We start from the raw sequence: 144,179 nt of genomic DNA, 5'->3' as shown, positions 1-144,179 counted from the left end.
ATGGGAGAAGCAGGAAACGCAGCAGTAACTCTAAGCACAGAGTCAGACTGAGCGAGACGCTGGGATCGACGTCTCCGCTGAGCAAGCTCCACTGCGGCAGGAGAAGAATGGGAGACCGCAGCGGAGATGGCCCAAGATTCCCCCTGTGCAGAGGCAGGAACTCGACCCCTAACATTACCCCCCCTCCTTGGGCCTCGCTACGTTCGAAGGCAGCAATGAGCTGCGGAGCCCGAATGTGCTCAGCAGGCTCCCAGGACCTGTCCTCAGGGCCATAACCCTTCCAATCCACCAAATAGAATTTTTTACCACGTACCACCTTGTACCCCAAAATAGCGTTCACCTCGTAATCATCCGTAGACGAACCCGATGTCCCAGCAGATGACTCAGAAAACCGGGACATGTATACGGGCTTAAGGAGGGACACATGAAAGGTGTCGGTGATACCAAGGCGTGGAGGAAGGGCCAGACGGTAGACCACAGGATTAACCTGTTCGAGGACCTTGAAGGGACCCAAGTAGCGAGGTGCAAACTTAGTGGACTCTACACGCAGCCTGATGTTACGGGCGGAGAGCCACACTAAATCGCCAGGAGCAAAGGTCGGGGCAGGGCGCCGATGTGCATCGGTGGAGGACCTCATTCTCTCCTTTGAGGCCCGAATGGCATCATGAGTGTGGCCCCAAATGTCCCGTGCCTCCACTGCCCAGTCTGCCACCCTGGAGTCAGCAGAGGACACGGGCATAGGCACAGGAACCCGCGGATGCTGGACATAATTAAGGAGGAAAGGAGTCTGACCAGTGGAGTCGGCTACAGCGTTATTAAGGGCGAACTCTGCCCATGGCAATAAAGATGCCCAGTCATCCTGCCTGGCAGAAACAAAATGTCGTAGATATGTGACCAGAGTCTGATTGGCCCTCTCTACCAACCCATTCGTCTCGGGATGATATGCGGAAGAGAGATTTAACTCAATGCTGAGAAGACGACAAAGCTCTCTCCAGAACCGAGACGCAAACTGGGGACCCCGGTCACTGACAATTTTGTCTGGCATGCCGTGTAGGCGGAAGATGTGTCTTATGAACAACGCTGCCAAGGCCCGTGCAGAAGGTAATCGTGGGAGCGGCACCAAATGCACCATTTTCAAGAAATGATCGGTAATAACCCAAATAACGGTACAGCCGCGAGACTTGGGCAAACCCACTACAAAGTCCATCCCGACCATCTCCCAGGGCCTGTCTGCCACCGGCAAGGGATAGAGTAACCCAGACGGCCGTTGTCGAGGAGACTTATTTTTGGCGCATGAGACACACGCCAGAACGTAATCTCTGACATCTCGGAGCATATGCGGCCACCAGTACGTCCTCGCCAGCAGCTCAGATGTCCTTTTTGTCCCAAAGTGTCCACCCCCCCTGGAGGAATGAGCCCAAGAGAGAACCTCCGGTCGCAAATTTATGGGCACAAAAGTCTTGCCCGGAGGCACAGACTCAAGCGACACCGGAGCCACGGTTCTCAAGCTCTCAGAAGGAACAATAAGCCGAGGCTCTCCTTCCTCCTCCTCAGATGACACAACAGAGCGAGAAAGGGCATCAGCTCGAATGTTCTTCTCCCCAGCGAGATAATGGAGGGTGAAGTGGAATCGGGAGAAGAATAAGGACCATCTGGCCTGGCGAGAATTTAGCCGCTGGGCTGTTTGCAAATATAGCAAATTTTTGTGGTCTGTGAAAACTTGAAAGGGAAAACGAGCCCCCTCCAAGAGATGTCTCCACTCTGAGAAAGCCAATTTCATCGCTAGCAACTCCCTGTCCCCGATGGAATAATTCCTCTCCGCTGGTGTGAAGGTCTTGGAGAAGAAGAAGCACGGATGCTTCCGACCTTGAGCATCCTTTTGGAAGAGGACTGCTCCAGCACCAACGGAAGAGGCATCCACCTCCATTATAAACGGCTTATCGACATCAGGACGATGTAGGATGGGAGCGCTAGCAAAATGAGACTTAGTAGAAGAAAAGGCCCTGGAGACCTCTTCAGACCACACTTTGGGATTTGCTCCCTTCTTGGTGAGGGCTACCAAGGGAGCTACCAGAGTTGAGAAGTGGGGAATGAACTGGCGGTAATAATTAATGAACTCCATAAAGCGCTGCACCGCCTTAAGAGAATGGGGCTCTTGCCAGTCCATCACAGCCTGTAGTTTGGCAGGATCCATAGCCAATCCCTGGGCGGAGATGATATAGCCCAGGAACGGTAAAGACTCCTGCTCAAACATACACTTCTCCAACTTAGCATAAAGAGAGTTTGCCCGTAGGAGGTCGAAGACTCTGCCAACATCTCTCCGGTGGCAGTCAATATCTGGAGAAAAGATGAGAATATCATCCAGATAGACTACAACCGAGGTGGAAAGCATATCCCGGAAGATGTCGTTGACAAAGTCTTGGAAAACGGCTGGGGCATTACAGAGCCCGAAGGGCATCACCAAATACTCATAGTGCCCATCTCTGGTGTTAAACGCCGTTTTCCATTCGTCCCCCTCACGGATGCGAATCAGGTTGTAAGCACCCCGCAGATCTAGTTTGGTAAACACCCTTGCTCTCCGAAGCCTATCGAAAAGCTCAGATATCAAGGGCAAAGGATACTAGTTCTTAACGGTGATAGCGTTAAGACCCCTGTAGTCTATGCATGGACGTAGTTCCCCATTCTTCTTCTGCACGAAAAAGAACCCTGCCCCAGCAGGTGACACTGACTTCCTGATGAACCCTCTTGCCAGATTCTCTTGAATGTACTGAGACATTGCCTCCATCTCCGGGAGAGATAATGGATAGACTCGACCCCGGGGAGGCTCAGCACCAGGCAAGAGATCAATCGGACAGTCATAGGGGCGATGGGGCGGAAGGGTCTCCGCCGCCTTTTTGGAGAACACGTCTGCATACGACCAATATTGCTTGGGGAGAGAGGATAGATCTGCGGATACCTCTGTAGTAGCAACCTGAACGCACTCTCGGTGACACCTACCCCCACATGATTCACCCCATCCCAGAATTCTGCCTGAGGACCACTCGATGTGAGGAGAGTGGTACCGTAACCAAGGTATCCCCAACAGGACCTCATCAATCCCCTCAGGAATGATGAGCAGAGATATAATCTCCTGATGGGATGGTGACATGGACAGAGTAAAAGGGATGGTCTGATGTGTTATCTGTGCGGGCAGTGTCGACCCATTCACCACTCGTACCGTTACTGGTTAAGGTAGCATAACCAGGGGTATTGCGTGACGTTGGGCGAAGGCAGAAGACATAAAATTGCCCTCCGCCCCAGAATCCACGCAGAGCTCTACCGAGTGGGAGGAAGAGCCTAATGTTATTGTCCCCTTAAAGGACAATTTGGAGGCAAACGTCGCCGTGTCTAGTGCACCTCCACCTACTACCACTAGACGCTGACGTTTCCTCGACCGCTGGAGACATCTGGTGGCAAGATGTCCTGACTGTTGGCAAACATGACAAACCTGGAGTGCACGAGCGGTCCGGGACTTAGATCCCGCTCGTGACACTACCATAGGCTCATGGGACTCAGGAGCCTGGACTGGAGACTCTAAAGGTTTGGCGAAGGTGGGAGCCAGACGAAACCTCTGCCTACACTGGGCTCGCTCTAACCTCCGCTCGTGAAAACGGAGGTCAATACGAGTAGACACTGTTATTAACTCTTCCAGTGTGGCAGGAATCTCCCTAGTGGCCAGGGCGTCCTTAACATGGTCAGCCAGCCCCCTCCAAAATATAGGAATAAGGGCCTTATCCGACCACTCCAGTTCAGATGCTAGGGTGCGGAAGTGGACGGCAAAATGGCTGACCAAGGACGAGCCCTGAGTCAATGCCAACAGTTGGAGCGCCGTATCATGGGTGACACGAGGTCCTAAAAAGACCTGTTTCAGAGTGCTCAGGAATAACGGAGCACTCTGCACCACATGATCGCCACGCTCCCACAGCGGCGTAACCCACTGCAACGCCCTGTCCGACAATAAAGATACGATAAAGCCCACCTTAGCCCGCTCTGTAGGGAAACGAGAGGCCAGAAGCTCGAGATGTATTGAGCACTGACTCATGAAACCCCTACAGGACTTACTGTCACCAGAAAATTTCTCTGGTAGCGGGAGGCGAGATAGCGTCGGTACAGAGGTGGCAGTGGACAAGGTAGCTGCAGCCACACTTGCAGCCTGAACAGCGACAGCAGTAACATCCACAGCTGAGGTTGAACGCTCAAGAGCCGCCAACCTTCCCTCCAGCTGCTGGATGTACCGCTGTGAACGCTGATCGTCCGTCATTACTAGCCAGACCTTGGCGCTAGTATTATGTTAGGACTGGCGGAACGCACCAAGTATAAGGTGTAATGGTATTAGGTGCGTTCGCCGTCCGAGGTCCACCTTGCAGGTGAAAACCCTGCTGCTAGTAGAGACGGACGAGATGGCGGTACAATATGAATACACACTTGGGTTAACTTCACCCAGTGTGAAGGAAGCGAACCCTGTTGAGTCACAGGGCCGCGGTACCGCACCAAGAGAATATATTTTAGAGGCACGAGAGTGCGTGCGGTGCCGCACTGGCGGACGCCACTATCCACCCAGGCTTGGGTTAGGAAAGCGCAGAGAAAGCGCATGGCGCCGCACTGGCGGTCACAGCAATAAGACGCTGTAATGTGTGTACCGTGCTGATGGCTAAGTCGGGCGCTAGGTAGCAATCACCCACCTTCCGCGAGCAGTCATACAATAGGGAGGGGATTTTAAAGAACGACTTTCACTCACAACACACACACATTTACAAAAGACAATACTAGCGCATGGCCGTGCGGCCATGCGAGGCTTAAATAGCTGCAGCATGTTTAGGACCTTCAAAAGAAGGACCAATGGAGTGCTGCAGCACCTGAGCATGTGACCCTGGGTCTCCACTGAGAGATCTCGCCCTGGGCATGCTCAGAGTGCAAAGCAGGATTTAGTCCTAGCAGCTACAAGGACCTTAGCTGTAGTATCTGATCATGTGACCCTCGATCTCCACTGAGAGATCTTACTCTGGGCATGCTCAGAATGTGAAAAGCAGGACTTAGCCCCAGAAGCGTCCGCTCGCCGCTGCCCAGCACTGACTTCAATGGGAGAAGCAGGAAACGCAGCAGTAACTCTAAGCACAGAGTCAGACTGAGCGAGACGCTGGGATCGACGTCTCCGCTGAGCAAGCTCCACTGCGGCAGGAGAAGAATGGGAGACCGCAGCGGAGATGGCCCGAGATTCCCCCTGCAGAGGCAGGAACTCGACCCCTATCAATTGGTTAGGTGAAAAATTCATCCTATTACATCAGTTATTTATCTGTGTCAGGTGAATTCTAAAGGGTCATAATAATACTAAGGATTGTTTTCTAAAATTCCACCCATAAAACGACCATCTATTGGGCAAGTTCATCTAAAAGCTAAGAAAGCAAAATTGTGTTAAAGAGCTGAGACAAGTGAACAACGTGACTCATGGCTTGAAAAGAAATGGATGAGACAGGCTAAATGTATGGCAGCTGAGACATCAGAGCAACAGGAATGTCGTCTTCACAAGAATCCAATAAGGCAGGCTGAAGCAAGGAATATGGAAACATCCGAACAAAAGGATGAATGCTGTGAAAATGACCGCATACAATATATGCAACATGTGCAAAGATGTAGGCAGGCTGATTTGAGTTTGGAAGCATTTCACTACAACCCAATTCAAGACTATAGGTCACATCAGAAAGTCATAATTGTCAAAATGGACGTAATATGCAAACATTGTCAAGCAAAGAAGTTTAACTTGGAATCACCTTGTATGTGCTGCTCAAATGGCAAAGTCAGTTTGCCACCGTTAGATCTACCTCCTGAACCACTTCTTTAATACAAGTCAGGAACAACTGCCGAGTCCAAGCATTTTCTGCAAAATATTAGGAGATTCAATTCATCTTTCCAGATGGCATTCTTTGATACGACAGCTGTACTCCAGGAAGCAGGATTTATGCCAACTTTTAACGTCCAGGGCCAAATATATTACAAACTTGGTTCAATGCTTCTTGTAGCAAATGAAGATCCAAAGTTTTTACACACTTAATTTTTGGGAGACGAACAAATGCAAGCTGATAGACTTTGTGAAGCTATACTTGAGACAAAAAAAAGAGATTGTATTGAATTTGCAAAGATTTTTACGTCAGCACAATCAGCTAGTAAACCTTTTCAAAATAGCCTTAGAAAGAATGCCAATTGATGAATATCAAGTTGTAATAAGTTAACGAAGTAGCTATTGTAATGGTTGGACAGGACTTTCAAAGCCGAGATAGAATTATTCAGCGACAATCTTCAACGCATTGCAGAAACACATAGATCATATGATGCTCTGCAATATCCGATAATATTGTGGAATGGTCAAGATGGCTATCACTTTACAGACTGATCCCAAGACTGCTAGGCCAACCAATAAAAAAATATCAGCTATGGACTTTTATGCCTACCAAATAATGATCAGACATGGGTCTTCAAACCACATTTTTCAATGTAGGCAACTTTTTCATCAATTTATAGTTGATATGTATGCCAAGGTGGAAAGTGAGCATCTTTTGTACATAGGATTGAACCAACAAAAACTTAGAGTGGATGAATACATTCATTTAAAAGATGCTGTTGCTAATGATGGAAACGTGGCTAACGTTAGGTGTATGTTTACTTTACTGACTACTAGTGTTGAGCATTCCGATACCGCAAGTATCGAGTATCGGCCGATATTTGCGGTATCGGAATTCCGATACCGAGTTCCGATATTTTTGTGATATCGGGAATCGGTATCGGGATTAAGATTAATGTGTAAAATAAAGAATAAAAATAAAAAATATTGATATACTTACCCTCTGACGCGCCCTGGTCATCACCGCTGCAACCGCCTTGCTTTCGTTCCGAAGAATGAGCGCGTAAAGGGCCTTCGATGACGTCGCGGCTTGTGATTGGTCGCTGAGCAGTCATGTGACCGTGGCGGTCACATGGGCGGCACGCGACCAATCAGAAGCCGCGACGTCATTCCGCAGGTCCTAAAGGCGCTCATTTTGAACAAAGAAGCCTGCCGGACGCCGGTTCCTCGCGGTGATGTTCCAGGGGCCGCCGGAGAGGTGAATATAACAATATTTTTTATTTTAATTCTTTATTTTACACCTCACTATGGATCCCAGGGCCTGAAGGAGAGTTTCCTCTCCTTCAGACGCTGGGATCCATCAGGATACCTTCCGATACTTGGTGTCCCATTGACTTGTATTGGTATCGGATATCGGTATCGGCGATATCCGATATTTTTCGGGTATCGGCCGATACTATCCGATACCGATACTTTCAAGTATCGGACGGTATCGCTCAACACTACTTTTAACCCCTTCAAGTCGCGGCCCTTTTTCGTTTCTGCTTTTTCATTTTTCACTTCCCTCCTTCCCAGAGACATAACTTTTTTATTTTTCCGTCAATATGGTCATGTGAGGGCTTATTTTTTGCAGGACGAGTTGTAGTGTTGAACGCCACCATTGGTTTTACCATGTCTTTTAATAGAAAACGGGAAAAAAATTCCAAGTGCGGTGAAATTGCAAAAAAAGTGCAATCCCACACTTGTTTTTTGCTTGGATTTTTTGCTAGGCTCATTAAATGCTAAAACTAACCTGCCATTGTGATTCTCTAGATCATTCCGAGTTCATAGACCTCTAACATGTCTAAGTTATTTTTTATCCAAGTGGTGAAAAAAAATTCCAAACTTTGCTTAAAAAAAAAAAAAAAAAAAGTGCCATTTTCCGATACCCGAAATGTCTCCATTTTTCATGGTCTGGGGTCAGGTGAGGGCTATTTTTTGCGTGCTGAGATGATGTTTTTAATGATACCATTTCGGTGCAGATACATTTTTTTGATCGCCCGTTATTGCATTTTAATGCAATGTCACGGCGACCAAAAAAACGTAATTCTGGCGTTTCGGATTTTTTTCTCACTACGCTGTTTAGCGATCAGGTTAATGCTTTTTTTTTATTGATAGATCGGGCGATTCTGAACGCGGTGATACCAAATACGTGTAGGTTTTTTTTTTTTAATTGTTTTATTTAGGATGGGGCGAAAGGGTGGTGATTTAAACTTTTATATTTTTTATATTTTTTTTCATATTTTTAAAAACATTTTTTTTTACTTGTGCCATGCTTCAATAGCCTCCATGGAAGGCTAGAAGCTGGCATAGCCTGATCGGCTCTGCTACATAGCAGCGATCGTCAGATCGCTGCTATGTAGCAGAAATGCAGGTGTGCTGTGAGCGCCGACCACAGGGAGGCGCTCACAGCAGGCCTGTATCAGTAACCATAGAGGTCTCAAGGACCTCTATGGTTACCTTCCTGATGCATCCCCGACCCCCGATCATGTGACGGGGGTCGGCGATGACATCATTTCCGGCTGCCCGGCCGGAAGCGCCGGTTAAATGCAGCTGTCTGCGTTTGACAGCGGCATTTAACAGGTTAATAGCGGCGGGTGAATAGCGATTTCACCCGCCGCTATTGCGCGCACATGTCAGCTGTACAAAACAGCTGACATGTCGCGACTTTGATGTGGGCTCACCGCCGGAGCCTGCGCATGTCGTGAAAGGGTTAAGGGCGCAACACCAGCGGATGAGCTGAATGCCTGTCTAAAATCTTCTCTGTGGATACATGTTCAAAAGCAAACTCTTACTACTGATATGCGGGTTCATTTGATGGGAAATACAACTGCGGACAAATTTACACACCAGCTACTATGCCTTGGAAATGATGGGTTTCCTATTGATTCCACTACTGGTCTCATTTCCTTTCCGGAAGATTTTTGTAAAATTACATCTTTGGTAATGGATCTTATTGACTAAGTTTTCCCTGATATTTGTTTTTTTTAAATCAGATACATTTTTATTAACAAAATTCAGAGTAACAGACAAGTGCAATTTTGTCAAAAAAGACATGTTACATATTTTAAATTTCTTCCTTTCTCCACCCTCCCTCCCCTCTCATTATATATACGAACAGCATCAGGACAGTAATAAACATTAAAACAGCATACTATTGGGATCAGCCCTTCTCCATCCATGGTTTCCACAAAGTTTCAAAGGTTTCAAAGGTTTTCCCCCCTTTCCTTTTTTCATAAATACTTTTTTCCATATTAACAGTAATATCAGGTTGTCTATAAAATTCTTGCAGCGTCGGTGGTTCTTCATTTATCCTGTCTCTTGCGATTAATTTTCGCGCAACATACAACAATCTGGCTATTGCCCGTTTATGGCAGTGACGCACCCGTATCTCCTCCACATAGCCTAAAATGCATATCACAGGATCCCTTTCAATTTTACAACCATACGTTTTCTCAACTGCTTCCCCCACATCTAACCAATATGAGTTCAGCCTTGGGCATAGCCATAACGTGTGCAAAATTCCTCAGACTGACACCTAGGGCATTTTTCCTGATATTTGTAACATTTTTTTTTAAAAACTATCAGTGGTTTTGAGAACATGCAATCCTAGCGCCTAAAAATGATAGTGTCAGCTCCATAAATCTACTAATTCAGGGAAGGCTGCCTGGTCTAGCGACCACATACATGTCCATTGATACAGTCATGGAGAGTGAACAAGCCATAATGTATCTATTGGAGTTCCTGAATTCTTTGGAGCCTCCTGGAATGCCACCGCATAAGCTCAATTTAAAAATAGGAGCCACAATAATTTTGCTTCGGAACCTTGATCCACCAAAGATGTGTAACGGCACAAGATTGTGCATTAAGAGTCTCATGCCCAATGTTATTGAAGCCACTATTCTTATGGGAAACTCTAAGGGAGCAAATATTTAATTCCGCGTATTTTTTTGCTACCAAGCGACATGCCCTTCAATTTTAAGCATTTGCAGTTCCCAATCTGACTTGCATTTGCTATAAACAAAGCACAAGGTCAATCACTTAAAGTAGCCGGCATTAATTTGGAGAGCCCGTGTTTTTCACATGGACAGTTGTACATTGCTTACTCTGGAGTGGCTAACCCCAAAAATCTTTTCATATATGCACCTGAAGGTAAAACCAGAAACATTGTTTACCAAAAAGCACTATAATACAAAGTTGTTTAACCATAAACCAATTTTACTCTTTTGTCCGTGAACTACTTATAGATTACACTGGAGGGAGGGGGGGAGTTTTGCACTATGTTGTTAATTGGGCGTAAATGTTTTATATGTTTGTGTAAGTTTTATAAATTTTCATTTTTGATTAAAAAAAAATAGTTAAAAAAATTGTTGTAATAGTTTACACTACATAATCTGTATTGAATATGTAAAATCAATAAAAATGTTGAAATAAAAAAAAAGTTGTTGTTCACATCAATGTTACGACAAATAAAAAAAATGCTAAAATAATTGAAAGTGGAAATTATTTTTTACTGTAGCACTCTGAAAATGTCAATTTCAGGGTGACACTGAAAATTTTACTTTAGCTACCATAACCAATAATTTAACATATTTTCCGTGAGCTAAGCGGCGCGTATTCTACTAGTAAGTGTTAAAAGTTAAACAGCGATTTCTCAGTTTTACAACATCATTTTTTTTAGGGTCCACATTTGAAGTCTCTTTGAGGGGTCAATATGATAGAAAATACTCAAAAGTGACACCATTCTAAAAACTGCACCCCTCAGTGTTCTCAAAACCACATTCAAGAAGTTTATAAACCCTTCTGGTGCTTCACACGAATTTTTTAAATGTTTTTAAAAAAAAATGAACATTTAACTTTTTTCACAAAAAAATTTCTTCAGATCCAATTTGTTTTACTTTCCCAATGGTAACAGAAGAAATTGGACCCCAAAAGTTATTGTGCAATTTGTCCTGAGTATACTGATACCCCATATGTGGTGGTAAACCACTGTTTGGGCACATTTCAGACACCCCCCAAGGAACTTATCTAGATGTGTGGCGAGCACTTTGAACCTCCAAGTGCTTCACAGAAGTTTATAACGTAGAGCCGTGAAAATAAAAAATCATATTTTTTCCACAAAAATGACTTTTTTGCCCCCAATGTTTTACTTTCTCAAGGGTAATAGAAGAAATTGGACCCGAACAGTTATTGTGCCCCATATGTGGGGGGTAAAACACTGTTTGGGCACATTTCAAAGCTCAGAAGGGAAGGAGCGCCAAATTTTACTGTTATGGTTTGCAGATGCCATGACCCACTGGGAGAGCCCATGAGGTGCCAAAACAGCAGAACCCCCCATAAGTGACCCCATTTTATGAATTACACCTCTCAATGAATTCATATAGGGGTTCAGTGATCATATTGACAGCATGGGTGTGTCCCAGAATTTTATACCATTGGGCAGCCATGCTGAGAGACCCAGGAGGAACGGAACGCTATTTGCCTTTTCAAGTGAATGGGTCTGTGCACATGTCAGTGTGTTTCCATGGACCGTGTGTCCATGGGCAAAACACGCTGACATGTCCGTTTTTTAACCCCTTCATGACCCAGCCTATTTTGACCTTAAAGACCTTGCCGTTTTTTGCAATTCTGACCAGTGTCCCTTTATGAGGTAATAACTCAGGAACGCTTCAACGGATCCTAGCGGTTCTGAGATTGTTTTTTCGTGACATATTGGGCTTCATGTTAGTGGTAAATTTAGGTCAATAAATTCTGCGTTTATTTGTGATAAAAACGGAAATTTGGTGAAAATTTTGAAAATTTCGCAATTTTCACATTTTGAATTTTTATTCTGTTAAACCAGAGAGATATGTGACACAAAATAGTTAATAAATAACATTTCCCACATGTTTACTTTACATCAGCACAATTTTGGAAACAAAATTTTTTTTTGTTAGGAAGTTATAAGGGTTAAAATTTGACCAGCGATTTGTCATTTTTACAACGAAATTTACAAAACCATTTTTTTTAGGGACCACCTCACATTTGAAGTCAGTTTGAGGGGTCTATATGGCTGAAAATACCCAAAAGTGACACCATTCTAAAAACTGCACCCCTCAAGGTACTCAAAACCACATTCAAGAAGTTTATTAACCCTTCAGGTGCTTCACAGCAGCAGAAGCAACATGGAAGGAAAAAATGAACATTTAACTTTTTAGTCACAAAAATTATCTTTTAGCAACAATTTTTTTATTTTCCCAATGGTAAAAGGAGAAACTGAACCACGAAAGTTGTTGTCCAATTTGTCCTGAGTACGCTGATACCTCATATGTGGGGGTAAACCACTGTTTGGGCGCACGGCAGGGCTTGGAAGGGAAGGAGCGCCATTTGACTTTTTGAATCAAAAATTGGCTCCACTCTTTAGCGGACACCATGTCACGTTTGGAGAGCCCCCGTGTGCCTAAAAATTGGAGCTCCCCCACAAGTGACCCCATTTTGGAAACTAGATGCCCCAAGGAACTTATCTAGATGCATAGTGAGCATTTTGAACCCCCAGGTGCTTCACAAATTGATCCGTAAAAATGAAAAAGTACTTTTTTTTCACAAAAAAATTCTTTTAGCCTCAATTTTTTCATTTTCACATGGGCAACAGGATAAAATGGATCCTAAAATGTGTTGGGCAATTTCTCCTGAGTACACCAATACCTCACATGTGGGGGTAAACCACTGTTTGGGCACATGGTAAGGCTCGGAAGGGAAGGAGCGCCATTTGACTTTTTGAATGAAAAATTATTTCCATCGTTAGCGGACACCATGTCGCGTTTGGATAGCTCCTGTGTGCCTAAACATTGGCGCTCCCCCACAAGTGACCCCATTTTGGAAACTAGACCCCCCAAGGAACTTATTTAGATGCCTAGTGAGCACTTTAAACCCTCAGGTGCTTCACAAATTGATCTGTAAAAATGAAAAAGTACTTTTTTTTCACAAAAAAATTCTTTTCGCCTCAATTTTTTCATTTTCACATGGGCAGTAGGATAAAATGGATCATAAAATTTGTTGGGCAATTTCTCCCGAGTACGCCGATACCTCATATGTGGGGGTAAACCACTGTTTGGGCACACGGCAGGGCTCGGAAGGGAAGGCGCGCCATTTGACTTTTTGAATGGAAAATTAGCTCCAATTGTTAGCGGACACCATGTCGCATTTGGAGAGCCCCTGTGTGCCTAAACATTGGAGCTCCCCCACAAGTGACCCCATTTTGGAAACTAGACCCCCCAAGGAACTTATCTAGATGCATATTGAGCACTTTAAACCCCCAGGTGCTTCACAGAAGTTTATAACGCAGAGCCATGAAAATAAAAAATAATTTTTCTTTCCTCAAAAATGATTTTTTAGCCTGGAATTTCCTATTTTGCCAAGGATAATGGGAGAAATTGGACCCCAAATATTGTTGTCCAGTTTGTCCTGAGTACGCTGATACCCCATATGTGGGGGTAAACCACTGTTTGGGCACATGCCGGGGCTCGGAAGTGAAGTAGTGACGTTTTGAAATGCAGACTTTGATGGAATGCTCTGTGGGCGTCACGTTGCGTTTGCAGAGCCCCTGATGTGGCTTAACAGTAGAAACCCCCCACAAGTGACCCCATTTTGGAAACTAGACCCCGAAAGGAACTTATCTAGATGTGTGGTGAGCACTTTGAACCCCCAAGCGCTTCATAGAAGTTTATAATGCAGAGCCGTGAAAATAATAAATACGTTTTCTTTCCTCAAAAATAATTATTTAGCCCAGAATTTTTTATTTTCCCAAGGGTAACAGGAGAAATTTGACCCCAATATTTGTTGTCCAGTTTCTCCTGAGTACGGTGATACCCCATATGTGGGGGTAAACTACTGTTTGGGCACATGCCGGGGCTTGGAATTGAAGTAGTGACGTTTTGAAATGCAGACTTTGATGGAATGCTCTGCGGGCGTCACGTTGCGTTTGCAGAGCCCCTGATGTGCCTAAACAGTAGAAACCCCCCACAAGTGACCCCATTTTGGAAACTAGACCCCGAAAGGAACTTATCTAGATGTGTGGTGAGCACTTTGAACCCCCAAGTGCTTCATAGAAGTTTATAATGCAGAGCCGTGAAAATAATAAATACGTTTTCTTTCCTCAAAAATAATTATTTAGCCCAGAATTCTTTATTTTCCTAAGGGTTACAGGAGAAATTAGACCCCAAAAGTTGTTGTCCAGTTTCTCCTGAGTACGCTGATACCCCATGAGTGGGGGTAAACCACTGTTTGGGCACACGTCGGGGCTCAGAAGGGAAGTAGTGACTTTTGAAATGCAGACTTTGATGGAATGGTCTGCGGGTATCACGTTGCGTTTGCAGAGCCCCTGGTGTGCCTGAACAGTAGAAACCCCCACAAGTGACCCCATTTTAGAAACTAGACCCCCCAAGGAACTTATCTAGATATGTGGTGAGCACTTTGAACCCCCAAGTACTTCACAGACGTTTACAACGCAGAGCCGTGAAAATAAAAAATCATTTTTCTTTCCTCAAAAATTATGTTTTAGCAAGCATTTTTTTAGATTCACAAGGGTAACAGGAGAAATTGGACCCCAGTAATTGTTGCGCAGTTTGTCCTGAGTATGCTGGTACCCCATATGTGGGGGTAAACCACTGTTTGGGCACACGTCAGGGCTCGGAAGTGAGGGAGCACCATTTGACTTTTTGAATACGAGATTGGCTGGAATCAATGGTGGCGCCATGTTGCGTTTGGAGACCCCTGATGTGCCTAAACAGTGGTAACCCCTCAATTCTACCTCCAACACTAACCCCAACACACCCCTAACTCTAATCCCAACTGTAGCCATAACCCTAATCACAACCCTAACCGCAACACACCCCTAACCACAACCCTAACCACAACACACCCCTAACCACAACCCTAATTCCAACCCTAACCCTAAGGCTATGTGCCCACGTTGCGGATTCGTGTGAGATATTTCCGCACCATTTTTGAAAAATCCACGGGTAAAAGGCACTGCGTTTTACCTGCGGATTTTCCGCGGATTTCCAGTGTTTTTTGTGCGGATTTCACCTGCGGATTCCTATTGAGGAACAGGTGTAAAACGCTGCGGAATCCGCACAAAGAATTGACATGCTGCGGAAAATACAACGCAGCGTTTCCACGCGGTATTTTCCGCACCATGGGCACAGCGGATTTGGTTTTTCATATGTTTACATGGTACTGTAAACCTGATGGAACACTGCTGCGAATCCGCAGCGGCCAATCCGCAGCCAAATCCGCACAGTGTGCACATAGCCTAATTCTAAAGGTATGTGCACACGCTGCGGAAAACGCTGCGGATCCGCAGCAGTTTCCCATGAGTTTACAGTTCAATGTAAACCTACGGGAAACAAAAATCGCTGTACACATGCTGCGGAAAAACTGCACGGAAACGCAGCGGTTTACATTCCGCAGCATGTCACTTCTTTGTGCGGATTCCGCAGCGGTTTTACAACTGCTCCAATAGAAAATCGCAGTTGTAAAACCGCAGTGAAATGCGCAGAAAAAAACGCGGTAAATCCGCCATAAATCCGCAGCGGTTTAGCACTGCGGATTTATCAAATCCGCAGCGGAAAAATCCGCAGAGGAACAGAATACGTGTGCACATACTGAAACCCTAACCCTAACCCTAGCCCTAACCCTACCCCTACCCCTAGCCCTACCGCTAGCCCTAACCCTAACCCTAGCCCTATTCTAACATTAGTGGAAAAAAAAATGTTCTTTATTTTTTTATTGTCCCTACCTATGGGGGTGACAAAGGGGGGGGGGTCATTTATTATTTTTTTTATTATCAATCTCAGTTTATTATTATATAATCTATCTCAGTGATCAAAATGCACTTTGGAACGAATCTGCCGGCCGGCAGATTCGGCGGGCGCACTGCGCATGCGCCCGCCATTTTGGAAGATGGCGGCGCCCAGGGAGAAGACGGACGGGACCCCGGCTGGATCGGTAAGTATGATGGGGTGGGGGGGACCACGGGGGGGGGGGGGGATCGGAGCACGGGGGGGGAATCGGAGCGCGGGAGGGGTGGAACGGAGAACGGGGGGCGTGGAATGGAGCACGGGGGGGCTGGAACGGAGCACGGGGGGGTGGAACGGAGCACCGGGGGGGGGGTGGATCAGAGTGCAGGGGGGGTGATCGGAGCACGGGGGGGTGATTGGAGCACGGGGGGAGCGGACAAGAGCACGGGGGGGAGCGGAGCACTGGACGGAGGGGAGCCGGAGCAGTGTACCGGCCAGATCGGGGGGCTGGGGGGGCGATCGGTGGGGTGGGGGCACATTAGTATTTCCAGCCATGGCCGATGATATTTCAGCATCGGCCATGGCTGGATTGTAATATTTCACCCGTTATAATAGGTGAAATATTACAAATCGCTCTGATTGGCAGTTTCACTTTCAACAGCCAATCAGAGCGATTGTAGCCACGAGGGGGTGAAGCCACCCCCCCTGGGCTAAACTACCACTCCCCCTGTCCCTGCAGATCGGGTGAAATGGGAGTTAACCCTTTCACCCGATCTGCAGGGACGCGATCTTTCCATGACGCCACATAGGCGTCATGGGTCGGAATGGCACCGACTTTCATGACGCCTACGTGGCGTCATGGGTCGGGAAGGGGTTAATGTCAGCACGGGCTACAAAACATCCAGCACACGTGCATACGCATAACACACGTGGATGTCATCCATATGACACGCATCGGCGCCGGAGAAGAAGCCTTACTGTAAGCACTGTTCCCCGTCACTGGGTTCTGAACACGGCTTCATCATTCTCCCCTGCTCTGCCAGCGATCAGCAAAAGCAGGGAAGAATGATGAGAGCCGTGTTCAGCACCCGGCAGCGGGGAATAGTACTTACTGTAACGCTTCTTCCCTGGCGCCCTTGTGGTACTGATGCGAAACATGCATGCCACACGTGTGCCACAAGTATTACACACGGACATTGACATCTCCGATAGTGGAAATATCAGGACGTGTGAAAGAGGCGTTATAGCGGGTTTTTATGATTGGCAGCCGTCACACACTAAAAGACGCTTTTTACTGCAAAAAATAGTTTTTGAATCACCACATTTTGAGAGCTATAATTTTTCAATATTTTGACCCACAGAGTCATGTGAGGTCTTGTTTTTTTGCAGGATGAGTTCACGTTATTATTGGTACCATTTTGGGCACATAACATATTTTGATCGCTTTCAATTCCGATTTTTAGGAGCCAGAATGAACAAAAATCAGCAAATCATGATTTTCTTTTGGGTTGGGGGGAGTTTATACCGTTCCGCGTGTGGTAAAATTGATATTGTTATTCTTTGGGTCAGTACGATTACAGCGATACCTCATTTATATCTTTTTTTATGTTTTGGCGCCTTTATACGATAAAAACTATTTTGTATAAAAAATAATTATTTTGCATCGCCTTATTCTGAGAGCTATATCTTTTTTATTTTTCCGCTGATGGATCTGTCTGGGGGCTTGTTTTTTGCAGGACAAGATGGAGTTTTCAGCAGTACCATGTTTATTTACATCCTTCTTTTTGATCGCGGTATGATGATAACGCATTGTTTTTTGACTAGTTTTTTTTTCTTTTTTATGGTGTTCACTAAAGGGGTTAACTAGTGAGACAGTTTTATAGTTCGGGTCATTATGGATGCGGGGATACCAAATATGTGTACTTTTATTGTTTAGATTTTTTTCATTCAAATATTTATTTATTGATAGAATAAATATTGATTTTTTTTATTATTATTTGTTAAAATATTTTTACAATTATTTAAAAAAAAATGTTTTTACTTCATTCTTACTTTTGCACTTTGTCCCACTATGGGACAATCATTCTGTGCAGGCTGATTGCTTCTATAACACGCAGATGAAGTAGCATCTGCATGCTATAGAAACTGTCAGCGCTGCAGATACTGCACACTGACCTGAGAGACTTCCTGATCATCACTGCGCATGACAGGAAGTCTCTCAGCTCTGGAGACCCGGATGTCGCGTGCCACAGGGTCTCCGATCCAAAGGCAGAGGGGCAGTGAGCCCCTCTGCCGACTCTGGAATGCTGCGATCATGTTTGATCGCAGTGTTCCGGGGGTGAAAGTGCAGGGAGCGGTCTGTGACCGCTGCTGGCACTTAGTGCCGGGTGTCAGCTGTGAGAATCAGCTGACACCCGGCCGTGCACCACCCGTGTGCGCGGCTGATCGGCGATAACATACTATCCTATCCATGGTCAGACGGGCTCAGGGCACATGGATGGGATTGTACATCTAATGTCAGATAGGGGTTAATATGGAAAAAATTAACTTTTTTAAATTTACCAAACGGCTGCCACGAAACAGAGTGAAAAATTTAAAGGGGTTTGAATACTTTCCGTACCCACTGTATATTTCTGTGTATGAGGGCGTGTCTATTTTTCTGTGTGTATTTTCCTATGTATGAGCGAGTGTATGTATTTTTCTGTGTGCATCTGTATATTTCCCTATGTGTTTGTGTGTAGTTTCAAGCGTGTTTATTTTTCTGTGTGTATGAATTCTCATGGTTGTGTGTGTACGAGAGTGTGTGTATTTTTCTGTGTGTGTACTTTTCTGAGCTTATTTGTAATGGGAGAAAGTGTGGTTTTGTTCTGCACTGAAAGTCCGAACGTATTATTAAATGTGGTTTTTACTCAACATGTTTCAGAGTTTTAAGACTCCATCAGGAAGCACAACAAATTGTGTCAATATAAACTTCTCAGATCTTTAAATAGACAGTTCAAATTTCGGCGCCAATGCGGTCACCTGATAGACAACGTCAGAGTTCAAAAATAAGACACATGATATGCTTCCAAATCAAGTGGTAGAATATACCGAAAAAAGTCTAAAAAAATTATTATTGTTATCAATATAATTATTGTATTTTCTTTCATTTATAGTGCCAAGAAAAGTATGAACCAAAAATACAAAGAAGAAAGAGAAAGGAAAGAATTGAGATGGGAATCCATGACCTAAAAACAAATAAAATACATGAGTATAAATAAGATGTACTTATAAAAATCTTTTTTGGGGTTCCTGTCCTGATACTTTCCTTTCTCTTTCTTCTTTGCATTTTTGGTCCATACTTTTCTTGGCACTATAAATGAAAGAAAATACAATAATTATATAGATGATAATAATAATTTTATCACTTTGTATATTCTACCACTTGATTTGGAAGCATATCATGTGTTTTATTTTTGAACTCTGACGTTGTCTATCAGGTGACCGAATTGGCGCCGAAATTTGAACTGTTTGTCTATTTAAAGATCTGAAAAGTTTGTATTGACACAATTTGTGGTGTTTCCTGATGAAGGAGTCTTAGAACTATGAGGCTATGTGCACACGTTCAGGATTTCTCGCAGGAAATTCCTAAGAAAAACCAGAAATTTTCTGCAAGAAATCTGCATGCGTTTTTGCCGTGTTTTTTTCCAGACATTTCCCAATGCATTTATAGTGGGAAATCCGCAAAAAAAACGCAAAATTAATGAACATGCTGCGTTTTTTACCGCTATGCATTTTTTTGGCGGAAAAAAAACGCATCATGTGCACAAAACATGCGGAATTCATTCTAAATTATGGGATGCTTATTGTATGCGGTTTTTTTGCGGACAAAGGGGAGGAGGAGGAGGATGATGGGGATGAATATTTATGGGAGGAGGATGCTTCTCAGGGGGCAATAGAAACTGGTGGCGTTGAAAGGTCTGGTACAGGGTTTTTGCAGGCCACAAGTGATGTTGATTTGCAAGAAAGTGCTCCTCAACCCAGCACAAGCAGTGAAATGACACCTGGAACATTGGCCCACATGGCAGAGTATGCCTTGCGTATCCTAAAAAGGGACCCCCGCATTATCAAAATGATGACCGATGACGATTACTGGTTGGCCTGCCTCCTGGATCCACGATACAAAGGAAAATTACAAAATATCATGCCACATGAGAACCTTGATCAAATATTGGCTACCAAACAAGCAACTCTTGTAGACCGTTTGGTTCAGGCATTCCCAGCACACAGCGGCGGTGATGGTTCTCACATGAGCTGTAGGGGGCAACATGGCAGAGGTATTAGAGGTGCACAAATCCGAAGTGGCATTGGACAGAGGGGGTATGACCAGGCTGTGGAGTGATTTCGCAATGACCGCAGACATGACAGGTACTGCTGCATCAATTCAAAGTGACAGGAGACAGCATTTGTCCAGTATGGTTACCAACTATTTTTCCTCCCTTATCAATGTTCTCCCTCACAGGTCATTCCCCTTTGATTACTGGGCATCTAAAATAGACACCTGGCCTGAATTGGCAGAATATGCATTACAGGAGCTCGCTTGCCCAGCTGCTAGTGTGATATCAGAAAGAGTCTTCAGTGCTGCTGGTTCAATACTGACCGAAAAAAGGACACGTCTGGCTACCCAAAATGTTGATGATCTAACATTCATTAAAATGAACCAATCATGGATTTCAAATTATTTTGCCCCAACTTCCCCTGCTGACACGTAGCTTGCCTTAAAAATGTCTTGCTTTTGGCCTCCTCTTACTGACTTCTCCAATTCCTTAATTTGCAGCTGCTGAATGTCCACCATAGGCCATTTTTATACCTCCCTAAATGGGCTGACTCCACCCACAGGGTCGTGGTCACCACTTGGCGCAAGCACCTGTGCGAGTGCCGTTTGCCTGGACAGGTGGGTGTGCCCATTCTTGGTCGACGACACTGGCATAGGGTCCCTCATAGTACAATGAAGTGTCTCTGATAGTGGTGGTGCACAACCAACGTCAGACACACTGTCGTAATATGAGGGGCCCTGTGCCAGTACTGCCGCCCACGAGAGAGGGTTCCCCCCAGCTCGAACAGTGCTCTACCACTTGCAAAACTTACCTCTCCCTGCTCCACCACTATGTAGTCTGTGCTGTTAAATCCTTCAATGGCACTGCCAATAAAAATTTGTTGAAATGATAGATGATAGTAAAAATATACAGGGGCCCTGGCCTCCATTTAGACCAGTTAATACTTTGCGCCAACTACCACTGTCTGCTACTCAGCAGAGGAGCCCACCCCTGTACCTAGCTATGCCACCAGTTCATTTATGAACAATTTTTTGGCAGACATTTAGCCCACTTTATTATTTTGGCCTACTAATTGTGTCAGCCACTTATTACAGTTGTCCTCCACTGAACAAAGCTATGCCGCCTGTGTACTCCTCTTACCAATTTTGAACTGCATTTAGCCTACTTACTTATTTGGGCCTAGTAACTGTGTCAGCCTCTCATTACAGTTGTCCTCCTCCACTGAAGAAAGCTATGCCGCCTGTGTACTCCTCTTACCAATTTTGAACTGCATTTAGCCTACTTTTTTATTTTAGGCCTACTAAGTCTGTGTGAGCCACTTATTACAGTTGTCCTCCACTGAACAAAGCTATGCCGCCTGTGTACTCCTCTTACCAATTTTGAACTGCATTTAGCCTACTTACTTACTGGGGCCTAGTAACTGTGTGAGCCTCTCATTACAGTTGTCCTCCGCCGCTGAACAAAGCTATGCCGCCTGTGTACTCCTCTTACCAATTTTTAACTGCATTTAGCCTACTTTTTTATTTTAGGCCTATTAAGTCTGTGTGAGCCTCTCATAGCAGTTGTCCTCCTCCGCTGAACAAAGCTATTCTGCCTGTGTACTCCTCTCACCAATTTTGAACTGCATTTAGCCTACTTACTTACTTGGGCCTAGTAACTGTGTCAGCCTCTCATTACAGTTGTCCTCCTCCACTGAACAAAGCTATGCCGCCTGTGTACTCCTCTTACCAATTTTGAACTGCATTTACCCTACTTTTTTATTTTAGGTTTACTAAGTCTGTGTGAGCCTCTAATAACAGTTGTCCTCCTCCGCTGAACAAAGCTATGCCACCTGTGTACTCCTCTTACCAATTTTGAACTGCATTTAGCCAACTTTTTTATTTTAGGCCTACTAAGTCTGTGTGAGCCTCTCATAACAGTTGTCCTCCTCCGCTGAACAAAGCTATGCCGCCTGTGTACTCTTCTCACCAATTTTGAACTGCATTTAGCCTACTTACTTACTTAGGCCTAGTAACTGTTTGAGCCTCTCATAACAGTTGTCTTCCTCCGCTGAACAAAGCTATGCCGCCTGTGCACTCCTCTTACCAATTTTGAACTGCATTTAGCCTACTAACTTACTTGGGCCAAGTAACTGTGTCAGCCTCTCATTACAGTTGTTCTCCACTGAACAAAGCAATGCCACCGGTGTGCTCCTGTTACCAATTTTTAACTGCATTTAGCCTACTTACTTACTTGGGCCTAGTAACTGTGCGAGCCTCTCATTACAGTTGTGTTATGAACAGGTAATTCAGAACCACAATGGACCTTGAAGTTCAGAGCACACAAAGTGACCTGACATATACCAAAAACATATGACGAGCTCTGAGACGTGGAAACTCTGCTGACCGCAATCCCTAATCCTATCACACCACACTAGAGGTAGCCGTGGATTGCGCCTAACGCTTCCTATGCAACTCGGCACAGCCTGAGAAACTAACTAGCCCTGAAGATAGAAAAATAAGCCTACCTTGCCTCAGAGAAATTCCCCAAAGGAAAAGGCAGCCCCCCACATATAATGACTGTGAGTAAAGATGAAATACAAACACAGAGATGAAATAGATTTAGCAAAGTGAGGCCCGACTTACTGAATAGACTGAGGATAGGAAAGATAGCTTTGCGGTCAACACAAAAACCTACAAACAACCACGCAGAGGGGCAAAAAGACCCTCCGCACCGACTAACGGTACGGAGGTGCTCCCTCTGCGTCTCAGAGCTTCCAGCAAGCAAGAAAAACCAATATAGCAAGCTGGACAGAAAATATAGCAAACAAAAATAACATAAGCAGAACTTAGCTTATGCAGGATAGACAGGCCACAGGAACGATCCAGGAGGAAGCAAGACCAATACTAGAACATTGACTGGAGGCCAGGATCAAAGCACCAGGTGGAGTTAAATAGAGCAGCACCTAATGACTTAACCTCATCACCTGAGGAAGGAAACTCAGAAGCCGCAGTACCACTCTCATCCACCAAAGGAAGCTTATAGACAGAACCAGCCACAGTACCACTCACGACCACAGGAGGGAGCTTGGCCACAGAATTCACAACAGTACCCCCCCCTTGAGGAGGGGTCACCGAACCCTCACCAGAGCCCCCAGGCCGACCAGGATGAGCCACATGTAAGGCACGAACCAGATCGGCAGCATGGACATCAGAGGCAAAGACCCAGGAATTATCTTCCCGACCATAACCCTTCCACTTAACCAAATACTGGAGTTTCCGTCTCGAAACACGAGAATCCAAAATCTTCTCCACAATATACTCCAATTCCCCTTCAACCAAAACCGGAGCAGGAGGATCAATAGATGGAACCACATGTGCCACGTATCTCCGCAACAATGACCTATGGAACACGTTATGGATGGAAAAAGAAGCTGGAAGAGTCAAACGAAAAGACACAGGATTAAGAACCTCAGAAATCCTATATGGACCAATGAAACGAGGCTTAAATTTAGGAGAGGAAACCTTCATAGGAATATAACGAGATGACAACCAAACCAAATCCCCAACACGAAGTCTGGGACCCACACAGCGCCTGCGGTTAGCGAAACGTTGAGCCTTCTCCTGGGACAAAGTCAGATTGTCCACTACATGAGTCCAAATCTGCTGCAACCTATCCACCACAGTATCCACACCAGGACAGTCCGAAGACTCAACCTGCCCTGAAGAGAAACGAGGGTGGAACCCAGAATTGCAGAAAAACGGCGAAACCAAAGTAGCCGAGCTGGCCCGATTATTAAGGGCGAACTCAGCCAAAGGCAAAAAGGACACCCAATCATCCTGATCAGCAGAAACAAAACATCTCAGATATGTTTCCAAGGTCTGATTGGTTCGTTCAGTCTGGCCATTTGTCTGAGGATGGAAAGCCGAGGAAAAAGACAAATCAATGCCCATCCTAGCACAAAAGGCTCGCCAAAACCTCGAAACAAACTGGGAACCTCTGTCAGAAACGATGTTCTCTGGAATGCCATGTAAACGAACCACATGCTGGAAGAACAATGGCACCAAATCAGAGGAGGAAGGCAATTTAGACAAGGGCACCAAATGGACCATCTTAGAGAAGCGATCACAAACTACCCAAATGACCGACATTCTTTGAGAGACGGGGAGATTCGAAATAAAATCCATAGAGATATGTGTCCAAGGCCTCTTCGGGACCGGCAAGGGCAAAAGCAACCCACTGGCATGAGAACAGCAGGGCTTAGCCCGAGCACAAATCCCACAGGACTGCACAAAAGAACGCACATCCCGCGACAGAGACGGCCACCAAAAGGATATAGCCACCAAATCTCTGGTACCAAAGATTCCAGGATGACCAGCCAACACCGAACAATGAACCACAGAGATAACTTTATTCGTCCACCTATCAGGGACAAACAGTTTCTCCGCTGGGCAACGGTCAGGTCATTTAGCCTGAAATTTTTGCAGCACCCGCCGCAAATCAGGGGAGATGGCAGACAAAATTACCCCCTCTTTGAGAATACCCGCCGGCTCAGACAAACCCGGAGAATCGGGCACAAAACTCCTAGACAGGGCATCCGCCTTCACATTTTTAGAGCCCGGAAGGTACGAAACCACAAAGTCAAAACGGGAGAAAAACAGCGACCAACGAGCCTGTCTAGGATTCAACCGTTTGGCAGACTCGAGATAAGTCAAGTTTTTGTGATCAGTCAAGACCACCACGCGATGCTTAGCTCCTTCAAGCCAATGACGCCACTCCTTGAATGCCCACTTCATGGCTAGCAACTCTCGATTGCCAACATCATAATTTCGCTCAGCAGGCGAAAATTTCCTGGAAAAGAAGGCGCATGGTTTCATCACCGAGCAATCAGAACTTCTCTGCGACAAAACAGCCCCTGCTCCAATTTCGGAAGCATCAACCTCGACCTGGAACGGAAGCGAAACATCTGGTTGGCACAACACAGGGGCAGAAGAAAAACGACGCTTCAACTCCTGAAAAGCTTCCACAGCAGCAGAAGACCAATTGACCACATCAGCACCCTTCTTGGTTAAATCAGTCAACGGTTTAGCAATGCTAGAAAAATTAGCGATGAAGCGACGATAAAAATTAGCAAAGCCCAGGAACTTCTGCAGACTCTTCAGAGATGTTGGCTGAGTCCAATCATAAATGGCCTGAACTTTAACAGGGTCCATCTCGATAGTAGAAGGAGAAAAAATGAACCCCAAAAATGAAACCTTCTGAACACCAAAGAGACACTTTGACCCCTTCACAAACAAAGAATTAGCACGCAGGACCTGGAACACCATTCTGACCTGCTTCACATGAGACTCCCAATCATCCGAGAAGACCAAAATATCATCCAAGTATACAATCAGGAATTTATCCAGGTACTCTCGGAAGATGTCATGCATAAAGGACTGAAACACTGATGGAGCATTAGAAAGTCCGAATGGCATAACCAGGTACTCAAAATTGCCTTCGGGCGTATTAAATGCTGTTTTCCATTCATCGCCCCGTTTAATACGCACAAGATTATACGCACCACGAAGATCTATCTTGGTGAACCAACTAGCCCCCTTAATCCGAGCAAACAAATCAGACAGCAGCGGCAAGGGGTACTGAAATTTGACCGTAATTTTATTTAGAAGGCGGTAATCAATACAAGGTCTCAGCGAACCATCCTTCTTGGCCACAAAAAAGAACCCCGCTCCCAATGGCGACGATGACGGGCGAATATGACCCTTCTCCAAAGACTCCTTCACGTAACTCCGCATAGCGGCGTGCTCAGGTACAGATAAATTAAACAGTCGACCCTTAGGAAACTTACTACCAGGAATCAAATCGATAGCACAATCACAATCCCTATGCGGAGGTAGGGCATTGGACTTGGGCTCATCGAATACATCCCGGTAATCAGACAAGAACTCTGGGACCTCAGAAGGGGTGGATGATGAGATAGACAGAAATGGAACATCACCATGTACCCCCTGACAACCCCAGCTGGACACAGACATTGATTTCCAATCTAATACTGGGTTATGGACTTGTAGCCATGGCAACCCCAACACGACCACATCATGCAGATTATGCAACACCAGAAAGCGAATATCCTCCTGGTGCGCAGGAGCCATGCACATGGTCAGCTGGGTCAAATACTGAGGCTTATTCTTGGCCAAAGGCGTAGCATCAATTCCTCTCAATGGAATAGGACACTGCAAGGGCTCCAAGACAAACCCACAGCGCCTAGCAAACTCCAAGTCTATCAAATTCAGGGCAGCGCCTGAATCCACAAATGCCATGACAGAATAGGAAGACAAAGAGCAGATCAAAGTAACGGACAAAAGAAATTTCGACTGTACCGTACCAATGGTGGCAGACCTAGCGAACCGCTTAGTGCGCTTAGGACAATCGGAGATAGCATGAGTGGAATCACCACAGTAGAAACACAGCCCATTCTGACGTCTGTGTTCTTGCCTTTCAGCTCTGGTTAAAGTCCTATCGCACTGCATAGGCTCAGGTTTATGCTCAGATAATACCGCCAAATGGTGCACAGATTTACGCTCGCGCAAGCGTCGACCGATCTGAATGGCCAAAGACATAGACTCATTCAGACCAGCAGGCATAGGAAATCCCACCATGACATCCTTAAGGGCTTCAGAGAGACCCTTTCTGAAAATAGCTGCCAGCGCACATTCATTCCATTGAGTGAGCACGGACCACTTTCTAAACTTCTGACAATAAATCTCTATCTCATCCTGACCCTGACACAGAGCCAGCAAATTTTTCTCTGCCTGATCCACTGAATTAGGTTCGTCGTACAGCAATCCGAGCGCCAGAAAAAACGCATCAATATTACATAATGCAGGATCTCCTGGCGCAAGGGAAAATGCCCAGTCTTGAGGGTCGCCACGTAATAAAGAAATAATGATTTTAACTTGTTGAACTGGGTCACCAGAGGAGCGGGGTTTCAAAGCCAGAAACAGTTTACAATTATTTTCAAAATTCAAAAACTTAGCTCTATCTCCAGAAAATAACTCAGGAATAGGAATTTTAGGTTCTAACATAGGATTCTGAACCACTAAATCTTGAATGTTCTGTACTCTTATAGTGAGATTATCCATCAAAGAGGACAGACCCTGAATGTCCATGTCCACACCTGTGTTCTGAACCACCCTGATGTAAAGGGGAAAAGAAAGACAGAACACAGTGCAAAGAAAAAAAAATGGTCTCAGAACTTCTCTTTTCCCTCTATTGAGAAGCATTAGTACTTTGGGCCTCCAGTACTGTTATGAACAGGTAATTCAGAACCACAATGGACCTTGAAGTTCAGAGCACACAAAGTGACCTGACATATACCAAAAACATATGACGAGCTCTGAGACGTGGAAGCTCTGCTGACCGCAATCCCTAATCCTATCACACCACACTAGAGGTAGCCGTGGATTGCGCCTAACGCTCCCTATGCAACTCGGCACAGCCTGAGAAACTAACTAGCCCTGAAGATAGAAAAATAAGCCTACCTTGCCTCAGAGAAATTCCCCAAAGGAAAAGGCAGCCCCCCACATATAATGACTGTGAGTAAAGATGAAATACAAACACAGAGATGAAATAGATTTAGCAAAGTGAGGCCCGACTTACTGAATAGACCGAGGATAGGAAAGATAGCTTTGCGGTCAACACAAAAACCTACAAACAACCACGCAGAGGGGCAAAAAGACCCTCCGCACCGACTAACGGTACGGAGGTGCTCCCTCTGCGTCTCAGAGCTTCCAGCAAGCAAGAAAAACCAGTATAGCAAGCTGGACAGAAAATATAGCAAACAAAAATAACATAAGCAGAACTTAGCTTATGCAGGATAGACAGGCCACAGGAACGATCCAGGAGGAAGCAAGACCAATACTAGAACATTGACTGGAGGCCAGGATCAAAGCACCAGGTGGAGTTAAATAGAGCAGCACCTAACGACTTAACCTCATCACCTGAGGAAGGAAACTCAGAAGCCGCAGTACCACTCTCATCCACCAAAGGAAGCTTATAGACAGAACCAGCCGCAGTACCACTCACGACCACAGGAGGGAGCTTGGCCACAGAATTCACAACAAGTTGTCCTCTGTTATGTTTGCTAATGACAGGTGTTATGAAGGCAATCCAGAAACACAGTGTGCTTAGCGATCAGAGCGCACACAGTGATCTGACAAATACCCAAAAATACAAGAACGAGCTCTGAGACGTGGAAACTCTGTAGACTGCACACCTGATCCTATCCTAAACACAACTAAAAGCGGCTGTGGATTGCGCCTAACAACTACCTAGGCAACTCGGCACAGCCTAAGAAACTATCTAGCCTGAAGATAGAAAAGTGAGTGAATTCAGCCACAGAATTCACAACAGTACCCCCCCTTGAGGAGGGGTCACCGAACCCTCACCAGAGCCCCCAGGCCGACCAGGATGAGCCGCATGAAAGGCACGAACAAGATCGGAAGCATGAACATCAGAGGCAAAAACCCAGGAATTATCTTCCTGAGCATAACCCTTCCATTTAACCAGATACTGGAGTTTCCGTCTAGAAACACGAGAATCCAAAATCTTCTCCACAATATACTCCAATTCCCCCTCCACCAAAACCGGGGCAGGAGGCTCAACAGATGGAACCATAGGTGCCACGTATCTTCGCAACAACGACCTATGGAATACATTATGTATGGAAAAGGAGTCTGGGAGGGTCAAACGAAAAGACACAGGATTGAGAACCTCAGGAATCCTATACGGACCAATAAAACGAGGTTTAAATTTAGGAGAGGAAACCTTCATAGGAATATGACGAGAAGATAACCAAACCAGATCCCCAACACAAAGTCGGGGACCCACACGGCGTCTGCGATTAGCGAAAAGTTGAGCTTTCTCCTGGGACAAGATCAAATTGTCCACTACCTGAGTCCAGATCTGCTGCAACCTATCCACCACAGAATCCACACCAGGACAGTCCGAAGACTCAACCTGTCCTGAAGAGAAACGAGGATGGAACCCAGAATTGCAAAAAAATGGAGAAACCAAGGTAGCCGAGCTGGCCCGATTATTAAGGGCGAACTCAGCCAACGGCAAAAAGGACACCCAATCATCCTGGTCTGCAGAAACAAAACATCTCAGATATATTTCCAAGGTCTGATTGGTTCGTTCGGTCTGGCCATTAGTCTGAGGATGAAAAGCCGAGGAAAAGGATAGGTCAATGCCCATCCTACCACAAAAGGCTCGCCAAAACCTTGAAACAAACTGGGAACCTCTGTCAGAAACAATATTCTCAGGAATGCCATGCAACCGAACCACATGCTGAAAGAACAAAGGTACCAAATCAGAGGAGGAAGGCAATTTAGCCAAGGGCACCAGATGGACCATTTTAGAAAAGCGATCACAGACCACCCAAATGACTGACATCTTTTGAGAAACGGGAAGGTCAGAAATGAAATCCATCGAAATATGTGTCCAAGGCCTCTTTGGGATTGGCAAGGGCAAAAGCAACCCACTGGCACGAGAACAGCAGGGCTTAGCCCTAGCACAAATCCCACAGGACTGCACAAAAGTACGTACATCCCGTGACAGAGATGGCCACCAGAAGGATCTCGCCACTAACTCTCTGGTACCAAAGATTCCAGGATGACCAGCCAACACCGAACAATGAAGTTCAGAGATAAGTTTATTAGTCCACCTATCAGGGACGAACAGTTTCTCTGCTGGACAACGATCAGGTTTATTCGCCTGAAATTTTTGCAGCACCCGCCGCAAATCAGGGGAGATGGCAGACACAATGACTCCTTCCTTGAGGATACCCGCTGGCTCAGATAAACCCGGAGAGTCGGGCACAAAACTCCTAGACAGAGCATCCGCCTTCACATTTTTAGAGCCCGGAAGGTACGAAATCACAAAGTCGAAGCGGGCAAAAAATAACGACCAACGGGCCTGTCTAGGATTCAAGCGCTTGGCAGACTCGAGATAAGTCAAGTTCTTATGATCAGTCAATACCACCACGCGATGCTTAGCTCCTTCAAGCCAATGACGCCACTCCTCGAATGCCCACTTCATGGCCAGCAACTCTCGATTGCCCACATCATAATTACGCTCAGCGGGCGAAAACTTCCTGGAAAAGAAAGCACATGGTTTCATCACTGAGCAATCAGAACCTCTCTGTGACAAAACCGCCCCTGCTCCAATCTCAGAAGCATCAACCTCGACCTGGAACGGAAGAGAAACATCTGGCTGACACAACACAGGGGCAGAACAAAAACGACGCTTCAACTTCTGAAAAGCTTCCACAGCAGCAGAAGACCAATTAACCAAATCAGCACCCTTCTTGGTCAAATCGGTCAATGGTTTGGCAATGCTAGAAAAATTACAGATGAAGCGACGATAAAAATTAGCAAAGCCCAGGAACTTTTGCAGACTTTTCAGAGATGTCGGCTGAATCCAATCCTGGATGGCTTGGACCTTAACTGGATCCATCTCGATAGTAGAAGGGGTAAAGATGAACCCCAAAAATGAAACTTTCTGCACACCGAAGAGACACTTTGATCCCTTCACAAACAAAGAGTTAGCACGCAGGACCTGAAAAACCATTCTGACCTGCTTCACATGAGACTCCCAATCATCTGAGAAGATCAAAATGTCATCCAAGTAAACAATCAGGAATTTATCCAGATACTCACGGAAGATGTCATGCATAAAAGACTGAAACACAGATGGAGCATTGGCAAGTCCGAACGGCATCACTAGATACTCAAAATGACCCTCGGGCGTATTGAATGCAGTTTTCCATTCATCTCCTTGCCTGATTCTCACCAGATTATACGCACCACGAAGATCTATCTTAGTGAACCAACTAGCCCCCTTAATCCGAGCAAACAAGTCAGATAACAATGGCAAGGGATACTGAAATTTAACAGTGATCTTATTAAGAAGGCGGTAATCAATACACGGTCTCAGCGAACCATCCTTCTTGGCTACAAAGAAGAACCCTGCTCCCAGTGGTGATGACGATGGGCGAATATGTCCCTTCTCCAGGGATTCCTTCACATAACTGCGCATAGCGGCGTGTTCGGGCACGGATAAATTAAATAATCGACCTTTAGGGAATTTACTACCAGGAATCAAATTGATAGCACAATCACAATCCCTATGCGGAGGTAGAGCATCGGACTTGGGCTCTTCAAATACATCCTGATAATCAGACAAGAACTCTGGGACCTCAGAAGGGGTGGATGACGAAATCGACAAAAATGGAACATCACCATGTACCCCCTGACAACCCCAGCTGGATACCGACATGGAATTCCAATCCAATACTGGATTATGGGTTTGTAGCCATAGCAACCCCAACACGACCACATCATGCAGATTATGCAACACCAGAAAGCGAATAACTTCCTGATGTGCAGGAGCCATGCACATGGTCAGCTGGGCCCAGTATTGAGGTTTATTCTTGGCCAAAGGTGTAGCATCAATTCCTCTCAATGGAATAGGACACCGCAAAGGCTCCAAGAAAAACCCACAACGTTTAGCATAATCCAAATCCATCAGATTCAGGGCAGCGCCCGAATCCACAAACGCCATGACAGAAAACGACGACAAAGAGCATATCAAGGTAATGGACAGAAGGAATTTGGACTGTACAGTACCAATGACGGCAGACCTAGCGGACCGCTTAGTGCGCTTAGGACAATCAGTAATAGCATGAGTGGAATCACCACAGTAGAAACACAGACCATTCAGACGTCTGTATTCCTGCCGTGCAACTCTAGTCATAGTCCTATCGCACTGCATAGGCTCAGGTTTAACCTCAGGCAGTACCGCCAAATGGTGCACAGATTTACGCTCGCGCAAGCATCGACCGATCTGAATGGCCAAAGACAAAGACTCATTCAAACCAGCAGGCATAGGAAATCCCACCATGACATCCTTAAGAGCCTCAGAGAGACCCTTTCTGAACAAAGCTGCCAGCGCAGATTCATTCCACTGAGTGAGTACTGACCATTTCCTAAATTTCTGACAATATACTTCTATATCATCCTGACCCTGGCACAAAGCCAGCAAATTTTTCTCAGCCTGATCCACTGAATTAGGCTCATCGTACAGCAATCCGAGCGCCAGGAAAAACGCATCGACACTACTCAATGCAGGGTCTCCTGGCGCAAGAGAAAATGCCCAGTCTTGAGGGTCGCCGCGCAAAAAAGAAATAATAATCAAAACCTGTTGAATAGGATTACCAGAAGAATGAGGTTTCAAGGCCAGAAATAGCTTACAATTATTTTTGAAACTTAGAAACTTAGTTCTATCTCCAAAAAACAAATCAGGAATAGGAATTCTTGGTTCTAACATAGATTTCTGATCAATAGTATCTTGAATTTTTTGTACATTTATAACGAGATTATCCATTGAAGAGCACAGACCCTGAATATCCATGTCCACACCTGTGTCCAGAATCACCCAAATGTCTAGGGGAAAAAAAAAAAGTGAACACAGAGCAGAAAAAAAAAAAAAAATGATGTCAGAACTTTTTCTTTCCCTCTATTGAGAATCATTAGTTGGCTCCTTGTACTGTTATGTTTGCTAATGACAGGTGTTATGAAGGCAATCCAGAAACACAGTGTGCTTAGCGATCAGAGCGCACACAGTGATCTGACAAATACCCAAAAATACAAGAACGAGCTCTGAGACGTGGAAACTCTGTAGACTGCACACCTGATCCTATCCTAAACACAACTAAAAGCGGCTGTGGATTGCGCCTAACAACTACCTAGGCAACTCGGCACAGCCTAAGAAACTAGCTAGCCTGAAGATAGAAAAATAGGCCTGACTTGCCCCAGAGAATTTCCCCAAAGGAAAAGGCAGCCCCCCACATATAATGACTGTGAGTAAGATGAAAAGACAAAACGTAGGGATGAAATAGATTCAGCAATGTGGGGCCCGATATTCTAGGACAGAGCGAGGACAGTAAAGCGAACTTTGCAGTCTACAAAAAACCCTAAAGCAAAACCACGCAAAGGGGGCAAAAAAAAAAAGCAACAAAAAAGCAAAAAGCACTTAGCTATACAGAGTAGCAGGTCACAGGAACAATCAGGAGAAGCTCAGATCCAACACTGAAACATTGACAAGGAGCAAGGATAGCAGCATCAGGTGGAGTTAAGTAATGAAGCAGTTAACGAGCTCACCAGAACACCTGAGGGAGGAAGCTCAGAAGCTGCAGTACCACTTGTGACCACAGGAGTGAATTCAGCCACAGAATTCACAACAGTCCTCCTCCACTAAACAAAGCTATGCTGCCTGTGTGCTCCTCTTACCAATTTTGAACTGCATTTAGCCTACTTTTTTATTTTGGGCCTACTAACTGTGTCTGCGCCACTCATTACAGTTGTCCTCCACTGAACAAAGCTATGCTGACTGTTTAGTCCTGTTACCAATTTTGAACTGCATTTAGCCTGCTTTATTATTTGGGCCTATGCAACGCCCCAGAGACCTGGTCGTTGCAGTAACGTCGCTCTGCCACTAAGGGGAGTGATGGTACGTCTGATGGCACTAAAGGAGTTCTTCTGACCAGGTATCACCAGCACACATTACACTTCACACTCTGGCCACTAGGGGGGGCAAAAGGTTTTATTAGGCCCCTCCTCACACTGGTAAAACTAGGGGTTGAATAGGAAGTTAGTGAGAAGCTGACTGGGTTTTGTTCAGGCAACATCCCGGGACAGGGGGTGTTGCAGGGGGAAGATTCAGGGGGGTCCCTGTCAGGCGTGGGAACCTGGCAGGTACCTAGCGACAAGAACAGAACGGAAGGAACCGCGCCTGCACTATCTGCGGCGGTATCCTTAGAAAGGACACGAAGCGAAGGATATTGTGAACAGTGAGAAACGAGATCAAGCACAAAGGAGAGACAGTAGGAGTCGTGCCCGAAGAACGGCAACAGCCTACTGAGGCGCGTAGCCGGTGCCCGGAACACCGAGGAAGTAACTGACTTTATGCCTTACTTCAAATACCGCAGGAAAGTTAATTATAGGTTGGCTGTCTACCTTACATCACCTACGCAGACATAGGGGGCAACGCGTGGAGAGGGGCATCTCTAGGGTCCCGGAAGAGCTCCGAGCCTACCCGTCATAAGGGTGCATCCTAGCCATAACAAACCTGGGGGACGGAGAATAGAAAGAACTAGAAAGAATTGGAACGAACGAGAATAGAAGTTGTGAGGACTATCCCGAATGCTCAGCAGGGAAGCACTACAACACACAGGCGCTAGTGGTAGGCAACGATTTCCACCTGCAAAGGGAACTCTGGATGTGCCTTCGGACCGGCCAGTCTCAGACAGCCCTGTTAACTGTGCTCTGGATTGAGGATCCTGAAGTCACCAGTAAAGAGGTAAAAGAGACTGAAACCCTGTGTCCTCGTTATTGTCTGCACCTCACATCATCACCATCCACCTTACTGGAAAGCCCTAGGGACATACTTCACCTGTGGGAAGGTAAACCATCTAGCTGCCATCACATCACCCCAGTGGTCCCCAAGCAGCATCGGTCACCCTGACCGAATACCACAGGTGGTGTCACAAAACCTTGTCAGACTCGTATCATCTTTCCTTGGACGCCCCTTAGCAGGGTCACGGACCGGGTCCAGCCACCGTGACATCCCCAGAACTGAGCCAGCAGAGGACCGGTACCGAGTAACCCGCGGCCCTGCGTCCGGGGGTGCTCCACCTATATCTGTGTTTCCTCCTCATCCTGCCCATTGCCCAGCCATTGCTAGATGAGTCTGCTGGTACATTGACCCAGACCACTACATTCCCCTTGCACTCTACACAGCCAGAATCTGACCCTGCTGAAAGTCAGGTTCCCCTTCCTGCATACTATACCACATTACACGGGGACAAAGAGGAAGGTGCAGATGAAAGTGCAGGTTCCTTCATCAGGTGGGGGGGCATACTCGTGGGCACTGGCACAGGGCCCCTCATAGTACGCAAAAGTGTCTCTGGCAGTGGGAAGCGCCGCCCACCATCAAATACACAGCCATACTATGAGGGGCCCTGTGCCAGTGCCAACTAGTGTGCCCCCGCTGCTTGCTCAGGATCACAGCACTTGCAAAGTTGAAATACTTACCTCTCCCTGCTCCACCGCTGTGATGTATTTCGCGTTTCCTGGGCCCACGAAAATCTTGAGCCAGCCCTACCCCCCACAACTTTAGCCAAATTAAGATTGACACGCTTAAGAAATAAGAATTGATGTTTTGGCATTAAAATGGCCACTGTAGGTGTTTTCCTGTCCTCCACTCACTGCCGACTTTGATTCCCCATTGACTTGCATTGGGTTTCGTGTTTCGGTCAGCCCCCGACTTTTCGCAATAATCGGCCGATTTCACCCGACCCGACTTTTGAGAAAGTCAGGTTTCGCGAAACCCGACTCGATCCTAAAAAAGTGAAAGTCGCTCAACTCTACTCCTGAGTAGGGGTGATGCGCGAGAGAAATCTTGTATGCGATTGTGGGAAGAGGAGATAAGAGGGGAGTAGAGAAGGAGATCTTGTGAGGATCGGAGGTTGCATGGAGGAAAGTACCGGGAGACGAGGTCACAGATCACCCTGACTGAGCCCCTCTCCTCCTATACTATCCCTGACTGACTGTGTCTCCTCACCCTGTATCACCCTGTCTGAGCCTCTTTACCCCTGTATTACCCCTGACTGCAGCACCTCCCCCTGTATCACCCCTAGAGAAACTGCAGGAGAGATAAGCGCAAAATAGGGTCTTATCCGATATGATTGAGTATGAGTCCTAACACAGCTACAATTGGGATTATATGACGCCTCCTCATTTTCCCCTTAAATTTTGGGGAAAAAAGTGTGTCTTATAATCTGAAAAAATATGGTTTATACTTATATTTTTTTATATAATAAAAAAAATAATTGAAAACTGCACACACATATGAATAAAAGCAATAAACAGAACTTATCCAAAAGGTATAAACTTCATATGATAAATATGCTGTTGATAAAAACATGTCTTTCCTTTCTTGTATTTATGAAAAGAAAAATATAAAAATATATTTTAATTTCCCAGTTTCTCTGAACTCGAACACTGATGTGTGTGTGAAGAAACACAGTGATGAAGGTCATTAATTCATGAGGCTGCTAGTAGTGTTGAAAGAAAGGTGTAGACTTGAAAGAGAGGAGGAAAAAAAAGAAAAAAAATTAAATGTAGAAGAATTTTTTTTTTTGCATAATTGTCCTAATGATTGGAGGCAGCGGAGTGTTGTTCCATGGCAAATTGGTGGCAGATGTAGGATCTGACTGATTTCTTGGTTGTTCTCTTTGACACAATCTATTTACCTATTACCTGAAATCTCTACTAGTTTAAGGCATTTGTGAGTACCAGGCCTATGGCCAAAACCTGAGTGGACTGCACTGCACTTACAGCACATGGGAACTGGGACACCAATTATTTGTGGGGTGCTAAGGTGTGGGAGAACAACAGCCCCCCACCCATGACTAGCGTACTGTGCACTTTACACATTAAACTCAATGGGCGGTAAACAGAACCATATGGAACCTGATTGTAACAAATCTGTTGCAATAATTACATAACAAACATATTTGGTCTTGAATTAATTGCTGTTGTATAAGCATGTAAAAAACAGACATGGATGAAATTTTTTTTTTGTTTGGATGGAAAAAGTTAGTTTTCCATATGACTATGTGAATCTGGCCGAAAGAAATACAAGGAAAGCTCAGTTTTGCTACTTGCCAGAAGTACAACTCTGTTTTGTGACAAACACAGCACTGCTATATTAGACAAGCTGCACCTGTTCAATCAGGCAACTCAGCTCTGCTACATCTTACAAGCTCTCTTGACTTCGTCTGATAAGGTAAAACTTATGGTGCTCAGAAATGCTGACGCTGTAACCTCCAGTATACAGGATAACTATCAACCTCATCAATGATATATACCGTAGGTGTTACATATAAATACACACACGTCATTCATATGTACATTGCTAACCTATAGAGATTGGACAAATTATATAGTCGCTGAGTTGGTGAATTGATTTGCACGTCCCAATCCATTGTCTGGACAGGAGTAGGAGAATGGCTTTTACCAGACAGCATCGGTGGACTTTATTTTGATTACCGTAGATGTTTTGGCACAATATCATCGCTGCAGTATGGCGCATATGTGACATTGCTCCAGGGTGGAGTGTCAGGCTATGTGCACACGTTGCAGATTTTGCAGCGGAATGGCAGCAGTTTTCCATGAGTTTACCGTACCACGTAAACCTATGGAACACCAAATCCGCAGTGCACATGCTGCAGAAAAAAACACGCTATAACACTGCGTTGTTTATTTTGCAGCATGTCAATTCTTTGTGCGGATTCCGCGGCGGTTTACACCTACTCCATAATAGGAATCTGTAGGTGTAAAACCGCAGGTGAAATCCGTGGAAAGGCTATGTGCACACGTTGCGGATTGGGGTGCAGAACTTTCTGCACAAAATCTGCATCTCCCGGCAGAAAACGCAGGTGCAGATTTTGTGCATTTTTTTTTTTTTTTTTTTGTGTGGATTTGCTGCGGAAGTTGTGCGGATTTCATGTGTTTTTAACCCCTGCAGATTTCTATAATGGAAGGGTGCAGAAACACTGCAGATCAGCACAAATGAAGTGACCTGCTCCTTCTTTTGATCCGCAGCATTTTCCATGTGGAATTTTCCGTACCATTAGCACAGCATTTTTTTTCCTATTGATTTACATTGTACTGTAAATCACTTTGCGGATCTGTAGCATTTCTGCGCGGAAAAAAAATGCTGCGGATCCGCAGTAAATCCGCATCGTGTGCACATAGCCAAAAACCGCGGTAATTCCACAGTAAATCCGCAGTGCAAATTTACCAAAATCAGTGTGGAAAAATCTGCACACCTTTCCGCAACGTGTGCACATACACTTAGATGGACTGGGATGTGCAAATCTATTCATGCCAGCTCTACTGATTGATTTTTGATTAGGATGCATTCGCACACAGTGGTCATGGTGCAGCTTTGCAGCCACCCTGTACCTATGCTCACTTTCCACTGTTTACCTGCATGGTCACTTTACCTTTTTTTTCACCTGCGATACCATGTGGCCGATCTTTATGGCCATGCAGCTTCACAGACGAAACAGCGGTTTCCCTGTAAGATTAAGGCTGCAATCACATCGTCGTTTTGGAGAAAAAACGCATCCTGCTAAGTTGTCTGCAGGATGCGTTTTTTCCCCATATACTAACATTAGCGATGCATTGCCACACGTCGCAACCGTCGTGTTGTGGCAGACCGTCGGAACAAAAAAACGTTGCTTGCAACTTTTTTTGTGCGTCGTGTCCGCCATTTCTGACCGCACATGCGCGGCCGGAACTCCGCTCCCCGCAACTCACAATGGGGCAGTGGATGCGTTGTAATAATGCATCCGCTGCCCCCATTGTGCTGCGTTGTCACAGGATGCGTCGGTACGTCAGGCCGACGCACCTGCGACGGGCCGACGCCAGTGTGAAAGTAGCCTAATTCATTAACCCTTTAACGACTAGAGGTATTTTTGGTTTTGCATTTTAATTTTTTTGCTCCCCTTCTTCCTAAAGCTATAACTTTTTTTTAAATTTTTTTCATTAAAATGGCCGTGTGAGGGGTTGTTTTTTTGTGGGATGAGTTGTACTTTTGAACGACACCATTGTTTTTAACATATCATGTACTGGAAAATGGGAAAAAAAATTTCCAAGTGCGGTAAAATTGCAAAAAAAAGGACAATCCCACAGTTGTTTTTTTACCACGTTCATTAAATGCTAAAACTGACCTGCTCCTATGATTCTCCAGGTCGTTACGAGTTCATGGACACCAAACATTTCTAGCTTTTTTTTTTTTTTTTATTCAAGTGGTGAAAAAAAATCCAAAGTTTGTTAAAGAAAAATAATTGTGCCATTTTCTGATACCCGTAGCATCTAATTTTTCATAATCTCGGGTTGGATGAGAGCTAATTTTTTGCTTGCCGAGCTGACGTTTTTAATTTATAACATTTTGGTGCAGATATGATCATTTGATCGCCCATTATTGCATTTTAATGCAATGTTGCGGTGACCGAAAAACGTAATTCTGGCGTTTTTGCTTTTTTCTTGCCGTTGAGTAATCAGATTAACCAGGCTTAATGTCACCTTACAAAAGCCATGTGACATTGAGGCCGGCGTCACACACAGCGTAAAACAATACGGTCCGTATATTACGGCCGTAATACGCTGAAAAGTCCCGAAAATAGTGGTCCGTAGCTCCTCCGTAGGCAGGGTGTGTCAGCGTTTTTTGCGCATGGCATCCTCCGTATGTAATCCGTATGGCATCCGTACTGCTTGGTTTTCTCGCAGGCTTGCAAAACCAACATACCAACATACAGATATGATCATTTGATCGCCCATTATTGCATTTTAATGCAATGTTGCGGTGACCGAAAAACGTAATTCTGGCGTTTTTGCTTTTTTCTTGCCGTTGAGTAATCAGATTAACCAGGCTTAATGTCACCTTACAAAAGCCATGTGACATTGAGGCCGGCGTCACACACAGCGTAAAACAATACGGTCCGTATATTACGGCCGTAATACGCTGAAAAGTCCCGAAAATAGTGGTCCGTAGCTCCTCCGTAGGCAGGGTGTGTCAGCGTTTTTTGCGCATGGCATCCTCCGTATGTAATCCGTATGGCATCTGTACTGCTTGGTTTTCTCGCAGGCTTGCAAAACCAACATACCGCTATAGAAGTGATCCATGTGTCTCAAAAAGAAAAAAAAAAAAAAAATATATATATATATATATATATATATATATATATATATATATATATATATATATATATATATATATATATATATATATATAGTGCTGGAAAAAATATTAATATATACATATATGTGTCTACTGACATTATATATATATATATATATATATATATATATATATATATATATATATATATATATATATATATATATATATAGTCAGTAGACACATATATGTATATATTAATATTTTTTCCAGCACTATACAGCTTGAAAGCCGGTAATTCAATTACCGGCTTTTTCTTTCTCCTTCCTAAAACCCGACATGATTTGAGACATGGTTTACATACAGTAAACCATGTCTTCTCTCCTTTTTTTTTTTGCAGATTCCACACTACTAATGTCAGTAGTGTGTATCTGCAAAATTTGGCCGTTCTAGCTAGTAAATTAAAGGGTTAAATGGCGGAAAAAATTGGCGTGGGCTGCCACACAATTTTCTCCGCCAGAGTAGTAAAGCCAGTGACTGAGGGCAGATATTAATAGCCTGGAGAGGGTCCACGGTTATTGGCCCCCCCCCTGGCTAAAAACATCTGCCCCCAGCCACCCCAGAAAAGGCACATCTGGAAGATGCGCCTATTCTGGCACTTGGCCACTCTCTTCCCATTCCCGTGTAGCGGTGGGATATGGGGTAATGAAGGTTAATGCCACCTTGCTATTGTAAGGTGACATTAAGCCTAATTAATAATGGAGAGGCGTCAATTATGACACCTATCCATTATTAATCCAATTGTAGTAAAGGGTTAAATAAAACACAAACACATTATTTAAAATTATTTTAATGAAATAAAAACAATGGTTGTTGGAGTATTCTACGCCCAATCCAGTCACTGAAGACCCTCGTTCTGTAAGTAAAAAAACATAATAAACCAACAATATACTTACCCTCCGCAGATCTGTAACGTCCAACGATGTAAATCGTTCTGAAGGGGTTAAAACATTTTGCAGCAAGGAGTTCCGCTAATGCAGGCTGCTCCTTGCTGCAAAACCCCGGGGAATGAGGCTAAAAATAGATCAATGATCTATTTTTAGCTTCATTTGCGGTGAGGCGCCCTCTGCTGGCTGTTCATAGATCGTGGGAACTTTCCTAGAAAGCCTGGGAGCTTTCTAGGTAAGTTCCCACGATCTATGAACAGCCAGCAGAGGGCGCCTCACCGCAAATGAAGCTAAATATAAATATGCGGCAGACTGTGCCCGTCACTGATTGGTCGAGGCAACCTTTATGACATCATCGCCATGGCAACCATTATGACATCTACGTCGATACTGTGCCCGTCGCTGAATCAGAGACGCGGGATGTCTACGTCCTTTATGACATCATCGTCGCTGTGCCCGTCGCTGATTGGTCGAGGCCTGGCGGCCTCGACCAGTCAGAGACGCAGGATTTCTACGTCGATACTGTGCCCGTCGGTGATTGGTCGAGGCCTGGTGGCCTCGACCAATCAGAGATGCGGGATTTCCAGGACAGACAGACAGACAGACGGAAAAGCCCTTAGACAATTATATGTATAGATATATATACCTATGCTATGTGTAGACATTAATTTTAGCTGTTCTATTCTAACTTAACTTAAAGCCGCAGAGCTCAGTGATTGGCTGTCGACGTCACGTCAGCACTGCAGCCAATATCAGATACTGGGGACAGTGGCAGACTAATTACTGGACCTGGGGATGGTGTTAATTTTCCCTTTCTAGTAAACGAGACACCTACTCTGCTGATATTAACCAGACGTGACTTTCTATCAAGGGAGTTTCCACTGAGTCAGTTTCCCATTCACAGTGTGAATGTGTGGGTGGGAGGCAGAACAGACTGTAAATGTGAGCCCCCAGCTTACTAGCATAGGGAAACCCCAGAAAATGTCTTCCCCTCTGAGTGGTGATGAGCGTGTCCTAATCGAGTATTTTCAGCGTGCTCGAATAAACATGTTCATGTCGCCAAGGCTGTATGTGTTGCGGCTGTCGAGTAGCTACGAGACATGCAGCTGTGGCAACTTTTTTGTTCGTGCACGCCAAAAATATTTGATTAGGATAGAAGCGTGCTCAGATAACACCTTATCCGGGCACGCTCGCTCATCACTACCTGAGGTAACTTCCTTGCCGATAAAGTAATGGCTGTGCTGTGCCAGTATTCACCCCAGCCCCTGTACTCTAGTACAGTCAGACCTTTCGTCACCCACCGTACGGCTCTGGCAGTGGCGTAGCGATAGTGGGTGCAGGGATCGCAGTCACGCCCGGGTCCTGGGGGCCCAAAGGTGCTCATAAGAGAAGACCAATACTATTAAAGACCTGTGATAGTTGGGGGCCCTGCTGGAGTTTATACATGGAGGCTCACAAGCTTCACGTTACGCCACTGGGCACGAGCGTCCGAGACAGGCCGTACCTCAGGACACGCACAGGCAGCCACGCTCTGTCACATACAGTCCACATTACATGCAGCACAATCACAGGAGGAGAATGCAGTGTGAACCAGCTGCACACATGTGCTGGAAACACCTCCCTCAGATGCGAGAATATGTCTCACACAGCTTCCCCTGGTCACTCCCTCCACCTGTATGTAAGAGACGCTACAGAGAAAAGCAGCACGACTGCCAGGCAGCAGGGGACATACGGACATGGTGGCTCTGGGGGAATGACCGGCGTCTGCGGCTCGGCTTCATTCTCACATCTGTATAATACGGACATAGATATCTGTCAGCCACATTGCAGGTGAGTGCGTCCGGGGATGGGACGGCGTATTCTGATGCTTCAGGCAGATGAGACAACTAGCGTCACTAAAAGGACTATGTATTGTGGTGCCTTAGGCTGCCGTCACACTATCAGTATTTGGTCAGTATTTTACATCAGTATTTGTAAGCCAAAACCAGGAGTGGAACAACTAGAGGACTAGAGGAAAAGTCTAATAGAAACATATGCACCACTTCTGTATTTATCACCCTCTCCTGGTTTTGGCTACAAATACTGATGTAAAATACTGACCAAATACTGCTAGTGTGATCATGGCCTTAGGCAAATTGTGCCCCCAACTTCAGTCATTGACAAACTACCATGAGAGGCCACATCCTTAGTCCGGGAAGCGCAATCTCTGCTGGTTAGTAATGTATGAAGACACCCATTATATCTGGCACTTCCTTATGTCGTAACTCAGCTCTGCTACATTGTACAAGCTCAGATGTTGTCAGAGATCACAGGGAAGCATAGATGTGCATGTCTGTGGCTTGGGAGCTGAGCTATTCAGATGTAGCAGAGCTGATCGAGTGCAACGTTTAAAGGGAACCAGTTACCAGAAAAATGGGGTTAATCTGCAGATTAATAGCATTACTAACCTGCATGTAGCCGGACGCTATGGGGAGAAAGAGAATTTTACTCCCCCCGGCAGCGTTCTGGTATCAGTCACGAGGGCGGCGCCAGCGCTGGTTTAGTCATTGCTCTGAGTATGGAGCGCGGCGGCTATCACTGTGCTGATAGCCTCAATGCAGAGCCAGGGTCAGTCGGGGCCAGGGGTGAGGTTCAAAGCTGTGACTGAACCGGAACACTGCCACGGGTGGGGGGGACATATAAAGCTAATTTCTCCCCGCAGCATTTGGCTAAGTGCAGGAACTGCAGACCAATAGCAATTTTTCTGATAACAGGTTCCCTTTAAAATATTGTATAAAGGAGATGCAGCAGAGGTGTGTTTGTTGGAGGCATTAGAGCACAGCTCCTCTGACACAGCAGAGCTCTGTTTATCAGTAGAGCAGGGCTGAGTGATGCATTTAAACTCTGCTGCTTCTGTATTGGTGGCGTAGCGCTTACTAATATTTCTATTAATATTTCATGTCATAGAATAACACAAACCGCACAACCTGCCCTACCCTCTCCTGTTGTATCATCACCCATCCCCTGCAGACTGTGAGCCCTCGTGGGCAGGGTCCTCCCTCCTTATGTACCCGTGTGCCTTGTTTTTTGCTCATGTTTATTGTATTTGTCTATATTTGCCCCGTATTCACATGCAAAGCGCCATGGAATAAATGGCGCTATAAAAATGTATAATAATAATAATAAACATGGAGGCCCTTATTCATCAAGACCAGCATTGTGTACGTCAGTCCTGGTGAAAGATGCACTAGAGTCTTTCAGCTGCCATGCGATACCACTAGAAATATCTTCCGGGGACGGTTTTGTGGTGTAAATTATGATGATTTTGTTGGACACATGTTCTTTTGGCTAAAGTTTGCCCACTTGCTGTGTGGAGTGGAGTAGTACTGGCTTATAACATATTTTTGCTAATTTTTAAATAATCTAGGTAATATTACCACTAGTCCTATGCTAGACACTCCAGGTGCCCACTTTCCTTTGGTAATAAGATAAAGTATAACGGTACATTGAATTGCTGGGCAGCGGCCACATACGACAGGTAATGATGCTGGAGGCTTTATAGGCCTGTGCAGCTATTGGGAGGTAAGGTCAATGGATGAAAGGGGTCAATCAGTAACAAATCAAATCGCCAGGGTCTGATATCGGCATTAACAGAGGAGGCTGTAGCCAAAGAGCATAAGGAAAACACCGCTCCATGCTGTGTATTGCAGATTGTGCTGATAAAGTGACAATTATTGAAGAATGCTTACGTCATCATGCTTGAGAAAGGCTCACCCTTTGAGCCGAGATGTTACCAATTTGGGCTATTAAATAGCACTTTTTTCACCTTTTAACTGGGGTGCTACCTGCATTTTTTTCATATATATAATTTTTTTTCTACTATGTATTTATTTTTCTCTATAGTATCGCATATGAAATATAAGGTGATGATGGAATTGTGGTATAGTTCTGAGATACTGTACTATTGGGCTACGCTCCAACAATGAGTACCTAGTGAGTTTCTGATGTTGCAGCATTTCTGCATCTATTGGGTGAAATGTGTTTTTTACAAGCATTTTTATCACGTTTTTGTCACGTTTTAAATAAAGCTGTTTTGTTTTTGATACTTCCTGTATTTGGCTTTTGACAAAACTATAGTGATAGTCATATGCTGATTATATGTTTCTAGCATGTTTCGGCAGCGAAAGCACACTTAATACATGCGTGTTTTTTACTTGCACATTTCCTGCATCTAATACAAATATCTGGGGAAAATCTGCATATAAACCTCAGCGTACTCGCAAGAGAAATTGACATGTTGCGGATTTGAAACATGCAGCACAAGTTCGTTTACGCTGCTTTAAAAAAAAAAAAAAAAAAAAAGCGCACGTGACATTTCAATAAATCTCATCCACTGCACTGCGTGTTTTTGCACAGTGAAAATACGCAGCACCAAAAACTTGTCATGGGAACTTCGTGGTCTGTGTGTAAAGAAGGTCTGTTCTTTCTCCTAAACTGTCCCTATGTTAAAATGTACTGATGCAAATTGGGCGGCCATTGGTGGCTGGGGAGGGGTGACAGCGGGTGAATATGCCTCATTACCTGTAAAGTTCATGTCACAAGTATTTGTTAGGGAACTTTTATGTAGTGTGATCTATTTAGTATTTAATTTACACTTTGATGGCCTACTTTTCATTTTTGTGACAGAATATCCCGAGGCTTACACACAACTGCTAGGGCAACAATGAAAATTCCTAAAAACTGCACTGGCAAGGTAGTGTTGTGTATCAGGTGACCTGTCAGTCATGTTCAAAGAAAGTCAAGCCCTGCTATCTTGAAAAGTTTCTTTTCGAGGCCCAGGGAGTGTATTCATAGTTTTCTTCCACCTGTTTCTGTGCATACGTCAACAGGAGCAGTTTATGGCTGGCAACCTGTCTGAATATTAATGCTGCTACCTGAGTGAAGTGTAAAGCAGTACCCGACATGCTGAACATGTGAGAATATGGTTCTGGTGTTGTGAACCCGCAGTCAGGGCCAGTTTTAGACAAAGTGGGGCCCTAAGCAAAAGTTTAAAATGAGGCCCTAAATGCTCACATATTGCACCATGACACTCAAACATTTTGGTTGTATTTACATGCGCTGAGTTCAGGACGTTCAATGAGTGTGATAGACAATATTTAAGTCGTTTGGCTTATTTCTCGGCCTCTTTACACCGGCTATTGAAGAATGATGGGGACAGAACGATCGCTAATAAATCAATCTGTCCCCATACATACACTGTTATAAGCAGCAGGACTGTGGAGTTGGAGTCGGTGTCCATTTTGGTGGAGTTAGTATCAAATGGACAGACTCTGTCTCCTATAATACACTGGATGCAGTACGTGCTGTAAATGTTTTCACAATCATTTGGGAAAGTTGTGACACCCTATAAATGTCTGTTCTGTTCCTGATCTAAGGATCCTGGCTTTTAGTTGAGATGAATCTGTGCTGCACTTTATATACATGCTCAGTAGTGAGGCAGGGCTGTGGGGTTGGGAGTCAGGGAAGCTGAGGAGTTGGAGGTTTGGCTTACTGAGTCGACAGCTCTGATCAGCAGCATATCTGCAGTTTACACCGGCGATGTGCTGCCGAGAACAATGGTTTATGTTCTGCCGTAAACAATCCAATCACACAATGAATAAGCAGCATTTTGCTTGTTCTTTGGACAATTGCCAACATGCCACCGATTGCCACTGTTTGTGCAGCCGGTATTTAAAAATGTGCAACACACACGTCATTCATATATACACTGCTAACACACTGTCTATACCCAGCCATCTACAGTGTTTTTCAGACCATAAGACGCACCCAAATTTTCAAAAGGAGAATTGGGAAAAAAATTAATGTGTGAAATCGGGGTCCATCTTACAGTCCAAATTCAGCTTTCCAGGAGTAATCGGCAGCACTGGTGGAGTGTGGTCAGAGGGTGTGTTCGGTGGTCCGGCGATATGACTCCCATCCCAGACTGGTGCAGCAGGTTCGGCAGCGCTCTGTGGTGCGAGGGTGGCAGAGGCATTTTGTGAAACCCTGGAGGCCCCTTCACATCCATTGCTGCGATGCGGTGGCCTAAGGGAAATATCATCCCAAGCTGGTGCGGCGGCGCTCCGTGGTGCAGGGGGGCTCCTCCAGCATTTTGTGAAAGTGCCAGCGGAGCACCCCTGCACCACAGAGCACTGCCGCACCAGCCTGGGAAGGGAATGTGATCATCGCCCTGCAGTGTCAGACCGAGACCGCCGCAGAATCGCCTGATTCCTGCTGCCGCCACACTACTTGTAAGTATATTCCGACTATAAGACGTACACCCATTTTCCCCAAAAAGTTTTTGGGAAAAAAATGTATTTTATAATCTGAAAAATATGATACATATACTATTAACATACTGTAAATTCAAGTTAGAATAATGCAAAAAAATATATATATACACACACACATGTACATGGCACACATGTATGCACACACATGTACATGGCACACATGTATGCACACACACGGCGCACACACACACACATATTCATGGCACACACAAGCTGCACAACAAATGCTCATTTGATATATGTGATTCATATAAACATACATGTAGCTCACAGACAGTACACACTACACATACTGCACACACCTCAGATACTCCCTCAGATAAACACACTGCACACACCTCAGAGCTTAGTAGTGTTCAGCTATTCCGTTGTTAATCAAGTGACCTAATGGAAAACAGAAGAATTAACTGGGTAGAAGGCAAAATGAGCAATTGTAAGTACACAGTGCTATATAATATGATGCAGTATATTAACCCCTTAATCCCATATGACGTACTATCCCATCGAGGTGGGGTGGGCTTTAATTCCCACCGACGGGATAGTACGTCATATGCGATCGGCCGCGCTCACGGGGGGAGTGCGTCCGATCGCGGCCGGGTGTCAGCTATCGCAGCTGACATCCGGCACTATGTGCCAGGAGCGGTCGCGGACCGCCCCGGCACATTAACCCCCGGCACACCGCGATCAAACATGATCCCGATGTGCCGGCGGTATAGGGAAGCATCGCGCAGGGAGGGGGCTCCCTGCGGACTTCCCTGAGCCCCCCGCAGCAACGCGATGTGATCGCGTTGCTGCGAGGGTCTCCTACCTCCTTCCTCCTTGCTGGACCCGGATCCAAGATGGCCGCGGCATCCGGGTCCTGCAGGGAGGGAGGTGGCTTCACAGAGCCTGCTCAGAGCAGGCACTGTGAAGCCTGCAGTGCTGCATGTCAGATCGGTGATCTGACAGTGCTATGCAAACTGTCAGATCATTGATCTGTGATGTCCCCCCCAGGACAAAGTAAAAAAGTAAAAAAAAATTTTTCCAAATGTGTAAAAAAAAAAATAAAAATTTTTTTTCCTAAATAATGAAAAAAAAAAAAAATATTATTCCCATAAATACATTTCTTCATCTAAATAATAAAAAAAAACAATAAAAGTACACATTTAGTATTGCCGCGTCCGTAAGACCCGACCTATAAAACTGGCCCACTAGTTAACCCCTTCAGTAAACACCGTAAGGAAAAAAAAAGTCAAAAAACAACGCTTTATTATCATACCACCGAACAAAAAGTGGAATAACACGCGATCAAAAAGACAGATATAAATAACCATTGTACTGCTGAAAGCATCATCTTGTCCCGCAAAAAAACGTGCCGCCATACAGCATCATCAGCGAAAAAATAAATAAGTTATAGTCCTGAGAATAAAGCGATGCAAAAATAATTATTTTTTCTATAAAATAGTTTTTATCGTATAAAAGCGCCAAAACATAAAAAAATGATATAAATGAGGTATCGCTGTAATCGTACTGACCCGAAGAATAAAACTGCTTTATCAATTTTACCAAACGCGGAACGGTATAAACGCCTCCCCCAAAAGAAATTCATGAATAGCTGGTTTTTGGTCATTCTACCTCACAAAAATCGTTATAAAAAGCGATCTAAAAATGTCACGTGCCCGAAAATGTTACCAATAAAAACGTCAACTCGTCCCGCAAAAAACAAGACCTCACATGACTCTGTGGACCAAAATATGGAAAAATTATAGCTCTCAAAATGTGGTAACGCAAAAAATATTTTTTGCAATAAAAAGCGTCTTTCAGTGTGTGATGGCTGCCAATCATAAAAATCCGCTAAAAAACCCGCTATAAAAGTAAATCAAACCCCCCTTCATCACCCCCTTAGTTAGGGAAAAATTTAAAAAATGTATTTATTTCCATTTTCCCATTAGGGTTAGGGTTGGGGCTAGGGTTGGAGCTACAGTTAGGGTTGGGGCTAAAGTTACGGTTAGGGTTTAGATTACATTTACAGTTGGGAATAGGGTTGGGATTAGGGTTAGGGGTGTGTCAGGGTTAGAGGTGTGGTTAGGGTTACTGTTGGGATTAGGGTTAGGGGTGTGTTTGGATTAGGGTTTCAGTTATAATTGGGGGGTTTCCACTGTTTAGGTACATCAGGGGCTCTCCAAACGCGACATGGCGTCCGATCTCAATTCCAGCCAATTCTGCGTTGAAAAAGTAAAACAGTGCTCCTTCCCTTCCGAGCTCTCCCGTGTGCCCAAACAGGGGTTTACCCCAACATATGGGGTATCAGCATACTCAGGACAAATAGGACAACAACTTTTGGGGTCCAATTTCTCCTGTTACCCTTGGGAAAATACAAAACTGGGGGATAACATATTTTTGTGGGAAAAAAGATTTTTTATTTTCACGGCTCTGCGTTATAAACTGTAGTGAAACACTTGGGGGTTAAAAGTTCTCACAACACATCTAGATGAGTTCCCTGGGGGGTCTAGTTTCCAATATGGGGTCACTTGTGGGGGGTTTCTACTGTTTAGGTACATTAGGGGCTCTGCAAACGCAATGTGAAGTCTGCAGACCAATCCATCTAAGTCTGCATTCCAAATGATGCTCCTTCCCTTCCGAGCCCTCCCATGCGGCCAAACAGTGGTTCCCCCCCACATATGGGGTATCAGCGCACTCAAGACAAATTGTACAACAAATTTTGGGGTCCAATTTCTTCTCTTACCCTTGGGAAAATAAAAAATTGGGGGTGAAAAGATATTTTTTCACAAAAATTATGATTTTTTATTTTTACGGTTCTGCATTATACACTTCTGTGAAGCACTTGGTGGGTCAAAGTGCTCACCAGACCTCTAGATAAATTCCATAGGGGGGGGGACAGGTGTGCGGTGTCTGCTTATACATAAGATTCTCCACTTCTACCCGGTATGTATATACTTTGTTATGCATGGATGTGGCCATAATTATTTGTACCATATGGTCTTTCAGGTTATTCAGTTACAATGGGCCACTCCTGCATGGCTTCTATTGCATATGAGCTGTGCTCTTAGGGTAGTCTTTGTGTATACCTATATTATGTGGATACCTATCACCTGTCCAATGCTTACATGCTCTGTGTAGTGCATGGATTATTTTATCCCTCTGTCATGTTTTTATCTGGTGTCATTTAATAAAAAGTTTCTATATATTTTCATCACTTTGGACTATTTGCTGCTTTTTTCTTCTCGTTGCTTTTGGTTATAATTGTGCAGTTTGTCCAGTATGGTCCTTATCGTTGTCCCGCTTGACTATAGATATAGAGAAACCCTTAGTGGGTCTGTCCTAATATGTTGGTGACTGCATTTTCATCCACATTTGTGCTTTATCTAAATTCCATAGGGGGTCTACTTTCCAAAATGGTGTCACTTGTGGGGGGTTTCAATGTTTAGGCACATCAGGGGCTCTCCAAACGCAACATGGTGTCCCATCTCGATTCCAGTCAATTTTGCATTGAAAAGTCAAATGGCGCTCCTTCGCTTCCGAGCTCTGTCATGCGCCCAAACAGTGGTTTACCCCCACATATGGGGTATCTGTGTACTCAGGACAAATTGTACAACAACTTTTGGGGTCCATTTTCTCCTGTTACCCTTGGTAAAATAAAACAAATTGGAGCTGAATTAAATTTTTTGTGAAAAAAAGTTAAATGTTCATTTTTATTTAAACATTCCAAAAATTCCTGTGAAGCACCAGAAGGGTTAATAAACTTCTTGAATGTGGTTTTGAGCACCTTGAGGGGTGCAGTTTTTAGAATGGTGTCACACTTGGGTTTTTTCTATCATATAGACCCCTCAAAATGACTTCAAATGAGATGTGGTCCCTAAAAAAAAAATGGTGTAAAGATGAGAAATTGCTGGTCAACTTTTAACCCTTAACTCCCTAACAAAAAAAAATTTTGGTTCCAAAATTGTGCTGATGTAAAGTAAACATGTGGGAAATGTTACTTAAGTATTTTGTGTGACATATCTCTGATTTAATTGCATAAAAATTCAAAGTTGGAAAATTGCGAAATTTTCATAATTTTCGCCAAATTTCCATTTTTTTCACAAACAAACGCAGGTACTATCAAAGAATTTTTACCACTATCATGAAGTACAATATGTCACGAGAAAACAATGTCAGAATCACTGGGATCTGTTGAAGCGTTCCAGAGTTATAACCTCATAAAGGGACAGTGGTCAGAATTGTAAAAATTGGCCCGGTCATTAACGTGCAAACCACCCTCGGGGGTTAAGGAGATAGAAATTTTGATGGGAGTGTGTCTTTAATCTAGGGTTGTCCAGTAGTGGACAACCCCTCTAACGCGAACATTCTGACTGGTTCTCTTCAGGGAAATTGCCACAATGAGTATTTGGTACATTTTTGATACTTCAGATTTTCTACACTAATTAGCTAAATTAGGTTATTTGCATTTTATTTGTATGTTTTTTTTCAGCTGTAGTTTGTGTCTCTTTTTGATATATCTGGATTTAAATAAAAATGCTTTCTTTTGGTTAGATACAGTTGTGCTCAAAAGTTTACATACCCCGGCAGAATTTTTGCTTTCTTGGCATTTTGTCAGAGAATATGAATGATAATACCAAAACTTTTTCTCCACTCATGGTTAGTGGTTGGGTGAAGCAATTTATTGTCAAATTACTGTGTTTTTCTCTTTTTAAATCATAATGACAACCGAAAACATCCAAATGACCCTAATCAAAAGTTCACATTGATTTCTTAATACCTTGTATTGCCCCCTCTAACATCAATGACAGCTTGAAGTCTTTTGTGGTAGTTGTGGATGAGGTTCTTTATTTTCTCAGATGGTAAAGTCGCCCTCTCTTCTAGGCAAAAAGTCTCCAGTTCCTGTAAATTCCTGGGCTGTCTGGCATGAACTGCGCACTTGAGATCTCCCCATAAGTTACACCAATGATTTGCCGCCCACAACCTCATTGTAGTAAAACTACAATACCGAATATCAGCCTTGAACAGGTGTGGACCTGTTTGTCTAATCCTTATTATTGTTCACTCTGCACAACTGTTTGTCATATGTAATTTTTCAGGATACGATGACAATATGGGATGTCCCCACCTGGTGGTCTAAGAATGTTCATGTGACCATCATTTTCTTTACTTGCCCCAGCTCCCATTTCACGGTAAGCTAAACCTTGACTTGGGCTCTTAGTGGACACTAGAGTAAAACTCAGGAGCAAGAAGAGCTCTCCTAGTGTTCAGCAATTCCTGACCCTTGAAGGGTCTTCTGAATCAGACGGTTTGTGTATAGGTTGAGGGTCCCTCGTCTTTAGGAGAGAAATTGCAATTGAAGTCATCCTTGTACACTATTTTGTTTGACTGGCTGAAGTAAAGTACACAATGATTTAAAAAGCTACAATGGCAGTTCTTTGTTACATAGTTGTATGCTATAAACTATTGGGGACAAAATGGAGCGAATAAATAGATTGAGTATTTTGATTCAGTTTGAACATTTGCTTCATATAAGTTTTATCAGAAACCACTTTTGGAAACTCTGAGAGCTGTTTGCCATCTGCCATTGAATTCACACCATAACCTGCTAACTAGAACGTCTCAAAACAGATAACTGGACTACTTTTTTAGTAATTCACATTAATAACGCTCTGCAATATTTTTTTTTTCTGCTGTAATTAAAATATTACTCTCATCGACATACAATAATTGTGACCAGATTTAGAACATGGGTAAGCAGTTTTCTGAGCTGGTTTTTCTCTCTGTAGTACAAGTGAGAACTTGTTATAAGAGGCGTTTCTGTGAAGACACAAAGTATAAGTTGTTTAGAAGCCGTCTAAATATTCTTTCACAATGGAGTTGAGAAATGCTTTGATATTGAAATTATGAAAGGGGATAGTGTTTTAATGATTTTATACTGCGTAAATTTAGTCTCTTAGATACAAGTGCTTCTCACAAAATTAGAATATAATCAAAAAGTTAATTTATTTCAGTTCTTCATTACAAAAAGTGAAACTCATATATTATATAGTCACTACAAACAGAGTGATCTATTTCAAGTGTTTATTTCTCTAAAGGTACTGTCACACTAGACGATATCGCTAGCGATCCGTGACGTTGCAGCGTCCTCACTAGCGATATCGTCCAGTGTGACAGGCAGCAGCGATCAGGCCCCTGCTGTGCTGTCGCTGGTCGGGGAAGAAAGTCCAGAACTTTATTTGGACTGGACTCCCCGTAGACATCGCTGAATCGGCGTGTGTGACACCGATTCAGCGATGTCTTCGCTGGTAACCAGGGTAAACATCGGGTAACTAAGCGCAGGGCCGCGCTTAGTAACCCGATGTTTACCCTGGTTACCATCCTAAAAGTAAAAAAACAAACACTACATACTTACCTACCGCTGTCTGTCCTCCAGCGCTGTGCTCTGCACTCCTCCTGCTCTGGCTGTGAGCGTCGGTCAGCCGGAAAGCAGAGCGGTGACGTCACCGCTCTGCTTTCCGGCTGCCCGGCGCTCACAGCCAGACCAGAGAAGCAGAGCGCCGAGGACAGACAGCGGTAGGTAAGTATGTAGCATTTGTTTTTTTACTTTTTAGGATGGTAACCAGGGTAAACATCGGGTTACTAAGCGCGGCCCTGCGCTTAGTAACCCGATGTTTACCCTGGTTACCGGGGACCTCGGGATCGTTAGTCGCTGGAGAGCTGTCTGTGTGACAGCTCTCCAGCGACCAAACAGCGACGCTGCAGCGATCCGGATCGTTGTCGGTATCGCTGCAGCGTCGCTTAGTGTAACGGTACCTTTAGTGTTGATGATTATGGCTTACAGCCAATGAAAAGCCAAAAGTCATTATCTCAGTAAATTGGAATACTTTATAACACCAGCTTGAAAAATGATTTTAAAATCCGAAATGTTGGTCTACTGAAATGTATGTTCAGTGCAGTCAATACTTGGTCGGGCTCCTTTTGCATCAATTACTGTATCAATGCAGCGTGGCATTGAGGTGATCAGCCTGAGGCACTGCTGAGGTGCTATGGAAGCCCAGGTTGCTTTGATAGCAGCCTTCAGCTCGTCTGCATTGTTGGGTCTGGTGTCTCTCATCTTTCTCTTGACAATACCCCATAGATTCTCTATGGGGTTAAGGCAGGCAAGTATGCTGGCCAATCAAGCACAGCAGAGAGAAGCATGAAGTGCTCTAAAATTTCCTGGTAGACGGCTGCGCTTTCTTTGGTCTTGATAAAACACAGTGGACATACATCAGCAGATGACATGGCTCCCCAAACCATCACTGCTTGTGGACGCTTCACACTAGACCTCAAGCAGCTTGGATTGTATGCCTCTCCACTCTTAATCCAGATGAAATGCAAAATTTACTTTCATCTGAAAACAACACCTTGGACCACTGAGCAACAGTCCAGTTCTTTTTCTCCTTAGCCCAGGTAAGGCCCTTCTGGCATTCTCTATTGGTCATGAGTGGCTTGACAGAAGGAATGCGACACTTGTAGCCTATGTCCTGGATACGTCGGTGTGTGTGGTGGCTCTTGAAGCAATGACTCCAGCACCAGTCCACTCCTTGTGAATCTTTCCAAAATTTTTGAATGGCCTTTTCTTAACAATCCTTTCAAGGCTGCTGTTATCCCTTTGCTTGTGCACCTATTTCCACCACACTTTTTCCTTCCACTCAACTTTCCATTACTATGCTTGGATACAGCACTCTGTGAACAGCCAGCTTCTTTAGCAGTGACCTTTTGTGGCTTGTCCTCCTTGTGAAGGGTGTCAATGACTGCCTTCTGGACATCTGTCAAGTCATCAGTCTTCCCCATGATTGTGGAGCCTAAAGAAACAGACTAAGGGGCCTTTTTAACCCCTTTCTGCCATTAGATGTACTATTCCGTCCATGTGGGGTGGGCTTTACTTCCCAAGGACGGAATAGTACGTCATAGGCGATTGGCCGCGCTCACGGGGGGATCGCGGCCGGGTGTCAGCTGCTTATCGCAGCTGACATCCGGCACTATGTGCCAGGAGCGGTCACGGACCGCCCCCGGCACATTAACCCCCGGCACACCGCAATCAAACATGATTGCGATGTGCCGGCGGTGCAGGGAAGCATCGCGCAGGGAGGGGGCTCCCTGCAGGCTTCCCTGAGACCCCCGCAGCAACGCGATGCGATTGTGTTGCTCCGGGGGTCTCTTACCTCCTCCCTGCAGCAAGTCCCGGATCCAAAATGGCCGCGGATCCGGGTCCTGCAGGGAGGGAGGTGGCTTACCAAGTGCCTGCTCAGAGCAGGCACTTGGTAACGCTGCACTGCTCTCAGACAGATCGGTGATCTGTCAGAGTGCTGTGCAAACTGGCAGATCACCGATCTGTATTGTCCCCCCCTGGGACAAAGTAAAAAAGTAAAAAAAAATTTTTACAAGTGTGTGTGTGTTAAAAAAAAAAAAAAAAAAAAATTATATATATATATATATATATATATATATATATATATATATATATATATATATATATATATATATATATATATATATATATATATATATATATATATAATTCCCATAAATACATTTCTTTATCTAAATAAAAAAATCCAAAACAATAAAAGTACACATATTTAGTATCGCCGCGTCCGTAACGACCCGACCTATAAAACTGGCCCACTAGTTAACCCCTTCAGTAAACACCGTAAGAAAAAAAAAAAAAACGAGGCAAAAAACAACGCTTTATTATCATACCGCCGAACAAAAAGTGGAATAACACGCGATTAAAAAGACAGATATAAATAACCATGGTACCGCTGAAAGCGTCATCTTGTCCCGCAAAAAACGAGCTGCAATACAGCAACATCAGCAAAAAAATAAAAAAGTTATAGTCCTCAGAATAAAGCGATGCAAAAATAATTATTTTTTCTATAAAATAGTTTTTATCGCATAAAAGCGCCAAAACATAAAAAAATGATATAAATGAGGTGTCGCTGTAATCGTACTGACCCGAAGAATAAAACTGCTTTATCAATTTTACCAAACGCGGAACGGTATAAACACCTCCCCCAAAAGAAATTCATGAATAGCTGGTTTTTGCTAATTCTGCCTCACAAAAATCGGAATAAAAAGCGATCAAAAAATGTCACATGCCAGAAAGTGTTACCAATAAAAACGTCAACTCGTCCCGCAAAAAACAAGACCTCACATGACTCTGTGGACTCAAATATGGAAAAATTATAGCTCTCAAAATGTGGTAACGCAAAAAATATTTTTTGCAATAAAAAGCGTCTTTCAGTGAGTGACGGCTGCCAATCATAAAAATCCGCTAAAAAACCCGCTATAAAAGTAAATCAAACCCCCCTTCATTACCCCCTTAGTTAGGGAAAAATAAAAAAAATTTAAAAAATGTATTTATTTCCATTTTCCCATTAGGGCTAGGGTTAGGACTAGGGCTAGGGTAAAGGCTACAGTTAGGGTAAAGGCTACAGTTGGGGTAAAGGCTACAGTTGGGGTAAAGGCTACAGTTGGGGTAAAGGCTACAGTTGGGGTAAAGGCTACAGTTGGGGTAAAGGCTACAGTTGGGGTAAAGGCTACAGTTGGGGTAAAGGCTACAGTTGGGGTAAAGGCTACAGTTGGGGTAAAGGCTACAGTTGGGGTAAAGGCTACAGTTGGGGTAAAGGCTACAGTTGGGGTAAAGGCTACAGTTGGGGTAAAGGCTACAGTTGGGGTAAAGGCTACAGTTGGGGTAAAGGCTACAGTTGGGGTAAAGGCTACAGTTGGGGTAAAGGCTACAGTTGGGGTAAAGGCTACAGTTGGGGTAAAGGCTACAGTTGGGGTAAAGGCTACAGTTGGGGTAAAGGCTACAGTTGGGGTAAAGGCTACAGTTGGGGTAAAGGCTACAGTTGGGGTAAAGGCTACAGTTAGGGTAAAGGCTACAGTTGGGGTAAAGGCTACAGTTAGGGTAAAGGCTACAGTTAGGGTAAAGGCTACAGTTAGGGTTGGAATTAGGGTTAGGGGTGTGTTTGGATTAAGGTTTCAGTTATAATTGGGGGGTTTCCACTGTTTAGACACATCAGGGGCTCTCCAAACGCGACATGGCGTCCGATCTCAATTCCAGCCAATTCTGCGTTGAAAAAGTAAAACCATGCTCCTTCCCTTCCGAGCTCTCCCGTGTGCCCAAACAGGAGTTTACCCCAACATATGGGGTATCAGCGTACTCAGGACAAATTGGACAACAACTTTTGGGGTCCAATTTCTCCTGTCACCCTTGGGAAAATACAAAACTGGGGGCTAAAAAATAAGTTTTGTGGGAAAAAAAAGATTTTTTAATTTTCACGGCTCTGCGTTATAAACTGTAGTGAAACATTTGGGGGCTCAAAGTTCTCACAACACATCTAGATAAGTTCGTGGGGGGTCTAGTTTCCAATATGGGGTCACTTGTGGGGGGTTTCTACTGTTTAGGTACATTAGGGGCTCTGCAAACGCAATGTGACGCCTGCAGACCATTCCATCTAAGTCTGCATTCCAAATGGCGCTCCTTCCCTTCCGAGCCCTCCCATGCGCCCAAACGGTGGTTCCCCCCCCACATATGGGGCATCAGCGCACTCAGGACAAATTGGACAACAAATTTTGGGGTCCAATTTCTCCTGTTACCCTCGAGAAAATACAAAACTGGGGGCTAAAAAATAATTTTGGGGGGAATTTTTTTTTTTTATTTTCACGGCTCTGCATTATAAACTTCTGTGAAGCACTTGGTGGGTCAAAGTGCTCACCACACATCTAGATAAGTTCCTTAGGGGGTCTACTTTCCAAAATGGTGTCACTTGTGGGGGGTTTCAATATTTAGGCACATCAGTGGCTTTCCAAACGCAACATGGCGTCTCATCTCAATTCCTGTGAATTTTGCATTGAAAAGTCAAACGGCGCTCCTTCCCTTCCGAGCTCTCCCATGCGCCCAAACAGTGGTTTACCCCCACATATGGGGTATCAGCGTACTCAGGACAAATTGTACAACAACTTTTTGGTTCCAATTTTTTCTCTTACCATTGGGAAAATAAAAAATTGGGGGCGAAAAGATCATTTTTTTTTCTCAAAAATCGGCGTACTTAGGACAAATTGTACAACAAGGTTTGGGGTCCATTTTCTCCTGTAACTCTTGGCAAAATAAAACAAATTGGAGCTGAAGTAAATTTTTTGTGAAAAAAAGTTAAATGTTAATTTTTATTTAAACATTCCAAAAATTCCTGTGAAACAGTTAATAAACTTCTTGAATGTGGTTTTGAGAACCTTGAGGGGTGTAGTTTTTAGAATGGTGTCACACTTGGGTATTTTCTATCATATAGACCCCTCAAAATGACTTCAAATGAGATGTGGTCCCTAAAATAAAATGGTGTTGTAAAAATGAGAAATTGCTGGTCAACTTTTAACCCTTATAACTCCCTAACAAAAAAAAATTTTGGTTCCAAAATTGTGCTGATGTAAAGTAGACCTGTGGGAAATGTTACTTATTAAGTATTTTGTGTGACATATCTCTGTGATTTAATTGCATAAAAATTCAAAGTTGGAAAATTGCGAAATTTTCAAAATTTTCGCCATGTTTCCGTTTTTTTCACAAATAAACGCAGGTAATATCAAAGAAATTTTACCACTATCATGAAGTACAATATGTCACGAGAAAACAATGTCAGAATCACCGGGATCCGTTGAAGCGTTCCAGAGTTATAACCTCCTAAAGGGACGGTGGTCAGAATTGTAAAAATTGACCCGATCCATAACGTGCAAACCACCCTTGGGGGTAAAGGGGTTAAATGCTCAGGAAGCCATTGCAGGTGTTTTTTTTTTTTTGGTTTTTTTTTATACTTATTCGAATTTACTGAAATAATGACTTTGGGGTTTTCAGTGGCTGTAAGCCATAATCATCAACATAAACAGAAAAAAAACTTGAAATAGATCACTCAACTTTTTGATGATATTCTAATTTTGTGAGAAGCACCTGTATATAAAGGGAACTGAATATAATGTGGACATAGAACTCTATGGCTCAGTGCTGTCTGTGTGCCTTCAATTGACATGTAATTATAAATAAAATCAATGTATTTTATTTTTAAAGATTACATTAACCCCTTCATGACCAGGGGATTTTTCGTTTTTCCGTGTTCGTTTTTCGCTCCCCTCCTTCCCAGAGCCATAACTTTTTTTATTTTTCTGTCAATTTGGCCATGTGAGGGCTTATTTTTTGCGGGACGAGTTGTACTTTTGAACGACATCATTGGTTTTAGCATGTCGTGTACTAGAAAACGGGAAAAAAATTCCAAGTGCGGTGAAATTGCAAAAAAAGTGCAATCCCACATTGGTTTTTTGTTTGGCTTTTTTGCTAGGTTCACTAAATGCTACAAATGACCTGCCATTATGATTCTCCAGGTCATTACGAGTTCATAGACACCAAACATGACTAGGTTATTTTTTATCTAAGTGGTGAAAAAAAATTCCAAACTTTGCTAAAAAAAAAAAAAAAAATTGCGCCATTTTCCGATACTCGTAGCGTCTCCATTTTTCGTGATCTGGGGTCGGTTGAGGGCTTATTTTTTGCGTGCCGAGATGACGTTTTTAATGATAGCATTTCGGTGCAGATACGTTCTTTTGATCGCCCGTTATTGCATTTTAATGCAATGTCGCGGCGACCAAAAAAACGTAATTCTGGCGTTTCGAGTTTTTTTCCCGCTACGCTGTTTAGCGATCAGGTTAATACTTTTTTTTATTTGATAGATCGGGCAATTCTGAGCGCGGCGATACCAAATATGCGTAGATTTGATATTTTTTTTATTGATTTATTTTGATTGGGGCGAAAGGGGGGTGATTTAAACTTTTATGTTTTTTTTATTTTTTTCACATTTTTTTAAACTTTTTTTTTTAACTTTTGCCATGCTTCAATAGCCTCCATGGGAGGCTAGAAGCAGGGACAGCACGATCGGCTCTGCTACATAGCAGCGATCTGCTGATCGCTGCTATGTAGCAGAATTGCACGTGTGCTGTGAGCGCCGACCACAGGGTGGCGCTCACAGCGACGGGCAATCAGTAACCATAGAGGTCTCAAGGACCTCTATGGCTACAATGGAGACGCATCGCCGACCCCCGGACATGTGACGAGGGTCGGCGATGACGTCATTTCCGGCCGCCCGGCAGGAAGCGGTAGTTAAATGCCGCTGTCTGCGTTTGACAGCGGCATTTAACTAGTTAATAGGTGCGGGCAGATCGCGATTCTGCCCGCGCCTATTACGGGCACATGTCAGCTGTTCAAAACAGCTGACATGTCCCGGCTTTGGTGCGGGCTCACCGCGGAGCCCTGCATCAAAGCAGGGGAGCCGGCATCGGACGGTATAGTACGTCCGATGCCGGTAAGGGGTTAATCTGAAAGATAAAACGTTGTGACATGAGTGCATTTAGGTATGTAATACAGAACCATAGGGACTCCCTTGCTGCCATATAGACTTTGTTTCATGGAGCTTTAGGCTGAAGAGTTCTTTTAATGTGACTCATAGTTGGTTTCAGGAGAACTTGCAGCAGAATCTCTGTGTCTCCCTCTAGCTCCTGTCTCCCATCTTCTTTGACAGTTGGTGTTTATAAAGTTCTTTTTCCTTTTTACTAATGTGAAAATCTCTATTAACCAAAGATTAGGGATGAGCGACCCCCGTGGATGATCGGGTTCGGTTGAAAATAGAATTCAAAGTGCACTTCGGCATCCGAACATGACCTCAAAACGAATAGTCAATGGCGACCTGAACTTCGGTGCTTTTAAAATGGATGTAAAATGGTCATAGTAAGGGATAGGGGGCTGCAAAATGGGGGGTAAGAGCAGGACATGTGCCCTGCAAACAAATGTGGTCAGAGAAATGATTTAAAATAAGATAGCATCCCCCCCAAAAAAAGGACCACCACATCCAAAGAAGGCAGCTGTAAAGCAAATTAACCACTCCTCAACTGAGTCAGGCTCTGTAATTGGAATGAGGAGTTAAATCCATTAATGAGCATTTATTGGAAGGCAAATCTGGTGCCAGCAGCTGCGGTAATTCCAGTTGTGTACACAAGTCTCCCACCAATACCGTGTACATACAGATGTTATAGTGAAACTGGGAATGTTCATAAAATCAGTCAGTTTGGATTAAAACATTTTTTTTAATTTCTGGCTACAGATCGCCATAAAATTATAACTGTTAAAGGAATGCATGGAAAGCAGCTAGCATGTTGTGGACTGTGGAAGGGATGTATGTGAACAGAGTGAACACTCATTTCCTGCAGATGATACCAATCTGAAACGAGAAAAAATGCAACAAGATGGCAAAGAACAAGAACTTGTCGGCCACATCCACTATTTGATGCTCTCTTCCTTTTAAGTGTTTTTTAGGCCAAAGTACTCCCACAAACATGGTTGCAAATTAGAAAAATGTATTTTGACGTACATGACTCCCACAGATACGGGTGCAGAGTAGAAAAACTTTTTGGTACGCCTAGTATAATCACATGCACGGGTGCAGAGTACACATCGAGAGTCTTTTTGGAAAACTGCATAAACACAAGACCTAATACTGTCCCTCACAATAGCTGCCTCCTGTACAGAGACGTAGCTAGGGTTTTGGTTCATGGGGGGTGGGGCAAAACTTGTGAGTGGGCGCCTAACTAGGTTATTCAAATTACAACTATGGTGGCACACCCTAATAGTGGATGTAGGAGAACATCAGCAGATGACCGCGCTGGCACTAAAAAAAAAAAATTTCTCTACAAAGACCAACACTGATGTTATAGCCATATAGGGGTTGATATCAGTCCTGCAGAACATATAAGAGATTACAGTACAGTTAAAGATAGAGTTACAGCTGACTTTATTTATAGTGGAGTCATTCACTTATCCCATCTTTTCCATCTTGCCCAGACCGACATGACAATTTCTTCAAGCCAGAACTTGGCTGCAGAGATTACAACAATGACATATGACTTCTCACATGTTTAGCACTGTCCCCATCTATTCCCAACCTGCACAAACTTCTCATTCAATTGATACACCAATGCCGAGATGCTGGTCCCGTATGTGTCCCTATTACTGCATCTACTGTGTGGTTCTGTGTGTTTAGATGGTAAAACAAACCTCTATAACATAGTAATTTCCTGTACAAGTGCCCTGGAAAACAGTGCCCATAGTTTGCCCCTTTAAAGATTCCAGAATAACAGGGTCTGTACCACAGGACTGGCGTATAGCAAATGTGGTGCCAATATTCAAAAAGGGGACAAAAACTGAACAAGGAAATTATAGGCCAGTAAGCTTAACCTCTACTGTGGGTAAAATCCTGGAGGGCATTCTAAGGGATGATATGCTGGAGTATCTGAAGAGGAATAACCTCATGACCCAATATCAGCATGGGTTTACTAGGGACCGTTCCTGTCAGACTAATCTGATCAATTTCTATGAAGAGATAAGTTCCGGACTGGACCAAGGGAACCCAGTGGTCATAGTGTATATGGATTTTTCAAAAGCTTTTAATACGGTGCCACACAAAAGGTTGATGCATAAAATGAGAATAATGGGGATAGGGGAAAATATGTGTAAGTGGGTTGAGAGCTGGCTCAGGGATAGGAAACAAAGGGTGGTTATTAATGGAGCACACTCGGACTGGGACGTGGTTAGCAGTGGGGTACCACAGGGGTCGGTATTGGGCCCTCTTCTTTTTAACATATTTATTAATGACCTTGTAGGGGGCATTCAGAGCAGAATTTCAATATTTGCAGATGACCCTAAACTCTGCAGGGTAATCAATACAGAGGAGGACAATTACATTACAGGATGATTTATGTAAACTAGAAGCTTGGGCTGATAAATGGCAAATGAGCTTTAATGGGGATAAATGTAAGGTCATGCACTTGGGTAGAAGTAATAAGACGTATAACTATGTGCTTAATTCTAAAACTCTGGGCAAAACCATCAATGAAAAAGACCTGGGAGTATGGGTAGATGACAAACTCACATTTAGTGGCCAGTGTCAGGCAGCTGCTACAAAGGCAAATAAAATAATGGAATGCATTAAAAGAGGCATAGATGCACATGATGAGAACATAATTTTACCTCCTATACAAGTCACTAGTTCAACCACACTTAGAATACTGTGTACAGTTCTGGTCTCCAGTGTATAAGAAAGACATAGCTGAACTAGAGCGGGTTCAGAGAAGAGCGACCAAGGTTATTAGAGGACTGGGGGGTCTGCAATACCAAGATAGGTTATTACACTTGGGGCTATTTAGTTTGGAAAAACGAAGACTAAGAGGTGATCTTATGTTAATGTATAAATATATGAGGGGACAGTACAAAGACCTTTCTGATGATCTTTTTAATCATAGACCTGAGATGGGGACAAGGGGGCATCCTCTACGTCTGGAGGAAAGAAGGTTTAAGCATAATAAGACGCGGATTGTTTACTGTAAGAGCAGTGAGACTATGGAACTCTCTGCCATATGAGGTTGTAATGAGTGATTCATTACTTAAATTTAAGGCTATGTGCACACAATGCGGAATTGCTGTGGATCCGCACTGTGATGTACAGTACAATGTACAGTTAGGTCCATATATATATTTGGACAGAGACAACATTTTTCTAATTTTAGTTATAGACATTACCACAATGAATTTTAAATAAAACAATTCAGATGCAGTTGATGTTCAGACTCTCAGCTTTCATTTGAGGATATCCACATTAAAATTGGATGAAGGGTTTAGGAATTTCAGCTCCTTAACATGTGCCACCCTGTTTTTAAAGGGACCAAAAGTAATTGGACAGATTCAATAAATTTTAAATAAAATGTTCATTTTTAGCACTTGGTTGAAAACCCTTTGTTGGCAATGACTGCCTGAAGTCTTGAACTCATGGACATCACCAGACGTTGTGTTTCCTCCTTTTTGATGCTCTGCCAGGCCTTCACTGCGGTGGTTTTCAGTTGCTGTTTGTTTGTGGACCTTTCTGTCTGACGTTTAGTCTTTAACAACATGCTCAATCGGGCTGAGATCAGGTGACTGACTTGGCCATTCAAGAATATTCCACTTCTTTGCTTTATTAAACTCCTGGGTTGCTTTGGCTTTATGTTTTGGGTCATTGTCCATCTGTAGTATGAAACGATGACCAATCAGTTTGGCTGGATCTGAGCACACAGTATGTCTCTGAATACCTCAGAATTCATTCGGCTGCTTCTGTCCTGTGTCACATCATCAATAAACACTAGTGACCCAGTGTCACAGGCAGCCATGCATGCTGAAGCCATCACACTGCCTCCGCCGTGTTTTACAGATTATGTGGTATGCTTTGGATCATGAGCTGTACCACGCCTTCACCATACTTTTCTCTTTCCATCATTCTGGTAGAGGTTGATCTTGGTTTCATCTGTCCAAAGAATGTTCTTCCAGAACTGTGCTGGCTTTTTTAGATGTTTTTTAGCAAAGTCCAGTCTAGCCTTTTTATTCTTGATGCTTATGAGTGGCTTGCACCGTGCAGTGAACCCTCTGTATTTACTTTTGTGCAGTCTTCTCTTTATGGTAGATTTGGATATTGATATGCCGACCTCCTGGAGAGTGTTGTTCACTTGGTTGGCTGTTGTGAAGGGGTTTCTCTTCACCATGGAGATTATTCTGCGATCATCCACCATTGTTGTCTTCCGTGGGCGCCCAGGTCTTTTTGCATTGATGAGTTCACCAGTGCTTGCTTTCTTTCTCAGGATGTACCAAACTGTAGATTTTGCCACTCCTAATATTGTAGCAATTTCTTGGATGGGTTTTTTCTGTTTTCGCAGCTTAAGGATGGCTTGTTTCACCTGCATGGAGAGCTCCTTTGACCGCATGTTTACTTCACTGCAAAACCTTCCAAATGCAAGCACCACACCTCAAATCAACTCCAGTTCTTTTATCTGAGAATAACATAACGAAGGGATTGCCCACACCTGTCCATGAAATAGCCTTGGAGTCAATTGTCCAATTACTTTTGGTCCCTTTAAAAACAGGGTGGCACATGTTAAGGAGCTGAAATTCCTAAACCCTTCATCCAATTTTAATGTGGATACCCTCAACTGAAAGCTGAAAGTCTGAACTTCAACTACATCTGAATTGTTTTGTTTAAAATTCATTGTGGTAATGTCTATAACCAAAATCAGACAAATGTTGTCTCTGTCCAAATATATATGGACCTAACTGTAAATCAATGGGATAAAAAAATAGCTGTGCAGAATTGCTGCGGATTTCAAAGAAGTGCATGTCACTTCTTTCGTGCGAATCTGCAGCGTTTCTGCACACCTCCATGTTAAAAATCAGCAGTGGCAAAAATCCGCATCAATTTCGCATAAAAAACGCACAAAATCCGTAGAAAAACCGCGGCAAATCCGCAGCTGCAGATTCTGCCAGGAGATGCGGATTTTGTGCAGAAAATTCTGCACCTCTTTTCCTACGTGTGCACATAGCCTAAGAGGGGACTGGATGCCTTTCTTGAAAAGTATACTGTTACAGGTTATATATACTAGATTCCTTGTTAGGGTGTTGATCCAGGGAACTAGACTGATTGCTGTATGTGGAGTCGGGAAGGAATTTTTTTCCCCAATGTGGAGCTTACTCTTTGCCACATGGGTTTTTTTTTTTGCCTTCCTCTGGATCAACATGGTAGGGCATGTTAGGTTAGGCTATGGGTTGAACTAGATGGACTTAGTCTTCCTTCAACCTTCATAACTATGTTGCTATGAAAGTAATAATGCCCTCTTTGTGCCCCTTTGACAGTCACAATAACCAGAGTACCCCTATAACAAGTGCCCACTTAACAATTAAAAGTCCTGAGTTTCTCCCCTATACACAATCCGATGCTCTCCTATACACAGTATAATGCCCTTTAACTGTATTGTACCATCTAGACAGTACCCCTTATAGCCCCCAAACTGTTTGTTGGCCCCAACACTGTACAAAGACCCCACATTAGTTGCCATACTGTATGATTCATGTAGTGTAATGCACCCCAGAGAACTCCATATAGTATACTGCATTTTCCATACTTCTCCACATATTATAATGCACTCTTCATCGGCCTCCATACAGTATAATGCAATCCCCATAAAAAAAAGAAAATGTAATACTCACCTCTCCTTCTCGTTCCCCTGCTGCTCTGGCCTCTGCAGCGATCGCCCGCACAGCGAGCACCTGCACATCTCAGCACAGCATGCGCCATGTAGTGCATCAGGGAATGATGGGAGAGGGAGTGTCACGCAGTTAACAGTAGCATAGCTCCGGGTGGGGCCCGGGGTGACCGCACCCTCTACCTCCCCCTCTCCCTCCAGTAGCTATGCTCTGGTCCTGTCCCAATGCTAAGCCGAGCAGAAATAAAGAAAATAATCGTGGAGGTGGACATAGCATTGTAGGTGGAAGAGGCAAGGGAGGAGTAATCCAAGACTGATTATATATATATATATATATATATATATATATATATATATATATATATATATATATATATATATATATATATATATATATATATATAATTTGTTAAGGAACTGACCTTTAAAGAACATAGAGGGAACTCAAAGTAAACTGATAAGCTACAAGAATGGGCGGAGGTCCAACTGGATAAGGCGGTGGACAAGTGAGTGGAAATGGAAGAGTGGGTAGCTAACAAAGGTTTTGTTTTTTTTATTTGGAGAGGAGTCACTCAAATGTAACTAATAGCAAATAGAGTTGAATACTGGCTCGGTGCGGCTGGTATAGTTGTCTAGTCATACAAAAGTATGGACAAGTGCTGTGGGTTTCATGCCTGGTTCATGTTAATGAATGTTAGGATCCCCATGTTGACTGCAGACAGGCAGATGCGCCTTCCTGTGTTCATACCCTCTGCCGTACTAATCACACGTTCCAACAATACACTTGCAACAGAGCAGGCCAGCACCTAGAAGGCATAAAGGGCAAGCTTAGACCATGTGTCCAATTTGGAGACCCAGAAGTTAAATTTGGCAGAACCATCAGTTAGTATGTGGAGATGTGTGGTCAGGTACTCTTCCACCATGTTGTTGTAACGCTGCCTCCTGCTAATACGGACCATATCAGAGGGTGGTGTCTGATATTTTGGCATACTCAAAGAACTCCCACATTGGGCAACTTTTTTACTCCAAGCTTTCTTAATTCCAATACATCCAAAAATCCCTCAAATTGGTTGTCTACAAAAGGTTTTTTCAAATGTGGATCATACCCCTGCAAAACCTGCTCACACAAAAAAAGACTGCAACTTTTTTTTGTTCTAAAAAACAAAAGAGAACTTTTTTATAAAGAGTTTTTTTAAATTGTAATTAGGATTATGTAGTTTATATCATAGAATTTGTGGATTGTGAATTACTTTATGTAGGTTCCACAATAAGAAAACTAAAAGATAGGTTTCGTGAACATCTTTATGACATCGTACAACCGACAATTCGTCATGTGTCTAATGCGTCTAATCATTTTATAAAAACCCACAATAGATAAACCTCATCTTTGAGAGTTTTTGCCATAGAACAGGTATACAAAGACATATGAGGTGGCGATAGGGAAAAAAGATTGCGTGATAGGGAAGCCTTTTGGATTTTTTGTTTTGGCTTGTGTGCCAGGCTACCCAGAGGCAATGACAAGCAGTCCTCGGTGGGAGGTGTATTGTCTGGGTCCTCTGTATCCCTCCCAGCCATGCTCCAGTGATGCCAATGAGCTGCTTTGAGTGCCATCCTGGCGTGAACACTGTTGTTCCTCTTTTTCCCAAACTGACCCCTGGCTGTAGCGTTGGGTACCTGGTCGCCGTTGGGGCAGTAATTCACCCTTTGAGCAATGTGTTGATGACAGGCCCAATAACTATGTGAATTGGCCCTGCTCCTCTTCCTCCTGTGCCACCACCTCATCCATCATCTCCTGAATTGTATTTTCCAGCAGGTATATAAGTGGTATAGTAATGCTGATGATGGCGTAATCAGTGCTGGCCATATTGGTGGAATATTAGAAGCTGTGTAACATGGCACACACATCCCGTATGGAGGCCCACTTATTGATGGTGAAGCGGTGTTGTTCTGCAGAGCGACACAGGTATGCTTGCGGTAGCTGAAACTTCACTATTGTCTGCTGCTGCTCGCACAGTCTCTCCAGCATATGCAAGGTGGAGTTCCACCTTGTTGGTTCGTCACATATGAGGCAGTGTGCGGAAAGGCAGAAGTGACGCTGCAGCGCAGACAGGTGAGCAGCAGCAGGATGAGAATGCTGAAAGCACACATACAATGCCGGCACTTTGAGCTGCAGGTCTGGCATTTGTGGGTAGTTTCTCAGGAAGCTCTGCACCACATGCGCCAAGGGATGTGCGTCAAACCGGCTAAGCCCAGAGATGCTGCAAGATTTCGCCCATTATCAAGCGAAAGTAAGCGGAGTAGGAGGAGGAGACAACCTGGACAGAGAAATGTCCAACAATCCTAGTGGTAGGACAAGGGCTAGAACGCCTTCCGCCTCGGTCGCCGCCACCACTATATTTACCCAGTGGACAGTTACGGAGATGTAATGTCTCTGGCCATGCTGGTCTACTTATCAGTGGTTATGTGGACCTTGCCACTGATGGCGTTGCACAGTGCACACTTTTGTCTGTGACATGTGTAGGCAGGGATGGCACACCTGGAAAAGTAGTGTCAGCTGGGAAGAACGTACTGCGGGATAGCCACCGCCATCAGTTTTTAAAAACTTTCTGCCTCCACCTGCCAGAATGGCAGCGTTTCAAAGACCAGTAATTTGACATTTGGGACCATGGCTTGTAGGTATCTCCTCTTCTTTCTTTTCCTGAAAAAATGCCACTCCAGAGAGCTCTTTTGAGTGTTCTGATTTCAGTGGGCAGTAGCAGCCGACGTACTAGCTAGGGGCCGCCAGCTGTTTTGCACCCTATTCCCTATTTTGCTGTGCTGCTGGGCCAGTATGGCCACCTCCTCTTCATCCAACTGAGTAAGTCACTAGGATAGCCTTTGCCCCACATAAGATCATTTCCTGCATCATCTTCCACCGACTCCTCAACTCTGCCCTCCTTGCCGGTATGCACACTGCAGAAAGACACTGCAGTTAACAACTGTTTTTCGTCATCCTCTGACATGTTCTTTGGTGGTCCACTGACCATGTGCTCTAATCATCCCACATATTCCTTCTCCAACCTAACAAGTGGTGGGTAATCAGTGCACTCTATCTCTTCCACTTCTGGGGCAGGGCCAGGTGGATGGGCCACTGAACCGCAGCCAGAGGAGTCACAAAGAAGCAGGCGAGACTGCTGCATGACTTGGGGCTTACACCACTTGGCTTATTTGCAAGGGGGTGCTGTGGAAGCCGGATGACCATGGTCCTCAGGTGCCAACTGGGCACTTTATGCAGTGGACTGGGTGGAAGATAATGTGAAGGAACTGGAGGCACTCTCAGCCATTCAATCTAACACCTTATCAACATCTTGTGGACTCGCCATTCATGCAGTGGTACTCTGCCCTATGAAATGATGCAGAACGTCCTGTCACCTGGATGCGCCAGAGGACGGTGTTTCATTTGGGCATGTAGCAGGCACAGAATGACCATGTCTTCTCCCTACAGCTACACGAGCTCCTCCACGTCCCCTATTTGATGTTTTCCTCATTTTTGGAAGTGGTTTTTCTGCACACTACTTGGAAAGAGATGGTAGCATAGTAGATTTATTTCTTTTAGGCACACTACTCGTACAGACATGGCTGCATAGTACACAGCGGCCTTTTGGTAAAGTAATTCCACATATATGGGTGCAGAGTATACACAGACTTAAAGTCACATTAGTCCCACAGGTGAGGGTGCAGAGAACACAGCGGGGTTTTTTTTGGTACAGTTCTCTCACGTGCAGAGTACAGAAAGAGGCTTTTTTGCAGCGTGCGCAGTTGAATTCTGTCCATCTCTCCAGCTGCGTTCTGTCACTACATTAGTCAAAGCCAGGCAAGGAGAAACTTTTTTTTGTAAAGCTGCAGTATGGTGCGCATTATACCCCTATGGGGGCGCATTATATTGTTATGGGGGTGCATTATACTGGTATAGGGGTGCATTATACTCCTGTGGGGGTGCAATATGTAACTATGGGGAAGGATTATACTATATGACTCTGGGGTGCATTATACTACTATGGGGGTGCATTATACTTATGGGGTGCATTGTACTACTATGGGAGTGCATTGAACTTTATAAATGACTATGGGGGTGCCTTATACTTCTATATATGACTATGGGATGCATTATACTATTATGGATGACTATGGGGGGAAATATGGAGATACATTGTTGCAGTATGTAGAGACATGAGGCAGAATGGGAGGAGATGAGGTATTCAGAATGGGAGGACACGGTAAGTCCAGAATGTGGGATATTATTACTGTAGGGGATAATTAAAGGATATTATTTTTGAGGATACGGTTTTCAGTGTGGGGGAGAAGAGGTCATGTTACTGTGCAGGGCATATAAAAATATACCTAAAGAGTATTGGATTTTTTACCAAATATTTAATAGGTTAGAGCAGAGTAGGTCCCTTTCAAGAGTCTATCTAGTTGTGGTGGCGGGTTAAAAACAATCTTTTAGCCAAAACAAAAGCAGCTGACTATGTATGTGAACTGGTGTTAGATGGGAACTGATAATGTGTGATTGGTGAGGACGTGGTGCAGATGTGGAGTTTTAAGTCAGAAGAATGACAAATCAGACTCTTGAACTTTGCATTTAGAAAAAGTAAACTACCATATTTTTCGCTTTATAATTCGCTCCAGATTATAAGACGCACCCCAAATTTTGAGGAGAAAAATAAGAAAAAAGCTCTTTAATAAAATGGTGGTGCTTCTTATAATCCATGCGTCCTATTGCTTTCTGGGGGTGGTGGCTGCGGCGCTGACTGCGCCTGTGCGGCCGCCCTGCTTGTGAATTATTCACACTGCGGGGCTGGGATTCCTGGGCATGCGCACTGCGTGTCTAAGCCACTCACCCAGGTCGCAGTGCGCATGCCCAGGAATCCCAGCCCCGCAGTGTGAATAAATCATAAGACACTGAGGGGCTGGGATTCACAAGCAGGGAGGCCGCACAGGCGCAGTCAGTGAGACTGTATATGAGGACAGACGGGCAGCGCTCACTGCGCCTGCCCCAGGCATGACAAAAGAGCGCAGGCGCCGGCAGATTTCAAAACAGCGCTGAGGAGGCGGCGCCCGGCGCCAAGAAGACTTGAGTGACGGCTGTGAGGCGTCTGCAGCAGGGGGGGAAAGACCTGCCTCCAGGACTGAAGACAGGTATTTCGGACAAATTACAAAACGGATTATTTCTGCTTTTACAGCACCAATAACTAAAAGGGCCACCTTGTCAGAATGCAGCATTACTGCTGCACAAGGTGGCTCTTTTAGTTTCAAACGCCTGGGGGGGGTGACATGTTCCCTTTAATATGTGGAAAATCTTCATGCACATTTTCTCTATCCTTCCTTACTTGGTTCTCTATCATTACCACCACCCAAGCTCAGTATTGAGGTGCTAGGATTTCTGCCCTAGATCCCATATTCAGAGAATCACTCGCACCTTTTGTCACTTTTTCTCTTGCCTCTTTCCTGGATCTCGCTCTCCATTCTCAGTCTCCAATCACCCCTGGGACATTTGCGTCATACGGCTCTGTTTGCTTATCAGACCATAGGTCTGCTTCTGCTGCAAACTATGCCCTAACTAACTTCCTGACAGGAAACGGTCTCTGTCACTGCCCACCTTCACCCTTGAAGACAGGCATATTATTGTAATGTGTATATTGTATGTCCATCTCTCACAGCTGAAGTGGACAGCACAACACTGAGGCTAATGACTGTCGGCATGGATTACAAGGGTTCATTATGTTATGGCTGAAGAGAACACAGGAGAAATAGGGCTAAATAAGCAAGGGACCAACATTTGACGAATGTTGGTTGTTTTGAAATTAGTCAAATCTTTGTTTTTCATAGAAAGTCTCTGTAAGGGTAGCTGTTACTTTTTCTGAAGTCCCCTTGAGACAGTTTGGGACATGTCGAAGAATGTTTGTCCAGAGAAGAAAATGTGAGCACTACCAATAGTCATGTGTGATGCCAACAGTAATGCCACATTGAGTACTTGGTCAGTATTTTACCTCAGTATCTGTAAGCCAAACCCAGAAGAGGAACAATCCAAGGAAAAGTATAATGGAAACACGTCACCACTTCTGTATTCATCACGCACTCCTGGTTTTAACATACAAATACTGATGTAAAATACTGACCAAATAACCAACTAAAGCATCCTGAGACAATCCATGTGTGTTGCTTTTCATTCTAGGAATGAGATTACTCGTAATTTTGCCAAAGGACACTGTCATGAATAAAGAATAGTATCTAAACATCCTCCAAAAGTTGGCACCTCCCCAACAATCCAAGAGCAATTTTGTGATGAGCAATGCTTTTTATAGCACCATGGAGAATCATATTAAAAGCGATGGGTGCCTCGTGAACAAAACAGTGAAATTTTGGGTCTGTGTCCACGAAACTACCCAGATCTCAATCCCATTGAGACTCTGTGGTCTATCCGCAAAAAACAGATGGACAAAGAAAAACACAGAAATTGTAATAAACTCCAAGAGCTGATTCGGCAAGAATGAGCTGTAAGAAGTCAGGATTTGTGCAAGAAGCTGACATCCAGCATGCGAGGGTCAACACTGTAAACATTGAGCCTTTGCATAAACTAGATGTATTTGTCAAAAGTTTAAAAACATATGAAATGCTGAGGCTATGTGCACCCGTTGCGGATTGGTGTGCGGATTTTTCCACACTGTTTTTGCAAAATCCACAGGTAAACCGCACTGCGGATCGGATTACCCACGGATTTGCCATGGATTTACCGTGGTTTTTGTGCGGCTTCCACCTGCGGTTTTACACCTGCAGATTCCTATTGAGGAGCAGGTGTAAACCGCTGCGGAATCTGCACAAAGAATTGACATGCTGAGGAAAAAACGCTGCTGCGTTTCCACGCGTTTTTTTTCTGCAGCATGTGCACTGCGGATTTTGTTTTCCATACATTTACATGGTACTGTACAACGCATGGGAAAACAGCTGCAGATCCGCAGCATCAAATCCGCTGCGGATCTGCAGCAAAATCCACAACGTGTGCACATAGCATGATAATTGTACTTTAGTAACTATTAAAACCTCTGACTAAAGATCTAAAAAGACTGAAACAGCAAAATTTGGACACAACTGTACTTTGCCTAAAGTTTGTACAGATAACAGTAAGCTGTATGTTTTGGTTGCTTGCTGCCCCAAAGGTGAACAAAGAAGCATTCTGAATATTATTATACACTAAAATATATATTCTCTAATGCTGTTACTCTGTATCCATGCTGTAGGGCTCCAAACTAAAAGCAAAAACACTTGCGCGCCTATTGGCTAAACAATCTTAAACATTTTAGTGCAAAATTCTATAACTTACAGTATATACTGCAGTATGCTACATCCCATGTACTACAGCAGTGTGTACATTAGGCCCCTTTCACACATCAGTTTTTTGCCATCAGTCGCAATCCGTCAAATTTTGAAAAAAAAACTGGTCCAGCGACTAATGCCACCGGATCCGTTTTTTCTCATAGACTTGAATTAGCGACGGATTGCTGCGGCCTGAGCATGCTCTGATTTTTTTTTTTTAACCCCTTTACCCCCAAGGGTGGTTTGCACGTTAATGACCAGGCCAATTTTTACAATTCTGACCACTGTCCCTTTATGAGGTTATAACTCCGAAACGCTTCAACGGATCCTGGTGATTCTGACATTGTTTTCTCGTGACATATTGTACTTCATGATAGTGGTAAAATTTCTTTGATAGTACCTGCGTTTATTTGTGAAAAAAACGGAAATTTGGCGAAAATTTCGCAATTTTCAAACTTTGAATTTTTATGCAATTAAATCACAGAGATATGTCACACAAAATACTTAATAAGTAACATTTCCCACATGTCTCCTTTACATCAGCATAATTTTGGAACCAATTTTTTTTTTGTTAGGGAGTTATAAGGGTTAAAAGTTGACCAGCAATTTCTCATTTTTACAACACCATTTTTTTTTAGGGACCACGTCTCATTTGAAGTCATTTTGAGGGGTCTATATGATAGAAAATGCCCAAGTGTGACACCATTCTAAAAACTGCACCCCTCAAGGTGCTCAAAACCACATTCAAGAAGTTTATTAACCCTTCAGGTGTTTAATAGGAATTTTTGGAATGTTTAAATAAAAATGAACATTTAACTTTTTTACACAAAAAATTTACTTCAGCTCCAATTTGTTTTATTTTACCAAGGGTAACAGGAGAAATTGGACCCAAAAAGTTGTTGTCCAATTTGTCCTGAGTACGCTGATACCCCATATGTGGCAGTAAACCACTGTTTGGGCGCATGGGAGAGCTCGGAAGGGAAGGAGCGCTATTTGACTTTTCAATGCAAAATTGACAGGAATTGAGATGGGACACCATGTTGCGTTTGGAGAGCCACTGATGTGCCTAAACATTGAAACCCCCCACAAGTGACACCATTTTGGAAAGTAGACCCCCTAAGGAACTTATCTGGATGTGTGGTGAGCACTTTGACCCACCAAGTGCTTCACAGAAGTTTATAATGCAGAACCGTAAAAATAAAAAATCATATTTTTTCACAAATTATATTTTTGCCCCCAATTTTTTATTTTTCCAAGGGTAAGAGAAGAAATTGGACCTCAAAAGTTGTTGTCCAATTTGTCCTGAGTACGCTGATACCCCATATGTGGCAGTAAACTACTGTTTGGGCGCATGGGAGAGCTCGGAAGGGAAGGAGCGCTATTTGACTTTTCAATGCAAAATTGACAGGAATTGAGATGGGACGCCATGTTGCGTTTGGAGAGCCACTGATGTGCCTAAACATTGAAACCCCCCACAAGTTACACCATTTTGGAAAGTAGACCCCCTAAGGAACTTATCTGGATGTGTGGTGAGCACTTTGACCCACCAAGTGCTTCACAGAAGTTTATAATGCAGAACCGTAAAAATAAAAAATCATATTTTTTCACAAAAATTATATTTTTGCCCCCAATTTTTTATTTTTCCAAGGGTAAGAGAAGAAATTGGACCTCAAAAGTTGTTGTCCAATTTGTCCTGAGTACGCTGATACCCCATATATGGCAGTAAACCACTGTTTGGGCGCATGGGAGAGCTCGGAAGGGAAGGAGCGCTATTTGACTTTTCAATGCAAAATTGACAGGAATTGAGATGGGACGCCATGTTGCGTTTGGAGAGCCACTGATGTGCCTAAACATTGAAACACCCCACAAGTGACACCATTTTGGAAAGTAGACCCCCTAAGGAACTTATCTGGATGTGTGGTGAGCACTTTGACCCACCAAGGGCTTCACAGAAGTTTATAATGCAGAGCCATAAAAATAAAACAAAATTTTTTTCCCACAAAAATTATTTTTTAGCCCCCAGTTTTGTATTTTCCCTAGGGTAACAGGAGAAATTGGACCCCAAAAGTTGTTGTCCAATTTGTCCTGAGTACGCTGATACCCCATATGTGGGGGGGAACCACCGTTTGGGCGCATGGGAGGGTTCGGAAGGGAAGGAGCGCCATTTGGAATGCAGACTTAGATGGAATGGTCTGCAGGCGTCACATTGCGTTTGCAGAGCCCCTAATGTACCTAAACAGTAGAAACCCCCCACAAGTGACACCATTTTGGAAAGTAGACCCCCTAAGGAACTCATCTTGATGTGTTGTGAGAGCTTTGAACCCCCAAGTATTTCACTACAGTTTATAACGCAGAGCCATGCAAATAAAAAATATTTTTTTTTCCACAAAAATTATATTTTAGCCCCCAGTTTTGTATTTTTCCAAGGTTAGCAGGAGAAATTGGACCCTAAATGTTGTTGTCCAATTTGTCCTGAGTACGCTGATACCGGATATGTGGGGGGGAACCACCGTTTGGGCGCATGGGAGGGTTCGGAAGGGAAGGAGCGCCATTTGGAATGCAGACTTAAATGGAATGGTCTGCAGGCGTCACATTGCGTTTGCAGAGGCCCTAATGTACCTAAACAGTAGAAACCCCCCACAAGTGACCCCATATTGGAAACTAGACCCCTCAATGAACTTATCTAGATGTGTTGTGAGAACTTTGAACCCCCAAGTGTTTCACTACAGTTTATAACGCAGAGCCGTGAAAATAAAATATCTTTTTGTTTTCCCACAAAAATTATTTTTTAGCCCCCAGTTTTGTATTTTCCCAAGGGTAACAGGAGAAATTGGTCCACAAAAGTTGTTGTCCAATTTGTCCTGAGTACGCTGATACCCCATATGTTGGGGTAAACCCCTGTTTGGGCACACAGGAGAGCTCGGAAGGGAAGGAGCACTGTTTTACTTTTTCAACGCAGAATTGGCTGGAATTGAGATCGGACGCCATGTCGTGTTTGGAGAGCCCCTGATGTGCCGAAACAGTGGAAACCCCCCAATTATAACTGAAACCCTAATCTAAACACACCCCTAACCCTAATTCCAACGGTAACCCTAACCACACCTCTAACCCTGACACACCCCTAACCCTAATCCCAACCCTATTCCCAACTGTAAATGTAATCTAAACCCTAACCCTAACTTTAGCCCCAACCCTAACCCTAACCCTAGCCCTAACCCTAGCCCTAACCCTAACCCTAGCCCTAACCCTAGCCCTAGCCCTAGCCCTAACCCTAGCCCTAACCCTAGCCCTAACCCTAGCCCTAACCCTAACCCTAGCCCTAACCCTAACCCTAGCCCTAACCCTAGCCCTAACCCTAACCCTAATCCTAGCCCTAACCCTAGCCCTAATGGGAAAATGGAAATAAATACATTTTTTTTTATTTTTCCCTAACTAAGGGGGTGATGAAGGGGGGTTTGATTTACTTTTATAGCGAGTTTTTTAGCGGATTTTTATGATTGGCAGCCGTCACACACTGAAAGACCCTTTTTATTGCAAAAAATATTTTTTGCAATACCACATTTTGAGAGCTATAATTTTTCCATATTTTGGTCCACAGAGTCATGTGAGGTCTTGTTTTTTGCGGGACGAGTTGACGTTTTTATTGAAAACATTTTTGGGCACGTGACATTTTTTTATCGCTTTTTATTCCGATTTTTGTGAGGAAGAATGACCAAAAGCCAGCTATTCATGAATTTCTATTGGGGGAGGCGTTTATACCGTTCCGCGTTTGGTAAAATTGATAAATCAGTTTTATTCTTCGGGTCAGTACGATTACAGCGATACCTCATTTATATCATTTTTTTATGGTTTGGTGCATTTATACGATAAAAACTATTTTACAGAAAAAATAATTATTTTTGCATCGCTTTATTCTCAGGACTATAACTTTTTTATTTTTTTGCTGATGATGCTGTATGGCGGCTCTTTTTTTGCGGGACAATATGACGCTTTCAGCGGTACCATGGTTATTTATATCTGTCCTTTTGATCGCGTGTTATTCCACTTTTTGTTCGGCGGTATGATAATAAAGCGTTGTTTTTTGCCTCGTTTTTTTTTTTTTTTTCTTACGGTGTTTACTAAAGGGGTTAACTAGTGGGACAGTTTTATAGGTCGGGTCGTTACGGACGCGGCGATACTAAATATGTGTACTTTTATTGGTTTTTTTTTTTTATTTAGATGAAGAAATGTATTTATGGGAATAATATATTTTTTTTTTTTTCATTATTTTGGAATATTTTTTTTAATTTTTTTTACACATTTGGAAAATTTTTTTTTAACTTTTTTACTTTGTCCCAGGGGGGGACATCACAGATCAGTGATCTGACAGTTTGCACAGCACTCTGTCAGATCACTGATCTGATAGGAGTGCAGGCTGCTTCACGGTGCCTGCTCTGAGCAGGCTCTGTGAAGCCACCTCCCTCCCTGCAGGACCCGGATCCGCGGCCATCTTGGATCCGGGGCTCGAGCAGGGAGGGAGGTGAGGAGACCCTCGCAGCAACGCGATCACATCGCGTTGCTGCGGGGGGCTCAGGGAAGCCCGCAGGGAGCCCCCTCCCTGTGCGGTGCTTCCCTGCACCGCCGGCACATCGCGATCATCTTTGATCGCGGTGTGCCAGGGGTTAATGTGCCGGGGGCGGTCCGTGACCGCTCCTGGCACATAGTGCCGGATGTCAGCTGCGATAAGCAGCTGACACCCGGCCGCGATCGGCCGCGCTCCCCCCGTGAGCGCGGCCGATCGGCTATGACGTACTATCCCGTCCAGGGTCAGATAAGCCCAGGGCACCTCGACGGGATAGTACGTCTAAGGTTACAGAGGGGTTAAGGATCCAATAGCCGGATCAGCTAGTTGGATCTGGGAAAAAAGAGATCTGTCGCATCAGTTTTTCACAATCTGTCACAGATCCGTTTTTTTTCAAAATTAGACGGATTGCGACTGATGGCAAAAAAAAACTGATGTGTGAATGCAGCCTAATACAGGAGCTAGTAGATGTGATATCTATCTGGAAATCAGCTGAATATGTACCCAGCCCTGGATAAGCTGGTTACAAGACATGATGATTAGCACAAGATAACTAAAGCAATATATTTGAAATGTTGCTCAACACAGATCTGTACTTTGTAACAGTCTTTGCATAAATCGATAGTACATGCAATTATGGTATAAGAAACTATTGTAATGTCTCTTATCAGAGAAACTGGCTTCCTTCCCCACTTACATCTTTCTCACCCTGCTTCCTGATCTTGTCATCCACTGTGAAAGTCAGCTCAAGTCTGTCTTGCTTAACCCCTTAACGACCAAGGGTAGTTCAGTTTTTGAATTTCTGTTTTTTGCTCCCCTTCTTCCCAGAGCCATAACTTTTTTATTTTTCAGTCAATATGGCCATGTGAGGGCTTGTTTTTTTGCGGGACAAGTTTTACTGTTAACGACACTATTGGTTTTAACGTATACTGTACCGGAAAATGGGAGAAAAATTCCAAGTGCGGTAAAATTGCAAAAAGAAGTGCAATTCCACAGTTGTGTGGGGGTTTTTTTGTGCCATGTTCACTAAAGGCTAAAACTGACCGGCCATTATTATTCTCCAGGTCATTACTAGTTCACAGACACCTCAGAGGTTTTTTTTTTTTTTAAGTGGTACAAAAAAATTTCGGAATTTTTTTTAATTTTGTTTTTACCGTTTTATTTTGAATCGGGCGAAGGGGGGGGTGATTTGAACTTTTATTTAAATATTTTTAAAAACTTTTTTTTTAACTCTTGGCATGCTTCAATAGTCTCCTTGGGAGGCTAGAAGCTGCAATACTTTCATCCCCTCTACTACTGTACATACAGGGGATGATCAGATCGCCTGTGTGCAGCAGAAATGCTCACTTGCTATGAGCGCCAACCACGGGGCAGCGCTCATAGCAATCTGACAATAACAAACATAGAAGTCTACTGCAGACTGGTTGTCATGCCGACTCATCGTTGACCCACGATCATGTGACGGGGTCACCGATGAGCGGGATTAGCGACATGCTTCCTGTAAACACGAGTTAAATGCCGCTGTAAGAGATTGACAGTGGCATTTAACTAGTTGGGAGCCGCAGGTGGATCGTGATTCCACCAGCGTCTGTTGCAGGCACATATCAGCTGTCATGTGCGCCGGACCCTGCATCAAACAGGTTGAGTTTGACATGGGCATAGTATTACGCCATATGTCGGAAAGGGGTTAAAAGAGAAGGAATATAGAGGTCATGCGACACAACCATTTATTGTCTATGGAGAGGAGACAGGGAAGCTTGTCTCTGTGTGCTAAAACGTATATATGTAGATTGTGATTTTTCTGGCTAGCATGGTACCACAATATAATTTTATATTGTACATCATGAGAAAAAAAGTGAAAGAGCAGCTTGCACTGACTTTATCTGTCCACCAATGTGTCAAGTGCAGCAGAGTAGGACACTTCATGGACGTTTGCTTTATTCAGCTCCTTAGGGTGGCAGACAAGTTAAGTGGACGCTCTTGTGAATGCTTGATGAAAACACACTCTTGAAAGTAAAGAATAAAAAAACCTAGGTAGCTAGACAATGGCGTCATTGGACAATGGTGATGGCTGTACCCATGAGAATTGCGTGGTAAACAACATAAGTTATGGTGTTGACTGCAAGAGAAAAGTAGGAAAAAATAATTTAAAAATGCTTAATTTTGGTATTGGGGACACATGAGCTATGATTAGATAGAAATATGGCTTCATTCCTATACTTTTATTTTTCCCATTGTATAAAATAAAGCATAATTGAAATCCATAAGGAATAGTAAAAAAAAAATTAATTTAATTGTCCTGTATTAAACTTCCAGGAAGATCTTCTGTTTTTTTTGTTTTTTTTTGTTTATTGTAACTTTTGTTCTTGTTGATTTGCCATGTATTTGCTGGAATGTAGGAGTTTTACTGTCTGAGCTAGTTTTATGGTTTGGTGACAAACCACCACGCTTCTGTCACTTTGTGTAAAGTTCACGGCAACCTGTAGATTTGTAGCATTTACACTGATTTATATAGGCAAGCTCATCTTTTATAGGTTTTATTACTTGTTTAACTTGTGAAAGTTAGGAGTCACATTGTAATGATTGCACTGGAGTTACAAATCTTTTATATCCTGAGTGATTCCAATTAAAGGGATTCTGTCAAGACAGAATTACTTTACAAACGAAGTACAGGTGTTCGGTGCACAAAGGTGTGGCCAATCATTTTAAATACACGTTTTCTCTCAAGATCCAATTCATCACCCAACCCATCTTCTTTGATTGGCTCTATAAAGACAGAGCTGTCAAAGACGGGTATAGTTAGATGGGGAAACCAAGCAGGTGGGAAGGTGAATTTAAATGATTGACTCCGCCATGAAGCACCGAGTGCCTGTACTTGGTTTTAACCCCTTCATGACCCAGCCTATTTTGACCTTAATGACCTGGCCGTTTTTTGCAATTCTGACCAGTGTCCCTTTATGAGGTAATAACTCGGGAACGCTTCAACGGATCCTATCGGTTCTGAGATTGTTTTTTCGTGACATATTGGGCTTCATGTTAGTGGTAAATTTAGGTCAATAATTTTTGCGTTTACTTGTGAAAAAAATGGACATTTGGCTAAAATTTTGAAAATTTCACAATTTTCAAATTTTGAATTTTTATTCTGTTAAACCAGAGAGTTATCTGACACAAAATAGTTAATAAATAACATTTCCCACGTCAACTTTACATCAGCACAATTTTGAAAACAACATTTTTTTTTTGCTAGGAAGTTATAAGGGTTAAAATTTGACCAGCGATTTCTCATTTTTACAACAAAATTTACAAAACCATTTTTAAGGACCACCTCACATTTGAAGTCAGTTTGAGGGGTCTATATGGCTGAAAATACCCAAAAGTGACACCATTCTAAAAACTGCACCCCTCAAGGTGCTCAAAACCACATTCAAGAAGTTTATTAACCCTTCAGGTGCTTCACAGCAGCAGAAGCAACATGGAAGGAAAAAATGAACATTTAACTTTTTAGTCACAAAAATGATCTTTTAGCAACAATTTTTTTATTTTCCCAAGGGTAAAAAGAGAAATGGACCCCAAAAGTTATTGTACAATTTGTCCTGAGTACGACGATACCCCATATGTGGGGGGGGAACTACTGTTTGGGCGCACGACAGGGCTCGGAAGGGAAGGAGCGCCATTTTACTTTTTCAATGAAAAATTGGCTCCAATCTTTAGCGGACACCATGTCGCGTTTTGAGAGCCCCTGTGTGCCTAAACATTGGAGCTCCCCCACAAGTGACCCCATTTTGGAAACAAGTTCCTTAGGGGGTCTAATCTAAATGCATAGTGAGCACATTGAATCCCCAGCTGCTTCACAAATTGATCCTTAACAATGAAAAAGTACTTTTTTTTCACAAAAAAATTATTTTGGCCTCAATTTGTTCATTTCCACATGGGCAACATGATAAAATGGATCCTAAAATGTATTGGGCAATCTCTCCTGAGTACAGTGATACCTCACATGTGGTGGTAAACCACTGTTTGGGCACATGGCCGGGCTTGGAAGGGAAGGAGCGCCATTTGACTTTTTGAATGAAAAATTAGCTCCAATCGTTAGCTGACACATGTCGCGTTTGGAGAGCCCCTGTGTGCCTAAACATTTGAACTCCCTCACATGTGACGCCATTTTGGAAACTACACCTCCCATGGAACTAACCTAGATGTGCGGTGACCACTTTAAACCCCCAAGTGCTTCACAGAAGTTTATAACGCAGAGCCGTGAAAATAAAAAATCATTTTTCTTTCCTCAAATATTATTTTTTTAGCCCACAATTTTTTATTTTCACAAGAGTAACAGGAGAAATTGGACCCCAAAAGTTGTTGTCCAGTTTGTCCCGAGTACGCTGATACCCCAAATGTGGGGGGGAACCACTGTTTGGGCACACGTCGGGGCTCAGAAGGGAAGTAGTGACGTTTTGGAATGCAGACTTTGATGGAATGGTCTGCGGGCATCATGTTACGTTTGCAGAGCCCCTGATGTGCCTAAACAGTAAACCCCCCCCCACAAGTAACCCTATTTTGGAAACTAGACCCCCAAAGGAACTTATCTAGATATGTGGTGACCACTTTGAACCCCCAAGTGCTTCACAGAGGTTTATAACGCAGAGCCGTGAAAATAAAAAAATAATTTTTCTTTCCTCAAAAATGATGTTTTAGCAAGCAGTTTTTTATTTTCACAAGGGTGGCAGGAGAAATTGGACCCCAATAGTTGTTGCCCAGTTTGTCCCGAGTATGCTGGTACCCCATATGTGGGGGTAAACCACTGTTTTGGCGCACGTCGGGGCTCGGAAGGGAGGGAGCACCATCTGACTTTTTGAACGCAAGATTGGCTGGAATCAATGGTGTGCCATGTTGCGTTTGGAGACCCCTGATGTGCCTAAACAGTGGAAACCCCTCAATTCTAACTCTAACACTAACCCCAACACACCCCTAACCCTAATCTCAACTCTAGCCATAACCCTAATCACAACCCTAACCCCAACACACCCCTAACCACAGCCCTAACACCAACACACCCCTAACCCTAATCCCAACCCTAAACATAATCCTAACCCTAATCCAAACCATAACCCCAACACACCCCTAACCACAACCTTAACCCCAACACACCCTTAACCCTAACCACAAGCCTAATCTTAACCCTATTTCCAACCCTAGCCCTAATTCCAACCCTAACCCGAAGGCTATGTGCCCACGTTGCGGATTCGTGTGAGATTTTTCCGCACCATTTTTGAAAAATCCGCGGGTAAAGGGCACTGCGTTTGACCTGCGGATTTACCGTGGATTTCCAGTGTTTTTTGTGCAGATTTCACCTGCGGATTCCTATTGAGGAACAGGTGTAAAACGCTGCGGAATCCGCACAAAGAATTGACATGCTGCGGAAAATACAACGCAGCGTTCCCGCGCGGTATTTTCCGCACCATGGGCACAGCGGATTTGGTTTTCCATAGGTTTACATGGAACTGTAAAGCTGATTGGCCGCTGCGGATTCGTAGCAGTTTTCCCATCTGCTGCGGATCCGCAGCCAAATCCGCTGTGGATCTGCAGCCAAATCCGCACCGTGTGCACATAGCCTAATTCTAAGGGTATGTGCACATGATGCAGAAAACGCTGCGGATCGACAGTGTTTCCGCCGCTGCTGGTCCGCAGCAGTTTCCCATGAGTTTACAAAAAACGCTGCACACATGCTGCGGAAAAAACTGCGCGGAAACGCAGCTGTTTACATTCCGCACATTTCACTTTTTTCTGCGGATTCCGCAGCGGTTTTACAATTGCTCCAATAGAAAACCGCAGTGAAATCCGCAGAAAAACCGCAGTAAATCCGCAGCGGTTTTGCACTGCAGATTTATAAAAACCGCTGCGGAAAAATCCGCAGAGGACCAGAATACGTGTGCACATTCCCTAACCCTAACCCTAGTTCTAACTGTAGTGGGAAAAAAATATTTTTCTTTATTTTATTATTGTCCCTACCTATGTGGTGATAAAGGGGGGGTTCATTTACTTTTGTTTTTATTTTGATCACTGTGATAGGTTTTATCACAGTGATCAAAATGTACATGGAACGAATCTGCCGGCAGGCAGATTTGGCGGGCGCACTGCGCATGCGCCCGCCATTTTGGAAGATGGCGGCACCCATGAAGAAGACGGACGGACACTGGGAGCCTCGGTAAGTATAAGGGGGGAGATAGGGGCACGGGGGGGTGGCATAGGAGAACGGGGGAGCGGACAGGAGGACGGGGGAGCGAAGCACAACACAGAGGGGAGCGGACCACAGATCGGTGGCTTGGGAGGGCGATCGGTGGGGTGGGGGCACATCAGTGTTTCCAGCCATTGCATCGGCCATGGCTGAATTGTAATATTTCACCAGTTTTTTAGGTGAAATATTACAAATCGCTCTGATTGGCAGTTTCACTTTCAACAGCCAATCGGAGTGATCGTAGCCACGGGGGGGTGAAGCCACACACCCCCGGGCTGAAGTACCGCTCCCCCTGTCCCTGCAGATCGGGTGAAATTGGAGTTAACCCTTTCACCTGATCTGCAGGGACACGATCTTTCCATGACGCCACATTGGCACCGACTTTCATGACACCTATGTGGCGTCATGGGTCGGGAAGGGGTTAACAGCCATTCTGTGCTGGCAGAGTCATTTTAACAAATGGCATTCATTGCAGAAAAGCCATAGGAGTACTATGTTCTTGTGATTTTGGGGATGTCTGCTCATGGATTGATAAGTACTTAAGTCATAAAAAAATTATATTGCCCTCAAAGATCATAGGGACATGTCAGATGTTTTTAAGCAGTCTTGTTCATTTTTTTTCAACCTTTTATCAGAACTGATTTTTTTCTATTTTTTTTCTTTTTGAATACCAGAAACATGTTGTTAAAAAAAAAAAAAAAAAAAAATATCCCAAAACTGGTTGTGCAACATCTGAGTTCGCAGATACCCCAGATGTGGGAGAAAACTACTGTTTGGGTGCAGGGCTCGCAAGGGAAGAAGCACGTTTTGACTTTTTGAATGCAAAAATGGCTAGAATCGAGAGCGGATACCATGTTGTGTTTGGGGAGCCCTTGATTTGTCTCAACAGTGGAACCGCGCCCCCACAAGTAACCCTATATTGGAATTGATCTAGTCTTTTCCTGGTATGTGAGTTTTATAATGTGGTGGCATATGTGAGTTGTGGAGAGTGCATCTGGTTGGCATACGTGAGTTGTGTATGTCAGAAATATATTTAGTAGTCCATTGATGTGTGGTACAGTTTGAATCATTCTTTTATACACAGGCCTGGTTTCTCAGGGCAGGTGTCGCATTGTCACATGGTGTCCTTTCTTATCCTTCTTGTGTAACACACTCTGCACCTTTTTGCGACTTTCCTTTCTTTCTTGTTTGAGAAACCTCACTGAGGAAATGTTGCCCTGGTACGATACGGGCTCATTCAGTTACTGAAGTACTGGGGCCAACTCCTTCCTGACTTCCAAATATTATGGCCTTCATCACTACCTCCTTGAACTGAAGGAAGGTCCCTGTCTGGCCTGCACATCATGATAGCATGAAAGCATTATACATTGCCATCTGTACGCTGTGTACTGTCAGCTTCTTGTACCACACCTTGTTTTTTGTCATGGCATTGTATGGCTGGAGGACTTGATCAGAGAGTTAAACCTCCCCTTATTGTATACTCCTGTGTAGAGGTATCTTGTATAGCAGTGGGGATGCTACTATCACCATGTATGACGGTCAAGAAAAGGATATCCCTCTGTGACGCTGATGGGAATGGGGTGATACACAAATTAAAGTGAAGCTGTCAGCAGTTTTGGCCAATATAAGATACAGTCACTGCCTTTCAGGGCTTATCTACAGCATTCTATAATGCTGTAGATAAGTCCCCTGTCTGACCAGAAAGATAAGAAAAATATGTTATATTATACTCACCCGGGGGAGCGGTCCGGTCTGATGGGTGTCGCAGCTCAGTGTCTGGCGCCTCCCATCCTCTTGCGATGCCGCCCTCCTGTTGCTTCATCACTCCCCGGCATCGTGCTCCTGCGACGGCGTACTTATCTGCCCTATTGAGGGTACAGAAAAGTACTGCAGTGCACAGGTGCTGGGAAAGGTCAGAGAGGCCCAGCGCCTGCACACTGCAGTACTTTACTCTGCCCTCAACAAGGCAGATAAGTACGCCTACGCAGGAGCGCGATGCCAGGGAGTGATGAAGCAACAGGAGGTCGGCATCACAAAAAGATGGGAGGATCTGGACCGCCCCCCCATCCTGGGTGAGTATAATAACACTTATTTTTCTTATCGTGCAGGTTGGACTGGGGGCTTATCTACAGCATTATAGAATGCTGTATATAAGCCCTGAAAGGTGATGGCCGTAACTCGTATAGACCAAACCTGGTGACAGGTTTCCTTTAAAACCAGAGGCAGAGTTTTCTTCCAGGCTCTGCATGCCCCAGAGCCTGGAATAAATCATTAGCATAAATAAATAAATAAAAGATGGCCGCAGATACGGGCATACAGGTATGACTAGTTTAACCATTCTGTCACTTGTATGCCCATGTTAATAGGTTAAAAACATCCCAGGGGTTGACAGATTACCTTTTTAACCCCTTCATGACCGTGGGATTTTTTGTTTTTCCGTGTTCGTTTTTTCACTCCCCTCCTTCCCAAAGCCATAACTTTTTTATTTTTCCGTCAATTTGGCCATGTGAGGGCTTATTTTTTGCGGGACGAGTTGTACTTTTGAACGACATTATTGGTTTTACCATGTCGTGTACTAGAAAACGGGAAAAAACTTCCAAGTGCGGTGAAATTGCAAAAAAAGTGCAATCCCACACTTGTTTTTGCTTGGCTTTTTTGCTAGGTTCACTAAATGCTAAAACTGACCTGCCATTATGATTCTCTCATTACGAGTTCATAGACACCTAACATGACTAGGTTATTTTTTACCTAAGTGGTGAAAAAAAATTCCAAACTTTGCTAAAAAAAAAAAAATATTGTGCCATTTTCCGATACCCGTAGCGTCTCCATTTTTCATGATCTGGGGTCGGTTGAGGGCTTATTTTTTGCATGCCGAGCTGGCGTTTTTAATGATTCCAATTCGGTGCAGATATGTGCTTTTGATCGCCTGTTATTGCATTTTAATGCAATGTCGCGGCGACCAAAAAAAGTAATTCTGGCGTTTCGATGTTTTTTCTCGTTACGCCGTTTAGCAATCAGGTTAATGCTTTTTTTTTATTGATAGATTGGGTGATTCTGAACGTGGCGATACCAAATATGTGTAGATTTGATTTTTTTTTTTTATTGATTTATTTTGATTGGGGCGAAAGGGGGGTGATTTAAACTTTTATATTTTTTTATTTTTAACTTTTTTTTTTAAACTTTTGCCATGCTTCAATAGCCTCCATGGGAGGCTAGAAGCAGGCATAGCACGATCGCCTCTGCTACATAGCAGCGATCTGCTGTTCGCTGCTATGTAGCAGAAAATCAGGTGTGCGGTGAGCGCCGACCACAGGGTGGCGCTCACAGCTACCGGCGATCAGTAACCATAGAGGTCTCAAGGACCTCTATGGTTACAATGGAGAAGCATCGCCGACCTCCGATCATGTGACGGGGGTCGGCGATGACGTCATTCCCGGCCGGATGCGGTAGTTAAATGCCGCTGTCTGCGTTTGACAGCGGCATTTAACTAGTTAATAGCGGTGGGTGAATCGTGATTTCACCCGCCGCTATTGCGGGCACATGTCAGCTGTTCAAAACAGCTGACATGTCCCGGCTTTGATGCGGGCTCACCGCGGAGCCCTGCATCAAAGCAGGGGAGCTGACATCGGACGTACTATCCCGTCCGATGTCAGTAAGGGGTTAAAGGAGTTTTCCATTACTTTTATTGCACTTTTTTTTTTAAAGCTCTGAAATTTCTTATCAAATATAGCTCTGAGAAACCCCACCAATTTAAACCTTATTACAAAATAATTGCAGATTCCCTACACACCCTTATTTACAATAAACCTTGCATGTGTCATTAGCTGTTACTCCTTTTCAAGTGGGTTAATGCAGAGGACCAGTTGTAGCATCACAGGAAGATAGAAAAAGCACTGGGGGCATCACGTTACATGTGGGGCAATCCAGAAAACATGGGAATTCATGTAATTAACATATATTGCACAGTGACTTTTTAACTAGACATTATAGTATTGTTCAAAATGTTTTACAGTACCCTATTAAAGCAGCATCCTCTACATTGTTACTCTAAAAGGTTTCTTTTATTGATATGCAAATTTTTGCAATGACACTGGTGGTGTATTTATTTTACTCACTTTTATAAGCGCCACTTAATTCCACAGCGCTTTAGACATGAATCGGTGCACTTGGAGTCTATGGATCATATTCGCTTCTCCCCACTTGTAACGCCCATGTTTCTTGATTGACAGCAGACTCTGCAGGGCTAGTTCTGGTAGGGATAAGTCAAGAGAAGCCATTGACAAGTACACAATGTCCTTACTCCACTTTGTTGTTATTTATCACACCCTTAAGTGTTTTGTTTTAGTTCCTAATAATTGTGCATGGTAAAATTTCATCCATTGCATTTTATGTAGAGTTTAGATGAGGCACCAAACACAACACACACAGGACAAATACATATGTCTCCAACAAAGCAATTTTTTAGCTCTAGGGCCCTAGATATCATAGAAAATTCATTACATAGTTAAGAGTCCATCACATTTTAAGGCATACATCGCCTTCACTTGACCTACTCCGGCTGACTGTGGCTCTTTTATCAATGCTTTGTTTTAAGAAATGGTCAATAATTATAAAACAAACAGTAATTTATTTGATGCACAAAATATTCAGGTCCAATACTCAAAGGATTTTTCCATTCTTGTGCTTCACTAATGGATTTAGAACAGTTGCAACATTTCATTGACTAAAGTTTTTTTCTCTTACTGGTTGACTTAAAGAGAACCTGTCAGCAGGATTGTGCTTAGTAACACAGTGTCAGGTCAGCGCCGCTATACTGATGAAAATGACACCTTGGTTGATGAAATCTGTCTTGTGGTTGTTGTTTCATCTTTATTTTCAGTTTTGAGTTAATGATATGCTTATGCTCCAGAGCAGTCTGTGGGGGTCTTCATGAGGTGTTCTGCTTAGGTATTCATCTGTATGGCTTCTGACAGATCACTGATCCCTCAGTGACCTGCCCCCTATTTTATATAATGGGCCATGTGGGCCTGAATAAAATCCACGTTTTTTTTTCACTACAAGTCTGTATTCATTTTTTCTCTATCTGGATTGGGGAAAGTTTTGGATACTTTGCTGAGGGGGCCTGTGCACCCGTTTACAGGTATTGTGCTGTTCCATTTTTTTATATACAGGTGTGGCAAAAATTAAGAGACCACTGCAAAATGTTCAGTTTGTGTGATTTTTCTCTTTATAGGTATATTTTTTAGTAAAATGTAAATTGCTCTTTTATTCTGTAAAACTTTGACAACATGTCTCCAAATTTCCAAGCAATAAATTTTGTATTTCTCCTTCGCCTCATTGGGGAACACAGACCGTGGGGTGCATGCTGCTGCCAATAGGAGGCTGACACTAAGTGATACAAAGAAAGTTAGCTCCTCCCCTGCAGTATACACCCTCCTGCTGGCTCTCAGCTCCTCCCCTGCAGTATACAGCCTCCTGCAGGCTCTCAGCTAACCAGTTCTTGCTTAGTGTCTGTAGGAGGCACATGGGTCTGTTTCAGACCCCAACGTTTTTATTTTATTGTTTACTTTTCTTTAAATTTTTATTTTTTAACCCCTTCCCGACCTTTGACGCATACGCTGCGTCATGAAAGTCGGTGCCATTCCGACCCATGACGCAGCGTATGCGTCATGGCGGAATCGCGTTCCTGCTGGCTGGGTGAAAGGGTTAACTGTAATTTCACCCGGCGTGCAGGGACAGGAGTTGTACTTTAGCCCAGGGGGGGTGGCTTCACCCCCCCCCCGTGGCTACGATCGCTCTGATTGGCTGTTGAAAGTGAAACTGCCAATCAGAGCGATTTGTAATATTTCACCTAAAAAACTGGTGAAATATTACAATCCAGCCATGGCCGATGCTGCAATATCATCGGCCATGGCTGGAAACATTGATGTGCCCCCACCCCACCCCACCGATCGCCCCCCCAGCCCTCCGAACTGTGGTCCGCTCCCCTCTGTCCTGTGCTCTGCTCCCCCGTCCTCCTGTCCGCTCCCCCGTGCTCCAATCCCACCCCCCTGCACTCCGATCCACCCACCTGCACTCCGATCCACCCCCCCGCACACCGATCAACCCGCCCGCACACCGATCCACCCACCCGCACACCGATCCACCCGCCCGCACACCGATCCACCCCCCCGTGCTCCGACGCCCCCCCCGTGCCCTGATCTCCCCCCCCCTTATACTTACCGAGCCTCCCGGGGTCCGTCCGTCTTCTTTCCTGGGCGCCGCCATCTTCCAAAATGGCGGGCACATGCGCAGTGCGCCCGCCGAATCTGCCGGCCGGCAGATTCGTTCCAGAGTGAATTTTGATCACTGTGATAAAACCTCACAGTGATCAAAATAAAAAAAAAAACAGTAAATGACCCCCTCCTTTGTCACCCCCATAGGTAGAGACAATAATAAAATAAAGAATTTTTTTTTTCCCCCCACTAAGGTTGGAGTTAGGGTTAGGGGTAGGGTTAGGAGTGTGCACACGTATTCTGGTCCTCTGCGGATTTTTCCGCAGCGGATTTCATAAATCCGCAGTGCTAAACCGCTGTGGATTTATTGCGGATTTACCGCGGTTTTTCTGCGCATTTCACTGCGGTTTTACAACTGCGATTTTCTATTGGAGCAGTTGTAAAACCGCTGCGGAATCCGCAGAAAGAAGTGACATGCTGCGGAATGTAAACCCCTGCGTTTCCGTGCAGTTTTTCTGCAGCATGTGCACAGCGATTTTTGTTTCCCATAGGTTTACATTGAACTGTAAACTCATGGGAAACTGCTGCGGATCCGCAGCGTTTTCCGCAGCGTGTGCACATACCTTTAGAATTAGGCTATGTGCACACGGTGCGGATTTGGCTGCGGATCCGCAGCGGATTGTCCGCTGCGGATCCGCAGCAGAGTTCCATCAGGTTTACAGTACCATGTAAACATATGGAAAACCAAATCCGCTGTGCCCATGGTGCGGAAAATACCACGCGGAAACGCTGCGTTGTATTTTCTGCAGCATGTCAATTCTTTGTGCTGATTCCGCAGCGTTTTACACCTGTTCCTCAATAGGAATCCGCAGGTGAAATCCACACAAAAAACACTGGCAATCCGCGGTAAATCCGCAGGTAAAACGCAGTGCCTTTTACCCGCGGATTTTTCAAAAATGGTGCTGAAAAATCTCACACGAATCTGCAACGTGGGCACATAGCCTTAGGGTTAGGGTTGGAATTAGGGTTAGGGGTGTATTGAGGTTAGGGTTGTGGTTAGGGGTGTGTTGGGGTTAGGGTTGTGATTAGGGTTACGGCTACAGTTGGGATAAGGGTTAGGGGTGTGTTGGGGTTAGTGTTGGAGTTAGAATTGAGGGTTTTCCACTGTTTAGGCACATCAGGGGGCCTCCAAACGCAACATGGCGCCACCATTGATTCCAGCCAATCTTGTATTCAAAAAGTCAAATGGTGCTCCCTCACTTCCGAGCCCCGACGTGTGCCCAAACAGTGGTTTACCCCCACATATGGGGTACCAGCATACTCAGGACAAACTGCGCAACAATTACTGGGGTCCAATTTCTCCTGTTACCCTTGGAAAATAAAAAATTGCTTGCTAAAACATCATTTTTGAGGAAAGAAAAATGATTTTTTATTTTCACGGCTCTGCGTTGTAAACGTCTGTGAAGCATTTGGGGGTTCAAAGTGCTCACCACATATCTAGATAAGTTCCTTGGGGGGTCTAGTTTACAAAATGGGGTCACTTGTGGGGGTTTCTACTGTTTAGGCACACCAGGGGCTCTGCAAACGCAACGTGATGTCCGCACACCATTCCATCAAAGTCTGCATTTCAAAATGTCACTACTTCACTTCCGAGCCCCGGCATGTGCCCAAACAGTAGTTTACCCCCACATATGGGGTATCACCGTACTCAGGAGAAACTGGACAACAAATATTGGGGTCAAATTTCTCCTGTTACCCTTGGGAAAATTTAAAAATTCTGGGCTAAAAAATTATTTTTGAGGAAAGAAAACGTATTTATTATTTTCACTGCTCTGTGTTATAAACTTCTGTGAAGCACTTGGGGGTTCAAAGTGCTCACCTCACATCTAGATAAGTTCCTTTCGGGGTCTAGTTTCCAAAATGGGGTCACTTGTGGGGGGTTTCAAAACGTCACTACTTCACTTCCGAGCCCCAGCATGTGCCCAAACAGTGATTTACCCCCACATATGGGGTATCAGTGTACTCAGGAGAAACTGGACAACTTTTGGGGTCAAATTTCTCCTGTTACCCTTGGGAAAACAAAAAATTGCGGGGTTAAAACATCATTTTTGAGAAAAGAAATTTTTTTTTTTTATTTTCATGGCTCTGCGTTATAAACTTCTGTGAAGCACTTGAGGGTTCAAAGTGCTCACCACATGTCTAGATTAGTTCCTTTGGGGGTCTAGTTTCCAAAATGGGGTCATTTGTGGGGGATCTCCAATGTTTAGGCACACAGGGGCTCTCCAAAAGCGACATGGTGTCCGCTAATGATTGGAACTAATTTTCCATTTAAAAAACCAAATGGCGTGCCTTCCATTCTGAGCCCTGCCGTGCGCCCAAACAGTGATTTACCCCCACATATGGGGTATCTGCGTACTCAGAACAAACTAGACAACAAAATTTGTGGTCCAATTTCTCCCATTACCCTTGGCAAAATAGGAAATTCCAGGCTAAAAAATCATTTTTGAGGAAAGAAAAATTATTTTTTATTTTCATGGCTCTGCGTTATAAACTTCTGTGAAGCACCTGGGGGTTTAAAGTGCTCAGTATGTATCTAGATAAGTTCCTTGGGGGGGTCTAGTTTCCAAAATGGGGTCACTTGTGGGGGAGCTCCAATGCATAGGCACACAGGGGCTCTCCAAACGCGACATGGTGTCCGCTAACAATTGGAGCTAATTTTCCATTCAAAAAGTCAAAAGGCGCGCCTTCCCTTCCGAGCCCTGCTGTGTGCCCAAACAGTGGTTTAACCCCACATATGAGGTATCGGCGTACTCAGGAGAAATTGCCCAACAAATTTTAGGATCTATTTAATCCTATTGCCCATGTGAAAATGAAAAAATTGAGGTGAAAAGAATTTTTTGTGAAAAAAAAGTACTTTTTCATTTTTACGGATCAATTTGTGAAGCACCTAGGAGTTTAAAGTGCTCACTATGCATCTATATAAGTTCCTTGGGGCGTCTAGTTTCCAAAATGGGGTCACTTGTGGGGGAGCTCCAATTTTTAGGCACACGGGGGCTCTCCAAATGTGACATGGTGTCCGCTAAAGAGTGCAGCCAATTTTTCATTCAAAAAGTCAAATGGCGCTCCTTCCCTTCCAAGCCCTGCCGTGCGCCCAAACAGTGGTTTACCCCCACATATGAGGTATCAGCGTACTCAGGACAAATTGGACAACAACTTTCGTGGTTCAGTTTCTCCTTTTACCATTAAGAAAATAAAAAAATTGTTGCTGAAAGATCATTTTTGTGACTAAAAAGTTAAATGTTCATTTTTTCCTTCCATGTTGCTTCTGCTGCTGTGAAGCACCTGAAGGGTTAATAAACTTCTGGAATGTGGTTTTGTGAACCTTGAGGGGTGCAGTTTTTAGGATGGTGTCACTTTTGGGTATTTTCAGCCATATAGACCCCTCAAACTGACTTCAAATGTGAGGTGGGCCCTAAAAAAAATGGTTTTGTAAATTTCGTTGTAAAAATGAGAAATCGCTGGTCAAATTTTAACCCTTATAACTTCCTAGCAAAAAAAAATTTTGTTTCCAAAATTGTGCTGATGTAAAGTAGACATGTGGGAAATGTTATTTATTAACTATTTTGTGTCACATAACTCTCTGGTTTAACAGAATAAAAATTCAAAATGTGAAAATTGCAAAATTTTCTAAATTTTCGCCAAATTTCTGTTTTTATCACAAATATACACAGAATTTATTGACCTAAATTTACCACTAACATGAAGCCCAATATGTCACGAAAAAACAGTCTCAGAATCGCTAGGATCCGTTGAAGCGTTCCCGAGTTATTACCTCATAAAGGGACACTGGTCAGAATTGCAAAAAATGGCAAGGTCTTTAAGGTCAAAATAGGCTGGGTCATGAAGGGGTTAATTAACGGAGTGAAGGGGGCGACTGTTCCTTTCAAGGTTCCGATCTCCCCCGAACCATCAACAGGCGAGCACGGCGAGTATTCCTCCCCGTACCCTCTCCTGCGAAGTGGGAAGCCATGCCTGAGCTCACTTCAGGGGCGACGGTTCCTTCGAGTCCCGATCTCCCCACACCAGCAGCAGGCGACCACATGGAGTGTCCTCTCCATGTATCCTCTCCTGGAGCCAGGCCTAATGCCGGACAACTGGCCCTGTCCACTCGGACTGAACTCCGTGGCTGTACAGAGGCCCCTCTCTATGGCGTCCGAGCAGCCCCCACTGTCCCACCACTGTGAAAGCGGATGGCACAAGGAGGCGGACGGTTCCTCTCCACCTCCCTAACAAAGGGATGATGGATTGAGGCTTATCCCTGCACCGTCCACGCTGCACAGAACAGCGCTGAAACCCACATCCGCGGCGGCTCCATGCCGGGACGCGCTCCAATGGTGAGTGGATCCATCTTCAGTGGGATATCCACATGCTGACAGGCAGCCTCAGCCACTTCCCTGTTGCCCACCTCTCTGAGGTAACGCTCTGGATGGCTGCAAAAATTTAGTCCCCGGCTTCGGCCGATTTGTAGGCTGTATCCTGGAAGTCTTGCCTGGAACGACCCACTGGTGACGTCCGCCGGCTACAGAAATTTAGGCCCCGGCTTGGGCCTATTCAACATCGTGTCTGTGGCTCCGCCCCCCAAATTGGCGCTTCTCGCTCTCTGCGAGATTTTATCAACTCTGCAGCTCCCGGTGGCCATCTTGGTCCACCCGGCCAGCTCACACTGGGGTGACAGTATTTTTGCATTAAAGGGGCACATCGACTCTACATCAGTACCCGGGTAAGGAAGTACCTGGTCTTAAAGGCGCATGACCAGTATTTCCTGGTCTTAAAAGCACATGACCAGAATTCCCTGGTCTTAAAGGCATATGGCCAGTATTCCCAGTCTTAAAGGAGCATGACCAGTATTCTCTGGTCTTAAAGGTGCTTGACTTGTATTTTCTGGTCTTAAAGGTGCATGACCGGTATTCTCTGGTCTTAAAGGTGCATGACCGGTATTCTCTGGTCTTAAAGGTGCATGACCGGTATTCCCTGGTCTTAAAGGTGCATGACCGGTATTCCCTGGTCTTAAAGGTGCATGACCAGTATTCCCTGGTCTTAAAGGTGCATGACCAGAATTCCCTGGTCTTAAAGGCATATGGCCAGTATTCCCAGTCTTAAAGGAGCATGACCAGGATTCCCTGGTCTTAAAGGTGCATGACCAGTATTCTCTGGTCTTAAAGGTGCATGACCAGTATTCGCTGGTCTTAAAGGTGCATGACCGGTATTCTCTGGTCTTAAAGGTGCATGACCGGTATTCCCTGGTCTTAAAGGTGCATGACCGGTATTCCCTGGTCTTAAAGGTGCATGACCGGTATTCGCTGGTCTTAAAGGTGCATGACCGGTATTCCCTGGTCTTAAAGGTGCATGACCGGTATTCCCTGGTCTTAAAGGTGCATGACCGGTATTCCCTGGTCTTAAAGGTGCATGACCGGTATTCCCTGGTCTTAAAGGTGCTTGACCAATATTCTCTGGTCTTAAAGGTGCATGACCAGTATTCTCTGGTCTTAAAGGCGCATGACCAGTATTCTCTGGTCTTAAAGGCGCATGACCAGTATTCTCTGTTCTTAAAGGCGCATGACCAGTATTCCCTGGTCTTAAAGGCGTATTTCCTGGTCTTAAAGGCGCATGACCAGTATTCTCTGTTCTTAAAGGCGCATGACCAGTATTCCCTGGTCTTAAAGGCGTATTACCAGTATTTCCTGGTCTTAAAGGGGCATGACCAGTATTCCCTGGTCTTAAAGGTGCTTGATCAGTCCGAGGAGCCCTCCGCCGCCGACCCCAGCTTTATCCTCTAGTTCCCCTCAGTGGACTTCTTCACTGACTAATCCATGGTTCTCTGACCAAGAGATTGAATCCCTCTGTGTACCCTCTGTGTTTGGAGTGCTCGCAGCACCAATATACATGGTCCCTATCCTACATGGGAGCCGTCGGCTAGCAGGGGCCGCAAGTATTCTAGAAACGTGCAGGCGTCTAGAAACATACAGGCATCTAGAAAACGGAAGTTTTTCGTTTCCTGCTCCCTCACCAATGATTTGATGACAACAAGGCTCTGAATATGGATTGGATATTGCCTGAGCTTGCCTGAGCTTCAGAGACTAAACTCCCTCGAGAGCATTTGCCATTCAATTCGGATAAGCGATTCACTGGACAGAAGCCTCTATGTGGGATGCCATGCCTGGCCTGTTTTTTAAGGGCGACGGGTCCTTTAAAGGGCACCGATCTCCCCACACCATCAACAGACGAGCACACGGAGTGTCGTCTCCATGTTTCCTCTTCTGCATCCAGGCCTAACGCCAGACAACCTGTCCTGTCCACCTGAAGACCTGAACTCTGTGGACATATAGAGGCACCCCTTTTTGGCGTACGAGCTCCCCCCTCTGCATCACCACTATTTAGTGGATGATGCAAGAAGGCGGACAATTCCTCTCCACTTCCCTGTTAAGAGGTTGGTGGATCGAGGGTTCCTAATTTTTATCTCTGCACCGTGAAAAGAGGAGATGGCAAGAGACTATGACCTGCTGGATGCAGCCGCACATTCTGCCATGGGGCAGATTAACCGGGTAGAATCTCCTGTGGTATACCTACCAGTATCCCTACCTGATGGGTCATCAATTAAAAATACCACGGACTGTCAGATAGCAAATCTGGTTCGTTCCGTCTTGCGGCTTCGGGTCCAGCGCTCTATCCTCCCTAGCGGCCGCATGGATTGCTAGAGCAATGGTCTCCTGGCTGGAGACCTTAACTACCTTGATTCACACCAGCAACAACTGGCCAATCAAATCCTTTGAGCGGGAGACTGACAAAGGATTGTAAAAGGATTGTCCAGCACAGTCTAGATCTAAGGGATCTTGGTTCCAAACAGGGGAACGAAAAGTAAGATCGACCCTGGACCTCAAACTTCTAACAACCTTTGACATGGTCCTCCTTCTTTGGATGGAGTTCCTCCGCTCAGCCATTACTTCAACAGAAAAAGGTGCAGTTTCCGGCATCCATCGACATTCGGGTTGCTTGCCCTCTGCAAAAATTCCTTCGCCTTTCCATGTTTCTCTTGCACTCTAGAGGCGTGCTCATTCTGCCCTGTTTGGTCTGTCTAGCCGCCCTTCCAGGACTACGCTGAGTCATCTATATCTCTTGCGATACCTTCTCTCCTGGGCTGGCAGCTACACTTAGACAAGTTCTCCTCATTTCCAGCCCAGCAGATATCCTTTTTGAGGATGATCCTGCACACTTCTAGAAGGATGGTAATTCTTCCTCGAGACAAGGTCATGGCCCTTCAACAGGGAGCTCGCGCAAGGAGAGTTCTGAGGACTTGATTACTCACCCCCTCATTTCATTCGATTTGCTAAGAGAGTTCTGAGGAAAAATGGTGACGACAATGGAAGCGGTTTCCTTCGCTCCGCTCGTTTTCAGCAAGTCAAACAGACTTTCAGACAATAGTCTCTGAGCTCCTTCTTCATCCAGGGCCTTTCTCCCGGTTCAATGGTTATTAGTAACTACCAATGCCAGTCTTCTTCTCCCCATCATTGTTCTGGAGATCCGAACGGTAGTCTTACAGCAGGTCCACTGCCTTCTGGCGGGTCACCCTATCCGAATTCAATTGGATAATGCCACGGCGGTGCCTTACGTCAGTCATCTAGCTGGTACCCACGGTCAGGCGCCATGACCGAGGTACCTCACTTTCTCTGATGGGCCGAAGTCTATTATTCGGTGATCTCTGCAGTGTATATCTCAGAAGTAGAACTCTGAACGGCAAACAAATTCAGCCGTCAGGGTTCCACCTCTAGTCAGTGGGAACTTCTCCCCGAAGTCTTCCATCAGATCTGTCCTTACTGGAGCTCTCCAGTTGTAGGTGGGATTACATCCAGACTGAAGGCTAATGTACTCAAGTTCGTGGTTCGGCCTCGAGATCCAAGAGCCATCACTTTCAATGCTCTGGTTCTGCCGTGGTACCAGTTTCCATAACTCCCCTTCCACTGCTTCCGAAAGCCTTTCGGAAGCAGAAAGGGTCCCCAGTGTTCCTCAGAGATCTGCACTGACCACGTCCGTTTTTTGTTTGCGGAGCTAGTATCTTCTCGCCTTATCGCAGCACAACTGCAAGTAGGGACTTTCTCACAGGGAGTTTTCACACGTAGTTCTTCCCTATCGCATACCGTTAGATCATTGGGACCTTATTATTCCTAGGAGCCTTACAGTAGGCTCCTTTTTCATCCGGGCAGACTTTACTATCAGGGAAAGTCATCCCATTCTCCTCTGCGATATTCTCACTCTGACGAGTCTTCGGAGCTAGCTTCTCTGCTCTTTCAGATTTTTTTCCCTTATTACCTTCGAGGCAAGGTTGTCCTCAGGCCATCTCCATCCCTTGTTACCAAGGTGGTACTGTATTACCACTGTTATGAGGGCATAGTTCTTCCCTCATCTCTTTTGGCTCCAGTCCACAAAATGGAATAAGATCCCCCATATTCTGGACGAAGTGAGTGCTCTGAGTAGGTACGTCTTGAGGACGGCGTCCTTCTGAAGGTTGGACATTTTATTTGGGCTTCCTGACGGTAGAGGAAGGCTTCCTGACTTTTTCAGGAAGGGTTTAGCCGTTTCATCGACCATGATAACATGGTGAATTCTTTTCACCATCCAGGAGTCCTTCCGTGCTAGATGTCAGCCTATCTCCCTGTCTATCAAGGGTTCTAGGCACCAGGCGTCAGCAAGGCACGCCTGCAAGCTTGCGGATTCGTCCAATCCGCATGCATTCTTGAAGCACTATAATTCTCACACTTCCACAGATGTGAGTCTGGGCAGGCGGACTCTGCAGGCCGCGGTGGCGCACTTGTAAGTAGCGGTTACACAGGGCCTGATCTATTGTTGTCCCCACCCAGGGACTGCTTTGGGACGTCCCACAGTCTGTGTCCCCCAATGAGGCGAAGGAGAAATAGGGATTTTTGTGTACTCACCGTAAAATCCTTTTCTCCGAGCCATTCATTGGGGGACACAGCTCCCACCCTGTTATTAGCTTATGATTGTTTTTTTATAATCTGACATGCTATACTCTCATATATAATATGACATGCTATACGCTCATATATTGTTATTGATCTCCTACTGCTTTTGCACCGAACTGGTTAGCTGAGAGCCAGCAGGAGGGTGTATACTGCAGGGGAGGAGCTAACTTTTTTTGTATCACTTAGTGTCAGCCTCCTATTGGCAGCAGCATACACCCACGGTCTGTGTCCCCCAATGAATGGCTCGGAGAAAAGGATTTTACGGTGAGTACACAAAAATCCCTATTTTTTTTCTAACAAAGAAAAATGGTCAAAATGAAAAAAACAGTGCTTTCAGACCTCAAATAATGCAAAGAAAACAAGTTCATAATCATTTAGAAACAACAATACTAATGTTTTAACTCGGGAAGAGTTCAGAAATCAATATTTTGTGGAATAACCATGATTGTTAATCACAGCTTTCATGCGTCTTGGCATGCTTTCCACCAGTCTTTCACACTGCTTCTGGCGCGAAAAATGTAAGCAGTTCTTCTTTGTTTGATGGCTTGTGACTATCCATCATCTTCTTGATTACATTCCAGAGGTTTTCAATGGGGTTCAGGTCTGGAGATTGGGCTGCCCATGACAGGGTTTTGATGTGGTGGTCTCTTAATTTTTGCCAGAGCTGTATATAGGGGGCAGGTCAGTGAGTGAACATGGTAAAAAAAAAAAAAAAAAAATTGTGAAATTATACTTTTTGGGGAATTTCAATGCACTTGGAATTTTTTCCCTGCTTTCCAGTGCATTACATGATAAAATGAATGGTGTCATTCAAAATTAGAACTCATACGACTATATTGAAGGAAAAATAAAAAAAAGTTACGGTTCTTGGGAAAAAGGGGAGGAAAAATCAAACAAAAAACCCCCCAGAAAATTGCAAGCTCATGAAGTGGTGAAACAGATGCCATCATAGTCTATGGGCAATGGACATCACTACAAAGTATACATCACAGTCTAACATATGCATTAACCCCTTAACAGCCACAGATACGCATTAAAAGAGTGGCCGTTAAGGGGGTCTTATTCCTTCATTGCCATTTTGAAACGGTGATCGGGAGTAAGGGTATAGCGCCCCCCAACGTCAGAAATTCTACAGGGTTTCAGCTACTGGGGGTAGCTCTATCATGATATACATGTCAGAGGAGAGAGAAATGGGCTCCCTAAAACATCCCCCCCCCTGTCATGTCCCTCCAGCTCTGTCCCTGGCCCTCTACCAAAACTTACTGGGGGAAAAAATGTGTCATCCCCTTTTGTCAGATTACACTTTCATTTTTAGTTCTTTCATACCTTGCCATTAGGGTTGGGGATAGGGTATTTTCAAAAGTTAAAAAAAATCATTAGTGTTGAGCGCAAGTACTCCTACTGAAACTTGCATCGGGGTAGCCAGAACAGCAGAAACCCCTCATATATTACCTCATTTTACAAACTACACCCCAATTAATTCATCTAGGGGTGCAGTGATCCTACTGACACCAAATGTGTCTCACAAATATTTATGCTATTGGGTGGTAAAGAAAAAATATTTACATTTTTACCACTAACGTGTTGTTTTGGCCTCAAATTTTTATTTTTTCTAAGGCCTAATAGGAAAAAATGGACCATAGTTTCTTGTAACAAAAAAAAAAAAAAATTCCTGAATGCGCAAATACCCGACATATCAACGCTTTTATTTTTTTAAAGCGCAGAAAAAGTAAAAAAAAAAAATTAAAAAAAAAACATTCCTTGTCCCCACTCACAATGAGTGACTGCAAACAGGAGCAGAGTTGAGTCAATCTGGCAAAGGTGGCACAGTGAAGTGATTTCATTGCGACACTTGACGTGCGCTTTGCACTTCTGATGGTCAAATGCCAAACTGATGGACTCGCCAAAGTTAACTTGTCAACTGTATCTATGTCATGAGGATGCGGATAGGTGAAAGCCGTGTCTGCCTTTCTGGGGATCAGGGTGGACCACCCTCTGGTCCGAACCTCTCTTCCCGATTGTTACATCTCAGTTTCCACAATTTTATCTGGATGAAATAAGCTGTTCATATCTCTCCATGACAGAATCTGACCGGCCGACACTCTTTTTAATAATTTGAAGAAAAAACAGAAGTGTTTGCTATTTCTGCTTTTATCAAACATCCTCTTTTTTCCTTTTTGGCAACTTGACTCATTTGATTGGTTTCGCAAAAGAAGCAAGAACAAGCTGTCTCTTCAGTATCCAGCCACCAGCGGTGTCTGCACAGTCAGACACTTTAAAAGCTCAATGGGCTTATAGCTGCATCACATTCAGATATTTAATTTAGAATTTATTATTTTATTTCAGTCTCTGGTGTTAATTTTAATTTAGTAAGATGATGGAGGATTCAAGAACCGAACAGGCTGAGAATCCAGGTCAGTTTTTGTCTCGTCTGTAGAGAGAGATGATATGAATGTTGCCGTAAACCCCTCAAACATTGTAACCTGGTGTTTAATACTCTTCTTTGTTGCATATGCTTTCTGTTACATTAACAGAATGAAAACTGAAATGGCACTCTAGGCATTACCTCTAAATATAGCAAAGTCCTGCAGATCCACTATTGACCCTTTTCTAATGATGGTAAATTGTAATGGAGCAGAACAGCTGCAACATATGCGAGGACTGCTTGTTTGTTGGGGAATCCACATGTGTTGAGGCTGTCTAATAGCCACAAATCATGCAGCCACGGGAACATACTATTCGAGCACACTCAAGATGCCTGGATAACACCCGAGCATGCTCGGATAACACCCGAGCATGCTCTGATAACACGTCATCGCTAGAATGTATTCTTCATACATCAGCTTACTATATTGGTAGTCAATGGTGCAATGCCGGACAGGATGAGCGCTGTAAAGAGATGGGGAAGGGTATTAACTAGGAAGAGAGCATGGAGCAAAAAGAGGAACATGTAACATAATATTTAAGGAAAGGTTTTTTTTTTACAAACGTTATAAAAAAATATATATCCATATAATATATTGCTTGAGAAAGGTCCACACTTTGGACTGAAACGTCGCACATGGGCCAATAAAATACTCTTATTTTTTCTACTCGAGTGCTGCCTTCATCTTTCTGGACAATAGCATGAGGTTTGGTATATACCTGGAAGGATTTTTTGCACCCTCTGTCTTCTTTTGGTGCTGCTTTTTGTTTTCTTTTTCTATATAATATACGGTATATTATTTTTGTCAGCCAATAAGGATATTTGGTAAACTTGACTTTGCTTTGAAAATTTGCAATGTGCAACTGATGGAAGGGCTTCTGTGTTCTGAAAGTGTAAAGTTTTTAATTTTTTACAATACTCTTACTTTTTCATGATTTTTTTTGACAGGCAAATATGCCCAAATTGTATTAAGAGGCGAGCATTTCCATACATTTTGTGTGATATCTTGCTATATTTTGCACATCTTCCGTAACTTCTAATGATGGGGAAATTTTAACACGCATTTTTTTTACTGATTGAGGTTCTACAGCATTAACAAATGCTGATTGATATCTATTCACACTTGATAATGACAGTGTACCCAACAGATTTACAAACAATGCCATGGATCGCATGTCTATACAAACCCAGCAGGGATCTAGAGACAAGACTCTGAAGCAGAACCTAAAGGTACCGTCACACTTAGCGACGCTGCAGCGATACCGACAACGATCCGGATCGCTGCAGCGTCGCTGTTTGGTCGCTGGAGAGCTGTCACACAGACCGCTCTCCAGCGACCAACGATCCCGAGGTCCCCGGTAACCAGGGTAAACATCGGGTAACTAAGCGCAGGGCCGCGCTTAGTAACCCGATGTTTACCCTGGTTACCAGCGTAAAAAAACAAACACTACATACTTACATTCAGCTGTCTGTCCCTTGCCATCTGGTTCCTGCAGTGACTGCTGGCCGTAAAGTGAAAGTGAAAGCACAGCACAGCGGTGAGTCACACAGCGGTGACTCACCGCTGTGACTGTGCTCTGCTTTCACTTTACGGCCAGCAGTCAGTGCAGGAACCAGACGGCAAGGGACAGACAGCTGAATGTAAGTATGTACTGTTTGTTTTTTTACGCTGGTAACCAGGGTAAACATCGGGTTACTAAGCGCGGCCCTGCGCTTAGTTACCCGATGTTTACCCTGGTTACCAGTGAAGACATCGCTGAATCGGTGTCATACACGCCGATTCAGCGATGTCTACGGGGAGTCCAGCGACGAAATAAAGTTCTGGACTTTCTTCCCCGACCAGCGATCTCCCAGCAGGGGCCTGATCGCTGCTGCCTGTCACACTGGACGATATCGCTAGCGAGGACGCTGCAACGTCACGGATCGCTAGCGATATCGTCTAGTGTGACAGTACCTTAAAGCCCCCGTCACACAAAGCAAGATCGTTAGCGAGATCGCTGCTGAGTCACAAGTTTTGTGACGCAACAGCGACCTCAGTAGCGATCTCGCTATGTGTGACACATAGCAGCGACCAGGCCCCTGTTGTGAGATCGCTGCTCGTGTCGGAATGGCCTGGACCTTTTTTTGATCGTTGAGGTCCCGCTGGGTAGCACACATCGCTGTGTTTGACACCTTACCAACGACCTCATGACAGGACGTCCCTCATTGAGGTCTGTTAATCCTCATGAAATAGCTGCCATGTGACATCGTTGTACAGGTCGCTACAGGTCGCCGCATCGCTGCTGCGTTGTTGGGGAGATCTCACTGTTTGACATCTCACCAGCGACCACATAGCGACGCAGCAACAATCCCTGACAGGTCGTATCATTGTCGGGATCGCTTTAGCGTCGCTAAGTGTGACGGGGCCTTAAAGGTACTGTTACACTAAACGACTTACCAACGATCACGACCAGCGATACGACCTGGCCGTGATCGTTGGTAAGTTGTTGTGTGGTCGCTGGGGAGCTGTCACACAGACAGCTCTCTCCAGCGACCAACGATCAGGGGAATGACTTCGGCATCGTTGAAACTGTCTTCAACGATGCCGAAGTCCCCGGGTAACCAGGATAAACATCGGGTTACTAAGTGCAGGGCCGCGCTTAATAACCGGATATTTACCCTGGTTACCATTGTAAAAGTAAAAAAAAAACAAAAAACACTACATACTCACATTCCGATGTCTGTCACGTCCCCCGCCGTCAGCTTCCCTGCACTGACTGTGTCAGCACCGGCCGTAAAGCAGAGCACAGCGGTGAACACATCGCTGGATCGGTGTCAAACACGCCGATCCAGCGATGACAGCGGGTGATCAGCGACCTAAAAAAGGTCCTGATCATTCTCCAACGACCAACGATCTCCCAGCAGGGGCCTGATCGTTGGTCGCTGTCACACATAACGAGATCGTTAGCGGGATCGTTGCTACGTCACAAAAAGCGTGACGTTGCAACGATATCGTTAACGAAATCATTATGTGTGAAGGTACCTTTAGGGACAGAAATCTTTTGTGCTAAATGTATTTTTTATTTTTTTTCTAAACTCGGATGGATAAATTTTAAGTCATTAAAGTAAATTTTAGCTATCAAAATGGAAAATAATATAAGATGTTACAATGGAAGACATTTAAAGTTTCTAGACTTTTTTTTGCAATTATTAGGGTATGGGTATAAGACTTTTTGGGGGGTTCATTTTTAAAAATGTCTGAAATCAATTAAAAAAGTTTGATTTTTCATCGCTATCGTAAAACCATTTTGCTGTTCATATGTATATTCTTTGAGTTGTGTGTGTGCTGCCTCAGGTTTAAAAAAAAATGCTTGATTGGGGGTGGGGAACAAATGTCACATTTTAATAGTGGCTCTTGATGTAATTCACTCCAAAACTCTTCCAAAATTGCTTCAGGAAACACACAAACTCCCCAAAGAAGGAACATTTCCTGAATTGGTTTCCATTTGAAAAATTCATAGTTTTTGACCACATTTGTTTAGGCTATGCGCACAAGAAGTTTTTTTTCTAAAAGCGTATTCCGGCTGGAAAAAAAACACAAAACATTAACAAGAATTAACATAAGCATTTCTACTGTATGTAAAAGCTATGCATTTGTTCAGGTTGTGGAACATCTATTAACCGCTTCAGGTTTCAAAAAGCGCCAAACGGGTAACGGAGCTTTCACATTGTATTTAGGCACCCATTCAGTGGCCCCATCGGGGCTTACATGCAACCCCCCCCCCCCTCCGCAAAATGGGATTTGGACGTATGCGCCGATGGGGCATAGACAGACTATAATTGTGCTAGCAGAGCGAATGTGCTCTCTGACATACATAATTTTTGAGCGTATGCGTCTACTGGAGGCGGACACTCAGATGTAGTAGACTACGTCTGGGTGTCTGCCCCAGTAGGAGTATGCTTCCAAAAATTATGCACGGCAGAGTGCACGTTCGCTCTATGAGCACCATTATAGTCTATGTCCCCGTAGCGCATATGTCCGAACCCCATTTTGTGGGGGTGGGGGGTTAAGATGTAAGCCCCGATGGGGCTACTGAACGGGTGTCTCAGCGCAATGTGAAAGCATCCAAAAGGAAGTGACCTGTTCATTCTACTGACATTTTCTGCTCAGAAGACGCTCTGTACTTTTTTGTAGGCATGGGAAAGTCAATAGGAAAACTCTAAAGGTGCTCGGAAGACTAGGCTTTTTTTATGGTTTAGTCATAGTTCTTTTGGTTAACAAATAACTGTTAGTGTTTTTTTTCATTACTCAATGGCATAAAAAAGACTGCAAAATGACAGTAAAAAAAGTTCTAAAACCATTGGAAAACCCCCCCAAAAAACGCCGGTGGCTAAAACCGTCTGAGAAACGCTCAGGAAACAAAACCAAAGACTCTTCAGTAAAAAGAAAATCCCAGAGTTTCCAGACGCATCTTCTGCTTGAAAAACTTGCGTTTGAAAGACGTTATGTGCACATAGCCTTGAGGTATGCTTACACAGTTTTTCGTGTGGAATTTGGAGTGGATTCTGCTTGCTCATACAGTGAGATTTTATTTTTAAAGGGGCTGAAACATTAACATTGCACAAATAGTAACGTTACTTGTTTGATGCGAATTATTTGTGAAATTTGCACCAAACAATATATTGATGTAAAAAAACATTCTACAACAATTGTATTAAAAATTGCATATAAAAGTCATATTCTATTGTGAATTTCTCTGGAAACTGATGTTGGATTTTTCCAGCTAATACTAAATTCCCAGTGTGAAAACACAGCGGAATGTGTGCAGCATATTTGCTTGTGGAAATTCCACTGTGTTTTGCAGGGCCAGCAGAGTGCATGATATTTTAAGAAATGCCATGCAAATGCTGTCTGCAAAAGTATCCACAGTGTAAACTGACAGGGGCTGTGGGTTTGAGATCCACAGCATGTAAACTTGTGCTGTATGTATAGGCGAGTTCCACCCTTTGCAAAGCAACTAGTGAAATATGCAGCTTTCTCAATGATTTTTCGCAGTGGTATATACCAATGTTGGTATCACTGAGGATCTCCTCAGCTGGAGGCCTGCTGTAAATAAGTACCGTGGGAACGTAGCTTAAAAAAACAAAGCCTAGTTATGAGAGTATGCCTGTTCTTGCTAAGAAAATGAGTGTTGGAACTCATTTTCTTAGCCTCAGATATAAACCATGTGACTATATTTTGTCTTTTTTTTTTTCTTCATTTTATTACAGCCTTTACATGAAAGCTGCTGTGGCCAAATAGTATAGGAAACTACATGCAAGACATGATGACATTTTTTCCACAGGCAACTATAGAAAAAAAAATCCATATTCAACATGTAACAAAATAATTTTAAAAAGCCACAAAACTGTCATGGGTGTGTCCAGGGCCGTATTTAGAGTTTTTGCTGCCCTAGGCACTTTTCGTACTGCCTCCCCCATTGGTGACTATGACTAATGCAGACACTGTCAGCAGTGTCTTCGGCTACTTTCACATCAGCGATTTTTACCATTCGCGGCAGATCGGGCAGTTTTTCTGCATCTGCCATGTAACGCATCACTTACGGCAACACTGCATTCGGCCTCATTCATTCCCTGTGGGACTTGCAGACATGTGCCGCACTTGCAGTTTTGCCGCGATCAGGTAAATGCGGGACTTGCAGCAACGGAAAAAAAATGCTGCTAGCAGTGTTTTTTTGTCTCATCTTAAAGGGAACCTGTCACCCTGATAAAAATACTGTTAAATAGGGCCTGAGCTGTGCGTTACAATAGTGTATTTTGTGTACCCCGAACTCGGCTTCAGGAAAATGGCCGCCGCGATCTCCATCTGCGCACGCGCGGCATCCTGCAGCCATCTTCCTGAAGCCCCGGGCAGCAGAGGACTCCATCTGCGCACGCGCGGCCTCAGGAAGATGGCCGCCTCCACCGATCACCAGGGAAATAGAGACGATCGCACGTTTTTTCTTCACCTGCGCAGTGGATTCAGCAGTTGGGCATGCGCAAACCACTACGTCACCAACGGAAAGATATGCAAGATCTGGGGGAAGAAACAGCGATGTCACCACGCCCATATGACCAGACCAGCCTGATTGACAGGCGAAAACGGCGACTTTGGTAAGGTATTTCGGCAGCATAGGTAGGGAATCAGGGTATACAAAATACACTATTGTAACGCACAGCTCAGGCCCTATTTAACAGTATTTTTATCTCATACTGAAAAAACGGGGTGACAGGCTTCCGTAAAACCGCAAGTGCTGCACATGTTCGCAAGTCCCATAGGGAATCAGTAAGGGGTCCAAATCTATGTATATGCCCATGTAGCTCTTTCAAAGACAATTCCAGCAATATTTTTACATGTTCAGTCAATTCATCTGAAATCGGTTTGCATACAAATGAGGGAGTAGATCTGTTACTCCAGCTCTATACCCCCTCAGTACCATATTATATAGTATATAACACAGCCACATAGTACATAGCACAGCCACGTAGTATATAGCAGCCACGTAGTATATAACACAGCCCACGCAGTATATAACACAGCCCACGCAGTATATAACACAGCCCACGCAGTATATAACACAGCCCACGCAGTATATAGCAGCCAGGCAGTATATAACACAGCCCACGTAGAATACAACACAGCCCACGTAGTATATAGCAGTGTGGGCACCATATCCCTGTTAAAAAAAGAATTCAAATAAAAAATAGTTATATACTCGCCCCCGGCGTCCACTGAAGCTGTACCGATGCGCGTGATGCTGCCGCCAGATTCCGTTCCCAGTGATGCATTGCAAAATTACCCAGATGACTTAGCGGTCTGCCGCCAGCTTCCGTTCCCAGTGATGCATTGCGAAATTACCCATATGACTTAGCGGTCTAGACCGCTAAGTCATCTGGGTACTTTCGCAATGCATCACTGGGAACGGAAGCTGGTGGCAGCATCGCGCATCGGTGGACGGAGGAAGGTGAGAATAGCACAATTTTTTATTTTTTGCAATTCTTTTTAACATTTTATCTTTTTACTATTGATGCTTCATAGGCAGCATCAATAGTAAAAAGTTGGTCCGGGATGGGGCGACACACTGGCACTGACAGCTCCGCACACACATAGAGCTTCCCACACACACACTGCCCGTGCACGCACACACATACAGCTCTGATGCCCACACACGCACACATACAGCACTGCACAGACACACACATTCATACAGCTCTGCGCGCACACACACACACACAGCTCCGCCGCCCGTGCACGCACACACACACACATACAGCACCGCACAGACACACGCATACATACAGCTCCACGCGCACACACACACACATATAGCTCCGCTGTCCGTGCACGCAGACATACAGCTCTGCTGCCCGCACACACATACAGCTCTGCTGCCTGCACACACATACAGCTCTGCTGCCTGCACACACACACACATACAGCACTGCACAGATACACACATACATACAGCTCCGCGCGCACACACACAGCTCTGCTGCCCGCACACACACACATACAGCACCGCACAGACTCACGCATACATACAGCTCCACGCGCACACACACACACATATAGCTCCGCTGTCCGTGCACGCAGACATACAGCTCTGCTGCCCGCACACACATACAGCTCTGCTGCCTGCACACACATACAGCTCTGCTGCCTGCACACACACACACATACAGCACTGCACAGATACACACATACATACAGCTCCGCGCGCACACACACAGCTCTGCTGCCCGCACACACACACATACAGCACCGCACAGACTCACGCATACATACAGCTCCGCGCGCACACACACACACACAGCTCCGCTGCCCGTGCACGCACACACATACAGCTCTGCTGCCCGTGCACGCACACACATACAGCTCTGCTGCCCGTGCACGCACACACATACAGCTCTGCTGCCCGCACACACACACATACAGCACCGCACAGATACACACATACATACAGCTCTGCTCGCACACACACACAGCTCCGCTGCCCGTGCACGCACACACATACAGCTCTGCTGCCCGTGCATGCACACACATACGGCTCTGCTGCCTGTGCACGCACACACATACGGCTCTGCTGCCCGCACACTCACACATACGGCTCTGCTGCCCGCACACTCACACATACGGCTCTGCTGCCCGCACACTCACACATACGGCTCTGCTACCCGCACACACATACGGCTCTGCTGCCCGCACACACATACGGCTCTGCTGCCCGCACACACATACGGCTCTGCTGCCCGCACACACATACGGCTCTGCTGCCCGCACACACATACGGCTCTGCTGCCCGCACACACATACGGCTCTGCTGCCCGCACACACATACGGCTCTGCTGCCCGCACACACATACGGCTCTGCTGCCCGCACACACATACGGCTCTGCTGCCCGCACACACATACGGCTCTGCTGCCCGCACACACATACGGCTCTGCTGCCCGCACACACATACGGCTCTGCTGCCCGCACACACATACGGCTCTGCTGCCCGCACACACATACGGCTCTGCTGCCCGCACACACACACACACATACATACAGGCACACACACCAGCACTGGCAATGTTTGCTCCTAGGACCCAGATAGAGTGAGTGGGGGTGTATTATACCCCACCCCCACCACTCACTCTCTGGATCCGTCTGCTGGGAGCAAAGATCAAACATTCAAGGGCTGCTATGTTTTCACGGCTCCTCCAGCCTCAGGCACTAGTACAGTCAGAAATGAGGCTGTCGGAATGTAAGCGAAGGGGTGAGGACCGTGAGGTGAGTCACAGACAGAGCCGTGCATTGCAGCAGGCAGCGCGCGGGCAGGAGCTAGTAGGAGGGAGATCATTACAGAGACAGTACACTACTTAGGGTACCGTCACACAGTGCAATTTTCATCGCTACGACGGTACGATCCGTGATGCTCCAGCGTCGTAACAATATCGCTCCAGCGTCGTAGACTGCTGTCACACTTTGCAATCTACGACGCTGGAGCGATAATTTCATGACGTATGTGCGATGTAGAAGCCGTTGGTTACTATGCGCACATCGTATACGATATATGTTACACCATGCGATCATGCCGCCACAGCGGGACACTAGACGACGAAAGAAAGTTTCAAACGATCTGCTACGACGTACGATTCTCAGCGGGGTCCCTGATCGCAGGAGCGTGTCAGACACTGCGATCTCGTAACTATATCGCTCGAACGTCACGAATCGTGCCGTCGTAGCGATCAAAATTGCACTGTGTGACGGTACCCTTACTGTGTATGTACTGCTCTACTGCGAGTCCTCCAGGCAGGCAATGTGAGTCCAGGACAGGACCCAGGGTCGGGACACAGGGCGCCGCCGCTCCACCTCAGCAGTCACATTCTGCCGGGCACCAGTGAGGCTGTGAGCAGGGGGTCACTGTGTCTCAGCAGGGGAAGTAGGGAGAGTCGGCACCAGCACCACGTGTTCTGGCTGCCGCTCTGCCGCCCCCTGTCTACTCTTCAGGAAGTGACGCACAGGACTAGTATTTAAAAAAAAAAAAGGAAAAAAAAAGGAAAAAAAAAGAAAAAACCTTGCTGAGGTGCCGCCCCCTCGCCTGTCCCCGCCCTAGGCACGTGCCCTCAAGTGCCTAGTGGCAAATACGGCCCTGGGTGTGTCAGAGGCTGCAGACAGTTGCACTGCATCTAGCTGCAGAAGGTCTCAGTGGTTGGCTTTCCTAGTCCTTCTGACTTCAGAACCCAGTGACAACCTCTGCCTGCTCTAGTTGACACACCTGGACTGGGGTGTTTATAACTCCCAGCTTGCGTTGGGAGTTGCCGGTGATATTTCCATTACCCTGTTGAGGCTTGCAGCTATCGTCCTCTTTGTTGTTTGGAGGATGTCTTTGTTTCTCTCTGAGTCTACTCAAGCTAATTGTTCCCCTTGTTTGTGCATCCCATCTGTCTTTAGTGGTAATGGGGATTGACTAGTGCTTAACCTTCCCTATGCAGGGGCTTATCGCCAGGGTCAGGCAGGGGTTAGGTATCCTGCTCGCAGATAGGTGCGGAACCTATATAGGGATGTTTAGGGCAGACAGGGTGATGTTAGATTTGCCAGTGGTCTCCACTCCCCCCTTCCCTAGTGTTGGGTTTACTTCCCCTTATCCCTTCATGTTGCACTTAGTCTTTCCTACACTGTACGTGACACAAACGCATGATGATATGCATGTTTTTTTGTTTTTTTGTGACAAACTTTTAAAATGCAAACTTTTTATGTGACAAAATAAATATGATGTTTTGTAAAAAACACCAAAAAAAAGGCATAACATAAAGGAAAATGTTCTCATTGCCAGTAATAGCAATTCTGAAAATACAGCAGAGGTACCAGGGGAATTATAATTTCCTATTGCTTCATCAAAACATTTGTGGTGTTGTTTTAAAGTTAAAGAGCACGAAGTTCATAAGTTTAATTAGATCTATCGTGACACATTTAATCGAGGAGGAAACAATTTTTTATGTCAAACAGCTTTAATGGCAAAATACTTTAGAGGAAGTTTGTAAAATATGCACACGTTATAAAAGAATATAAAAATGCTAATCGCCTAATCAGCTTTTTTAATCCACCACTGATCTAGCAGAGGCGATAGAACATATCAGTTTCCTTAGTATCAAGTCAAGATGCCGCGCTAGATAGAGACTGTGACTGTGAAGTGAGTGAACTCCAGTCACCTACCTCACAGATTGAGGGTATGTGCACACGTTAGGATTTTCTAGCAGAAATTTCCAGACAAAAAACGGACATTTCTGCCGGAAATCCGGTCTCTCAGGTGCGTCAGGAAGACTCCACTCACAGGAGCTTCCAAAACCGACCACCAGGTCCACGGTCTCTCAGGTGCTTCCAGGAAGACTCCACTCACAGGAGCTTCCAACACCGACCATCCAGGACCTTGCACATGGACCAAACAGATCCATACACTCTGACCATGTGACCAGACCTCAGTCACATTATATGGTTGTAACCACTCCCATAGATGGGAGTGTGTGTGGTTAGCCAGTCCCACCCAGCTCACCAGCTAACCCTATAAGCCCGCCCTTATAAGTAAACACAACAAACTCTTGTGGAAATTAAGTCCCAGCATAACCATATCATTTTGGGCTTACAGTGCAGAGCACCTCTGTGACACATACCGGCCATTTACAATCCTGCCGGACTTTGTCTCATCACCATAATTATGCCTCCAAGCGCATCCTGAAGCACACACAGCGCGCCCCCTGGCTGTAACGTGGGTCACCGCACCACAAGGTTAATAGCGTTTTTTTTTCTAGTGACGGGTTCCATTCAAACATGTAGACACTAACATGCAGCCACTTGCACCACTGCAATGGTTCTCTCTCTTCTTCCCATCCGCTTCCCAGAAAGTACCCATCTCTGTGCTGCTTGGCCTGGCAAATATACACTTTGCATTTAGTAGTTAAGTTGTGTCTTTCTCATTCTTTTTTTTCCACTCAAGTTCTTGATTATTTGTTTTGTCAGAAAAGTGAGTTTGTACAGCCTGTCTTTAATAACACAATGGCCCTTTAACAACAGTGCTAATCTGGACTGTTGCAACTTCCTTAAACTTTGTGGTAGGAAGTATTGGCTAGTTTATCTAAAATGCAGACCACCTCCTAAAGCGAATGTTTTAGGACTAACTGTGTGACAGTTTACATCTATTTACTTTTAGTTTCGTCTTTATAGTTATGCAAGGTTTAGTGTCTAAAACTGAATGCTCGATGCCTGAAGGCCGTGGTTACATTTTTTTAAATAAAATGTCCTGAAGATAAATGCATTCTCCACTGGCTAGTGCTTTAGGCATAGGAAGCTTTTATAGATTTTGCTAAACTTAATATAACCTTGAGAGTGAAAAAAAAAATAGTAGTTTACTGGTTCCAATGATCTTGTCATACGCCACGTGTTTACATTCTCTGGTTACTAATGTGGAGAGTTTTTCTGTGCTCAAACTACGATTCTCATGAATCTATTGCAGATTCCAAAAAGGTGTAGTGGCTCCTCCCTGCAGCTTCGGACTGGGGTGACAAGGGCCCACCAATAACATTGACTTTAGGGGGGGCCCACTTTTCACCTGCATGCAAATATTACACTACCCTCATTCACAAATTTACCTTTATCTCTATATAATAATAAACTGGGTAGCGTGGTTAATGACTGATGAGATGCTGCTTCTTTCTGTACAGAGTGAATCAAGTGAATTATGCCAAGTACTGCCCATACAGTGGAGTCGGGAGCCCAGACCTGAACAGGGGTCCACCGGGGGATTCCCCTTTTACCCTGTGGGCCAGTCCGAGCCTGCCTCCCTGTCTTCTCCACTGCACTGCTGTCTTGCTGAGATTTACAGTGCAGTATTTCAGCTGCTGTATCCTCATGCCTCCTCCCTGCAGCAATGAGTGTGTCCCACAATCTATTGTCTATCTACATGGCACTACACTGTGCCCTGCCAGGTGCTGACAATAAGTAGCAAGACAGCACTTTACTTGTAACAGCACATAAGCAGCAGGATGGCCGAAACTTTTATTGTTTAGATGTTGTCGGTAGTTATGTGCCACGTGATCTGCAATGAAATCTCGAAACTAAGGTCCTTTGTGGACCCTGAGTACATTATAAAGTTACTGTTTCAAACAACTTAAGATCAATATCAGTAATATGTTTTTAACTCTTACAATAAAACCTTTTGAAGGGGTTCTCACCAACACTCATTTCTGCATTGGAAGCTGAGCAGCAGCGTGGACGTCACGTCTACACACAACTGTCAACTGCGCAAATATCTTGTTCTAATGTACTGTATGTAGAAGTGAGTGACTCGGGTACTACGTGGAATGTCAGACTGATTGCAGAACATTATGATGACTACTTTGTTTTCAATTCCTGCAGATAACCAACCAATGGATGCGGTCTAGGAATTACACCGTTTTAAAGGATGTCTATCAGAAGCATAGCGCAGCTAAAGCTTTGTCCATTATTGTGATCCTAGTAGGGGAACGGGAACCATGAGAGAACTTTTTTTTTTTCTCCAAAATGTCTTCAGTTGATTTCAAATTGCAGCATGCTTATAGTGTGCCATGTTTTGTTTTCGGTTTCAAAACATGGCACTCCCTTTACGCTCTTATCCAAAGTATTAAAGCCTTTAAGTTGGACCTCCGAAGCCTGTTTTTCTGGCCTTCTGTCATCTGTTGTGCAGTAAATATAGGAGATGTTAATATCAGCAAGGTTCAAATGACTTGCTATTATGTACTTTCTATTATTCACTTGTTATGCTCGGTTTCAGTTGATCTTGGGGAATACAGCAAATGGGGATTTTGTTTTGTGTACATTCTGCTTAACATGCATGCTTAATGCAAGAAGTACCATGGGAAAACACCACTAATAAAATCCCCCAACGCCCCCATCTGTGGGGAGAAGTAGCAGATAGACATTCTGGTAGACCACAATGCTGTGAAAAAGGGAATAGTTCCAAGTTTGGTAATCCTTTTAGGCTGTGTGCACACATCAGGATTCTGGCAGAAATTTTCCTGACAAAAATGTGACATTTCTGCCAGAAATCCGCATGCGTTTTTTTGCGTGTTTTTGATGCGTTTTTTGCGTATTTTTTATGCATTTTTTCTTGCGTTTTTTCCAAATGCATAGAATAGCGGAAAAAAGCGAAAAAAAAAGCCAAACTAATGAACATGCTGCTTTTTTTACCGAAATGCGTTTTTTTCGCGGAAAAAAATGCATCATGTGCACAAAAATTGCAGAATGCATTCTAAATGATAGGATGCATATGTCTGCAGTTTTTAATGCGGTTTTATCGCATTTTTATCACGAAAACACGTGAAAAAAAGCAAAAAAAACCTGAACGTGTGCATATACCCTTAAGAAGCTTTTATTAACTCACTAGATGGTGGCCCGATTCTAACGCATCGGGTATTCTAGAATGCACAGCCACGTAGTATATAGCACAGCCACATAGTATATAGCATAGCCACGTACTATATTGCACAGCCCACGCAGTATATAACACAGCCACGTAGTATGTAGCACAGCCGACGCAGAATATAACACAGGCACGTAGTATATAACACAGGGCACGCAGTATATTGCACAACCCACGTAGTATGTAGCACAGGCAAGTAGTATATAGCGCAGCCCACGCAGAATATAAAACAGGCACGTAGTATATTGCACAGCCCACATAGTATATAACTCAGCCCATGCAGTTTATAACACAGCCACGTAGTATATTGCACAGCCCAAGTACTATGTAGCACAGGCACATAGTATATTGCACAGCCCACGCAGAATATAACACAGGCACATAGTATATTGCACAGGCACGTAGTATATAGAACAGCCCACGCAGTATATAACACAGCTCATGCTGTATATAACACAGCCCACGCAGTATATAGCAATGTGGGCACCATATCCCTGTTAAAAAAAAAAAAAAAACAATTCTAATAAAAAAAAAATTATATACTCACCTTCCGTCAACCCCCGGATCCAGCCGAGGCCTTTTCCGATGCTCCTCGCAACCCTCCGTTCCCAGTAATGCCTAGCGGCAATAACCTGTGATCATGTAGCAGTCTCGCGAGACCGCCACGTGATGTTGGGGCATTGCCGCAATGCATTCTTGGGATCGGAGCACGAGGAGCGGGAAAGGCTGCGGCGGACTTCGGAAGGTGAGAATATGTTTTTGGATTTTTTTATTATTATTATTTTTAACATTCTATGTTTTTATTATTGATGCTGTATAGGCAGCATCAATAGTAAAAAGTGAAGCGGTGTTTAATCCCGCCCCAATATCGCTGATTGGTCGTGGCCATCCGCGACCAATCAGCGACCCAGGAATTCCGTTACAGACAGACGGAAGTTAGAAACAGACGGAAGTACCCCTTAGGTATATATATATACACACACAGATAGAGATAATAAATATATATATATATTTCAAACCGAACCCTTTCTCAAAACTGAAATACATGTGTATATAGGTATATGTAGTTCAGCTTTTGAGAAATGATTATGTACAAACCCTAAATGTGTTAATAAAAGATACTTAAAGTATTATCACACATGGAGCTATTCCCTTTTTCAGAGCAGTGTGGTCTACTGCAGGGGTGTCTAACTGCATTCCTCGAGGGCCTCAAACCATGCTTGTTTTCAAGATTTCCTTAGCATTGCACAAGGTGCTGGAATCATTCTCTGCAGGTGATTAAATTATCACCTGTGCAATGCAAGGAAATCCTGAAAACATGACCTGTTTGTGGCCCTCGAGGAATGCAGTTTGACACTCCTGCTCTGCCAGAAATCCGGTCTCTCAGGTGCGTCAGGAAGACTCCACTCACAGGAGCTTCCAAAACCGACCACCAGGTCCACGGTCTCTCAGGTGCTTCCAGGAAGACTCCACTCACAGGAGCTTCCAACACCGACCATCCAGGACCTTGCACATGGACCAAACAGATCCATACACTCTGACCATGTGACCAGACCTCAGTCACATTATATGGTTGTAACCACTCCCATAGATGGGAGTGTGTGTGGTTAGCCAGTCCCACCCAGCTCACCAGCTAACCCTATAAGCCCGCCCTTATAAGTAAACACAACAAACTCTTGTGGAAATTAAGTCCCAGCATAACCATATCATTTTGGGCTTACAGTGCAGAGCACCTCTGTGACACATACCGGCCATTTACAATCCTGCCGGACTTTGTCTCATCACCATAATTATGCCTCCAAGCGCATCCTGAAGCATACACAGCGCGCCCCCTGGCTGTAACGTGGGTCACCGCACCACAAGGTTAATAGCATTTTTTTCTAGTGACGGGTTCCATTCAAACATGTAGACACTAACATGCAGCCACTTGCACCACTGCAATGGTTCTCTCTCTTCTTCCCATCCGCTTCCCAGAAAGTACCCATCTCTGTGCTGCTTGGCCTGGCAAATATACACTTTGCATTTAGTAGTTAAGTTGTGTCTTTCTCATTCTTTTTTTTCCACTCAAGTTCTTGATTATTTGTTTTGTCAGAAAAGTGAGTTTGTACAGCCTGTCTTTAATAACACAATGGCCCTTTAACAACAGTGCTAATCTGGACTGTTGCAACTTCCTTAAACTTTGTGGTAGGAAGTATTGGCTAGTTTATCTAAAATGCAGACCACCTCCTAAAGCGAATGTTTTAGGACTAACTGTGTGACAGTTTACATCTATTTACTTTTAGTTTCGTCTTTATAGTTATGCAAGGTTTAGTGTCTAAAACTGAATGCTCGATGCCTGAAGGCCGTGGTTACATTTTTTTAAATAAAATGTCCTGAAGATAAATGCATTCTCCACTGGCTAGTGCTTTAGGCATAGGAAGCTTTTATAGATTTTGCTAAACTTAATATAACCTTGAGAGTGAAAAAAAAAATAGTAGTTTACTGGTTCCAATGATCTTGTCATACGCCACGTGTTTACATTCTCTGGTTACTAATGTGGAGAGTTTTTCTGTGCTCAAACTACGATTCTCATGAATCTATTGCAGATTCCAAAAAGGTGTAGTGGCTCCTCCCTGCAGCTTCGGACTGGGGTGACAAGGGCCCACCAATAACATTGACTTTAGGGGGGGCCCACTTTTCACCTGCATGCAAATATTACACTACCCTCATTCACAAATTTACCTTTATCTCTATATAATAATAAACTGGGTAGCGTGGTTAATGACTGATGAGATGCTGCTTCTTTCTGTACAGAGTGAATCAAGTGAATTATGCCAAGTACTGCCCATACAGTGGAGTCGGGAGCCCAGACCTGAACAGGGGTCCACCGGGGGATTCCCCTTTTACCCTGTGGGCCAGTCCGAGCCTGCCTCCCTGTCTTCTCCACTGCACTGCTGTCTTGCTGAGATTTACAGTGCAGTATTTCAGCTGCTGTATCCTCATGCCTCCTCCCTGCAGCAATGAGTGTGTCCCACAATCTATTGTCTATCTACATGGCACTACACTGTGCCCTGCCAGGTGCTGACAATAAGTAGCAAGACAGCACTTTACTTGTAACAGCACATAAGCAGCAGGATGGCCGAAACTTTTATTGTTTAGATGTTGTCGGTAGTTATGTGCCACGTGATCTGCAATGAAATCTCGAAACTAAGGTCCTTTGTGGACCCTGAGTACATTATAAAGTTACTGTTTCAAACAACTTAAGATCAATATCAGTAATATGTTTTTAACTCTTACAATAAAACCTTTTGAAGGGGTTCTCACCAACACTCATTTCTGCATTGGAAGCTGAGCAGCAGCGTGGACGTCACGTCTACACACAACTGTCAACTGCGCAAATATCTTGTTCTAATGTACTGTATGTAGAAGTGAGTGACTCGGGTACTACGTGGAATGTCAGACTGATTGCAGAACATTATGATGACTACTTTGTTTTCAATTCCTGCAGATAACCAACCAATGGATGCGGTCTAGGAATTACACCGTTTTAAAGGATGTCTATCAGAAGCATAGCGCAGCTAAAGCTTTGTCCATTATTGTGATCCTAGTAGGGGAACGGGAACCATGAGAGAACTTTTTTTTTTTCTCCAAAATGTCTTCAGTTGATTTCAAATTGCAGCATGCTTATAGTGTGCCATGTTTTGTTTTCGGTTTCAAAACATGGCACTCCCTTTACGCTCTTATCCAAAGTATTAAAGCCTTTAAGTTGGACCTCCGAAGCCTGTTTTTCTGGCCTTCTGTCATCTGTTGTGCAGTAAATATAGGAGATGTTAATATCAGCAAGGTTCAAATGACTTGCTATTATGTACTTTCTATTATTCACTTGTTATGCTCGGTTTCAGTTGATCTTGGGGAATACAGCAAATGGGGATTTTGTTTTGTGTACATTCTGCTTAACATGCATGCTTAATGCAAGAAGTACCATGGGAAAACACCACTAATAAAATCCCCCAACGCCCCCATCTGTGGGGAGAAGTAGCAGATAGACATTCTGGTAGACCACAATGCTGTGAAAAAGGGAATAGTTCCAAGTTTGGTAATCCTTTTAGGCTGTGTGCACACATCAGGATTCTGGCAGAAATTTTCCTGACAAAAATGTGACATTTCTGCCAGAAATCCGCATGCGTTTTTTTGCGTGTTTTTGATGCGTTTTTTGCGTATTTTTGATGCATTTTTTCTTGCGTTTTTTCCAAATGCATAGAATAGCGGAAAAAAGCGAAAAAAAAAGCCAAACTAATGAACATGCTGCTTTTTTTACCGAAATGCGTTTTTTTCGCGGAAAAAAATGCATCATGTGCACAAAAATTGCAGAATGCATTCTAAATGATAGGATGCATATGTCTGCAGTTTTTAATGCGGTTTTATCGCATTTTTATCACGAAAACACGTGAAAAAAAGCAAAAAAAACCTGAACGTGTGCATATACCCTTAAGAAGCTTTTATTAACTCACTAGATGGTGGCCCGATTCTAACGCATCGGGTATTCTAGAATGCACAGCCACGTAGTATATAGCACAGCCACATAGTATATAGCATAGCCACGTACTATATTGCACAGCCCACGCAGTATATAACACAGCCACGTAGTATGTAGCACAGCCGACGCAGAATATAACACAGGCACGTAGTATATAACACAGGGCACGCAGTATATTGCACAACCCACGTAGTATGTAGCACAGGCAAGTAGTATATAGCGCAGCCCACGCAGAATATAAAACAGGCACGTAGTATATTGCACAGCCCACATAGTATATAACTCAGCCCATGCAGTTTATAACACAGCCACGTAGTATATTGCACAGCCCAAGTACTATGTAGCACAGGCACATAGTATATTGCACAGCCCACGCAGAATATAACACAGGCACATAGTATATTGCACAGGCACGTAGTATATAGAACAGCCCACGCAGTATATAACACAGCTCATGCTGTATATAACACAGCCCACGCAATATATAAGACAGGCCACGTAGTATATAGCAATGTGGGCACCATATCCCTGTTAAAAAAAAAACAATTCTAATAAAAAAAAAATTATATACTCACCTTCCGTCAACCCCCGGATCCAGCCGAGGCCTTTTCCGATGCTCCTCGCAACCCTCCGTTCTCAGTAATGCCTAGCGGCAATAACCTGTGATCATGTAGCAGTCTCGCGAGACCGCCACGTGATGTTGGGGCATTGCCGCAATGCATTCTTGGGATCGGAGCACGAGGAGCGGGAAAGGCTGCGGCGGACTTCGGAAGGTGAGAATATGTTTTTGGATTTTTTTTATTATTATTATTTTTAACATTCTATGTTTTTATTATTGATGCTGTATAGGCAGCATCAATAGTAAAAAGTGAAGCGGTGTTTAATCCCGCCCCAATATCGCTGATTGGTCGCGGATGGCCACGACCAATCAGCGACCCAGGAATTCCGTTACAGACAGACGGAAGTTAGAAACAGACGGAAGTACCCCTTAGGTATATATATATATATACACACACAGATAGAGATAATAAATATATATATATTTCAAACCGAACCCTTTCTCAAAACTGAAATACATGTGTATATAGGTATATGTAGTTCAGCTTTTGAGAAATGATTATGTACAAACCCTAAATGTGTTAATAAAAGATACTTAAAGTATTATCACACATGGAGCTATTCCCTTTTTCAGAGCAGTGTGGTCTACTGCAGGGGTGTCTAACTGCATTCCTCGAGGGCCTCAAACCATGCTTGTTTTCAAGATTTCCTTAGCATTGCACAAGGTGCTGGAATCATTCTCTGCAGGTGATTAAATTATCACCTGTGCAATGCAAGGAAATCCTGAAAACATGACCTGTTTGTGGCCCTCGAGGAATGCAGTTTGACACCCCTGCTCTGTTGGACCATCTATCTCCTACTTCTTGTCAATCTACATGCAGTAGAAGTGCCTCTTCAACCCCCCCGCAGACATCACTGCACCAGTTGAATGATCTACAGGCATTTATTGGAGTTGTAAATTCACTTTTAACATACATTATTACCCTATGTGCCCTGTCTCCATCTTTGCTTTTCCATTTTTGGGGAGATCAGAATAAGTTCTGCCATTGTTTTACTTGCCAATGCAATGAAAGAATCGGGCAAACCTTTGTTTAGAGACCTAAACCTTTTTTGGTGGGGGAAGAGGGCAGGGTTTGAGAGGCATTGTTGTGAAACAAACAGAATTGCCAGCTCCTTTGTATGGCGAACACCACTGAGCTTAATAGATCTATTGATTTATAATTGAATTTGTTAGTTTTGTAGTTGTTTCCAATGTTTTTATGAAAATAATTTTGTCCAATGATTTGCATCATGTTTGCCACAGGACCCTAACAAGAGTCGACAACATGCATGCTTTTGATTTAAACTTGTGGTTTATTTTCTAGTACATTTACACAAATGTTTTATCTATGTGGTGTAAGACTATTTATTTGCAGCTTCCCTTAATGAGTCATTTAACAGGTATTCTAGTTTTGATACATGTCCTATTTATATTTAATGCTGATTAGTTATTTTTATAATGAAGTCAATTTGACACAAAGATGAAGGATGCTGCTTACTGAAGTGTGAGCACCTACCTAATCATTTTCCTAATGGTGTTGTAAAATCCCTTTTAATATGTCTTAAAGAGGAAATGCACTTTCTTGAGAAGTCAGAATAAACTGTGCATGAGGATAAACACTATTGGGCCTGATGCATCAACGCTTCCAAACCAGAGTTCTGGACTAAAAGCTTTGAAAAGTCGCAACATTTAGGTGCAATTTGGAGCTGCTTTTAAATTTTCGACTTAAGGCGTCTTCTCTCAGCTCTGCCAAAACGTGTGGAGCTGGGTTGCGACGGGTGTGTGGTGACCGGCGCTATTCAAATTCATGATGAGCATCGTTGTTCCCTACGACACATCTTACTCCAGCAGGGTCTGTAGTAGGATTTCTGGTGAGGCAGACTCCACTCATGCGATAATTGCCATGCGCCTCTTCATGAATCGAGAGCATCTGACTCCAGCATACCCCTCATCAAGACTGGCATGCATGGACCCAATATTTTTCTGGCCATTAAATGACTTGTATCTTGCCTTTTTAACTAACTTCGTCCTCTCTATGCCCAAACTATTGAGGTGTCTAGTCATTACTCTGTGTTTCCTTCCATCTATTTCGTTATGCACTTTCCATAGACTATTACAGTAATCAGGTGAAATTTGATTTCTCTCTTAAGGCAGAACTGTAGACAGATTTGAGCAGTTTTTGAGAGTGAATGATCAGTACAGGATAGAAGTGACTGAGAAATTCCTCATTTATTACACAGTTTCTAATCTTCACTTGTCCTGTTGATTTATGAAAGCAACTTTAAAATTGTACCACTAGTTGTTATTTAAAGGAATTCTGCACTTTAACATATAAAGGAATTCATGTTATGAACGTCTAAAATGTATCTTGGGTTTGGAGGTTGGTTGGAGCATCAGAAGGATGAACCATGTTAGAAATGTTGCATGGAGAGCATGCCAAATGGCATTAAAAGGCAAATTCTTTATACAACAAGGATTAAACCCAGAGGGTTATTAGTTCAGGAATAACCTGGCTCTCCTGTCAAATGTTAATTAATCCAGAATACAGACTTTATCTTTTGTTTCAAACATTGTTTTTTTGTTGGCATATTGTTTGTACACTGCGTGCTACATTTTGATGGTCGTAGTGCTAAATGCTATTAGACCCTGCTGCACATACTAACTTGGTAACTTGGGAGCAAAGGCCAAAAGAGCCATTGCACCTTCACCCTAGCCATCTGTAAAAAAGCTATGGCATTAGTGCTTATAAGAAACCTCTTTTAAAATAAAAAGACACGGTTAATTACTCACACCCTAACATCTGTGACACCACTGTAGCTGATCACACTTTAGGACTTAAAAAGGAAGTCACAGAAACTTTAGCAATGTGCTTTATCTTTTAGCTGTTAATTGGGGCAATGTTTCATATTTTGTAAGGTTAAAGGGAATCTGTCAGATCATTTTTCCGTACAGAAACTAATAGTATCCCGAAACAGGGCTTGGGCAGCTCTTTCAGGATATGTTACTTTTTTATTGCTGTACGTTGCCTCATTGTATTACTGTAAGCCTGGGAAAATTTATAGCCACATAATTAACATTCACCCCTTCTCCGCCCATACTCCCTGCCACCCCTCTGCATCGGTGTCATTGCTTCAGTCAGACTATTGTATTACTTGCCTGTTCGCATTGCAATCCTTGGACTGGCCATCAGCTCTCCTGACCTGAGCATGAAAGCTGCATAGTAATACATGCGGTTATGCTCGGATCAGGAGAGCAAGCAGCTAGTCCAAGGATTGCAATGCGATCCGTGGGTGAGAAATATGGTAGTATGACTGCACCCAAACACCGATGCCGATGCAGAGGGGTGGGCTGGATTATTCATAGGAAAAGGGGTGAGTAATAATTTCGTAATTGCATACGCCTGACTAGCCAGTGTGAGACTAGAAATTTTCCGGGGCTTACAGCAACACAGAGGTAGGCAAAAAACCCAAGAGGCTGATCCTAATTGCCCCATAGTAGAGGAAAAATTCCTTCCCAACTCCACATTTGGCATCAGACCAGTTCCCTGGATCAATGTCACATCACAGAATCTAGTACCTATAACCTGTGATAGATTACTTTCTTGAAAAAAAAATCCATCCTTTTGATTAAACCTTCTAGTTTCTAGTAGGCCTAGTTGAAGAAAGTTTTCTCTATTGTCCCATCATATATTTGTACATTGGAAACACAAAGGTTTACGGGCGATCTTCTTATAATCTGAATGACCCCAAGTTTGATAACCTGTTGTCACACTGCAGCTATGCAGGTAACCACAACTTCCACTAGATGGCAATAGAGTGAAAGGATAGTAACAAGTCTGCAAGGGCAGACCTGCAGTGCTGCAGCGAAGCTACAACCAGGTGGCAGCAAACAAGCAAAGTCAAAACCTAGACTGTCATGCAGTACAAAGGGTAAAAACAAGCACAGAGTCAGTGGATAGCCAAAGGGTCAATACCAGACAAAAGGCAGAAGTACCAGGGACCAGAGGCAAAGTCAAGTCAGAGTCAAAGCCGAGTCAAACACCAGGAAATCCAAAAGCAATAAGGAATCACTAAGACGTCCTGGGAAGGAGGAATAGACCCAGGCAAGGTCAGAAAGCGCAGCAGGACCAATCTGGGTACTACCAGAGTCAGATACTCACGCCGTAGGCAGAAAATATAACTGATACCGTCTGCAGGATGCAGCAAAGCTAAATGGCAAACCCAAACACAGAATGAGGCAGAGCAAAGTTAACCCTTGAAATGAGCAGCCCGGGAAAAGGGCAGACAGGATGCAAAACCCAGACTGGATCATGACACCTGTCTTGGTATTGCAGTTCTCTCATTACCTTAACAGCAATGGTTGTTCTTCTCTGTACCCGCTTTGGTTCAATTATGGTCTACTTAAACACTGCAGCACAAAATTGTATGCAGTAATGTCTTGGTCATTAGAGTAGTTTATAGAACGTATATGTATTCATTATTTTTTTGCCAATATTTACTAGATCTCTTTATTTTTTTCACAGTCATCATGAAGGATCGTCTCAGTGAGCTGTTGGAATATGCAAGACTTCACAGTCAATATGTTGAGAATAGCGATGAGAACATTGCACAAGACATTGCTATGTTTGAAACTGACCATTCTTTAGAAGTCCTGTACCGAGAAATGCAACTCATTCGGACGGAAAACCACTTGTTAAAGGTTGATGTGAAACGTTTGGGGAAGCAGACAACACGCTTTCTTACTTCTATGCGTCGCCTTAGCAGCATAAAAAGGGACTCCAACAGTATAGCGAAAGACATTAAGCTACGGGGAGAAGGTATCCACAGGAGACTCCAGAACCTCAAAAACCTCAGTGAAGATGCTGATAGCAAATATGGGGAAAGTTCAGTTATAGCACGTGTGTCCAAATCTCAGTATATTACCCTTACACGTGCTTTCCAGCAAGCCATGGTCGAATATAATGAAGCAGAGATGGTTCAACGGGAGAATTGCAAAATTCGAATCCAACGTCAGCTTGAGATAATGGGGAAAGATGTTTCTGGAAACCAGATTGAAGATATGATTGAACATGGGAAATGGGATGTCTTCTCTGAAAATCTTCTTTCTGATGTTAAAGTTGCACGATCAGCACTGAATGAAATAGAAACACGACACAAGGAGCTCATAAAGCTTGAGACCCGTATAAAAGAGGTCCATGATCTCTTCTTGCAGATGGCTTTATTGGTTGAAGAGCAGGCTGAGACGCTTAATGTTGTTGAATTGAACATGGAAAAAGTAAAAGATTATGTTGGGGCAGCAAAGACTCAAATCAAACAAGCTGTAGAGTACAAGAAAAAGCATCCATGCCGCAGGATGTTCTGTTGTTGCTGTCCTTGCTGTGACTAAAGCCTTAAACAATATATAAGCCTTTGAGACCATGATCAGTCGTTCATAAAGCTTCTGACCGTATTTATAGAATTGCAGTGCCTTACAAGAACCCAACAAGTGAAATGTGACATGTTGTGGCTGTTTTATGTATGTATAAATGCAACTAAAAGTTTTCAACTTGTTTTATTCTTTGCAAACTTTTTTTTAAAATTTTATATATTGAATATTAAAACTAGTATAGATGTTTCAAAGAGCTCTTAATAAAAAGGAACGATATTAGGAAAAAAATCCCAAACCTGACTATTTACACTCAAATATTTATTCATACAATATTTTATCTCCACCACACTTACATTAGATGGGTAACTCATTTAAAATGGGAGAAGAAAAATAGCTGCTTGTTTTTTGTTTGTTTTTTCATTGCTCGTAATAGCACCATGTTTTCAAAAACCCCTCATGTTTTAGAATCTTGAGAGGTAATAAGATCATGACACAGGTTATTGTTCCTTTTATGTCATGATTTTGTTTCAAGGGCAGAAAGTTAGTTTTTGCATCCCTTGTGATGTTTGAGAGTTAGCGGTTATGCACATACAAAAATTGCTGTACACTTAAAATCCTATTACTTTAAATGCTGTGGTTATTGTGACACTGCACGCTTAAGCAGTTGAACACTTGATGCTAACTATTGACACATTGTTTTATTAAAATTTTGTTTTTTCCAAATATAACACTTTGACTGATTGGATTAATGTCACTGAGCACTGATTGTGTCAGTACTATAATCTCACCAATCCCAGTAACGCTGTATCATTCTCCATTCTACATAGGTAGCTGTAGAACTATTTGGTTTCCCTATCTTGGCTCCGTACCACTTGGAGGTTCTACGTAGCTATAATATGGTCTTCTATATATGGGGCTTTGATCACCTGTTGCACATGCAGAGCTTTTGCCAATATAGATGAATGGGTGCTGCATAAACTGCCTAAGAGAATGCACTGTTTTGCTAATGCCCAGTGAATGGGATTTGTCCTCATCTTTAGGTTAGACATTCTTGTTCACGCCTTGGGCACACATGAGAGCACTGCTGCCTCACTACAATCAGTGTCTGTAGCAACTAAAAAACACATGAGGGGATTAGGAGCTGACTACTTTTGTGTATTCAACATGGCTAGGAGAGTCCTCAATAATGCATAGTTAATGGGCAGAGGTCTTAGCACAATGATCCTTTTATGTATTTCTTAGTTGGTGGTCCCAATGGTGGTGTTTTACAGAAAACCTGTCAGCTGATTCATGCTACCTGAACCACAGGCACCATGAATTAGAAAGGGGATACTGTTTATTCCAAAACCTCTAGTTGAAAGCATGGCTGGGACAATGTGCCTATTACAAGATGCACTGACTCTAGGCTGCTCAGCTAGACTGACAGTTCTCTCCCTGTGTGTGTTTATAGCTGGGACCTGCTTCTTGGACTAAATGTGTATAGGGAGAGGGCTGTCCATCTGACTGAACAGACTGGTAGAAGTTGGTGGGAACCTGCCTCTTGGACTAGATACTTCAACTATGCTTTTCTCTGAAAAGAGTATAATGTGAGCCATGTAATCATCATCCAATTAAAAGCTGATTGGGCACACTTTGGCAAAAATGGTAAAGTTGTCTTCTTTCCCCTATCTTTAGTTCTGAGGGTCAGGGATAAGAAAAACAACAAACTGAGCTCTACTTGCCCTTGCTCTACTTGTTCTCCTTAAGTCCATCTGTGGCTCTGGTCTCCAGTAATGCTGCGCTGCTGACGTGACCACTATACCTAATCAGCTGTTCAGTCGCTTGTTCCGTCTGCTTCAGCTGAGCCACTGAAGTCCCTGACAAGCTGCAGTGGCGATATCAGCGCTTCAGCCAATCAACAGAGACATTAAAGCTCAGTTTATTTTACATATTGCTAACCCTTTGGCCTAAAAATAGGCAAAGGGGGACAACCCGTTCACAATTTGTTTTATATCTCTATACATGTGTAAAAACCCATGCATGTCATAAATGTAAACCATTTTTTAGTTTTTCACATACTGTATCACGTTTGTGTTACATTTTGTATTGTTTTTTTGAATAAAAATTAAAATTCTCATAGCTGAATGATTAATCTTACATTGTTTGTTTATGTGGATCTTAAAATGTAATATTTTAAAGCCACTCAGAAAATTGACTAGGATCACCTACCGACCCTACGGAATAATATTCTACACCTACTGGCATCCACACCAAAGGCCTGATTTTACTGAGGTAAGCTGTGACCAGCCAGACATTGTGGTCACTGCGGGGAAATCGCAACCACTCAGATAAAGAAAGTCTATGTACCATAATGAAGACTACCTGAACCTACTAAGAATGTTACAGTGGCTATTCTGGATTTAAAGAAAGCAGGCCAAGGGAAGGCAATGTGTTTTAAAATAATTAAATAGTGCTTCCAGTAGCATAGCCACTGAGGGAGCAGGCGCTCCGAGGGGCCCACCAGGAGCTACCGCCAACCTTAACTATATCGGCATGTGCAGAACACCAATCCAACTAAGCTGAGCTATGCAGTAGAACAGGAAGACATGATCTATCTGCACTACAGCTCTCCTTTCTGTAAACCGTAGGTTTCTTTTATGCATGCGGTCTACAGAATGGCAGGGTGATGCAGGGACTCTGATGTCCAGTGCATGGTCTGGCACTTTGAAGGTGATTTTTTTTATTTTAATTAAAATGTGTGGAGTGACTGTGGGAGCATCCTAAAGTATGGGGGCCCCCATACATTGTATGAAGGTCTCCACAGTAGTCCCTACAATGTGAGGTCTCCATAAAGTTGGCCATTTTATATAGCATGGGAGCGATTATAACGTTTGGGGCCTATCCTGGGTGCCATCATATTGTATGGAGACTATTATACAGTGTAAGGCTATGATCACACTATCAGTATTTGGTCAGTATTTCACATCAGTATTTGTTAGCCCAAACCAGGAGTAGGTCAAAAATACAGAAGTGGTGATGTGTTTCTATTATACTTTTCCTCTGTTTGTTCCACTCCTAGTTTTGGCTCACAAATACTGATGTAAAATACTGACCACACACTGATAGTGTGAGCATAGCCTAAGACAGAATGTGGGAGCCATTATACAGATTGGACTACAATGGGGACCATTATTCAATTTGAAGACTAGTATGGGGAGGGGAAACTCAGTGTGGGGGCCGTTATTCAGTGTAGAGGCTATTATACCATGTGTGTGTGCCATCATACAGTGTCGTTTTCTTTATATATCGGCGTCTGGGAAAAGCTATGCAGCAGCTGTTTCCAGGCGCCGGCTGCTGAAGGCAGCTCTCATCATTGTCGCCTGGTCTCTCTGAGATTAGCGCGACTAGGTGACAATGATGACAGTTGTATCCAGCATCCTGTGTAAAATTAAGAATTACATTTAAAAAATGGCATGGACTCCTATGTAATTTTCATAATTAGCAGAGGAAAAGCCCATGACTGGGGGCTGCTCTTAATAATCTGGGAAAAGGGACAATATCCCAAAATATTTTCAGGCAAGTAATAACAGCTCAAAGCTGTTTGCTTAGCCTTTACTGGTGAGTTTACGGGGGACCCCCAGAAAAGAAATAACATTGGGTTCCCCCATAAATTCAAACCAGCAAAGGCTAAACCAACCGTTGTGGCTTGATATTAAATATTAATAGCCTGTGTATTGGCATCCCTTAAAAAACGGACCTCATACAGACTTAAATTAAAAAGGGGGCCTGTGCAGTTTGAAGTATAAGGGCATTTTATACCTGAACAAAATGAGCCAAGCTTAAAGGGATCATCTGGAACTTTTGCTTATTTTTGCCTATGGCGCCAATAACTTACAAGTAGGTGATTGCTAAAAGAGCAAGCAGAACAGAAAGTTGCTAGAGAGCTGCATTTTCGTGCCAGTGCCAATCTCTGCCACTTTAGAGTGGTGACAGACTGCTCCTACTGGTGATACTGTGGCTTCTGGTGACTTCACTTTGAGTGAGCAGCTTCTTCTCTTCCGTTCTATCAACATAACTTTACTACCTGTCATGCTGATTGCCAGTCAACTCCCATCTGCCTAATGGTAGGGAGCTAGCTGTCAATCAGCATGTCGTTGGCAGTGATGCCCTGTCAATAGAGCAGGCTGGCAAGAGAGCTGCTCCATTGATGTTAAGTCAAATGAAACTGCAGACTAGCCAGCAGGAGCGATCCGTGATCACTTTGAACCAACAGCAGGTAGTTAACAATTACTTGTCTATAAATTGTTAGCCCCATAGGGAAAAATAAGCAAAATCAACGATAACCTCTTTAAAGCGAAACTGACTTCAAGATTTTGCTAAGTAAACTATATGGTCAGGTTGGCGCTGTTATACAGATTAAAATGATACCTTGATTTATGAAATCTGTCTTGTGGTTGTTGTTTAATATTTATTTGCAGTTTTCAGTTAATGGGATTCTCGTGCTCCGGGGTGGGGCTTTATTTGCTGCTCTGTTCTCATTCATTTTATGGGCTTAAATAATAGGCCTTCAGTGCACTGCCTCAGGAATTTTAAATACTGTACTTGTGCAGTTCATATTGTGATCTTTGGGAAAAAAAATAATTATAGCAAAATGGCGGCGACACATGCGTAGTAGCATCTGCTGCTTTCTGAGAGATGCAACTGTGCAAGTGCAGGCACCATTTTGTTGGAGGGGAAAATAAAATTTGACTGCAGCTAAATGCCACTGGTGGCAGCACTTGCACAGTAGCATCTATTGGCGATATCCCTATTTGAAATGTGGCTTGAGCACTATGGAATATATTACATTTTAGTATATGGCTATAATTATTATGCCTAATACAAATGGCAATGTAGTGTGCACAGAGCTGCATAAAGGCACTTTAAGGGTTATTGCCATCTCAAAGTTCCTATCCCAATATGCAGTAGGTATAATAATAATATTAGCAAACAGGGCCGCCATCAGGGCATTACAGCCGTGACTGGCGTAAGGGGCCCGGTGAGCAGAGGGGGCCCGCATCGGGCCCCCTCTTACCTGCTCACCGGGCCCCTACCGGCAGCCGCAGGCTGAACCGGGCCCTTAGCGGCGGCCGGCGCTGCAGCTGTACGCTATTGACATGCGGGCCCGCGCCCGCACGTCAATAGTTAACAGCCGCCAGCCGCAGCGTGCAGGTCGCCGGCGTCTGACGTCATTGTCAGTCGCCGGCGAGTGCACAGTGCAGCTGCGTGGAGAGAGGAGCGCGGCAGGTAAGTAGAACTTTTTTTTTTTTCTATTAAGAGCGGAGAGCGGCGATCGGGAGGGGGGGGTTTGGGCAGAAGGCTGGACACAGGGGGGCAGAAGGCAGCTGGACACAGGGGGGCAGAAGGCAGCTGGACACAGGGGGCAGAAGGCAGCTGGACACAGAGGGGGCAGAAGGCAGCTGGACACAGAGGGGGCAGAAGGCAGCTGGACACAGGGGGGCAGAAGGCAGCTGGACACAGAGGGGGCAGAAGGCAGCTGGACACAGAGGGGGCAGAAGGCAGCTGGACACAGGGGGGCAGAAGGCAGCTGGACACAGAGGGGGCAGAAGGCAGCTGGACACAGGGGGGCAGAAGGCAGCTGGACACAGAGGGGGCAGAAGGCAGCTGGACACGGGGGCAGAAGGCAGCTGGACACAGAGGGGGCAGAAGGCAGCTGGACACAGGGGGGCAGAAGGCAGCTGGACACAGATGGGGCAGAAGGCAGCTGGACACAGGGGGGCAGAAGGCAGCTGGACACAGGGGGGCAGAAGGCAGCTGGACACAGAGGGGGCAGAAGGCAGCTGGACACGGGGGCAGTAAAGCTGGACACGGGGGCAGAAGGCAGCTGGACACAGAGGGGGCAGAAGGCAGCTGGACACAGAGGGGGCAGAAGGCAGCTGGACACAGGGGGGCAGAAGGCAGCTGGACACAGGGGGGCAGAAGGCAGCTGGACACAGATGGGGCAGAAGGCAGCTGGACACAGAGGGGGCAGAAGGCAGCTGGACACAGAGGGGGCAGAAGGCAGCTGGACACAGAGGGGGCAGAAGGCAGCTGGACACAGAGGGGGCAGAAGGCAGCTGGACACAGAGGGGGCAGAAGGCAGCTGGACACAGAGGGGGCAGAAGGCAGCTGGACACAGATGGGGCAGAAGGTAGCTGGACACAGGGGGGCAGAAGGCAGCTGGACACAGGGGGGCAGAAGGCAGCTGGACACGGGGCAGTAAAGCTGGACACGGGGGCAGAAGGCAGCTGGACACAGAGGGGGCAGAAGGCAGCTGGACACAGGGGGGCAGAAGGCAGCTGGACACAGAGGGGGCAGAAGGCAGCTGGACACAGGGGGGCAGTAAAGCTGGACACAGGGGGGCAGAAGGCAGCTGGACACAGAGGGGGCAGAAGGCAGCTGGACACAGGGGGGCAGAAGGCAGCTGGACACAGAGGGGGCAGAAGGCAGCTGGACACAGAGGGGGCAGAAGGCAGCTGGACACGGGGGCAGAAGGCAGCTGGACACAGATGGGGCAGAAGGCAGCTGGACACAGAGGGGGCAGAAGGCAGCTGGACACAGGGGGGCAGTAAAGCTGGACACAGGGGGGCAGAAGGCAGCTGGACACAGGGGGCAGAAGGCAGCTGGACACAGAGGGGGCAGAAGGCAGCTGGACACAGAGGGGGCAGAAGGCAGCTGGACACGGGGGCAGAAGGCAGCTGGACACAGATGGGGCAGAAGGCAGCTGGACACAGGGGGGCAGAAGGCAGCTGGACACAGGGGGGCAGAAGGCAGCTGGACACAGAGGGGGCAGAAGGCAGCTGGACACGGGGGCAGTAAAGCTGGACACGGGGGCAGAAGGCAGCTGGACATAGAGGGGGCAGAAGGCAGCTGGACACGGGGGCAGAAGGCAGCTGGACACGGGGGCAGAAGGCAGCTGGACACAGAGGGGGCAGAAGGCAGCTGGACACAGGGGGGCAGAAGGCAGCTGGACACAGATGGGGCAGAAGGCAGCTGGACACAGAGGGGGCAGAAGGCAGCTGGACACAGGGGGGCAGAAGGCAGCTGGACACAGAGGGGGCAGAAGGCAGCTGGACACAGGGGGGCAGTAAAGCTGGACACAGAGGGGGCAGAAGGCAGCTGGACACAGGGGGGGCAGTAAAGCTGGACACGGGGGCAGAAGGCAGCTGGACACAGAGGGGGCAGAAGGCAGCTGGACACAGAGGGGGCAGAAGGCAGCTGGACACGGGGGCAGAAGGCAGCTGGACACAGAGGGGGCAGAAGGCAGCTGGACACAGGGGGGCAGAAGGCAGCTGGACACAGATGGGGCAGAAGGCAGCTGGACACAGGGGGGCAGAAGGCAGCTGGACACAGGGGGGCAGAAGGCAGCTGGACACAGAGGGGGCAGAAGGCAGCTGGACACAGGGGGGCAGTAAAGCTGGACACAGAGGGGGCAGAAGGCAGCTGGACACAGAGGGGGCAGAAGGCAGCTGGACACAGAGGGGGCAGAAGGCAGCTGGACACAGAGGGGGCAGAAGGCAGCTGGACACAGAGGGGGCAGAAGGCAGCTGGACACAGAGGGGGCAGAAGGCAGCTGGACACAGAGGGGGCAGAAGGCAGCTGGACACAGAGGGGGCAGAAGGCAGCTGGACACAGAGGGGGCAGAAGGCAGCTGGACACAGAGGGGGCAGAAGGCAGCTGGACACAGAGGGGGCAGAAGGCAGCTGGACACAGAGGGGGCAGAAGGCAGCTGGACACAGAGGGGGCAGAAGGCAGCTGGACACAGAGGGGGCAGAAGGCAGCTGGACACAGAGGGGGCAGAAGGCAGCTGGACACAGAGGGGGCAGAAGGCAGCTGGACACAGAGGGGGCAGAAGGCAGCTGGACACAGGGGGGCAGAAGGCAGCTGGACACAGATGGGGCAGAAGGCAGCTGGACACAGAGGGGGCAGAAGGCAGCTGGACACAGGGGGGCAGTAAAGCTGGACACAGGGGGGCAGAAGGCAGCTGGACACAGAGGGGGCAGAAGGCAGCTGGACACAGAGGGGGCAGAAGGCAGCTGGACACAGAGGGGGCAGAAGGCAGCTGGACACGGGGGCAGAAGGCAGCTGGACACGGGGGCAGAAGGCAGCTGGACACAGAGGGGGCAGAAGGCAGCTGGACACAGGGGAGCAGAAGGCAGCTGGACACAGATGGGGCAGAAGGCAGCTGGACACAAAGGGGCAGAAGGCAGCTGGACACGGGGGCAGAAGGCAGCTGGACACAGAGGGGGCAGAAGGCAGCTGGACACAGGGGGGCAGTAAAGCTGGACACGGGGGCAGAAGGCAGCTGGACACAGAGGGGGCAGAAGGCAGCTGGACACAGGGGGGCAGAAGGCAGCTGGACACGGGGGCAGAAGGCAGCTGGACACAGGGGGGCAGAAGGCAGCTGGACACGGGGGCAGAAGGCAGCTGGACACAGGGGGGCAGAAGGCAGCTGGACACGGGGGCAGAAGGCAGCTGGACACGGGGGCAGAAGGCAGCTGGACACAGAGGGGGCAGAAGGCAGCTGGACACAGAGGGGGCAGAAGGCAGCTGGACACAGATGGGGCAGAAGGCAGCTGGACACAGAGGGGGCAGAAGGCAGCTGGACACAGGGGGGCAGAAGGCAGCTGGACACAGAGGGGGCAGAAGGCAGCTGGACACGGGGGCAGTAAAGCTGGACACGGGGGCAGAAGGCAGCTGGACACAGAGGGGGCAGAAGGCAGCTGGACACAGGGGGGCAGTAAAGCTGGACACGGGGGGGGGGGGGGGCAGAAGGCCGCTGGACACAGAAGGGCAGTAAAGCTGGACACGGGGGGCAGAAGGCTGGACACAGGGGGGCAGTAAAGCTGGACACGGGGGGCAGAAGGCTGGACACAGAGGGGGCAGTAAAGCTGGACACAGGGGGCAGTAAATCTGGACACAGAGGGGGCAGTAAATCTGGACACAGAGGGGGCAGTAAATCTGGACACAGAGGGGGCAGTAAATCTGGACACAGAGGGGGCAGTAAATCTGGACACGGGGGGGGGCAGAAAGCTGGACACGGGGGGGGGGCAGAAAGCTGGACAGGGGGGGGCGGGGCAGAAAGCTGGACACGGGGGGGGGGGGGATTTGCAGAGAGCTGGACACATGGGGGTCAGAAAGCTGGACACATGGGGGGCAGAAAGCTGGACACGGGGCAGAGTGCTGGACAGAGATGGGGCAGAGTGCTGGACAGAGATGGGGCAGAGTGCTGGACAGAGATGGGGCAGAGTGCTGGACAGAGATGGGGCAGAGTGCTGGGCAGAGTGCTGGACAGAGATGGGGCAGAGTGCTGGACAGAGATGGGGCAGAGTGCTGGACAGAGATGGGGCAGAGTGCTGGACAGAGATGGGGCAGAGTGCTGGGCAGAGTGCTGGACAGAGATGGGGCAGAGTGCTGGGCAGAGATGGGGCAGAGTGCTGGGCAGAGATGGGGCAGAGTGCTGGACAGAGATGGGGCAGAGTGCTGGACAGAGATGGGGCAGAGTGCTGGACAGAGATGGTGCAGGATTGGAAACAGATGGGGCAGGATGGATACGATGGAGACAGATGGGGCAGGATGGGGAGATCATATGGGGTAGAATGGATACTCATGAGGGCAGGATGAGAGAACATATGGCTGGAGCCTGAAATGAGACACACGGTGGCCAGGATGGCGAATATTACCATAGGGGCTAATTAAGGGATATTATTATTGCAGTGATGTATTTATTTTATTTTTTGAGTATACTGTTTTAAATGGGGGGGCGGTCCTGTTACTGTGTAGAGTGATACTATGTTGCCTTCTTCATGTGGTGTAATGTAATTTAAGTAATGTGTTCTACAAGCGGAACTCGAGATAACTGTTTTATTTCCTGCAGAGACGAGTCCTGGCTGGATAAAGTGATGGCGGTCTGTGCTGGATGAAAGATGAAGGACTTCACCTAGAGACGTCACTGGTGAGTCAGTGTTACCTATACACTTACACTATACACTGTATACTATATACAGAGGTCCTGTGTACAATGTCACCAGTGATCACTGTATTATCTATACATTATATACAGAGCTCCTGTGTGTAATGTCACCAGTGATCACTGTATTACCTGTACACAGACACTGCTTACTAATTACAGATCTCCTGTGCATAATGGCACTGATGGTGATAGTATTGTGGGTTTTTTTTGTATTACTGATCAGTATTGTAGTATTCAGTCATTGTTGGTAATATGTGGTCTGGTCATGATGTGGAGGTAATATGTGGTCTGGTCATGGTGTAGCGGTATTTGTTCCTTGTATTTTATATTATTCGATCACTGTGGTGGTAATATGTCATCTGGTCATAGTGTTGTGGTATTTGTTCCTTGTATGTAGTATTATAGGTCATTTTAAAAATTGAAAAATAATAAAAATATACCTAAATTGTATTGCATATTTTAACAAATATTTAGTAGGTTACAGTAGAGTAGGGCCCGGCCAAAAGTGTCTACCTTGTTGTGGTGGCGGCTTAAAAAATCTTTTGGCCAAAACAAAAGCTGTCGGCTATATGTGTGATCTGGTGATGGGAACTGTCAATGTGTGATAGGTGAGAAGTGGAGATTTTCCAAGAGAGAGTGGTGGGACTGTGGACAGTTCGTGGGGTGGAGCCTGGAGGCGGGGCTGGGGTGGAGCCTGGGCGGAGTTTCAAGGGGGCCCCGAAAATTTTGCCAGTATGGGGCCCCGAAATTTCTAGTGGCAGCCCTGTTAGCAAATACCTCCAATTAGAAATGTAGCATAGTTTTTCTGATTCGCTATGTCTTTCCCCCATGTGCAGGCATTGCAGGATCTTGGGTATCCATGGTTATGTTCACTAGCAGCTAGCTAACTAACCATCACTATGTTAGTGGTTGTAAGCATGGATACCTAAGGTCCAGCAATAGTAATATTTATTACTATTACACCTACTACATAGTGGGATCTTGGAGATGAAAATACCCCTTTAAGTCCTTGCACTTCTGTTGTATGTTGTCTCCATATGTCAGTGTATGCTTCTATAGAATTACAACTCCAATATGCCACTGTATGGACCATGCCTCATATAAACTTTGAGGAATATGGAAGTCGGTAAAAGCCTATAAATGTCCATATGCGCAATATTATGGACCCATGCAACAAGGAACCTATTATGCTGCATGAGCATCTTCATGCTATGATTAAGGACTTCCAAGCCTGAAACATACAGGTGCTACAAACAAAATTAGAATATTATCAAAAAGTTAATTTATTTCGGGTCTTCAATATAAAAAAATTAAACTCATATATTATATAAAATCACTACAAACAGAGTGATTTATTTCAAATGTTTATTTCTGTTATTGTTGATGATTATGGCTTACAGCCAATGACAACCCAAAAGTTATTATCTCAGTAAATTATAATAATAAAAACACGAGCAAAGACTTCCTAAGTGTTTAAAAACGTCCCTTAGTCTGTTTCAGTAGGCTCCACAATCATGGGGAAGACTGCTAACTTGACAAATGTCCAGAAGGCAGTCATTGACATACTCCATAAGGAGGGAAAGCCACAAAATGTCATTGCTAAAGAATTTAGCTGTTCACAGAGTGCTGTATCCAAGCATATTAATGGAAACTTAAGTGTAAGGAAAAAGTGTGGTAGAAAAAGGTGCACAAGCAACCGGGATAACTGCAGCCTTGAAAGGAATGTTAAGAAAAGGCCATTCAGGAATGGACTGCTGCTGGCAGAGGCGTATCTAGGGTTTATGGCACCCGAGGCAAGAATTCATTTTGGCGCGCCCCCACCCCCCAGGACATATGTGATTTGCACACTTAGTTATGTACCAACGAGCTCTTCTCCCTAATGCTCTCAATATTCCGTGAAAAACTGAGAGAAGCAGAAGAGAAGCTTGATGTCACAGGACCATAAGTATGAAAGTCGCATGTGAGTGAAGTGTCCAATGACGAGTACTGGAACCTGCAGAGCTGAATCCTGACATCGCAGCTTCTGAATTCTCACAACTGCACACTTTTAGGATTCTCCCTTGCCGGTGGACAGTCATGTCAGCACAAGCATGTGATTTGTTTACTTCTGACCACATTCTGGCTAGACGTGCCCGGACTCTCTCAGTTCATTTTCATTGACTGAGGCCACACATGTCTAGTCAGCAAGTGACCGCATGTATGTAAATCGCCAGCATGAGAGGATCCTGACAGCGTGCAGTGCGCACTCTGATAAGTCAGAAGTCTGCAGTCACAAAGAATGACTGCAGACTCATCACAAACCTGGACATCCCCTTTAATGCTCCTAACATAAATAAAAACATGAGTTAGTTAGTATCACAAATAACATTTACATCCAGGTACCTTTTATAGATGATGTTGCCTCTGGAGTCATTCTCCTTTTCTCCATCTTGTCCTGACCCCATGATGAGTTTTCTCATCCACAGCCGTCTCTGCAGACCTCCATCTTCTCCGCTCTTTTGCAGAAAATCTCCACATGATGCCCTTAAAGATAGAAGTGTCATTATAATGCTCCTGAATGAATAATTGCCCATCACTATATTGTCTGCACAAAATATGACCCCCACACTGTCCCTCTTATGTTACATGCTCTTCACACTGACCTCTCCTTTCCATACCGGCCCCCTCTTCACACTGTCCTCTCACACTGTGTCCCCCCTATAGGGCCCAGTATTTAAACTGTACTCTCATCAGACCCCCCCTCCTTGGTATACTGTCCACTCCTGGCTGTGCCCTTACACTGTCCCCCCATGCTACGAACCCACTACTCAGTTTCTATTCTGTGCCCACTCACTTTTCTCTCCCATACTGTCTCCTCACACTATTCCCCTCCCTCCTCATACTGTCTCCTCTCACATCCCTCCTGTTCACCAAACTGTCTCCTCATATATTTACCCCTCACTTTCTATACTGCCTACTCACCTGACTCCCCATACTGTCTGCCCACATCCCATCACCCTCACTCCCCGTATTCTGTCCACATACATTTTTCACATTGCTACTCATACTGTGTCCACATACATTCCCCCATTCGCTCCTCATACTGTCTGCACCCATCCCCCATATGGTTTCCTCAGATATGCCCCCAATTCCCCTGTACTGTTTCCTCATACATGCCCCCATTCTCCTGTACTGTTTCCTCATATATGCCCATTATTTTCCTCTACCCCACCCCATCATTGCTCTCTTCACCACCTCCATTTTTGCCTACTCCACCACCACTATCATTGCTTTCTCCCCCACCACCCCATAATTTCCCATTCCACCACCTCCATAATTTCCTCCTTTGCCTTTTCCACCATATCCATCATTTTCTCTTCCCCCACCATCCCCATCTTTGCCCTTTCCACCACCATCATCATTGTCCTTTCCGCCGCCATCACCATACTTGCCCATTCCACCACCTCCATCATTTTCTCCCCCTCCAATATCATCAGTGTGCTTTCCACCACCACCATCCTTGTCCATTCTACCACCTCCATCATTTCTTCCCCCCCCTCATTATTGCCCTTTCCACCACCTCCATGATTCTGCCTCCCCACCATCATTGCATTATCCCCCCACCACCATCATTGTCCATTCCAATTTCCACCTCCATCATTGCCCATTCCACCTCCATCATTGCCCATTCCACCACATCCATCATTTCCTCCTCCCCCTCATCCCAATTATTGCCCTCTCCCCGTCAACCCCATCATTACCCTCGCCTCTCCTCCCCGTACACACACACAAAACCATTTATGTCTCTGCACATTCACCCGCAGCGCTATGCATGCACGCAAAACACACACACGCGCACACACACACACATATTGCGTACAGTATAATGGCTGTTGTGAATTCTGTTGTCGAACTCCCTCCTGTGGCCGTGAATGGTACTTCGGCGAGTTCTGTCCATGGACTCCCTCTGGTGGCTGTGAGTGAAGCTGCTGCTTCTGAGGTTCCTTACACAGGTGACGTGGTTTATCCTTTGGTTGGCTGCTCTATTTAACTCCACTCTGATTGTTACTCCATGCCAGCTGTCAATGTTCCTGCATTTGTTCAGTTCGCTCTTGGATCTTTCTGGTGACCTGTCTTCTCCAGCAGAAGCTAAGTTCCTGATAGTTATTATTTGTTCATTGTTTCCTTGTCCAGCTGGTTATCATGATTTTGTCTTGCTAGCTGGAAGCTCTGGGATGCAGAGTGGCATCTCCGCACCGTTAGTCGGTGCGGAGGTCTTTTTGCACACTCTGCGTGGTCTTTTGCAGTTTTTGTGCTGACCGCAAAGATACCTTTCCTATCCTCTGTCTGTTTAGTAAGTCTGGCCTCCCTTTGCTGAAACCTGTTTCATTTCTACGTTTGTGACTTTCATCTTTACTCACAGTCAATATATGTGGGGGGCTGCCTTTTCCTTTGGGGAATTTCTCTGAGGCAAGGTAGGCTTTATTTTCTATCTCTAGGGCTAGCTAGCTCTTAGGCTGTGAAGAGGCGTCTAGGGAGAGTCAGGAACGCTTCATGGCAATTTCTAGTTGTTGCGATAGGATTAGGGCCTGCGGTCAGCAGAGCTCCCACATCCCAGAGCTTGTCCTGTGTGAGTTTAACTATCCGGTCGTGCCGGGTGCTCCTAACCACCAGGTCATAACAGTACAGCTGGCCCAAAGTATTAATGCATCTCAATAGAGGGATAAGAGAAGCTCTGAGACCATTTTATTTTTCTTTGCACTGTGTTTTGTCTTTCTTTTCCCCTAAACCTTTGGGTGGTTCAGGACACAGGTGTAGGTATGGACATTCAAGGTCTGTCCTCTTGTGTGGATCATCTCACTGCAAGGGTACAAAACATTCAAGATTTTGTGGTTCAGAATCCTATGTTAGAGCCTAGAATTCCTATTCCTGATTTATTTTCTGGGGATAGATCTAAGTTTCTGAATTTCAAAAATAATTGTAAACTGTTTCTAGCTTTGAAACCCCGCTCCTCTGGTGACCCCGTTCAACAAGTAAAAATCATTATTTCTTTGTTGCGTGGTGACTCTCAAGACTGGGCATTTTCCCTTGCGCCAGGAGATCCTGCATTGCGTGATGTTGATGCGTTTTTTCTGGCGCTTGGATTGCTTTATGATGAACCAAATTCAGTGGATCAGGCAGAGAAAATCTTGCTGGCTTTGTGTCAGGGTCAGGATGAAGCGGAGGTGTACTGTCAGAAGTTTAGAAAGTGGTCTGTGCTTACTCCGTGGAATGAGTGTGCCCTGGCGGCAATTTTCAGAAAGGGTCTTTCTGAAGCCCTTAAGGATGTCATGGTGGGATTTCCCACGCCTGCTGGTCTGAATGAGTCTATGTCCTTGGCCATTCAGATCGATCGGCGCTTGCGTGAGCACAAAGCTGTGCACCATCTGGCGGTATTCTCTGAGCATAGGCCTGAGCCTATGCAGTGTGATAGGACTTTGACCAGAGCTGAACGGCAAGAACACAGACGTCGGAATGGGCTGTGTTTTTACTGTGGTGAATCCACTCATGCTATCTCCGATTGTCCTAAGCGCACTAAGCGGTTCGCTAGGTCTGCCACCATTGGTACTGTACAGTCTAAATTTCTTTTGTCCGTTACTCTGATTTTCTCTCTGTCGTCCTATTCTGTTATGGCATTTGTGGATGCAGGCGCTGCCCTGAATTTGATGGACTTGGAGTTTGCCAGGCGCTGTGGTTTTTTCTTGGAGCCCTTGCAGTATCCTATTCCATTGAGAGGAATTGATGCTATGCCTTTGGCCAAGAATAAGCCTCAGTACTGGACTCAATTGACCATGTGCATGGCTCCTGCACATCAGGAGGATATTCGCTTTTTGGTGTTGCATAATCTGCATGATGTGGTCGTTTTGGGGTTGCCATGGCTACAGGTCCATAATCCAGTATTGGATTGGAAATCTATGTCTGTGTCCTGCTGGGGTTGTCAGGGGGTACATGGTGATGTTCCATTGTTGTCAATTTCACCTTCCACTCCTTCTGAAGTCCCTGAGTTTTTATCAGATTACCGGGATGTATTTGAAGAGCCCAAATCCGGTGCCCTACCTCCTCATAGGGATTGCGATTGTGCTATTAATTTGATTCCTGGTAGTAAGTTTCCTAAGGGCCGTCTGTTTAATTTATCTGTGCCAGAGCACGCCGCTATGCGGAGTTATATAAAGGAATCCTTGGAGAAGGGTCATAATCGCCCGTCGTCGTCACCATTGGGAGCGGGGTTCTTTTTGTAGCTAAGAAGGATGGCTCTTTGAGACCTTGTATTGATTACCGCCTTCTAAATAAGATCACAGTCAAATTTCAGTATCCTTTGCCGCTGCTGTCTGATTTGTTTGCTCGGATTAAGGGGGCTAGTTGGTTCACCAAGATAGATCTTCGAGGGGCGTATAATCTTGTGTGAATTAAACAGGGTGATGAATGGAAAACAGCATTTAATACACCCGGGGGCCATTTTGAGTACCTGGTTATGCCATTCGGGCTTTCTAATGCTCCATCTGTGTTTCAGTCCTTTATGCATGACATCTTTCGAGAGTACCTAGATAGATTCATGATTGTATATTTGGATGACATTTTGGTCTTTTCGGATGATTGGGAGTCTCATGTGAAGCAGGTCAGAATGGTGTTCCAGGTCCTTCGTGCGAATTCCTTGTTTGTGAAGGGGTCAAAGTGTCTCTTTGGAGTTCAGAAGGTTTAATTTTTGGGTTTCATTTTTTCCCCTTTTACTATCGAGATGGACCCTGTTAAAGTTCAGGCCATTTATGATTGGACTCAGCCGACATCTGTGAAGAGCCTGCAGAAGTTCCTGGGCTTTGCTAATTTTTACCGTCGCTTCATCGCTAATTTTTCTAGTATTGCTAAACCGTTGACTGATTTGACCAAGAAAGGTGCTGATGTGGTCAATTGGTCCTCTGCGGCTGTAGAGGCTTTTCAGGAGTTGAAGCGTCATTTTTCTTCTGCCCCTGTGTTGTGCCAGCCAGATGTTTCGCTCCCGTTTCAGGTCGAGGTTGATGCTTCTGAGATTGGAGCAGGGGCTGTTTTGTCGCAAAGAAGTTGTGATGGCTCGGTGATGAAACCATGTGCCTTCTTTTCTAGAAAATTCTCGCCTGCTGAGCGCAATTATGATGTTGGCAATCGAGAGTTGTTGGCCATGAAGTGGGCATTCGAGGAGTGGCGACATTGGCTTGAAGGAGCTAAACATCGCGTGGTGGTCTTGATGGATCACAAGAATTTGACTTATCTCGAGTCTGCCAAACGGTTGAATCCTAGACAGGCTCGATGGTCGCTCTTTTTCTCCCGTTTTGATTTTGTGGTTTCATACCTTTCCGGGATCTAAGAATGTGAAGGCTGATGCCCTGTCAAGGAGTTTTTTGCCTGACTCTCCGGGTGTTCCGGAGCCGGCGGGTATTCTTAAAGAGGGGGTAATTTTGTCTGCCATCTCCCCTGATTTGCGGCGCGTGCTGCAGAAGTTTCAGGCTGATAGACCTGACTGTTGTCCAGCAGAGAGACTGTTTGTCCCTGATAGATGGACTAGTAGAGTTATCTCTGAGGTTCATTGTTCGGTGTTGGCTGGTCATCCTGGAATCTTTGGTACCAGAGATTTGGTGGCTAGATCCTTTTGGTGGCCTTCTTTGTCACGGGATGTGCGTTCTTTTGTGCAGTCCTGTGGGACTTGTGCTCGGGCTAAGCCCTGCTGTTCTCATGCCAGTGGGTTGCTTTTGCCCTTGCCGGTCC

General features: G+C 44.7%; 1 protein-coding gene across 2 annotated transcripts; it reads left to right on the top strand.

Moving 5' to 3' along the window:
* Positions 1-42,405: 42,405 nt before the first annotated feature.
* STX11 (syntaxin 11) lies at positions 42,406-128,549 on the top strand. 2 transcript variants are annotated; one of them, XM_069769126.1, is made up of 2 exons: positions 42,406-42,574; positions 125,589-128,549. In XM_069769126.1, exon 2 carries the CDS (start codon positions 125,594-125,596, stop codon positions 126,449-126,451), a length of 858 nt encoding a protein of 285 aa, XP_069625227.1. In that variant the 5' UTR covers positions 42,406-42,574; positions 125,589-125,593; the 3' UTR covers positions 126,452-128,549. The 2 variants fall into 2 exon arrangements, with proteins under 2 accessions (XP_069625227.1, XP_069625226.1); XM_069769125.1 differs by lacking the exon at positions 42,406-42,574 and adding an exon at positions 101,812-101,984.
* The last annotated feature ends 15,630 nt before the right edge of the window (positions 128,550-144,179 follow it).

This window comes from Ranitomeya imitator, chromosome 5 (genome assembly GCF_032444005.1).
Source record: "Ranitomeya imitator isolate aRanImi1 chromosome 5, aRanImi1.pri, whole genome shotgun sequence".
Classification (NCBI taxonomy): domain Eukaryota; kingdom Metazoa; phylum Chordata; class Amphibia; order Anura; family Dendrobatidae; genus Ranitomeya; species Ranitomeya imitator.
Note: the sequence above shows the minus strand (reverse complement) of the source record. Positions and strands in the feature narration are given on the sequence as shown.

What these genes read in the sequence shown, in the direction of transcription:
- STX11 (XM_069769125.1), top strand. Translation starts at nt 101,945, where the DNA reads ATGATGGAGGATTCAAGAACCGAACAGGCTGAGAATCCAG. An exon ending in CGAACAGGCTGAGAATCCAG is followed by an intron (nt 101,985 to 125,588) that starts GTCAGTTTTTGT and finishes TTTTTTTCACAG; the next exon opens with TCATCATGAAGGATCGTCTC.